At 62.6% G+C, this 137,403-nt stretch overlaps 2 protein-coding genes across 9 annotated transcripts; both read left to right on the forward strand.

Moving 5' to 3' along the window:
- Positions 1–26,588: 26,588 nt before the first annotated feature.
- Positions 26,589–29,459, forward strand: TMEM250 (transmembrane protein 250). 4 transcript variants are annotated; one of them, XM_027051783.2, is made up of 2 exons: positions 26,589–26,716; positions 28,022–29,459. In XM_027051783.2, the coding sequence occupies exon 2, from the start codon at positions 28,072–28,074 to the stop codon at positions 28,558–28,560; it is 489 nt and encodes a 162-aa protein (XP_026907584.1). In that variant the 5' UTR covers positions 26,589–26,716; positions 28,022–28,071; the 3' UTR covers positions 28,561–29,459. The 4 variants fall into 4 exon arrangements, with proteins under 4 accessions (XP_026907584.1, XP_026907583.1, XP_026907582.1 ...); XM_027051782.2 differs by having other exon boundaries at positions 26,629–26,720; XM_027051781.2 differs by lacking the exon at positions 26,589–26,716 and adding an exon at positions 26,870–27,087.
- A 16,821-nt stretch (positions 29,460–46,280) lies between these two features.
- Positions 46,281–117,234, forward strand: NACC2 (NACC family member 2). 5 transcript variants are annotated; one of them, XM_053204381.1, is made up of 7 exons: positions 46,281–46,438; positions 84,672–85,099; positions 85,430–85,604; positions 108,257–108,421; positions 110,433–110,538; positions 110,884–110,981; positions 112,277–116,723. In XM_053204381.1, the coding sequence occupies exons 2-7, from the start codon at positions 84,734–84,736 to the stop codon at positions 112,780–112,782; spliced, it is 1,416 nt and encodes a 471-aa protein (XP_053060356.1). In that variant the 5' UTR covers positions 46,281–46,438; positions 84,672–84,733; the 3' UTR covers positions 112,783–116,723. The 5 variants fall into 5 exon arrangements, with proteins under 5 accessions (XP_053060356.1, XP_053060357.1, XP_053060358.1 ...); XM_053204382.1 differs by having other exon boundaries at positions 85,433–85,604; XM_053204383.1 differs by having other exon boundaries at positions 85,448–85,604.
- Positions 117,235–137,403: the final 20,169 nt, after the last annotated feature.

The following is a 137,403-nucleotide window of genomic DNA, read 5'->3' on the forward strand; positions in this document are numbered from 1 at the left end:
TGAGATTTTGTTAAAGTTTATTTATTTAGGTAGTCTCTACACCGAGTGTGGGGCTCAAACTCACAACCTGGAGATCAAGAGTTGCACACTTCTCTGCCTGAGCCAGCCAGGAGCCCCCAAAATAGTTTCTAAAAGGACCCCCTTCCCCCACACCCCTCCTGGTGGCCACGCCCCCTGCAGACGAGTCAGGGTGGCTCCCTTCAGGGCGGAATGATGTCCCCTCCTCAGGACAGGAGTGTCTTCTTTGTCCGTCATCTGTGGACGGGCCCGTGGGCTGTTCCCCCTTTGGTGGCCATGAGCGGAGCCACCATGGACGGTGCACACTGTCATCTCCTACATCCCCCCCCCCCCCGCCCCCGCCGTGGAAGCGAACGTGCCCGCTGTCCAGACCCGCGGCACACAGAGGTGCGTGGAAAAGCAAACCGCTGCCTCCCGCGGACCCCGGGCGCCAGCACACCTCCCCTTCTGTCCTGGGCCTTGTTCCCTCCGCGCCAGGACCCGTCTGCCCCCTAGCTGCGTATCCACCTGTCTTAGCCGTGACTCCGTATTTAGCGTCATGCTTTCCCTGCGCTCCTGAAACCCTCCCGCGCGTCATTTTAAACCGACGTCTGCGCGTCTGGGCAGTGGAGGCCCCGCTGTTTGCTTGACGTCTTTCCAAGCGCTCTGGGCACCAAGAATGATGCCTCCCAGAGGTGCCATCCAGCCCCCTGCTAGGGGCCCAAGTCCTGGCGTGGCCATCGGCCAGGTCAAGGGCCAATGATGGAGACCAGAGCAGACCCTCGGGGCCCAGCGTGCACCTCAGGCTTGCCTCTCTCCATGACCCGCAGAGCGCCCATTCTTCCCTCTGGGTCCCCAACTGGCCTCCACCTGCCCTTTCGGCACCCACCCCAGGCCCACAGAGGGTTTCTGATACCCTGGGCTAGGGGTGGGATGGGCGGGCCTGGCCACCTGCTCCTGTCCTGTCCCCGGGCTGCGTCCCCTGGACATTGCAATCCAGGTTCCTAACCTTGTCTCCTGTGTGTCCGGGAGGAACGTGCTCCCTGTCCCAACAGTCACAGGGGGCAGAAAACTGCCCGCAGTCGGGATCAGAGTTACCAGCACAGAGCCCATACGTGAGCCGCTCTGTTCCGGGCACGTCCCTGGTGACAGATCACGGAACCCCTTCTCTCACGGGGAGGCACCCCTTTCACAGATGAGCAAACCGCAGGATGAGAGGGGCCTGCTCCAGGTCTCAGGCTGGCGGGTGACCGAGCTGGTACCGCCCCGGATGGCCCCTTTCACTCTGCCCTTTGAGGAGAGGGCGTCAGGGGCAGGGGGGCCCGACCCTGGAGGAGGGAGGCCTTGTGCAGGCTGCCGTCTCGAGCAGAGGGCTGGACAGGGTCCCCTCCTTGTTAAAGGACAGCAGATCTGTCTCCTGAAAGCTCTGAGGGTGACCCAGGTGGCCAGAGTAAGGGCCCAGTGTGTCCCCTGGAGTGAACCCCCACCCTGCCCTTTCTTCCGGACCTTGTGGGGACATGACCCCCTCTGGAGGCATCTGAGGGGCAATGGCACCAGCACACAGCCCATGACGGGGGTCTGGTCGGAGGGCAGCTCCCCGCCCCTCAGCCAGAGCTGGGAGCCCCCAAGGAGGACGGGGCCGGGAGACCGAGGGCAGCCCAGAGGGCAAGGTCCACGCCTTCCTGCCCTCTCAGGGACCAGACCCGCCGCGGGCCCCGTGGGAGGTGGTGCACTGTGGGGCTCCAGCCGGAAAGTGGGATGGGGGCCTTGCGCCCCAGATTCTCGGGGAAATGGGGAAGTCATGGGGCAGCCCGTCTGTCACCTTCACGGGGGCCAAACCCCCTTTCCTCCAGCAGAGCGGGAAGCCTCGAGCATTTGAAGATCAGAGTAATGATCGCAGCGACACCAGGGGCCCGGCGGGGACACTGAGAGGAGGTGACTTGGAACCGATCCACTTCGCCCCTTTAAAGACACCTTTTCTGAGCCCCTCCCTCGGCCGGGACTTGGGCACAATCTATTCCGAGCTCGCACTTGGAAATTAAATTCCTTTTAGCCAAAAAGGAGCCTGGCTTCAATCAGCCTGGGGCACGTCCTCCCTCGCCCGCCCCAGCCCGCCCTCCCCACCGCGGCCTCCGGAAGTATGCAAATGGGGGCACCTTGCCTTGCGGCCAGACATCGATCCTGAGGCTCTCATCAGGAAAATGAAATTAAAACGGAGCCTCGGCTGCAGGGCTGCTTGGGTACTCTCGGACACGTCTCTCCCGGGCCCCGCCTGGCCCCTGACCCTGCTGCTGTGGGAGGGCCCGTCCTGTCAGCCGACGGCCCTGACCTTGAGAACTTCCAGCCGGCCTACAGCAGGACCCCCAGCCGGGTCGGGTCCCATGAGCACCTCGTGCCCTGGCGTGGGAAAGCAGGTCCCTAAAGCGAGTGTCCCTCCAAGCATGGCCTGTGGCCCGCCGGGTCAGACTGGCCGGCGAGTGTGATGGGAATCCAGGCCCCGGTCCCCATGGAAGATCCCAGAGTGGGGAGGGGGGCTGGCTGGGCCTGCAGTCCCCTCCCCCGGGGTGACGATGCACACCCCTGAACCCTCACCTTTGTCCACGCACCCACTCATCCCACAAATGGCCAGGGCTTCGGGGAGCCGGGCCTGGTGCCGGGTCCCGGAGATGCGGAAAAGACAGACGTCGCCCCCAGAGCCTGTCAGACCGTGATTGCTGGTGAAGGGCTTCCGGGAGGGGAAGGATGGCTCTGTGATGGTGGTGGTGGGGGGGTGTTCAGGCTGGGGGTGGGGGTGGTGAGGGGGGACCCCCGTGGCAGAGGTAGATCGGCAGGGACCCACTGCCACTCGTCCCAGGCCAGAGCAGGCCCCGGAAGGCACTTCTGGGGTCGTGGCCCCTTCCCTGCCCATGGGAACCCCCAAGCCAGGAGGCAGGGGCTTCCGGAGGCAGGAACAACATGAGGGAGTTGGAACGTACTTGGGGTGAGGGCGCCCAACCTTTCCCGAGCTGCTCTTGGGCCCTGTCCCCACTCAGGCTGCCCTGGGGGCTGGCAAGTCAGGGCCGGACCCACCCCAGGGGCCCACAGGAACGGGGCCTCGTGGACGCAAGGGGCAGAGCGAGGGGACACCGTGAGCTGATGCTGTTGGGGAGGAGGCAGGATGACCGGTGGCTAGGCTCTCCTCACCCCAGCCTACCCGCCTCCTGGGGCCTCCCGTCCCTACCACAGGACCTTTGCCCCTGCTGCTTCCTGCCCCCAGGGCTCCTGTAGCCGATTCCTTCTCGTCATGCAGGTGACCTCCTCCCTGCTGGCCTGGATCAGCTCCCTGGCCTGCAGGTCCTCTGGCATGACCCCCTCGACTTTCACCCACCCTTGACAGTTACATATTCTGTCTGTCTGTCTACCCACTGGCCCCCTGAGGCCAGGAACTTGGTGGAAAGCCGCGCTTGGCTTCCTGAGCTCAGACCTTGTGCGCAGACCATCCTGGCACTCTGTCTGTGCATCTCACTAACCCTCCCACCAGACCCCTCATTTTGTTTCCGTTGTTACCCCCGTTTTAACAGGGTGGGACCCCTCTAATAAGGGGCAGGACGGGACCCGGAGTCCCGCACTTGCCCCCGGGGGTCAGAACCAAGGCATCAGGCGGCCTGTGGCCTGTCTCTCCCAAAGGGGGCCTGAGGGCGGACCAGAAGGGGTGCGTGGGGTCGGCCCGGCCCCCTGGGGGTCTGGGGGCCGCCCGTGCCAGGGCAGGGAGCCGAGCGGCCCCATCTTGGATTTAGAGCTCTAACGTTAATTACGATGTGTGACGCTCACTGTAGGAAACTGATTCATTCCCAACAATCAAGGCTACACTGCATAATATATTTAATTAGCCAGATTTCCTGTGCACCTCGGCGGGACGGAACTGGCAAGTCCTCGGTGTAATACATTTAATTCTGAGATAAATCATTGTTTGTAGAGGCCCACGCTCAGCCCGCCCCACCCAGGGGACCAGGGGCACTCGGGGGTGGGCGCTGGCCTCGCCCGCCACCCCGTGGGCACGTATCCGCGTGGAAGCCCCTCCCGGGGCGGGGCGAGTGAGGGAGGAGGGCCGGCTGCCTGGGCCGGGGCAGGGGAGGCCGAGGGAGCTCCGGCCGCCTGTGTTCCGCACAGAAAGCTGTGACGTCCTCCCGAGCCCTTGGGCGAAGTGTGCAGAACCGCCCCCCCCCCCCGGGACTGCCATCTCAACTAGGTGAGGACCAGAAAAACCATCTTGCGGGTGTCAGCACTGGGGGCAGGCTGCTGGGAAAGGGGGTGCCCCCGTCATCTGGGCCCCGTGTCCCCCACTGCAGCCCAGCCCTGGCCGCCCAGCCAGTGCCGCTCAGCTCTTAGGAGACCCCGGGTCTTTGGGGCACCCTGGTCCCCACCTGAGCTCTATGAGGACCAGGGTCCCCTGACAGAATCCACACAGCTTCCATCACTGACTTACAGGGACGTCCCCGGGACCAAAGTGTAGACTTTGTCCCTCGTAGCAGACAGGAGGGGACAGGAGAGGGGCCCTCGTGTGTGTCCTCCACCCGCTGGGGGTGGGGTGGCAGGGCCCTGACGTGTGTCCCTCTTGCACAGCCCGCCTGCCCCGGGCTCCAGTTACCGCGTGTGCTGTCATCTGCCACCCGTGTGGCCGGCCTCGTGCATAATTCAGGCACCTTGGAGAGGCCCCGGCCAATGCAACTGACAAGGGCTGACTAGCCTGATCGGATGTCGAGACATCGGACCCACCACGAACAGGACCTGTGTCTTTCTGCCCTGTCTGTGCTCCGGTGACAGGCCAGGCAAGGAGCAGCGTGGGCGGTGTCCTCCCTGCTTGGGTGCGTCAAGACACAGCCATGTGCTCGGGCGGCTCGGGGGGCGGGTGGCAGGGGGCTGGGATCCGGCCCCGTCCCTTACCTGCCTTGCGCGCTTCGTCGGCTCGCCACAAGCCCAGCCCTCGAGCCTCAGTTTCCTATCTGTGAAATGGACGCAGGGCAGCTCAGCGTTGGAGCCCGGGATGAGGGCTGCCCCAAGGTGCCCGGGAGCCCCTGGCGGCCCAGCAGACTGGAGAGCTGGCCTTGAACCTAAGCCTGTGCTCGGCCCCAGGGCTCTGCCCTCCACCCTGCACAGCCACGCCCTCTCGCTCTGTGAAACTGGAGACGTAACCCTGGCCTCTGGTGCCTGATCCTAAACTGAGATCTCAGACCGCGGTCTGCAGCGCCCAGCGCCTGCGACCACCCCCACCGGGGCCCCTGTGTCCTGTTGTGCCCGTGGACTTCTGGGCGTCGTGGCTCTTCATCCCGGCCCGGCCGGGGGCCACCGGGAGACGGGGTAGCGCCCTGTCCCTTCTGCCATGAGGGTGTGGGGCAGGGCTGACCCCTGACGGCCCTTCCTGGCCCGAATCTCAGGTGTAACCACAAGGAGCTCCGACCTAAGCAGAGAAGCGAATATGTACATGCCTGCCACCTGCTGCTGGCCGGTCCCTGCCTGTGGTCCAAGCCTGGCTCCATGTGCCCGGGATGCCTGGCCTCAGAGGACCCAGCCTCCAGGACCACAGAGCCGCCCTAACCGAGGACCCCCAGATATGTCTGTCCCAGGGGGCACTGCAAGTGGAGAGAAGGGTGGGTGGGCCGCCTCCTCCCTCTCTGTCCAAGGGTCCCCTTCGAAGTCTTTGAGAGTATAGGGACAGAGAGCCGAGGGCAGAGAGGGGCTCACCAAGAACCCCAAGGGCCCTCCCGGGCCCGCCCGGGTCTTGGCACCTGCTCCCGTGGCGCCGACCGTGTCCTTTCTGAAGTGGGCCTGGCCCTTCCCAGTCCTGCCCTTCTCGCGTGGGCGCCTGCGGCCCAGGTAACCTGAGCCGGTGTCTCTGGGGCTGCCGCTGCTTTGTTAAGAAAAGAGGGCTCCCTGCCCTTAAATAATTGATGACAGGCATTAACAATTGACCCTGGAGAACATCTGGCAGGTAGAGGGCTTTCACCCATGGTGGTGTCGGATCAGACTGCCGTTCAGGGGCTGCTGTGGCTGGTAGGGGCGGCGCCCGAGTGTCCCCCCCCCCCCATAACCCCTTGTGGAAGTGTGGGGTTGGCCTGGGGCGGGGGCCTGCTGGGGAGCTCTCTCTGTTCCCAGTGGTGCACGTGGGCTCCGACGGGCGCTCGTGAGTACACACACATCGCAGGTACGCGTGCATGCTCCCCCCACACGCACACATCGCAGGAATCCCCGTGCACCGTGCACGGCCCACGCATGTGTCCCTGCGTGATGGGTGCGCACACGGCATGCTGTACGTGTGCTTGCTTGCACGTACACCGATGCACACACCACACACGTGTGCACGTGTCCTTCTGTGAGGGCTGCCTGTCGTCCCAGCCTGGCTCTGGGGGCCTCAGGGACCTCGTTCAGCCCTGCCCCCCTCCGGATGTGGGATAGAGGAAGGGCCTGCACCCCGCAGACAGGAGCGGCGTCAGCAGATCTACTGGGCAGCGTGCTTCCCACCAGGGCCTGACAACACGGAGTTGGGGATGCCGGGCGAGGAGCGGGTGGGCCGGTTCGGTGCCGCCTGGTGAGTCTGACCCCGGGGAACCCCTTCAGCAGGAGTGGCTGCTCTGGGGACAGACAAGCTGGCACCCGACCCTTTGTCTCATGTCACTGCATTTACTCCTCACACCTGGGCATCATCACCCCATTCTACAGATGGGGAAACTGAGGTCAGAGTGGGGAAGAACTTGCCCAGAGCCGCCCAGCACCACACCGGGCTGCCAGATGCCCAAATCCTCACTCATGTGGGGGCCTGGCAGCACCCAGGGCAGGGGGCCCGCACCCTCCCGATGCTGGTGGGTGCCCATGTGGACGATGGTGCCCCCCCTACTTCTGAGCTGGTATAAAGCCCCCTGGAGCAGATTCACACCAGCTCTGCCTGTGGCCCCTGAGGGCAGGCAGCCGGAGCCAAGGGCGTCCCACCAGGTGAGAGGAAGTCAGCAGTCCACTGTGGGCTGAGGCAGGGAGGGGCCTCCCTGGCTCTGGAAGCTTCCAGGGCTCAGGTGCTGAAACTAGGTGGGGCAGCGATGTCTGTGGAGGGAAATGGGAGGGCTCCCCGGGCCAGGCAGCACCCCTTGGTTTGGGGGGGAGGAGGGGAGGAGGAAGGGGCTTGCACCCCACCCAGGACCCCACATGGCTGACTAAGGAGAAGACAGCCAAACGCCAGGTGGGGGCTTCTGCAGGCTGGGCCTCGAGACACCGGTGATCTGCCCGGAGCAGGCATGGCCTGGGAGCCTGCGACACCTCTGCCTTCCTTGCCTTGCCCCCCCAAGCCCCGCCCCACCCAGGGGGCATCTCACACTCTGGGCACCAAGTCAAGGATCGCCTGTGACAGGAAGCCCGGCACGGTGTCCCTTAATTGTGGCTGTGACTGGACTCTCAGGGTCGTATCCCGGTTGATGTCCCTAATGACCCTGACGTTGGCCGAGTGTCCAGGCAGGAGGTCGACATGCCCAGGCATCCAGGACCTGCTGGGTCTCGAAGGTCCCCCGGGCTTGTGTTGGGAGCCGGACTGCAGCCTGTCCCCTACTTCCCAGCTGGGGACCAGGGGGAGGGGCGGACATTGTGACCGTGCAGGTGTCTGTGGAGCAGACATTCTAGTTGCCGGGGCTGGCGGGCAGGAGCAAAACTCAGAGCGGGCCGCTTGTGGGCCACTCGTGGAGCTGCCCTAGTCGGGGAGGGTCCCGGGCCGATCCCAGCAGCGCCCCCCAACCCCGCCCGGGCCGGCCTCACGGGCTCAGAGAGTCATTTCCCGTAACTGGTCCAGGCTGGGCCGAAACCTTCCCACGCATGAGTGGTGGAGGGAGGTATGAGCCCGCCCTGTGGAGGAGCGAGAAGGCCACTCTCTGGGCATCAGACTCTGGAGGACATGCCAGCCCCTCCCCTCCCGCAGGGATGCGGGCAGATCTGGAAGGGGCCACTCCCCGTCCTCGGCCCTGCTCCTCTCCTGCCCACCTCTGTGCCCACAGCTTGGAGGACACAGACCTACAGAGGCGAGCGTCTCAGGGGTCCCTGGAGGGCCTATCAGCCTGCAGACCCCCGAGGGCCTTCTCCAAGTCTCGTGGGAAGGGACAGAGTCGGGGCTCCCTGTCCAGAGCCTGCCTTGGCTCCCCTTCCCAAAATGGCCTGGAGCTTCTGCTGGCCCCGGACCCCGGGGGACCCTGCAGTCAGAGAGGCAGCTGGGACACAGGGTGTCTCCGGGTGAGAGGAGCAGGGGGAGGGGCTGTCCCTCACTGCAGGCCACCACCCACCTCACCCCCAGCCCATCAGAGAGGGAAGGGGGCCCCTGTGGCCCCCGGGCTGGGGCCTTGCTGCTTGAGCTATTTCAGTTGGCCTCCGGCATCCACAGCCACACCAGGGCCGGGATGCTGGGCGCAGGGGTCTCCTTAGTGTGGCCCCGGCTCACGGCCCCCCTGCTTTCCCAGAGGGAACCCACGCTTCTTCCTGGGCCAGGGTGGCCCTCTCTCCCAGACCCCACCCAGCGGCCACCAGGTGAACCGAGCCCAGAAGGGGCCCTCTCCTCCCTGGGGGTCTGCAACCCGGCCTTCCTGGACCTCTCTGGTCATCCCCTGAGGTCACGGAGCATAGAGGCCGCTGGGAGGCTTGCAAACATGAATAATGTTTAGATTTTCCGTTTTATGACCTGGAGACAGGCTTTCAAATGGCCTCACCAGGAGGATGCAAGGGTCTCACTTTGCGAGGCGCACAGGCCGGCCCCCACTGCAGGATGCCCTCGCGATTCTCGAGGGACCTCTGGCCGTGAGCGATGACTCCGAATGGCCCAGGGGACGGTCCCTTCAGCTCGTAGAATAGTGATTCTGGTCCCCCTCATTGATCTCCCTGAGTTTTTAAAGGAAATTTTATTTGTTTGGGGTTTCTGGTCATTAACTTAAAACCAGTAAAATAGAACAAAATCAATACCCACAGGGCACAGCACAGCCTGTCCTATCAAGATGTGAAAACAGGCAGAATAAATTGTGGCTGGGATTCGGGCTGGGGGAGGGGCCACAGCACAGAGAGAGGCCGGCCAGGCACCCTGGAGACGCTCCCTGACTGCAGAGGGAGCCACCGAGGGGAGGGCAGGGTGGTGCGGGGGCTGCAGGGGCAGTGCGGGGAGAGTGGGGTGGTGCGGGGCTGTGGGGAGGGGGTGTGCAGGGCTATGGGGCTAGCGCCCCCCCCCCCGGCTCCCCCCTTCCCCTCCAGCCCTCTGCACAGATGCAGATTCTTTCATTCAAACTCTGGATGCCCATTTGAGAAAGCGAGTGGTTTGCGACCCTCAGCTCCGATGGCACCAGCCCACATCTGCCCCTGGCGTGCGTGGGGACAGCCCGGCACAGACGCGCCAGGAGGAGGCCGGCCAGCCTCCCACTAGGCGCCGGCCAAGCACCAGGCAGGTCTCGTTAGGCTGTGAGGGCCATGAGGGGGCAGTTGCCTGGGACCGGGGGCCAGCGGGACCGACCGGCCATGGTGACGCGGTCTCTGCCCGGAAGAGCTGCCCACGCTGCTGGGGAGGCCAGAGTCACCTGGGCTGAGGGTTCTCGGCCTCCAGGTGGGGTGGGGGCAGAGACAGCTGAGGGGTTGTTTCGGGGCAGAGTGGGCTCCGTGTCCAGAGTTCCAGAAGCTTCTCATCACGGGAAAGCCACGCGTGTGTCTCTGCTGATGGGAGCTGGTTGGAAAACCCATAACCTCTAGTTTCTAAAGCTCAGCCCCTCACAGGACAGGACGGAAGGCGGGCAGCCTGGGCCCACCCTCTGCAATTCACATGCCATACGGTCCCCTCGCTTAGGGGTGTTCAGTTCAGTGGGTTTTGTGCCACCATCACCAAGGTCAGCTTTAGAACATTTTTTTACCCCAGAGAGAAACCTGGGAGGCCCCAACATGGGCCATAATGCACACGGACCTAGAGGACACCGTGCTCTGTGGGGGGAGCCTGTCACCGAAGGACAAGTCCTGAAGGTCCACTCACAGGAGGCTCTACAGTCATGAGACCCACAGACACAGGGAGCAGGGGGCGTGGGGGGCAGGGCTGGGGGAGGGGAAGGTCTGTGTGTAACGGGACAGAGTCCAGTCCAGGGAGATGAACACGTTCTGGGGACAGACGGGGGGACGGCTGCACGACAGCGTGGATGCACCTGGCGCCCCCCAACTGTGCCTCAAAAACGGTTAAGACGGCAAACGTCGTTACGTATCATTTACCACGATTGAGAGAAGGGGGCGCCTGGGGGGCTCCGTCGGTGGAGCGTCCGACTTCTGCTCGGGTCATGATCTCACGGTTCGCGGGTTCGAGCCCCGTGTCGGGCTCTGTGCTGACGGCTCGGAGCCTGGAACCTGCTTCGGACTCTGCGTCTCCCTCGCTCTCTGCCCCTCCCTTTCTCTCTCTCTCTCAAAAATAAATAAAAATTAAAAAAAAACTTTAACGGCAATCCCAAAATGTATCCCAATTAGGGAGGAGAAACGCCCTCTACAGAGTTGCTGTCCGGCCTGGGAGGACCCGGGGTCCGAGGTCGCCATCGTATATTGAACAGAGGGATGCCCAGTCCTTCTGTGGCTTCAGACAATGAAAGGCCGCCGCCCACGACACCCCGTAGGTGTTCCAGGCGTTTTCACCTTGCAGGCGTCCTCCAGGTGCGGTGTTCTGGGGGGGGGGGGGGGGGCGGGGACAAGGAGCGAGCGCTTTCTGCGCGCCAACCCCCGCCTCTCTCCCGCGTCCCCGCTGGGTGTCAGGCCCCAGTGCGGCCACCACCAGGGCGCTCTGCCCCCGGGGCATCTGTGGTGAGGCAGGCAGGGGGCAGCCGACACGTGCCGGCTGTCCGACCCCCCAGCCCCACTCCTGTCCCATGAGCTGGCGTGGGGCGCGAAGGGCGGCCGGGCAGTGATGGGGGCTCCCCATCCAGAGGCCCACCGAGCCAGAACACTGTCGCTGACTGTGGGGGTTTCCGGAAACCCAGTCTGCAGCGGGGGTTGGCCTGCCGGGCCCTGCCCATCTTTCCCATCAGGGAAAATGCTTGGTTTCGAGGAACCCCCAGCTGGGGAGGGATCTTCAGCGAAGGAAGCCCAAAGCAGGTGTGGGGTGTGGGGTGTGGGAAAGGGGGTGGGGAGAGGGAGGCAGGGGAGGGTGGCTGGGGGCCTGCCTGCGGGGCTCTGGGAGCACAGCTCTCCATTCCGGGAGCTTTGGCCCTCAGCCGCTGTCCCTTTGTGTCCGCCCCCCGGAATCTGGGACTTCACGTGGCTGAGCTGTTTGACACTTGAATTCCACAGGAAATTAAATCAATTACAGAGTCTAATAAAGGATCCCAGGTTTTTAATTAAACGAACCTTAATTAAATGGTGAGCACCACTCTGTCGATGCCCCGATCAGGCCCTGGGGGCTGGGAGCGTCTGGGGAGCCCACGGGGCGCTGGTGGGAAGGGGTTGCTGACGGCACATCCGCCCGCGGGGTCTGGCTGCCGGAGGCCAGCCCTGGCAGTTGTCTCCGGACAGCCGGGCACTGAGCGGGGGCAGGGGGGCTGAGATCCTGCCCTTCAGAAGGTCAACCACTTCTGGCCCAGCTGGACGGGACGGCTCACCATCGGACAGAGGGGGCGAGGCCCCCAGGAACCGGCGACACGCTTGAGGTCACAGAGCGGGCGCTTCGTCTCAGGGCACCCCGCACCGGAGCTCCCGCTGCCTCTTCTTGCGGCGGCTGTGGCTCCAGGGGTCTTGCTGGCACCCTGGCTCCACGGGTTGGGCACCTACGTGGTCCTCTCTGCCCGCAGCTCCCTGCCCAGAGCCGGGCTGGGCCTCGCTCACCGGCTCACCGCGCCCTGCCCTGCCCGGCCCACCTGGGCTCCTCACACTCTCCTGGCCCTGAACCGCGGGGGGGGACCATTTGTGCTGGGCCTGGAACGGTGGGCGCCGCCCCTCACTTGTCCCCAGCCGCCCGCAGCCCGGCCCTACACACAAGTGCCATGGGGTGACCCGGTGGCCAAGCGGGAGGGGGCAGCTGCCTGGGCCAGGGGAACAGGCCCGGGAGGCTTTTCGGGAGACGGAGCGCTGGGGGAGCACGGAGGACGTTTTGCCCCCGAGGCGGGGGAGGGACTGGACAGGGGCCAGTGAGGGCCATGTGTGGACGGTGGACAGACTGAGTTCGAATCCCGATCATCACGAAGCCGCAGGCTTGTGACTTCACATCTCTGTGCTTCTATTGATCGGAGACGAAAACAGTGGTGTTGGCCTTGGCTGCTGGACAGATTCAGGGCAGCCGGGTTGCCCAAAGAGAGTTCCCAGCAGGACCGTCCTGCATCCTTCCTCCCTGGCCTCCTGAGCTCGCCTGAAACAGCACAAGCATCTTGTTTCTGGGGAATTCTTCCCTGCTGCTTGGACAGACAGAGCAGGAGAGGCCGGCCTCAGCCAGCCCCAGGCCCACAGAGCAGGGCCCTCACCCTGGGCACCCTTGGCTGGATAGGACCGTGCAGTCCCACCCGGCACTTTGGGGGGGTCCCAGCTCCCTGTGGCTCGGAACTCCGGCACACGGGGCACTGGCCTCCTCCCTCCTGGACGGCACTGTGCATCCGCTGTGGGAATCCCTTCAGGAGCCGCCCCGGGCGCGGGGGTCCCTCGAGCTTCTCCCCTCCCCCACAGCTCTGTCTCACTGTCTCTCCCCCGAGGAGCCTGTCTCTCCTCAGGCTCGGGGCTCGGCAGCGCCTCTCTGCACCCCGCCCCGGTGCCCAGAATCTGATGGATGCGTGTCGCTGTGACACCGAGTGCGTCCTACCCTGGGCGCCGAGAACGAAACTGCATAATAAAAAAAAAAAAAGGAACCTTCGCGCGATTGTCTGATCTATATTTATTTGATAACACGCAGAATTAATAAGATACCGACTTTAAGGCAACCATGGCAACCAAATGCAGAAAGGCTTGTCCCGGCAAATAGATGAATTCATAAATAACCCTGAAGTGCTGATATCAACAGTCTCAGGACCCTGCCGCAATGCTAATGCGGCGTCCCTGTCCCTGCGCTCAAGTCCAGACCAGGGCCTCCGAGGAGTGCCCCCCGCAAGGGGTGACGGACCCCCAGCCGTTACCCGGGACCCCCAGCCGTTACCTGGAGCCGGCCCAAGACGGGTGAGTGTTGTGTGGCCGGGGAGACGGGACCCCTGGCAGAGCGCCGTGCCTGTGGGGGCCGGGTGTGCAGATCAACGGCCCTGGGGGGGCACAGGGGAGCCAGGCTGTCTCCCTACAGCTCTGACCGCTAGACGGTGGGGCCCTGGCCCCGCCTTTCAGATCAACAAGGATGCTCAGGTAAGAAGGCATTCGCTCATTCGTTTCGGTGATCATTCATTCATTCATTTGACAGACAGATGTCTGCTGGCCCCCGAGAGTGTGGGGGCACAGCAGTGGGTGTCTGGGGGAAACGCTGGGTACATGGGCAGATAACCTTGGCCAGCGGGGTTAGAGCTGTGGGCGCAGCACTGAGACAGGCCCCTGCAGACTGTCCCTGAGCACCAGGCAGAGAGCCCCCCTTGAGGCTACTGGGTTTGCTGCCTTGACTCTTCGGTTCAGCACCTGTCAACAACAGCCCAGCGTGGCACGAATGACCTCCTCACTGGCCATCAGGTCGCCCGCGGGACATGGCCAAGCCATGCTTCCCACGGGCGTGTCCCCTGCATGCAGCTGGGCAGTGCCACGGGGGCTGCGCGCCCAGGCCACCGTCAGTCCTCGGCCTGGCTGGCCCGTCCCGGGGGCGCTGGTGCCCTCGCCCCCGAGCCCACGTCTCCTCATCTGAAGGCAGTGAACCCCGGCCCCCGTTTGACCAGGTTCCCGAGAGAGACTCCAGATGAAAAAGCACAACCTGGGTTTGGAGGAAGGGGACGAATCGGGGGTGGGGGATGGGCAGAGGGTTTTCAGGGCACGGGATGGCCGCACAAGCCGTATGGTGGGGACAGGACGTTGCACGTTTGCCCAAACCCACGGATGGCGGCTTGCCCAGAGGGAGCCCTAACGTCACCTGTGGGCTCAGCGACGATGATGTGTGGACACAGGTTCATCAGCTGTAATGAGTAAACCTCTCTGGTGGGGGTGTTGGTGGAGGGGGAGGCTGTGCTTGTTGGGGGGCATAGGGGCAAAGGGGAAACCTCCGTTCCTTTCCCTGCATTTTGCTGTGAACCTCAAATGTTCCGAGTGTGTGTGAGTGTGCGTGTGCGTGTTTAAAGCGAACCCCTCAGGGAGGTAACCCTTCTGTGTCATCGCAGACACTTTTATCAGAACATCCCCTTAGAAGAGGTCTTTCCCAGCTCGTGTGTGGCCCCCACCCTCAGACCTAATGGAACTCTTCCCGGGCAACCCCTGTTCTGCAAGTGTCCTTTGTGCCTGCCAGACTCATTTGCCCAACAGATGGCTGTGTCAGACCCGAGGAGCTGGGTGGGACGGGCAGGGGGGGGTGAGGGCCGAGGCAGGGGCGGAGCCATCTGGGGCGGGGGATGACCCAGGCTGTGCCCCAAAGCCACCAGGGAGAGGACAGCATGAGCCACTCGGCAGGGCTTCAAGACTCCCGTCTGCACCTGTTGCAGCCGCCCTGGCCACCCACGGGGAGACACTCGGGCCAGCAGGGATCAGCGGCCAGGAAGGTGCAAAGACAGGCGCAGGGAACACGCCCGGAGAGCTGGCAGCCTGTCCCGAGGCCCATGGACCTTATCAGCAGCACCACCGGCGGCTGGGCCCCCGCAGCCTGTGGGGATGAGCCACACTCACCCCCTTTAACAGGAGGGCGTCCGGTGCCCCTTCCTCTGTGTGCCCCACTGGGGCAGGAAGAGACTGGTGAGTGTCCAGCTGGACCCATGACCCCTGGCCCTGCCCTGTCCCCTTGGTGGCTGTCTGGTGCCTCCACACCCATCCGAGCCCCTGCCCACAGTCACATTTCTTATCAACCTCGGCACCCCTCGTTTTCTTACCTGTGAATTGGGGTCTCCAAGCCCCGCCTGTGGTGGGGCGTCACCACCCGCCCCCCCCCCCCCGCCTTCCTGCAAGAAAATCTTGCAGGATTTTCCACACCCCACCTGATGACAGTGCCCTGGTTTCAGAAGCAAGGCAGCGGGCGCCCCCTGCAGGCCCCTGGAGGGCAGGTCTCGGCGCTGGGAAGGTAGGGGTGCTGCAGAGGGAGTCCTGCCGCCCCCACCCCCACCGGGGCTGCAGGCCAGGGGTCCCAGGAGCCCGGCGCCCCCCCCCCCCAGCGCAGGAGGAAAGCGCGGGAACAGGGCCCGGGTCAGGTGGGGGGTGCGGACTCCAGGAGGGGGGGCCGGTCCTGATGCACAGCCCTCCCTTGGTGCCCCCCACCTGCTCTGCTCGGGGCTCCTCAAGTACAGGGGGTGCAAGTCTCTCCTGGGCTCTGCTCTCTGCACACCCCTAGAAGTGGGGCACCCAGGGTGCGCCAAGGAAGCTGGGCTCCCCAAGCAGCTGCACCCCCACCCGGCTGCAGCTCAGCGCAGCGCGCTGCGTGGCAGCAGGTACGGTGGCCCCATCTCAGTCAGCTGACCCCAAGAGGAAACAGGCACACAGAGAGGGAGCGACCTGCCTGGGTCCCTTGGAGAGACTGGAGAGCCCGAGTGCCCCGGGAGCAAGGGATGAGCGGGGGTGTGCTGCGTGCGCAGGGGTGCCCCAGGATGAGCCGAGGTGCCTGGGGGCAGAGCAGGGATGGGTAGCGGTGCCCCTGGGAGCAGGGGTGAGCTGGGGTGCTCCGGGGTGCGTGGAGGTGCACGGTCCCGGGGACGCCGCGGCCCCACGCCGCCGGGTATCCCGGCGGCCAGGGTTGCTGGCTGCGTGGACCGTGCAGATCCCGGCCCGGGGGCGCCCTCTGCCGGCCGTCGCGGCCACCAGCCGGGCCGAGAGCAGGGGAAGGGGGGTGGAGGGGGCGGAGGGGGCGGAGGGGGGAGGGCTCTCCGCCGTCCCAACGCCCACCTCTGCCCTCAGCGGGTCTTCCGTTGCTGTGGCTCCGTCACGCACAGCGGTGCTGGCGGGCGCCAAGCCACCTGCTCCTTAGAGACGTACACCTGTCGGTGCTGACGCCTCCGAAGCGGGCCCCTCCCTACAGTGCACCCCGCGGGGACAGTGTTTGGCGATATTTTTTCTTTCTCCCCGGTGTGTGAAACTATGGTGAACCTGCAGCCAACGTGATCTCGGGTCTGTGAAGGGCAGCAGGCAGGCCCCATGGTGAGCACCGAATGCTGTCATTATTCCCGTTTGATGAGGAGGAACCTGCCCCAGGACGCCCCAGCCCTTCAGGGGCATGTGCGCGATCACTGCCGGGAGTGGGCAGGGAGGGCCTCAGGGAGGCGGTTCCTCCAGATCCACACCACAGGGCCAGGGCCTGCAGCCGGAAAGGGGAGCCCAGCTGATGGTGGGCATCAATGAGCCAGTCCTGGGCCACCTTCAGGGCAGGCTGGATCCAGCACCTGAGTCCCATGCCTGCAAACGTGCGTTGCTCCCAGGAGCCCAGAGCAGGCTCTCCGGACCAAGGACATATGTGGGAGGTGAGGGAAAGGAGGGGCCACTTGGTCCGCTCTGATGTCGACCCAGCAGGGAGGAGAGCTAACCCTCACACCTGACCCTTGCCCAGTGCCGAGAGCACATGGTCTCCACACTGCGTTGAGGGGTGACGTCGAGGGCTGCCCCGTGTGCCTCTGTGCCCTCTGGTTCCCACCTGTCCGTGTCAGCGGCACCGCCCATCTCACTGCACAGAGGAGGGAGCTGGGCCCCAGGGGTGGTGAGACCCTGGAGGTCCAGCCAGGGTGTGGAGGCCCCTGAGGGCGGTGTGGCCCCTGTGCCACGGCCTGGGGAGCCGGTGCTTGGCGACCGGGGTCGGGAATGTGACTTCTCTGGGACGCTGTGCTCATATGGACGCAGGACAGGGGCAGTTTCTGTGCCTGGGGTACATAGTTTCTGCTGCTTTCCTCGGAGGGCCAACAAACCAAAGCCGTGCCCCTTTGCTGCTCATGACACTGAGTCCTGGGAGCTTGTTCTCCATGGAGTTGGGGACCCCGCGAGGACAAAGTGGCCGTCACCTGAGCCTGGGCTGGTGCCTTGGCCAGCCAGGAACCTGGACAGGGTCGGGGGTCCCTCAGCACCAGCCTGCCTCCATAGGTTCTGTCCCTCCCAAGGTTCACCCCGGTTGATTTCCTCACAAAACCCCAAAACCCTAGGGGCGGGAAGGCCCGGGACCCCCGGGGACACTGCCCCCTCTGCTGGGTCAGCGGGTGATGCCGAGGCACAGCAGCTCGAGTAGGGCCGCACAGGTGTGGTGGCCACATGTCACCCCCAGCAGCCCCCACCGAGGCTGCACACTCTTCCCTGCACGCCAAGACCAAAACCTCCTAACCCCACCGCCTAGAAGACACCGCCCCCCCCCCCACCCCGGTTGTGGGCCTGGCTGAGCCCTCACTCACCCTCCAGCCTGCCCAGAGCTGGTTCCTGCCTGGCCCTCTGCTCCCCAGTCCCCTGGGCAGTGGGGGGAGGGGGAGCTTGGCTACTGCATCAGCCTCTACCCCCACCTCCCCACCTGAGCACCTCAGAGGCAAGACCAACCTCATTGTGGCCTCAAGGAGCCCAGCTGGGAAGGAAGGCTGAGGGTTCTGCTGAGCAGTCGTGCCCCTGGGACCCTGGGACAAACACCGCTGTCAGGCAGGCCACTTTTAGGGGTTCCGAGAAGCTGACTTTGGCTCACCCTGGCCAGGCAGGCCCTGTGCTGGGCTTAGGGTCATACAGCTCAACCAGACCCAGGCCCTAGTCTCGAGAGGAGCTGGTGCCCAGAAGGCAGTCCTGCAGGGATAGGTTCTGAGATGGGTAGTCAAGGCATCCACTTGGCCCAGCCCTGGGGGTCAGGAAGGCTTCCTGGAAGAGGAGGGGCCTTGAGCTGACTCTTAACGGATCAAAGGGACAATTTTGCAAGGGGACGTACCCCGGGAGAGGAGGACCCTGGCAGCTAGGTGTCCTGGGGCTGAGGTCTCCCAGGGGGCGGTGGCTGAGCCACAGAGCCTCTAGAGGCTGTGGGTCGGGTTTGGCTTTGAGAAGATTCCCTGTGCCGTGGGGGTAACTGCAGGAGGACCCACGGGAAGGAAGCTTCTGGAAGGGTGGCAGGGCGTGATGGAGGACAGATCATGATTTGAAAGGCATTAACACTGCAGGTGCCCGTACGAGGCCGCGCGCTGGGGCGTTCGTCAGTCTGCGGCTTGGACACAACTCCGCGTCCATCCACGGGGTGGGCAGCCCCTCCGTCCCCACCACCAGGAGGCCCTCCTGCCAGGCTCCGCCTACCCTCAGTCTTCCAGGGCTCTTCATTCAAGTTCAAGCAGTCAGGAGCGCGTTTTTATCTACCTCTCCCTTTCTTTGTATTGTGGTGAAGTGTTTGCCCTGTAACAATTACCACCTTAACCGTTTTGACGTGTACATTTCAGGGGCACCAAGCACATTCATGCCGTCGTGCAGCTGTCCCCTCTGTCGGTCCCCAGAACGTGATCAGGACTCTGTCCTGTTACACATGGACCCCCTCCCCGCCCCGTCCTCCCGCCACCTGTATCTGTGGGCCTGAGTCCTTCAGGGCCTCCTGTGAGTGGATCCCACGGGATTTGTTTTTTGAGTCTGGGTGACGCTTTCCTGGTTCGCTGTCTGTGATTTGATTAACTGGGTGCCTCTGTGAGCTGACCTCCAGGGGACAGGCTGGACTCGGGCCGCATCCCCTGGCCGGGGCCAGCTGCACCTGCATGCAGCATCGCGAGCAAGTGGGCCCGTCGTCGGGCGAGTCACAGACCATCACCCTCTCCGCTTCTGCTGGGGCGCCCTCGGGCCTTTCCTTCCAGAGACGCCCCTGAGCCCCCAGGATGAGCGTGACATCCCCTGAGGCCTCCTCACAGACGTCCGTGGAGCCTGCCCCTCGCCGGTGGTGACAGGAGCCTGTCTCTCGACGGTGACGGTGACGAGGAGGCAGCCTCCTGTCTCTGTGCTACGGACACTCTTCGCTGCTTGTTTTGGAAACAACAGGAGGTGTCATTCCCTTGGTGGGTTCGCAGGACACTGAGTCTCTACCTGGGACAGCGGGGGGGGGGGGGGTGGCAGAGCTCAGCAGGGAACCCCCAGCAGGGGCTCGGCCCTGGGTCATCTGTGCAGCAGGGGGGCTGGAGGGTCTCTGTCCGGAGCCTCGAAGCATCAGCCCACACCAGCAATCCATCTGGAAGAAACACGAAGCGTGTGCCCACAGATTTACGTCCCAGGATGTTCATCACGGCATTATTTACAACCGACACGCGTCCGGTCGGAGGGGGACGGTGAGGTAGATGATGGGACGCCGGCCGCCGGAATAAACGCCACGCGGCCCTTACATGCCAGACTTACGCAGGGTGTTCACGGGCGTGGAAAAATGTTCATTCCATACTAAGGTCAAGCGGGGGGGAAAAGCAGAATGCAAAGCCAGGTTTGCAACATAAACTCTATTTTGACAATTAAATAAAATAAACACTTTCCCTGGCAGAGCAGAGCCAGCTCAGCGAGTTCAGCTGTGTGCCACCTCGGGGGCCAGGCCTGGAGACACCGGCCTCTCCCTGCAGGCCCGGGCACGGGCATGGGCTCCTCCTTGCCCTGTCTGCCTGTCACTGTGCAACCCCCCCACCCCCGAAAAAGGACAAAGTGCAGTTAAGTCAAAACCCTCATTTAATCAAGAATGAGGGTGGCTCAGTCGGTTAAGCATCTGACTCTTGGTTTTAGCTCAGGTCGCGATCCCATAGTTCGTGGGTTCGAGCTCCATGTCGGGCTCTGCACTGACAGTGTGGAGCCTGCTCAGGATTCTCTCTCTCTCTCCCTGTCTCTGTGCCCCTCCCCTGCTCGCACTCTCTCTCTCTCAGAATAAATAAATAAACCTTAAAAAAAAAAAAAAGAATCAGTTTGGAATGGGCAGGCTCCGAGGGGAAGAGGCAGTGGGATAGAACGTTCCAAGCACATTCTGGAAGGGGCTGGCATCCGCGGCTGACGAGAGTGCGGGGTTCCTGGAGTCCAGCAAACCCAGAAAGGAATTCGTTCCAGATGGTGATGCCCAGGTCTGGCTCGTCCAGAACCGCACGCTCGAGGGGAGTTGAGCCGGGTGCCCGGCTGATAGGCTCTTCCTCTGTGAGCCGGGAAGAGGGGATCGCTGGCCTCACGGAAAAGAGCGCCTTTCTCGGTGGCCCTCCTGCCCGCTGCTCCGAGCCCCTCCTCTCCCTCGGCGTGCACACCCTCACTCACTCATCAGTTCCCGGCCTCCCGATTATTCTGGGGCTGATTAAATTAGCAAATGCAATCACAATCTGAAGCAAGTTAATTGGGAGAATTTATTGGACCTGCCAGTTTTATGCATGTTTGATTAAGTATTATAAGGTTTGTTTTTGATCTTGCATAATTTAACTTTAAATCCTGCACTGGGGGGCCCATCAACCATTAACGGCCAAAATAAACCTCTTTTAAAATGCATCTATTTGTGATTTATTTCTGAATGCAGTATCTTCCAGATTTTTTTTTTTTTTTTTTTTGGTGCTGTTGCCTAAGTGACAAATATGTTAAAAGTAACATTTTGAGCCATTCCGCTCACCCTATAAATCTCTCGGAACATATACAATTCATTAAAAGTTTTGGAAGGAGTACAAGTTAGCATTTGTATCGCAACAAGTGACACATAAATGCGTCTGTCTGTCTTCCTGGTGCGCCATAAAATATATCCGCCTCCCTCCCGAGCTCCTGAGAGCCAGACAGACCGCCCATGCTCTGGGGTTATGATAAACTCTGCAGCAAATCTTCTCCACTGTCAGCACAGAACTGTTCAATCAACTGTTCAATCAGGAGTAGGAGCATGTCTTTGTGAAATTAGCACAGGAGAAAATACGGCCTGGGCCCGGGGACGCGGCGGCCGGAAGGGGCCGGGCCCCGTGTGAGCGCCAGCCTCGAAAGCGAGCCTCCGGTGCCCCCTTCGTGGCCTGGGCCTGGGTTTTAGGAGGGCCCATCCAGTAAGTAAGCAGGCATAAGGCCTGCTGCCCGGGGAGGGGGGCGGGCCACCGAGAAGCTGGGCCGCGTGGCCTCCGCCTTACTGCGCTGAGAGGCCGGGCCCCTGTCTGCGCGCTAAGACCGCGCTGGTTCACAACCATTTGCCTGCTTCCCAGTGGCGGCGTGGCATTTATTGGGCACGGATTCTGCCCCAGCCTAGGCTAAGGGCTTTGCCGCCGGGGCCACACTACCTCCCCAGCTCGCAGACGAAGGCTGAGCTCTTAGGAAGGTGAAGAGATTCATCCGAATGTGGAGCAGCCGCCTCTCGTAGCTTGGGGCCAGGGCACTTGTGACATCCGGACAACCGTGTCATTGATAAACCATAACCCAGCAGCCCTGGGCAGGCCCCCGTGTCACCCACAAGGTCCTCAGAGGTGGCCTGCGTGCTTCCCCCGCCTCCCTCCAGCAGCCCCCTGCCACCCTGCTCGAGGGCGGTGTGCACGGGGCCCAGGCTGGAGCCGGGAGGGCTAAATGCCCTACGTGCCCATGGCTGTCACCGGACGACGCCAGGCCTCCAGGCCTCTGGTTTGGAATGCTCAGCGCGAACCGGGCACTTTCATCCGCCAGCCGACCAGTCCACACGGGGCCCTGCTGGGTGCCAGGCACCTGGGACACAGGAGGGACCAGTTTTCCGCCCTCAGGAGCTTCAGCCCGAGGGTGGGATGGGGGCCTGCGGGCAGAGGGCCTCCCTGCCCTGGCCACACTGAGACTGACGCCCAGCTCAAGCCTGCCCTGGACTTGGGAAGACAGGAGAGAGCCGGCCAGCCCGGGGACAGTGAGGAGGGGAGGACAGGTGAGTGAGACCCCATCCCTTCTCCCTAACCGCCGCAGGAAGCAAGCCCACCGAGAACAGGGGACCCGTCTGCCCTGCTCCGGCCCGCCGGAGAGCCGACACCCAAAGAGGAACACTTCTGTGTGCCTTCAGGCCAGCTCGGCACAGGGACTGTGTCCGAGGCCGGCCCCTCCTAAGGCCGACGAGGACTTGAGTCCGGGGCTGGCCCCCTGAGCCCCTGCGATGCGGGGACAGTAGCAGCAGCCTTCGCAGGCTCCTGTGACTAACGCTGTCGGGAAGCGCTCGGGGTGGCCTGGCCACTGCCACCGCTCACAGCTGTGCCCGCCACCCTGGCTGCCCAAGTCACCCCAGGACGCGATGGCTTAACATGATGATAAGCACATGTGCTCGATCACCAGGGGGCCGGTCAAAGCCCCACGGACCTCGGCTCCCAAACAACAGCCGCGAATCCCCCCCATCCTGGAGGCCGGACGTCCCAGACGCCGGCACGGGGCAGGGCTCGTTCCTCCCGAGGCCTCCCTCTGGGGCTCGCACACGGCCGCGTCGAAATCACTTAGCGTCCCCGTGAGGGACCCAGGACAGAACAAGATGGGGGTGTCACTGTCACCTCGGCCCTGCCCTCCTGGCCACGCAGGTCAGCCCTATCCGCTGCGGGCTGGCGATCAGCCACCCTGGAGGCTGACTCCACAAGAGGTGGCACCAGCTACCGGCTTTACGCCCAGGGCAAGGTCGAGGCCTGTGTCCGATCGCCACCGCCTGACGGACGAGACAGAGGGGGGGCGCGGCTGACGCCTTGCCCACAGCTAGAAAGCCGTGGAACTGGAGCCCCCCTGGGCGGGCTGGGTCCCGATCACCCTGCCGCACTGCCTCTGTGAATGCCACCTAGCGTTTCTAGGGTGACCAACCTCTGGGCGTCCAACCGGCCCTTGGGACAGACCGGCAGGTGGTCCCCGGGACTCCAGCCCAGGGCCCACCCTGATGAGGAGAGTATCGGGTGCAGGATCACGGACGTAGAGCGGGAGGCACAGGAGGGACGGGACAGGCTGGGGTCCGTCAGCGGGGCACCCTGCCGCCCCCACGTGGGCTGGGATTCTACAACCAAGACCAGCAGGGAAACTGCCAGGGGCCAGACAGCCAGAGGCTCTGCTGGAGGGCCGCCTCAAACAGCGACGTCCGCAGGAGTCGGGAAGACGTGGCTCGGCGTGCGTGGCACACGAAAGCCACCTGTGGGCGGTGAATCCACCCCGGCCGTCAGACCTGATGAGCAAAATCTCTTCTGTAAACAGGAGGCAAAGCCACTTCCTCTCAAGTCGGTTGTAAGGACTTGAAACGACACGTTGCCCCACTCGAGCCACTCGGGCGTGTAAGAGACGGCCGGAGTCTAGTACTGATAAACAACACCTATCTCCTTCCACTGGCAGGGTCTCTGCGGCCGGGACCGGACAGCGCCCGCGCAGGGCTTCTCTGCCCTGTGCCGTTGGGGTTTCAGCTGCGAAAGCCTAGGTCGGCCAAAGGGCGAGGCCCTGAACGACCTTCACTCACAGGCCTGATGCCCCCGCCAGACGCTCACACGGCAGGGCACCGGGGCCCCCAACAATGCGTCTCCACGCGACCTCCCCAAATGCCCTCCGCGTGCCCCCCACATGCCCAACATGTGGCACACAGGTGTGAGTCCTCCTCGAGCCCCTACGTGACCGCCACGTGCCCCCCACATGAACCCCACAACTCCCACAAGCGCTCGGCAGTGACCATCACGTGCCCCACACGCAGTCCCCACATACCTCCCACGTACCCCATGTGCCTGCCACACAGCCCCATGTCACCCCACATTAGACCCATGTGCCCCCCACGGACCCTCCAAATTGCCTCCCTTACGCGCTTCCTGTACGGCCCGCACGTGACCACCACGCGATCGCATGAGTCTCCTCCACTCACAGGCCTGGTACCTTCCCCGGACACATGAAGGCTGGGCTCAGATGGGCCGGGCACTGAAGCCCCCCACAGGGCCTCCCCACGAACCCCTCAGATGCCCCCACGTGCCTGTCACAGGGCCCCTGCGGGTCCCCCACGTGACCCACTGTCCACCAGCACAGCAGGTGGGTGCGGAGAGGGGGCGTCAGGACATCGAGGTGGAAGCCGCACAGCCTCTGACCCATCCCCGGAAGTGGGGTCCCTGGGGCTCAGATCTGGTCATAAGGCAGCTGGAGCCAAGGGGCGGAGTCCTAGCCCACGTCTATGTGCGAGGGACCGGGGCCGTCGAGCCCCTCTGTGAGCTGGGGGGCTTGCTCAGGCCTCTGACCGGACCACGGGAGGCGCGATCTTCCTGGAATCCCCGAGACGAAGCCTTCCCCCTGAAGGACACACGGCAAATGACATCGCTGTTACTGTGAGCCTGAAGTCACGCTTGACCCCTGCCGAGGCCTGGGAAGTCAAAACACGACCCGAGAACGGCAGCCGTCCTCCCCATGTTTAAACTGCGGAGCAGGGCTCAACAAACCTCACAGAGGCCGACGAGTAGGGGTCCTCAGGTTTGTGGGCCGTTGGCTCTCTTCTCGGGGGGCCGCTCGGTTCTGCCGCGGCAGCTGGAAAGCAGCCACAGACGACACAGAAATGGTTAGGCTCGGTCTGGGGCGCCCTGGTTTGTGGCCCTGCCCTGAAGCCTCCAACGGACTCAGACCCTTTCTGCCAGCTCTCCCCACCCCAATCTGGGCAGCCAGCTCTGTGGCAACCCCAGCAGCATCCCAGCAGGTGGCGCCAGGCCACCGGCTGCAGCTCTGACCCCCGGGCGGGGGTGGGGGGGTGGGGGGGGTGGGGAAGGCCCAGGGCTGACCCCGGGAGGGGGGATGCTCAGGATGGAGAGCAAGATTGGGATCCCCACCGGACCCCCAAACAAGGGCCTGCAAACAAACACAGCAGGTGTTCAGGGGCTTCCCCTGGCCCTGCCACCGAGGTGGCCCTGAGGACACAGCCCCGTCCTCACTCTCCTCAGGGCTCTGTACCTGTAGTGGCAAGGTGGCAGCGTCTTTTTTCTTAAAATTTTTAAGTGTTTATTTATTTTTGAGAGAGAGAGAGAGAGAGAGAGAGCGGGGGGGGGGGGGGCGGGGGGCAGAAAGAGAGAGGGAAACACAGAATCCGAAGCAGGCTCCAGGCTCTGAGCTGTCAGCACAGAGCCCGATGCGGGGCTCAAACTCACGGACCGCGAGATCATGACCTGAGCCAGATGCTCAACTGGCTGAGAGGGTAGCAGCATCCTGACGTAGTGAAACAACAGAACACATCAGACTGTGTGGTCCGGAGTACTATTCTGTGAAGCTTCTAGAGTTGTTGAATTTTTAAAAAATGTTTATTTTTGAGAGAGAGATAGTGTGAACAGGCGAGGGACAGAGAGAGGGGGAGACACAGGATCCGAAGCAGGTTCCAGGCTCCGAGCTGTCAGCACAGGGCCCGACACGGGACTCGAACCCACGAACCGTGAGATCATGACCTGAGCTGAAGTCAGACGCTTAACAGACTCCAGGCGCCCCTGGAGCTGTTTAAACACGTGTGTGGGCCACTGGATCACAAAATAGAAATGTCTCACCGTGGGCCATAATAAGAAAACTGAGCCAGTGGGGGACATAGGTCTATAAACCAAACTGGAACTTTGGGGATGGAAGAAAGGAATGGCCGAGCGTAAACAGAATCCCCTCCACTCACACTCAGGAGGGGTAATGGGTGCCAGGGAAGGGGGGGTACGTGGTTGGAGGCACCTTCCAGAGGAGGGGATACTTGACCGGGGTCTTGAAGGGTGAGTAGGAGCTCGGCAGGTGGAGAAGCAGCAGAGGAGCAGAACAAGCAAGTGTGAAGGGAAGGGTCATGTACGAGAGCAATGGGGCCTCCTCACAGAGCCCAGGAGGGGGCCTGTGGGGGGGGGGGGTCCCAAGGGGAGAGGGCTGGACCCGGGGCTGGAGAGGAAAACCACCACCTCAGGGTGGAGGGTGGAGCAGGGGCCACTGCAAAATCCCAGGCCACAGAAAGACCGCGTTTCAATAAATATTTAACATCTCCCCCTTCTCTCCCATCTTCTCCCGCTGCCCCTTCACAGGCGCTGTGGGCACTTTTCAAACCTCTCCCGGCCTCAGGCCTACCTGCCTCCCCCTACCAGTTCCGCATCCTGACCCTGCCAGACCCTCCCCACCAGCTGGGCGCGAGCGGAGAGCCAGGACCGCATGCCCAGTGAGTCAGAGCTAGGATGTGAGTGCGCTGGGGTTAGGCTAACTTCAGGGGTGCCAGCGGATGGGGAGAGCCCGGTGGCCAGCCTGGAGGAAGGCAGCCCACCGGCAGCTACCGTGAAGGTATCCATCAGCGTCCACAGACAACTGCGACCAAGCCCAGCCCCCGGTGGCACAGACAGCCGCGTCCACGAGTGTGTGGCCCGCAGACCCCCAAGCTTGAGAGGACTCGGACACTCTAGGGGCACCCAGCGTCCCCGCGACGATGACACCCAGTCGGGTCGAAACGCTTAAGTCTGCACTGCATCCTCATTGTCCCAGGAAGGGGCAAGCCCAGGGCTGCGGCTGGAGTCGCCCCCCCACCCCGTCCCCCCGCCCGGCCGCAGCCCTGCGGGTCGCACACGCGAACGGCCGCGGCCGGTGCGGGACCAGCGTGGTCCTCAGCAGCAACTCGAGGTGCGCGCCGCTCGCAGCCCAGCCCTCGCGGGCGCGCGCCTGCGCCCTGCCAGCCGCCTCGGGCACCGCGGCGCGTGCGCGGAGGAGCTGCCCAAGATCTGCGCCTGCGCAAGACAGAGCGAGCCGCCGGCGGCGTACGCGGTGCGAGGGTTCGGTCGGCAACGTTAAGGGCCGCGCGCGCACGCAGGCACGTAAGCACGCACGCCCTGGGGAAGGGCCGCGTTCCGGCCGCTCGCAGTCGGCCCGAGCAGGGGGAAGGGAGGCGCCTTCGGTGTCGGCACGGGCGGAGGGGTGGGAGGGAAGCCCTACGGTGGCCGCGGAGGGACGGCGCTACGGCTCCCACGCTGGGCCAAACGCTGCCGGCCGCCGGGCGCGCGAGCCCCGGGCCCTCCGGGGCGCCCTCGGGCGGGGACGCGTGAGCGGCCGGGACCCGCAGTCGCCGCGCCATCGGCACCATGCGGCCGCCCTGCTCCTGCAGCCCCTCGTGCCGGGGGGCCCCGCCGGCCCGGCCGCCCGCACCGCCGGCCTCCCCCGACGCCGGCGCGGAGAGGGCACCTGGTGAGCGGCGGGCGGGCCTGCCCCGGGGTGGCGGGCGGCCGCCGCGTGCCGGGTCCCCGCCGGTCCTCGCCCGCCTCGGAAGCCCGCGGCGCCGGCGCCGGAGGACCGTGCGTGGGGGCGGCGGCGGGCGCGTCCCCGCGACGAGCAGGGAGCGGGCGGGGACCCTGCGGACGAGGCCGGGCCGAGGCGAGCCGCGCGGAGCCGCCCGGAGGCGCGGGACCAGGTTCTGGCCAAGCCTGCGGGAAGGGCTGGACGCGCCGGGCCGCCGCCTCCGCGGCCCTCAGCGCGGACCCCGGGTCCCCGCGGCAGGGCCCCTGTGTGATGTGTCTCCCGAGCCCGCAACCAACCTGGCCGCCCTGGTCTCACACGTCCTGTACTTGCATGTTTTTCCACCCACAAGTTATTTAGGCGACCTGTGAGTGGCAGTTACTAGAGAGCCACTTGGTATTTATTTCTCCTTTGCGCCCAATCTGTGGGCCTGTGATGGCACCACTGGCAGTCAGCTGTCCTCCGCCTGCCGGGCACGGCCACCAGCTAACCCCCAGCACCCTGGGGAGCACAGCGCAGCGAGCATCCCTGCTTTGCAGAGCAGGGGTGGGAGGGTGACGTAAACCGCTCCAGCTTGCTCGTAGTGGGTGACCGCGCCAGGGTTCAGGCCCAGCAGGTGACCTCGGAGCCCCGCAACCCGCTGTCTGCAGCACTTGGCCTGTCAAGTTGCTGAGGCGAACTCATCCGTCTGTGTCCCCGTGAAGTGTCCCCAGTAGTGCTTGTGGAAAGAGCAACACCCCCCGCCCCCGCCCCCCAGCCCCCGCAGATCCCCCTGACCTAGACTCAGTTCCCCTGCGGCCCCAGGGCTGGCTGCTTTCCCAGAACGGATGCACCTGCTCACATCGGCCCGGGGCTGACCCGGCTCCTCTTTGTCGCTTTCCTGCAGGCCACCGCCTCCCCCAGGGCTCAGCTGCTGGCTTCCAGGCCTAGGTGCCCATGACGCCTATGCTGACCACTGCCCGGACACCACCGCTGCCACAAGCTAGCACCACCGCCCAGGCCCCAATGCCGGTCATGCCCATCCCGCGGCGGGTGCGCTCCTTCCACGGCCCGCACACCACCTGCCTGCACGCAGCCTGCGGGCCGGCGCGCACCTCCCGCCTGGCGCGCACTAAGTACAACAACTTCGACGTCTACATCCGGGCGCGCTGGCTCTACGGCTTCATCCGCTTCCTGCTCTACTTTAGCTGCAGCCTGTTCACGGCCACGCTGTGGGGCGCGCTGGCCGCCCTCTTCTGCCTGCAGTACCTGGGCGTGCGCGTCCTGCTGCGCTTCCAGCTCAAGCTGTCGGTGCTGCTGCTGCTGCTTGGCCGCCGGCGCGTCGACTTCCGCCTCCTGAACGAGCTGCTCATCTACGGGATCCGAGTAACCGTGCTGCTGGTTGGGGGCCTGGGCTGGTGCTTCATGGTCTTCGTGGACATGTGAGGGGCAGCGGCGGGCCTGGCTCTGGGGTTTCTCTGGCCCGACCGGTGGCAGTGGGTGCGCCTGTGGCCGTGTTCTCCTCGACGGGGTAGGTCAGGTCCTTGTTCTTCCCGAGCCGGCTCACGGATGGGGGTCGGCCGAGGCGTCCGCCCCGCTGCCAGCACGTGGGGGAGGGGGGCTGAGGCTGCGCGGCGAAGGGGACACCGGTGCCCCCTCTGCTGCCGGATTTCCGCCCCGATCTTCCTGGTGTGCCCGTGTCGGTACAGCGCCGGTGGCCGCCAGCCTGTACTTCCAGCCCCCGCGCTGCCAGGGTGGGCCCCGTTGGCCTCATCTGCCCCGGGGGAGCCTGTGTGTCCCTGCTGCCTGTCCGGCACACAGGCGTGGGCCGGGGTGTGCGAGTTCTTCCTGGCCAGCCGCCGGCCCCCTTCCCGCGAACCCCCAGTCCCTGCCCCAGCCTCAGGGGAGCGTCGGGCTCAGCGTGCTGAGGTCCCACACTGCCACGAGGCTGTTCCCTCTGCCCTGGGCCACCGAATCCGGGCACGGCTCGCACACTCTGCGTCTGCGACCCTGAGAGGCGTAGGGGGTCCTGCGTCCCAGGCCAGGCTTCAGGGTCTTGTTGGTTTGCTTAGATGCAGTCTGGTGGGGGTGCGGGCGGCCTTGGCAGCTTCCCTAGATCAGGGGCCGGCCCAGGGCAGTGCTGGGTGCAGGGCAGGCCCGTCTTCTTCGGCCGGTTTGTTGACGTCAGGTTGGATGCCACAGCCTCTTCAAGTGTGGATTTCTGAGGAGGCAGCTTCACTCCCTCCTTGCTGGGGGAGGGGCTCTGGCTTCTCTTCCTCGGAGGGGTGGCTGGAAGGGAACCACACGTGCACGGAGCTGACGTCAGAGGTCTCGAGGAGGTGCAGCACGGCCTGAGCGGGCACCGCAGGAGCACAAGCAAAGCTTCTGTGCAAAAAGCACCTCTTAGAGTTATGCGTGTGCCCCAGGGCCGGGCCTCTAAGCCAGGGACGTTCAGCCCCGTGCTCCTGCCCTGGTGGCCGCCAGAGCAGCTGTGGAGTGAAAGGCAGAAATGCACGGGGGGCGGGAGAGAACAAAGGGCTGGTAGTCCAGCGGGGGCCAATGTGTTGCCCGGACCCCTGGCCTTGGCCTTGTCTGTCAGAGGAGGACAGAGTGGCCTGGGGGCTCAGTAGTCACTGTGGGTCTCCTGGCAAGTGAGAAGGCGCTTTGAATAATCGTGCTGGGGCAACAGGCAGAGACCAGGGACAGGACACAGCCCCATACTAGGGAGTGACAGACCCACGCTTCACCCTAGCTTGTCCCCACCCCCACCCCCGGGTGTGGGCAGTGCCCCTTTGGCCCTGCCTGGCCGGGCAGTCCGGTGGCGGCGGTAGGGAGCTGTCGGACGGCTGGGTTGCAGCTTCCAGATCGCCGACCCGAGGGCCGCCCGAAGGCTCCTGGTTGGCCGTTCTTTCAGTTCCCCGGACGGCAGGCAGGGAGCTGACCTGCGTGCACGCCACTGCTCAGCGCCGCAGAATCTTTTGCACTAAGTCATGCTGTTTCCTCAAAGTTTTGTTTCGTGTTAATTGACTCGGATTCCCCCAGAGCTCCCGTCGGTGGGGTGGGCACGTGTCCGCGAAGTCAGGACGGCAGGAGGGGTCCAGCCGTGCGAGGGGGTGGCGCACTGAACACAAAGATACTCCGCGTCTCGAGTGCCTGTCAAATTCTTTACTGAAATGAGCCACCTGCATTAAACTTATTTTTTTAACATGTTGACAGAGTGATTGTTTGAAGCTCAAAATCTTGTTTTAGTTTTTAAGGATGTAACCAACCGAAAACGTCGCAGATGGTGTCTGTCACGAGTAACACTGGGAGCGTGTTAAAGCAGTCTTCTATGATGCCGGGGAGGAACAGACGTGGTGGGCTTTGGCGGGCCCACCTCGACCTCGGAGTCCTGGGGACGCGGTCAGGATGGCAGGCACAGTGGCAGCGCTGGTGGGGGGCCGTGGCCGGGTCCACGAGGGCCGACTCCCACCAGCAGACGGGCGTGAAGGGTCCTTACAGGGCGAGGGGACGCCCGTGCGGCGAGTGGAAACAGGTCACAGAAGGGAGCACAGCGTGAGTTCCACTTGAGGGGAAGATACGTGTGTGCGGAGAAAACCCTGGCTGAAAACTAAAGTCGTGGTTCTTGTTTAACCAAGAGCACACGGGGCGCCCGACCGGCCCAGCCCGCAGAGTGTGCGAGTCTCAAATCTCAGGGTGGTGAGTTCAGACCCCACGTTGGGTGTGGAGCCTACTGAAAAAAAAGCGTAAGTGACCAAACACTCGGAAAGATGACAGACGCCTGATCACTTAGCACCCTCAGCTTGTCAGGGTTTCCTGCCTTCTGTGCAGGGATGCCCGTGTCTGACTTCTCCCAGCTCACCGACGAGGGCAGCATCCCTCCAAGCTGCCGTGGCAGCCAGAAAGTGCCACGGAGAGGCCGTTCTCTGCGGCTTCCAGAATCTTGTGGAACGGAGGGTTTTCTCAGAAGAAAACAATCCAAGTCATGCGGGGGGTAGCTTTCGATGGCAGAGCTGGTAACATCCCCGAGAGTGACCGAGGCTGCTCAGGAGGTGGCGTTTGTCCCGCCTCGGGCGGCCCGTGGGGCTGGGCCGGGTGTGCACCTGTAGGCGTGGTCCCCGGCACACGGAGCCTCAGGACGCCGGCCTTCCCGGGGCCTTGCCTGGTTTGAGGCCAGCGGGGGTGCTGTCTTCCCAGGCGCCCGAGGCATGCATGGCAGGGGCGCTGCTGCGCCACCGGCCTCGCGGGACACTGAGGCCTGACCCGGGTGCCGTGGCTCCCAGGTAGCGGACCAAGCAGGCTGTGATGGTGCTCGGTGAGCGCGAGCCCTCGGGGTTTGAGGTGCCGTCCAGTGAGGGGTTTCCCGCCAACTCCCACCCACCTCGGGGCTGAAGTCACCCCTGCCCTCAGCCCCTCTCTTCGAGGACAACATGCAGGGTCCCGGGTGGGTGGACGGCAGGAGTGGGATGTGAGGTTTCAGTTAAGGAGCTGCCACTCAGAGTGGTCCGGGCCCCGGGGCACCACGTGAGGCGGTGGCTGGCTTAGCTGGGGAGGGTGACCCGTGAGGGCAGCTTCTGGGGAGAGCAGGCTTCCTGCTGAGATGTCTTCAGAGCAGAGCATCTGCTCATAGTGGGCTCGGCATCTTCGAGAAGAAAGGAACGACCTACAGGCCTGGAGGCTGGCCACGAGGAGGCAGGTGCCGGGGCCAAGTGGAGACAAGCCTGGCCTGAGCACAGGTCCCAGGGCCATGCTGGTAAATGCCAGGAGCCGGAGCTGGTCTGACCAGACCCCAGAGCCAGTGAGCTGGGAGGGCAGGGGGGGCCCCTGGTGCTCATGCGGGACTCCAGGTGGAAGAAGATGGGCTCAGAGAGCATCTGGAAGGTTCTGCAGGTGGCAGTGCTGCCCCCAGTGATGGGACAGGTCGGAGGTGGGGGCGAGTAGGCCCTTGATTTGGGAACCTGGCCTGCCCGAGAGCTGGGGGGGGGGGGGGGGGCTGGGGCTTGGCCCGGAGGCAGTGGGTGTGGGGGAGAGGGAAGCCAGGCAGGAGGATGGTCCAGTTGGCAAGGTCGCAGGGAGGCCAGGGTGAGGACAGAAGCAAAGGGAGGCACAGGGCGGGGGCGGGGCGAGGAGGAACCGGAGAAACACTTTCCTTGAACAAAGGCGCAGGTGCTGGGTCCCTGCGGGCCAGAGCCAGGTGCCGGGACGCAGGAGGAGAAGCCTCTGGACACTCCTGTGCGCTCAGGCTCGCTGTCCAGTCTGTCCCTTTGCTGAGGGACTCCCAGGGCCTGACTCCTCCGTGGCTGGTGCGAGGGGCTGTCAGAGGGGATGGCGGCCAGGAGGGGCAGTGACTTGGGAGCTTCTGGAAACCAGATGCTTATTTGAGAAAGTCTGGGTGCCGTGCAGACCCCGGGGCAGCCGACCGGGCACCTCTGCTCTCTCTGCACACTTCTGGCAGCCCCTGAGGAGGTCGCACCTCGAGGGGCAGTTGGTCCCCCGTGTCGTTCCCCATCCCTGCACCCCCCTCCCGGGGCAGAGCAGGGGCAGCCAGCCGCATGGTGGGAGGAGGACACAGCCCCACCCGGGAGGACGGCTGGGGTGGGCACGGCCCCTCTCTGGAGCGGAGCGTGACCCCCTCCCCCGGGGGCTGCTGCGGAGGACAGGGCGATCTGCTGGGGCTCCCTGCACAGATACGGCTGGTCCCTGACCTTGAGAGGTCCCTGTCGCTTCCAGCGTGCGATTGGGCGAGGGAGCTGGCGCATGGCAGGGCGTTCGGTGCTGATTCAGCCCTTTCTGGGAAGGGAGCGAGCTTTCTTCTCCTTTCTCCCTCGTTGGTGCTGTTAGGAAAGGGCCTCTCTGGGCCAGCTCCTCCAGGATGGCCTTTCCTCCCATCCCCTCGAGGCTGGCCCGCTGCTCTGCACCCGGGAGCCACTTTCCAGAAATCCCAGCCCGGGGCTGCCGCCTCCCTGACAGCTCCCAGAGGCGGGAGCGCCCTGCCTCAGCAGCATCCCTGCCCGGAGGGGACAGGGAGGGCGGGAGGGAGCCGCTGATTCAGCGGCTCCTGGGCTGCGCCCCTCCCCCTCGCCCCCCCCCCCCCCCCCCGCGGGCAGCGTGCCCAGGCCTGCTGGCGGCTGTGTCACACGGGGCCTCTGGCAGGGTTGCTGTGGCGCTCGTTGTGTGGCCGGCTCTGCGCCTGGTGCTGGGGGAGGGCCTGCCGCAGAGGAGGGTGCGCGGTGAGCAGGGCTACCTGGGCCCGGGAAGCGAGCGCGCCCTTGTCCAAGAGAGGGCAGAGCCCCACTCCTGGGCCGGTGCGGCCTCACAGGAGCCCAGGCCAGGCCAGACTTCCTCCAGCCCTGGCCAGTTCGACCAGCTCACCTACCACCCTGACCTGGGGCTGGACGCTTCCCCAGCCCTGGGCGGGGACATGATGCAGTGCTGGCCTGTCCTTGGCTCCAGCCTGGCCAGCTGAGGGGGGCAGCTGGGGCCAGAGCCCGGTGGGGGGCACGAGCCGGAACCTCCTAGGGTCCAGCATGGGCCTGGTTTGCTCCTAACTGTGCTGGGAAGCCCAGAGTGTCAGGTGGCTGGGGGGGCGGGGCACCGAGGGCAGGCCCCAGGCCAGGAAGGTGCTGGCGCCCTGTGAACGGGGTTGAGTGGAGACGGGCCTTTCCTCAGCATGCCTGTCACCTGTCACGGAGGGGGCCGTGGGCTGGGGGCAGACACCTGGGGCAGGGTGGGGACCGGTGTGGGCCTGGAGGCCCAGGAGGAGTCTGGAAAGGCAGCAGGGAGGCCACAGGAAGATGGGGTGGGGCGGCTAGGCTAGGTCGCTGGGTGGGGAGGTCTGCGTGTTTGGGCAGGGCAGGGCCTGAGGCACCCCACCGACCTCCGAGTGGCAGTCCTGTCCGTGGGCGAGTGTTCAGACAAAAGCCCACAGGCCCGCCGGCCGATGTGCTGATGTGCAAGCCTCACCGGCGCGTGGGCATCAGCATGCTGACCGCCATCCAGTCCCCTTCCTGAGAATATTCATGCGTAGTCCTGGCTGAAATGCCGCATGAATATTCATGCGGAGATCAATCAGTCCAGGCCGCCGGTGAGGTCACGGGGAGAAGAGCAGTGAGCAGTCAGGTGGAGGTGCGTCCCCTGTGCGGTGCCGGCGAGGTGCCCCCACCGTGGGGCCGGGTCCAGGTCACCGGGGCACAGGAGGCCGGGCCGGGGCTGCGGGCCCCTTCCTTCCAGGTGGACCCAGAAGAGGCCTCGGAGCCTTTGCACCGGGTGCCGCGGTCTCAGAAGGGCAGGGAACGGCGACCTGCCTGCCCTCACTGGGGTCAGGAGTCCTCCCCGGGAGTCCCCCGACGCCAGGCACCCGGGGCCCCCCCTGACGCCCTGCCAACTCAGGTGAGCAGAGGTGGTGCGTTTCCAGGTCTTTGCAGCGGCCCAGCCGCACCCCTGCTCCATTCTCCCACCGCCTGGACCCCCAGAACTCTCCTCCCGCACAGGGCAGGGGCAGGGGCAGCCCTTGGGTGATAGAATGTTATTTACAACACGGCCTGACGGCCTGACGTAAGGGTAACAGGAATTACTTGTGCTCGACTAGCCCCGCCCCCTGTTCTCGGCTCCAGGCTCCCGGATGCGGCGCGAGGGTCCCACCAATGACACAGCCTGGAGTGGGTTCAGCCCGTGCTCAGCACCACGCGTGTGGTGAGCGTGCATTTCAGAGCAGTGCAGCCCCTTCAGCCCGCCGCGTGGCTGGGGTGTGCGCTCACACGTGCGCGTGCCCCTGCGTGCAGGCGTGTTTTCTGTTCACCCAGAGACCGAGCAGGATGGGGTGGACGGGTCCTGGCCCGGCCCACCGGCACCGGTGTTTCCCCCAGGTGCTCTCCGAGGGGACAGGGGAGCCTCCCATGGCCACTGTCCCCGTGTCCCGGCCTTGAAAACAGATTGCTGTAGAAAGCTGAAACCCTTCCCGCGTTTGGGTCAGATGGTCCTGAGCTGACCCGCATAAGGGCCTTGTTTCTTGGACGCTGTGCTGTGCCGTGTTCCCTCCCCTCCGGGACCAGCTTTCCCTGCAAGACGGGGGAGAGGAAAGCCAGAGCGGCCGGACTCACAGTCCGGAGGGGACAGGGCTGCTGCTGCACGAGGCTCTTCCCAGAGCGGGAGGGCAGCCGGGGCAGGTGTTTCCCACTGGCAGGAGCTGCAGAGGGGAAGGTGGGGGACTCCTGATGTCTGTCCCCAGACCGCCCCGGTGGGCCAGAGCTCTGGGTGGCCCTCTTCTGGGGAAGGTGTGGAAGCCAGGGGCCGAGGCTGTGTCAGGGAGATGAGATGGCCCTGGGACAGGGCAGGAAGGCCCTTCGTGGCCCAGACCTGTTCCAGGTCCTGACCTCAGGGGTAGGTGGCCAGACCTCCGGGGGTGCGGCATGCTGGCACAGCTGTGGGATGGACGAACAGGGGTGAAGGGCTGTCCTATCTCAGGGCATCCCCGCGGCCGTAACCCAACACCACCGACGGCCCCACGACCACGGCTCTGGAGGCTGCGAGGCCAGGGTCCTGCACTGGCAGACTTCTCGCTGTGTCCTCCCACGGCGGGAGCCGCGAGGGAGCTCTGGAGTCCCTCCCCTGAGGCTCCACCCCATGACCCCCTCTGCTCCCCAAGGCCCCGTGTCCTAACACCTTCACCTCGGGGTGGACCCTGAGGACGGCGTGTTCTCGTGCCCGTAGGCCCTTGACGCTTTCTGCACGACCATGTCCAGGGTCACTCCGTGCTCTGCGAGTTCGGTGTCCGTGGTGGAGCGTCTCCCTCCAGAAGCGTCCGTGGGGATGGGCGGCTGCCTTTTGCCGAGCTCTCCTGGGCAGGTAGCCGCCGCCTCGGACCCGGCCCCCGGCGCCCTCGCACGGGTCTTCCCTGGGCGTCCCCGGCTGCGCCTCCGAGGTCCGCTTCCGGGCAGTGTGTGCCCGGCCCTCACCTGTGTCCTGCAGGCGGCACAGAGTGTCCCCCAGCTGCTGCGCCCGCCCTGGCGTGACCGGGCCAGGCTCCGCCGTCCCTCCTGGGAGGAGGGGAGTCCGCGAAGCCACCCCGCGCCTCAGCCTTCTCGAGAGCAGGAAGCCACAGCTGCTGTGCAGCTGCACAAAGCGGTGGAAATTTAGGACAAAAGAGGAAGGAGATGGGAGCATCCGATTTAAACTGAGGGGAGGCGCGCAGAAGCCGAAACGGTGCTGCCCTAATTCACGTGCGCGGAGAGCCACCAAGTCCGCCGCCGCTGACGCGGAACCAAAATACTCACCCAGTTTCCTTCTGTGTAAGGGATCCAAACTCGCCTCCGAGGACTCACAGATGTCCCCGGGCCCCGTGGGGCGTGGCCTCAGATGGCCCCGGTGCACAGCAGTCCCCCTCCGGCCGCAGGGTCCCGGGGCGCTGGTCCGGCTGCAGAAGGGGGTCCGGCGGAAGCAGAGGCTGGGGGAGCTGGGGGGGGACAGGCGAGCTCAGCAGTCTCCAGCTGCCGCCTGAGGACCCACTCTCAGCGGAGCCGCGGGGCCCAGGGTTGGCGAGCAAGCCGGCAAGCGGAGGGGGCGAGCCCCAGCCCCAGCGCCGAGCTGCCGGGCCGCCCCCCCCCCCCCCCCCTCCAGCCTGGAGCGGGGTCTGTGTGCCGACACCAACTAAGCCAGTGCCGGCAGAGGAAAAGCCTGTCTCTGCCACGGTGGCCGCGGTGCAGGCTGACAAGCCGTGACCCCTCAGGGAAGTTTAGGAACGTCTGGTTCTTACTGTGCCTCAGTCACACGCTCCAACCGACCAGAACGAGCCTGCTCTGCCTGGGTTTGGGAGAGGTGGCTTCTACGATCCAGAGGATTCAACCCAGCTGTCTGTCCGGGCCTTTGGCGGAATGCCCAGGGGAAACCCCCTCCCCTGCGCAGCTTTGGAGGGGAGTCAAGGAGAGGGTCTGCCCCTGCTCACACACCTGTCTGGAGCCAGGCGCGCCCAGCCCAGGATGCCCTGGCTGGGGCCGGGTGTGGAGCGTGGGGGGCGGGGAGGGGGCAGGTTCCACCACCAGCAGGGGCCGGGACCCCACACCCTCAAGCACCTTCGCCCTTTCTGTTCACTGGGGAGACACTCTCGACCTGGCTCCTGCCTCCCCTGATGTGTCGTTCTCTCTCTCTCTCTCTCTCTCAAATAAATAAACTTAAAAAACAAGGAGGTACCTGGACCCAGTGGACACAGGGCTGTGGCAGTTCCCCGGTGGGGCAGGGGTTCCAGCAGCCATGGGGACGTGTCACCAGCACGTAGGCCAGGCCTGAGCTAAGGCCACACCTGGTGACCGGAAGGCCCACTCTGGCCCTTCCCCCAGGCTGACCGCCTCATGTGGGCAGCCTGAATCTGAACCACCAGGGCCTCGCCCAGAATTCTCCAGGATGGGGCGCCTGGGTGGCTCAGTTGGTTAAGCATCTGACTTTTGATTCACTCACTCTCTCTCTGCTCCTCACTCCCTCTCTCAAAATTAATAAACATTGAAAAAAAAAGAAGAAGAATTTTCCAGGACAAAAGACAGATGACGAGGATGATGGCCACGGCCAGCAGGGACCAGGGCCCTGGTGTCCACCGGGCAGGGCTGGATTCAGTCTCCCCTGCAGCCCCAATCACCACCCAGAGCAGACAGTCGGGTCCTCGAGGGGCAGGGCTGCCCCCCCCCCCCCCCGTCTGTCACTTTTGGCTTTTTTCCCTGGGGAAGCCCAGACCGTGGCCATCTGAGGGGACCCCACAGACCACAGGGCAATTCTGGGACACGTGACTGCTTGGCCACACACAGGCAGGGACGAGGGACAGCACACATCCCTTTCTCCTCCGGGGGGGGGGGGGTGGGCGAGGTTGTGAGCAGGAGGACCCTGCCTGGGACAGCCACATGGAGTGACTGCAGGGGCTCACTCCATGGGCCCTCCTACCAGCTCCTCCCGGTCGATGACTAGCTGTGGGTCATGGGCTCCCCCTGCCCTCCAGAGCCCTGGAGAGTCTACGTGAGGCGTGTCACCTGGGTCAGGGCTTGGAGCACAGAGGCCCGGGGCCTCCTCTGTGCTGCCCGTCTGAGCAGAGAGCAGGCCCAGGACCCCTTGCCGGGGAACTCGGACGTCTTGCGAGCCAGAATGGCAGTGGAGGGAAAGGAGGAGTGGGAGCCACAGCTGGGGTGGTCCATCACCCCGCCATGCTCCACACCACCCCCAGGGGCCCGTCCGGGGGTAGGCCATGCCTGCGGTGGGCCCAGGAGCAGGGCTGCTGGGGGCTTGGAGGAGGCGTGCCCCTCGAGGCCACTCTGCTCCCAGCCTTGGGGCTCAGTGGGAAGCCCCAAGGTGGGGGATGGCCCGCAGCCCACGCTGAGGATTTAGGTGAAGGCACGGAGAGGAGTCACCGCATCAGAGGAGTTAAACCTCACGATCCATACAGACAAGGTGAAGCGGCCCTTGGAGAGGCAGCGGGGCATGGAGAGGAGGGTCCAGCGGGTCGGAGGGCAAGAGAGCAGAGCGGATGTGTCCCCTCCTAACCCCAAGGGGAGGGCTCTGCTGGTGGGCACACCCGGGCCCACTGTGCTGGCCCCACCACCTCTGGCTGAATGGCTTTAGTCTTTCTGTGCCTCCAGACCAGCAAGTGCCCGGCTTTCCTCACAGGGCCAGACCCAGATTTGAATCTGAGGGGCCCAGCTGCCCTCTAGCTGCCTGACAGTGGGAGAAAGCTCCTGGCGAAAGAGCCTGCACGTGCAGACCCCAGGTCCAGCGGTCCTGCCTGGGGACTGTGCTCCCTGGAGTCTGGGGTCTGAGCCATCACGTCCCCCCGTCCATCCCCGAGGGCTCTGGGTCCACAGCTGGCAGCCAGCAGGGCCTGTAGGTCTCGGGCAGGGGCCCACGGGGGTGGAGGGCAGGCCAGGCAGGGCCCGACGGCGCTCCCCACGGATCCCAGTGTGGACCAGTGCACCTCAGATCCTAATGTGCACACTGGTCATGTGGGGGGGGGGGGGTCCCAGCGCAACGCAGATTGTGGTTCAGCAGGACGGGGGCCCAGGAGGAGGTGTAGCAAGTGGGGGAGGACCAAGCTGGCAGCGTGGCTCGGGGAGCCACTAGGTCTTTGGTGGAGGGCAGTTCGACCGCGTGGCCAGACGCTCACAGACCACTGGCTTTGGGGCAGCGGTGAGCACAGGTGACGGCAGGGACCCTGCATCCCCGCGCACTGGTCCCTGGCCACATCTGGTCTGACTCCCGGGGCCTCTGACTCCAGCGGGAACTATCCAGGGGCTCACGCAGCCCACACGGGAGGCCACGTTCCCCCAAACTGCCCCCCAGCAGGCCTCCCGCCCTGCTCCCTCCCCCTGGTTCCATCTCCTGGGGTCCTCACCAGCTCAGCCCTCCCTGGACTCCGGGGGAGTCCCCAGTGGGTCTCGTAGAACCCAGCGGTCAGGGCCCCCCCCCCTCCCCCACTGCGCCCTGTCTCCAGCAGCGTGACCCTTTAGGTATTTCCCGTAAGCGGAATCTGAACACCGTTCTGCTGTAAGAAAGACGACATCTGGCGGTCCCATTGAAGGACACGGGTTGTTTCCACCCCTTGGCCGCTGCGAAGGGTGCCGCGAACGTGGGGGTGCAGACAGCGCTCTGAGCCCCTGCCTGCAATGTTGGTGCGTACCCACAAGGGGACCCGCTGGACCGTGCGCAATTCTACCTTTGATCCTGGAGACCCGCGCACCTTTCCCGGCCGAACGCGTTCAGTCCGTGCGGGCAGAGCTGGAGGTGAGTCTGTGGCCGCCCCGGCTGGTTTCTGGCTCCCGCTCTGCTGTCCTACCGCGTGAAGGACCTCACTGTGCGCACAGCACTTTCTAGCTTCGTTTTTAACTGACCGTCCCCCTGGCTCGGACAGAAGCCCCAGGACTGCAGCCCTGGCCCACCTTGCTCCCCAGCACATCCGTGGCCGAGCACCAGGCCTGGCACACAGCTGTGCTCAAGGATGACCTGGTCTTCCTGCTCTGGGGGCAGGCGAGCCAGCCTGTTCGCCCCCTGCCCCCCCACCTTGGCGAGGGGCCTGGCCCGCAACCCTCCCGGGCTGCCGGAGCTCAGCAACTGTGTCTCTTCACCCTGGGTAGGGGCCCGATTAGCCCACGTGCTATAGCCATACCTATGGCTGCCTTGAGGGGGCCCAACCCTGCGAGAGCCACCTGGGGGTCGGGATGGCTTCCCTGAGCACCCGAGGAGACCACCTAAGGGACGAACCGATCAGAGTTCACTTGCCAACACAGAGTGGAGGTATCCCAGGCAGGGGAATTGCAGGTGCAAAGGCCCTGTGACAGTGGGCACAGGGGCAATCAGCCAGCACAGGCGGTGGCCCGTGTGCTACAAGGAGGGTGTGGGTGGGTGGGAGGAGGACCAGGGCCGGGGAGCGGGTAGAGGCCAGCTGCTCAGGCCTGCTGGGAACTCACTGAGGACAGAATGAGGCCCTGGCCAGGGCTTCTCTGCGGGGCTGGGACCCTGGGACTCTGCTGCCAGATCCGCTGCAGAGTAAGCCTGGTCCCTGTTCGGCGTGGGCCAGTGCTCCTGACGTGGACCTGGCGGTGGGTGAGGGGTGCCAGGCAGCTCGAGCCAGGAGCCACCGCGGCCTGCACGCCACGCTGGGCTTCTGAGCACAGCAATGACACCCCAAAAGAGGTGCTAGTGACCACATGTGCCCTTGCGTGCAAGGCCCACGTGTAAGTGCCTTGCAGCCCAGTTCATCCCCAAGGGGGAGTGGAGGGACCCCCGGGGTGGAGGGTCTGTTGTCTCCTGGGGGTTCCCGCCGATCCTCCAGGGTAACCGTGGTAAGGACAGAAACGGCAGAGGGACCAGGAAGGTTTGTGACAGGCCAAGCTGGCAGACCTCCAGGTAAGTTTGGCTGCCGGCCTTCCTAGGAGGGTCTGGGGGAGGGGCAAGGCCCCTGAGACTCCCAACCTGCTGGCACCTTCCATTGTCCCCTCCTCCAGCAGGAATGCACAGAATGCTGCCCTGGGGGCAGGCCCTCAGCTCCCCATCCGCCCCCAATCTCCAGGAGCTGGGCCAGGAACCAAAGCGAGGTGGTTTCCGGGGGAGGGGCGTGGGCTGTGTTTAAGGGTGGCCACTGCCCTCCAGATGTCCTGTGCTGGGCTTTGGCAGGAAGGGTGGCCTGGGTCCGTGGGGTCCCTGCCTGGTGTCCTATGCCCTATCGCCCAGGATGGCCACGAGCTGTGGGCAGCTCTTGCCCCCCACCCCCACCCCTTCCCGTGGATCCCGGCTCCCCTCAAAGGCTCCGCAGCGCCACCCTGGGGTCCTGGGCAGGCTTCCTGGAGGGTGTGGGCTACAGGATCAGGTTGGAGTGTTTAATGTTAAAAGGGGTGGTGGCCTCCATCTGAATCCCAAACTGGGGACGGGGGAGGGGCGGGCAAACACCCACCTGCTAAAACTGGAGGCCTGGCTGCAGACGTGGGGGTAGGGGTCTGCGGCGTGGCCGGCCTCTGCCCCCGCTGAGATCCCGGACTCCGGGGTGAGACTGGGGGCCCCACTCAAACCCTGGCCGCGAGGGGACAGCCGGGGCTGTCGGGGGGGGGGGGGGGCGGGGCCCCCCTGCACCGCCCAGTCGGCAGGGAGCAGGATCCCGACAAAGGGATGCTTTGTGGGCTGCTGGCGTGTGGCCGCAGACCAGGTGGCCGGGGCCTCTCCCGGATCTTCCCTCGGGCGGGGTGGAATCGGAGCCTCGCCACTTTGCTGGCAGCTACCCGGGGTCAGGCCTGGGGTCTTCCCTGACTCTGCCATGCTGGGACCGCCGGGCGCTCACGGGAAAGCCCTCCCCGTGGCGGCGGTGGCTGGGGAAGAGCCCACCTGGGGCAGCTTCTGAGGCAGGGTTAGGGACCTGCGGTCAGTCGGTTCCTTTGGGCCCCAGTAAACTCCTCTTTGGACGCTAAAAGAGGCTTCCTCGCGAGAGGATGCAAATGCCACGGCAGCAAAGGGCTTTTCGACGTCGTTGCTTCTGTACCAACAGGCAGGAGTGGGGGGCGGACACCCTCCCCCCGCGGTCCCTGCACGGCCCGGCCCGGAGCTCCCCCCCCCCGCTGTCGCCGAGAGGACAGGCCCCTGCACACATCAGGGGGAAAATGCCGCTCTCCATCGCTTATGGGGCTGTTCGCTGGCCGGCAGTCCTGGCCTGGGCTCTGACCCTGAGGTCCCCTGCCTGGTGCTTCCCTTCCTGCTGACTGGGTACTCCTGACACTCCAGGGGCAGGAAGGAGGCACCCAAACTCAGGCAGGTGGGCAGGGGCTCCGGCCCCTCATCAACGGGGGCACAGCACCCCTTAGGCTCCCACATTCTGCAGATAGGTACTGTCACCTGACCTGTGCCGGGCATCCCACTGGGCCAGGGCCAGGGTGGTGGGCAAGACGGGGAGCCTGTACCCGTGCGGGCAGGGGAGAAGGGGGTGTGCATGTCAGGAGTGGATTAGCATTAGCACCAGGGTTGGGTCGGGGGGAGCTGGCTGGCAGTGGCCCATCTGGCTCTTTTATATGGGAGGGTCGGGAAGGCCCAGGCTCCAGGTATGACTGGCAGAGACCCAAAGGAAGTAAGTAATCTCAGAGACAAGGGGGTGGTGGGGGGCCGTGCTGGAGAAGGCGCACAGGTACTGGGAACAGCAGGTGCAAAGTCCCTGGGGCAGAAGGAGGCCAGCAGTTGGAGGGCCCATGCAGAAACCAGTGTGGCTGATGCTGGAGCTGCACGGGGACCAGGTAGGGGTGAGTGTGGGGTGGGGACCCAGGTCGTGGCCATCGCAAAGACTTGGGCTCAAGTTCTGTGTGGGAAGGAGATTGGGGGACCTGAGCAGAGGGGTGATGTGATCTAACACGTTCCGAGCCATCTCTGTGCTGCTGTGCCGTGACAGACCCGGGCAGGGGCACTGGGAGGTAGGGAGACAGGGAGCCCAGCTTCAAGGCCGCTGCAGTAACTTGGGGAGAAGGGGGTCGGACCAGGAGGGCAGCGGGGAGCGCGTGGGTTCGAGAGAGGTGACGAGGAAGGGTCCGAGGTGGTTGGGCCTGAGCCGCCCAAAGGCTGAGCTGACGTTCCCCGAAGCAGGGGAGGCAGGGGCGGGTCTGGGGCACGGGGAGCCGCTCTGTATGGCCATGTCTCCGTGACACGGCCCTCAGCCACCCAGGTGGGCAGGAGTCGAGGAGGCGGCTGGCGGAGCAAGGCGTGAGTTCGGGTGTGCTTGCTGGGCCTCAATCCTTGTTGGAGACGAGCCTCGGATGGAGGAGGTCGGCGTCCTCCAGACCTGGTGTCGCAGTGCGCACAGACCTGACGGCTGCATTCGGTCCTGAAACCCCTCGGTTCAGAGGCCCAAGAAGAAAACCGTGCAGGATGCAGAGTTTGGGGGTGTGTGTGGCCAGGGGAGCCCAGGGAGGAGAAAGGTGCTCCCGCAGCCCTCCTCGATGGAGCACCAGCTCCGGGGAGTCATTTCCCCGGCAGGTGTTCGCAGGGCACACAGCCACCTGCAGGACGTCCCCCTTTGGTGGGGCGCCAAAGCCTACTGCGTGGGGGAGGGGGAGGCAGACAGGTGGCCGGCACTGGTTCCCCGCCCTGCTCCTCATACTCCACCTGGGTGGTTCGTCAGTGTGCAGACCTCTCTCTGGTGACTTCCCTCTTCCCCCACAGCCCGATGCTCTCCGCCCCGGCGGCAGGACCACACGCCAGGCCGGGCCTTCCTGAGCGGAGAAAACCCTTGCTGGCATCTCAGAGGGGCTGCGGTGCTAATCAGGTCCTGCAAGAGGGGCCTGCGGCCACCGGGCCGGCGTATCAGCCAGCAGCAAGCTGGCGGCTCACAACGTCTGACTCACAATGGTCAAACGGAGGCAGGAGGTGCTCAGGCCCCCGCCCTGGCTGGGCTCAAGTGCTCCCCGCCTGCTGGGAGCCCTGGCTGAGCGAGCCCCAAGCTGGCTGCACTTTCTTGCTGAGCGGCGCTATTCTCATTAGCAGAACAGGGGTAGAAACAGCTAACCTCACCGGACCGTCGAAGCGTAGTTAGCCCGCACGGACACGCACAGAGCACAAACAGACCACAAAAAGGACACGCACAGTGCACGCACAGAGCACGCACGGACACGCACAGAGCACTGCGGAACACGCACGGACACGTGCGGAACACGCACGGAGCACGCGCGGAACACGCACGGTGCACGCACGGAGCACGCGCGGACACGCACGGAGCACGCACAGGCCACGCACAGAGCACGCGCGGAACACGCGGTGCAGGCCTGGAGGCCAGCGGGCCGTCAGCATCTGCATTTAAATGTGCTTGTGCAGTGTACTCACACCCAGTTGCACAGAGACTGCAGCAAATCCTGTTACCTTTGGGGAACAGGTTTTTGGTCATCTGTTGTCTTTTAAAAACTTTACAATGTTTTCTGAATGTCCTCCATTAAAGAAGAAAGACTTTGAGATTTAGAAAACAGAGTGATGGAAGCACTCAGATCGTGCAAATGTGGGAACCAGCTCCCCACGGGCAGGAGACTGCAGACAGACGCCTCCCATGCCCTGTCTAGGGAGGCCATCACACCTCTAGACCCTCTGTGGGTCCTTATCCACACAGGGACCCTGGTGCTGGCCATGAGGATCTCAGGAACTCATGGATGGCTTCTCGTGCCCTCGCCCTGGGCTGGAAGTGCTCAGACGCTAGTCTGTCCCTGCTCACGCGTGTCCTCTGTAGAAGCCCAGATTTCCCAGGCCCGGAGGGTGTCTGCACAGCCAAGATCCTCAGTAGCACATAGGAGCCGGTGGATCCTGAGGCCCAGAGCCTCTGCCCCACACCACCCTGCGGGCACCTGTGCTGGCAGGGCACCTCCCGGACCACGTGAGCACAGGCCAAACCGCAAGTCTGTGCCTCTGGTGGGTAGAGGCCCCTTGGACACGCCAGACTGCCCCTTGGGCTTGGAAACTGCAGTAGGCTGGACTGGTCTGGGGGTGAGGGGATTGGGGCCCTGTTTAGGTCTCAGTGGGATTCTGGGGGCGTCCCAGAGAGTCCTTGAGAGTTCATACCCATCCTCCCAGAGGGCAAGGCAGGAGAGAGCTGGCGGGAGGCTGTTTTCTGTGCAGTCTCAAGTTGGAGTTGGGGGGGCGGGAGGGGTCAGTGTACGATCAAGGTGAAGGACCCGGCTTGTGCTTGGGGACCGAAGTTCTTGGACGGGCTTCTGACCATTGTCCTAGGAATGACCTTGGCTAACTGTCTTGCAGGGCTTTAGCCCTAGCCTCTTACCCCCAAGGGGTCCAGAACATTCTCTGGGAGGGTGGGTGGGCATCTTGTTCTTCACATTAACCCCCTCCTCCTGGTGACCCCACGCTCCAGATCACTGTTTTGGTACCACCCCCATTTTCCCATGAGGACCCTTGTGGGAGGGAGGGAGCCAGGCTGTCTCTGGCCTGTCCTGACTGAAGACTCCAGATTGAAAAGGGGGCCTTTGTGGGGTGCTGCGGGTGCGGGTGCATGGCCTGTTTGACTTAAAGGCGCACCTGTGTCTACAGGAGTGTGGCCTCGGGCAAACCCGGAGCCCGGGCTGGCGAGGGGAGGGGAGGAGAGGGGAGGGGAGGGGAGGGGAGGGGAGGGGAGGGGAGGGCGAGGTGGGGGGAGAGGAGGGGGGGAGGGGCGGCCGGTGGGAATGAATGACAATAATGCGCCAGCGCGCCCGGATCCAGCCAGGCCTGAAAGCAGCCCCGGCCACTCCCGGGGCCTAACGAGAGGCCCCGGGGCCCGACGCCAGGTTCGCCCAAAGGCGCTCCCGCATCCCCGCTTTGCGCGCACGCCCTCCCGCCGGCGGCCCCGCTTGGCGCCGCCTTGCGGAGGCTGCTCGGTGCTAGCTCGGGCGCCGCGGGGAGGGGGCGCTCCAGGGCCCGGGGCTCCCGGTCTCCGCGGGTCCGTGCGAGGCCTGGAGGGCGGGGGGGGGGCGGGGGGGGTGTGGGTCGGGCCCGGCCCAGCGTCCCGCGCAGGGCCGGACGCGCGAAGCCGGGGAAGGCGGCGCGGAGGGGCCGAGGAGTGCGGCCCCCGCCCCGGGACAACTCCCACCCCGCGCCCGGCGCCCCCTCCCCCCGCCGGCACCTCCCCCCGCCCACCCGGGCTCCCACCTGGCGGCGGGGCGGCGCGCCCCGGGGCGGCGAGTGCGCGCGCGCGGCCGGCGCGCTGTCCCTTTAAACGGCCCGCGGCGCCTCCCCGCGCCCCGCCCGCCGCGGTGCGGCCGGTGCTGGGCGAGGCCGGAGAAAGTCCATGTGAGCCGGAGCGCGGGGACGCGAGACTTCCTGCCGCCGCAGGCCGGACCGGGCCGGGCGCCCGCAGGTACGCCCAACTTGGCGCCGCCGGCCGGCTCGCCGCCGCCGCACTTCCCGCAAACTCCGCGGCGCGCCCGGCCGCCTCCCTGCCGCAGTGCCCGCCGGCCGCCCGCAGCCCAAGTTCGCGCGGCGCGCCCGGCCGGCCCGGGGGAGGCGGCGCGGCCCGGCCGGCCCGGGGGAGGCGGCCGGCCCGCGCCCGCGCCCAGCTGGGGCCCCGGGCGCTTCCCCCGCGCCGGGACGCCCGGGACGCCCGGCCTCCGGCCCCGGCGTGGAGGCCGGGGTCGGGGTCCGAGGCCGGCCGTGCGGCTGCGCATCCGCCGGGCCGCCGCCTCTCCCTCCCGGTCCCCGCGGGCCCCCTTTGCCCGGGCGCCCCAGCCCGCCCACCCCCGTTCCTGCCCCGTGCGGACCCCAGCCTGGGGAGAACCTGGGCGCCGGCTGCCCTGGGGGGGGGGGGCTCGCACCTGTCACCCGCTGCGCCCACCCTGCGGAGCCGAGGTCTTGTCGCCCAAGCCCCTTATCCAGGAAGCTCAGAGGTGACCTCTGAGCCCGCTGCCCACGCCCATGGCCCGGGCAGGCGACCCAGGCTCTTCCGAAGTCTGCCGCGTTGATGGGGTGGGGGGGGGTGGCATGAGGTCAGAGGTCACCTCCGGGTCCCCTCTTCCGGGCTTCTCAGAAGTTTGGTCTTGGGGCTGGTGATTACCAACTCTGTCCTGATGCCCTTTAATTAAACCTGTGGATTTGCCGGTGGTAGGTCCCCCGGAGCTGGCCTTATAGACCTTTCCCACTGCCCCCCCCCCCCCCCCGGGGGGCCTGTAGATCTGGGATGTTTTGGACCCATAGGCAGTCGGCGCCTTCTTTCCAGTGGTAATTCTTCGGACTTACCGGGCACCTGGCTGTCCTAGTCCAGCCCATCCTGGGGGGGGGGGGGTTGCTGGAGGCAGCCATCCTTCCTGCCCTCCGTGTGCCCACCATCCCGTAAGGCTGCTTTTTCAGCCACCCTCCTCTTCCTGCGCCCGGCTGGGCTGGGCTGGGCTGGGCTGGGCTGGTGTGGGTCTCTCCCCTGGTCTTCCCTCTCGCCGCCCCTGACTCCCCACCCCCCTCCTCTCCTCTTGAGCCCCTGACCCCACTCCCCTCCCTCTCTCCAGTTTGCCCAGGTGATGGCGGTAGGTGGCTCTCCACACTTATTGTCATTTAAGCCTGGCAAGGGCACCAGGAGAGGTAGCCTGTGTTATTGGCTCCGTTTCGCAGGTGAGGAAACAGCCCGGCAGGAAGGAGTTAGGTAAAGGGTCAGGCAGCGGGCACTGCCTTCCCCTTCCAACGAATCACCTTGTCCCTGCTCCTGTGGCCCCCTGTGGTGCCCGTCCCTCCCAGGAGGCCCGTTGGCATTTCAATAGGGTCATTCCAGGGTTGGGTGGTACCTTGGCTGGAGCCTGAGTGAAGGAAATAGAAGGAGGTGACAGCGGGGTGTGGGGCCCCCGCGTTCTTCGGTGAAGGCTGCTGGAAGGAGCCTGCAGGTGGAAGATATCACTTGTCACCTCTCAGTGGCCAGAGACCTGCTGTCGGTGGTCACGGCCCGGGCAGAGGCCGGGCTGGACGGGGTGTCTGACACCACGCTGACCCTGGGGCGACTTTGCCCCTTCTCTCCTGCAGCCATTTAGAGCCTCCTCCTGAGCAGGGGGGCAGCACGTACTCCTGGCGCGCCCCTGACCTGGGAGCACCGGGCCGCACGGGGGTGTCTCGGGATCGTCACCGTAGAGCCGCTGGAGGGTGTGCCAGGGCGCCCAGAGAGGCCGGCTCTGGGAGGCTGGACTCCTGGGTCACTTTTGGCAAAATCCTTCAAAGCTTTCTCTGGTTTCCAGCTAAAGCGAGCACGAGGTACTCACGGAAGGGGTGACGGCAAGCCCTGAGCCGGGCCCTTTGTGCGTCCTTGCCTTCGGGTCCTGCCCGCCTTGCGTCATGGCTTGAGGGGGGCCCCGTACCCCTGGTGGGACAGGGGATAAGAACCGTGGCAAGGAGTCTTCCAAGGGTGTTCCCAGGGCTCCACCCCACATCCCTGCCTCTGAGGTCTGAGCTCCCCCGAGTGCAGAGTTGGGGATGGGCCGCCCAGGCCGGGCCCCGGGCTTCCCCTGACGGGCGGCAGCACCTGCCATCCACAAGGGCGAAAGCGTCAGTGCCCTGAGGCCCCCCCCCCCCCCCCCGCCATGGCCCAGCCCCCATGGGCCCTCTTCCAGCTCACCTTGGCCTCCCCTGCCTGGGCTCTGCCTGAGTTCTGTTGTCCCGAGAAACCATAGGGTTGCAAAAGTCACCCTGGCCAGGGGCAGTGTGGTGAGTGTCTGCCCAACTGTCCGCGTGTGGACTGCAGCCCAGATCATGCCCCTCGCCCCGGCACACTCGCGTGTTTTCCTGGGAAGCAGGGCCTTTGACAGGCCCCGGTGTGACGGGCATACTTGGGAAGTTCGACTAGATTCATGGGACGCGACGAGCTGACGTTTGGTTCAGAGTCGTGTTTGCTACCTGGCTCGTTCTCGAGGCTGCTGTCCCTCAGGGGTGCCCTGGGCTCAGGACCCCGGGGCCGGTCTTCCAGCCCTGGTCTTTTGAAGGGGAGCAAAGCCTGTGGTGTGGTGCCACTGCGCGTGGGGGGGGGTGGTTCCAAGGCAGGAACAGGTGCCCCTGGTGTCCCTGGCTGGATCCTGAGCTTCTCCAGCTCTGTGGGCGGCCCCACTTTTGGGGGCTTGTAAAGTCTGGTTGGGTGAGGGGTCTGCCTGGGGCCGGGGAGTGGGCACAGGGCCTGTGCAGGGCTGGCTCCTGTGGGCCTGTCCTCTGCCCAGGCCAGGCCGGGCCCTGGGCCCCCCGGAGCCCCTGTCCAGCACTGCGCGTCGGCCCTGCCTGGCCTGCTCCCCTCCCTCGGGCCCTCTTGATGAGCAGGGGGCTCCAGTCAGTTGTCTGTGTGTCCGCCTCAGTTCAGAGATGTGCGGACCCCACACCGTGACCTGCTGCCACCTCGGGTGTGCCTGAAGGGTCACGTCCTCCCCCGACTTGGATCTGGGCTCCAGGGGACCTGGCTGCGGGCTGGGGAGAGCATTCGGCTTGGTGAGGCCAGAGGCTCGCCTGCAGGGCAGGGCAGGGATCCCGGCCATCTCTGCTTCTCTTTTAGCAAGTGCTTGCTCTCACCAGGCCTGGCCTCGGGCTCTGTGGAGACTGGTTCCGGGCTGCCCACGGCTCCCTCCTGTGCCACGTGCAGCTGCTGCTTGCTGGGAGCTGGGCCTCCTCCTCCACGGTGGCCTCCGGCCTTTCACGTGCTGGGTTCTGGAAGTGGGCCCCGTGGGCGAGGGCCTGGCGGCCCGTGGGGGAGAGGGGGCGGACACAGAGGTGGCTGGAAGTGGCAGCCGTTGATGTTTGGGACGTGAACTTTGGAGTGGGGCTCCCTGGTGGCCGCCTCTGTGGTTAGCATCTTCAGAGTGGGGCAGTGCCCTTGAGGACAAGGGCGGCGGGAGCACATCTGCGCGGGGGAATGGATGGAGGGGCTCTGACCGTGACCCTGGGCTCTCCGGGCCCCTCCCTGGCCTGGGTTCAGGAAGGGGGGGGCTGTTGTGAGCACGAACTCCGGGGTCTCTCCCAGGTCTCATCCCGCCTGGAGCTGTGTGACCTTGGATGCGTAACTCGCCCTCTCTGAGCCCCCACCCTGGCCTGTGAGTTCCAATGCTGAGTGGTAGCTTCCTTGTTTGCTTGGAGGCTGAAGGTGAGCGAGCCGGCCTGGGGCCTCTGTGCAGGTTGGGCCCAGCCTGGAGGCCCTCCTGGGATGCCCCCTCCCTGTGAGTGGGCCGCAGCCAGTGAGAAGCACATGGCCCTTTAAGGGGAGGCTGCTTCTCAGTCTCCAGGGAGGGCACAGACATACTTTCCTCCGAGGCGTTGTTCTCTGGTCCCGGGGGGGAGGAGAGGCTGGCTCTGGGTCTCTGAAGGAATCTCCCCCTCCCCCTCGGCCCTGGGCCCTGGCATCCAGGAGGGCACATGGCCATGGATGGGCCCCGCCTAGCGCCTGCCTGTGTGCCTGGGAAGCGGGCAGGTCGGGGGCGGAGACCGCAGAGGCCTGAAAGTGCCCATATATAGTCACTGGGTTTGAGCAATCAGCACGACTGCAGCACTGTGTCCCGGGCCCCGGACTGGCCGGCCCCCAGGCCCAGCCAGCAGGTTCCCGAGGGAGGCACGGTGTGGGGGCTGTTGCAGAGAAAAGGCACGTCGGGGAAGGGGGCGCAAACCGTCAGATAGAGCAACAGGCAACAGGCTTGGGACTCTGAGTGTTTGTTGATTGAAAATAAAAATCTGCAGAGCCCTCGGTAGTCAGAACCAGGTGTATTTGTGGAAACGCTCGCTCTCTTTGAGAGCTGGAGCTGGCTGGCCAGGACTGCCCGGGTCCCTCGCTGTGGGTGTTGGAGGCCGGATGCCCGCTTATCCGCCACCCCAGCCTTTGCCCCGCAAAATGTCCGCCGCGTTACGGTGGTGTCCCTAGATGCCCCCTCCCCTTCCGCACATCACCGGGGGCCTTCCGCTCTGATGGCTGGTGTCGTCTGGACGGCGCGTCCCTCCTCCGTCCCTCCGGCTCCTGGACGCGCGGCTGGCAGTCTGGACTGTGGGTGCTGCCCCGGCCTGCGGGTCAGGAGCAGAAGGGTCCGGGTCTCAGCGGTACCTGCGCCCGCGGCTGCTGCCCCGCTGTCTCCCGTTTTTGCCCCATCGCTGTCTCTGTGCCAAGAAGGGAGAAGTAACCGCCTTTGCCGCATTCCTGACTTTTGTGCCGTTAGAAAAATCACAATGTGAACATAGTTTTGCTCATTTAATTTAGTTTCCATTGCGCTGCTAAGCGCCTTTGTTAAATTTTGTATATTGATACTTTTTGTTGTTGTCAGCAGTTTTTTCTTCCCTGTTTTTGGATATAAAGCCATTAGAGAGGGAAGATTAAAAAGATACATTACAATTAAAATGTTAATGAAATCTGCATCATACAACTTACGAAGCCCTTTAGGCATTAATCTTGCCTGTGTCACGTCCATTAACTCTGGCCATTCTTATTTCACACTGACCCCTGCTGAGAGATTTGTGCTATAATTGGATTTTTTTTAATAAAAAAGAAAAAAAAAAGCTTTTAAGAAAATAAAGGTTGAGTGGTGGCCCTCGCTCCCAGATGAAAGGAGAGGAGAGCAGGGGGCACGTGGCCTCTTCTGTGGGGCTCCCCTTCTGAGCAGGGCGGAGGCCCCTGCGGCTCCCAGCGCCCCCCCCCACGGCTGCCCCAGGGGCCGCGTCTGTTCGGGCCCTCGCCTTCCCCACCCCCAGGCACCGGGTCGCCCATGACGTTCGCACCCCGGGCTGTCGGAGGCACCACGGGCTGCATCTGGGGTATGGAGGTGCGACAGTCTAGGACAAGCCCACCTGCCCGCACGCTGGGTGAGGGGTGACGGGTGACCCCGGCCAGGCCGCAACCTTAGAAGGGCCTGTGGCACCAAAGCCTAGACGTTTGAGTTCTTAGGCTTGTGTATTGCCTGGGATCCCACGAAGTCTGCCCCCCGCCGGGGCACTGGGGTCTCCAGCGTGAGGCCGGGGCCGGGGAGGGTGGGAAGGGAGAGACTGCCAGGGCAGTTGGGACCCCCCGCAAGAGTGGGCGGTAGGTGCCCCGTGAACATCCCCGTGTAGACGCGCCCCTGCCGGGAAGGGCCCCCTGGCCCCGGTGACGATGGGGCTGGGGCCCTGGGGGTGACGTGTGGCCCCTGGTGTCTGGGCTTCCCGGGCCCCGGTGCTGCAGTCACAGCCGCCACTGGGAAGCTGGTCAGGTGCTTGGCAGTGGGGCTGCTACAGACAGATTTCATGTCTGTGTGTTTTTGCAACACCTTGCTATAAAGGGAAACATAATTTAAAATATGATTACTTAGTGTTGTAACAGCCGCCTCAGCGCTCCACGCTATGCCGAGATCATTATCAGAGGCTGATATTAACTTGCAAAGAATATTATGCAAATTGCCCGCTGGCTCCTCCGGGAACCTTCTCCCAGGATGGGCGTGGGGCACATGGGGGTGGCGGGGGTGGGGACGCTGAGGGACCCGGGGAGCCGGGGGCAGAGTGGACGCGGTGGAGGCTTTGGCGTGGCTCTCGTCCAAGCTGCTGCCGGGCTCCGTGAGGTTTGCTGAGCTCGCGTTGCCTCCATGCCGGGGCCAGGCCCTCCCTGAGGTCCCCGTCCACTACAGGTAGCCGGTGGTGTTTGCTGCGGTGGCCTCTGGGGTTCGGGTGAGTCCCCGAGGAAGGGACTGAGGTCACAGACCTGGCCCCGCCTCCGGCTGCTCTAGGCCGTCACCCTGACCAGCTTTGCAGCTCGCAGGAGGGGCTTGGGGCGGCCTTGAGGGACATGTGGCCAGCCTGTGGATATGCGAGGTGGCCAGAGTCTGAGGACGGCTCCCTCCGCCACCAGCCCCCAGCTGGTCCTGACGGGGGGCGGGGGGGCTCTAGTTTCATGGCTTTGTGATCCCTTCCCAATGTCCTCTCTCTCCCACCGTCTAGAAGAAGTCGGGCGGGGCCAGTGTGGCGTACAGATCCCTGACCCCCCATGGCAGAAGAGCCCATTTACGGGTCCCCAGAAGTAGGGTCCGCCTGGCAACCGTGGAAGCTGGTGGTGCCCCGGGGACCTCGGGTCTCCTGCATTTCCCGTGGACGTGGTCACATATGGGCAGGGCCAAGGAGCCTGGGACCGAGCGCACGTCCCCCCGTGTGGATGGGAGGCTCTCTCCCCCTCAGGGCCACACAGGCAGGAAGAGGACAGGGTTTTGGGGGCCGCTGGGACTGGACGGGACCGTGACCATCCCCACGATCCTGTCGGGGCCACTCGGGGCCGTTCTCAGCCGAGCGGCCACTTTCTGCAGAATCCAGGTTCGGAGCGAGTCTCATCTCGGGATTTTTGAGCGCTGTTCCTTACTGGGTGCTGTGCTACCGTGGCCTTCCTGGGCCTCAGTTTCCCCACAAGTGAGAAGAGCTTTGAAGGAGAAACGGAAGTGGGGCACCACCCCCTCTCTGGTCACCGAGATGGCCCCGGAAAGGTGCCTCGTAGGCTCCACGCACAGACGCGCTCGCTGGAGGGTGGGGGCCGTCCCCGGTGTGCTGGTGCGTGCCGTGACCCGGCCGTGATGAGGCAGTGCTGCTCTCTTCCCTGCCAAGCTCCTTCCCCTCTGTGGTGCCCCCCTCTGTTCTGTGACTGCTGCTCTGGGGCGCCCCATGGGGTCTGTCCGCCCCGGGAGGGCAGTGATATTTGCCAACAGGCAGGGAGGGCGCGGGCGGTGGGAGCCCAGGCAACAAGTGACCGTAAAGCTGGTGGCTTCAAAGGACAGAAATGTATCCCCTCCGCCATTCTGAGGCCACAGGTCCAAAGTCAAGGAGGCGGCAGGCCTGGCCCCTTCTGGAGGCTCCGGGGGAGAACCTGGCCTCTCCCGGCGTCTGGTGGTGCCGGAGGTCCTTGGCGTCCCTTGGCTTGTAGACCCGTCCCTGCCACCTCTGCCTCGGCTGTCACATGGCCGCCCTCCCTCTCTGCGTCTGTGTTCAAATTTCCCTCTTCTTACGAGGACACCCGTCATGGGATGCAGGGCCCGCCCTCAACCCACGGCGGTCTCGTCTCGGTCCTTAACCGATCACATCTGCAAAGACCCAGACTCCAAGTAAGGTCCCGTTCTGAGGTCCTGGGTGGACGTGAATCTGGGGGGACGCTGTCCGGTGTGTGGAGGTCACAGAAACCCCTTGGTGCCGGAGGGGAGGGGGTGCTGTTTGGGAAGTGGGGGGCTGGCCCTGTGCTGGCCTGGGAGGGTGGGCAGCCAGACACACAGACAGAGGCTGCTGCCCCGACGAGTACTGGCTGGCAGGGCCGGAGGGCCAGTACCAGCTGGGGAATCTAGAAGCAGCTTTGTTTCCAGGACCAAAGCCCAGGGTCGAGGGCAGGAAATGGGGCCATGGGCGGAGGAAGTTTCCTGAGGCACAGTGTCTGCGGTTATGTAAGTTTTGGGACAGGCGGCAGAATTTGTGTTAATTGTTGTAACCCAGTTTAGTTGGCCAGCCCCTGTCATGTGAAGGGCCAGGGAAGGAAAGGCGTGTCGTCCAGAGGAGCCCTCGGGGCTGGGCCTAGCCGTGTGCTGGATCCCAAACCTTAGTGCAGACTCGGGCTCCTGAGGCCCCTGGAGCCTCCTCCTTCCTCCCCCTAGAAGGAAAGTAAGCTGATGAGGGGAAATGATGCAGCCGAGGAGGCGGGAGGGCCACAGTGTCCCGGCTGCGGGCCACGGGAGCCGAGAGGCTGTGCTGTCCTTCGGGACCACACGAGCCCGGATCTTGAGGGGCCCCGCTGGCCTCGGGACCCCGAGAAGCAGGCGGCTGGCTCTGGAGACCTGTGATGGGGGCCTCAGGTGCTTCTTGGCGGAGGAGCAGGGTCCCTGGTCTCTCCGCACACCGCTCCAAGCCACGCAGACCGACCTGGGCCAGGCTGGACCACAGCAGTGAGGGCCCCAAGGTTGTGGGAGGCTGGCCCTTGGTTTTGCTCTGGGTCCCTTGTCAGGTTCTCCATAACCCAGGAAAATGGGAAGTCCCCTCCACCGAGCATCCTTGGGAATAGGCCCGAGTTCTGCTTGGGAGGCCCCTGGGGTGTTTGGGGGCACTCCTCTGCCTCCCCCTCCCCCAGCTGCTGGGCGTGCTGCAGCTCAGAAGGTCCTAGAGGGTCCTGGCCACATTCAGAGACTCATTTCTGAAGGCTTTTACTGGCTGGGCTTGGGGCCGACCCGCAGAGCCCGACGTGGGGCTCGAACCCACGAACCTCAAGATCATGACCTGAGCTGAAACCAAGAGTTGGATACTCGACCGACTGAACCTCCCAGGCATCCCTAAAGTTTTAATTTAAAAAACCCTAGGGGCGCCTGGGGGGCTCAGTCAGTTGAGCGTCCGGCTTTGGCTCAGGCCATGATCTCGCCGTTTGTGGGTTCGAGCCCCGCGTCGGGCTCTGTGCTGACAGCTCGGAGCCTGGAGCCTTCTTCGGATTCTGTGTCTCCCTCTCTCTCTGCCCCCTTGCCTGCTCACACTCTGTCTCTTTCTCAAAAATAAATAAAAACATTAAAAAAATTTTTTTTAAATCCTAGTTACCGTATGTATAAAGCTTACCATCTTAACCAGTTTAAGGGCACAGTTCGGGGGCGTCAGGTGCATTCACGCTGTCGGGCAGCCGCCCCCTCCCCCTCCGTCCGTCCCCAGAACGCGTCCGTCTTCCCAGACTGGACTCTGCCCCGTTACACACAGACCACCCCCCCCCCAGGCCCCCCCCCCCAGTCCCACCGGTCCCCTCCCCTCCCCCCACCTCCTCCCCGCATCTGGAATTTTCTTCCCCCTCCCTCCTTTACTGTGGTGAACGACACAGAGCATCACGTCCACCATCCGAGCGTTTGACGCGTGCGGTTCAGGGGCGCCCCGCGAGTGGCCGCCCTCCGTCCCGGGACCGCTCGTCGGGCAGATAGGAGCCCCCGGCCCCCAGCTCCCCTCTCTGTGTCCGTGGGTCCGGCCGCCCCAGGGTCGCAGGTGAGCGGATCCTACGGCGTTCGTCCCTGGCGTCTGGCCGTTCTCACTGAGCGCGTGTCCTCCGGGTGCATCCGCGTCGCAGCTACGGCTGAGGGGGGTCCACGCCGGGTCTACACTGGGTTGACCACGCTTGCTTCTCCGTTTGCCTGTCGATGGAGACTTGGATTGTTTCCACTTTTTGGCTTTGTGAATAATGCTGCTGTGAGCGTAGGTATGCTCTTATGTGGTTGAGGTTTTTTTTTTTAAATTTGTTTTAATGTTTGTTTATTCCTGAGAGAGTCAGGGCCAGGGGCAGAGCGAGAGGGAGACACAGAATCTGAAACAGGCTCCAGGCTCTGAGCTGCCAGCACAGAGCCCGATGCAGGGCTCGAACCCACGGACCGCGAGATCGTGACCTGAGCCGAAGTTGGACGCGTAACCCACTGAGCCACCGGGGCGCCCCGTGTGTTTCAGTCTTACTGTGTCTTTTAGGCTCCCTTAGTCTGGAAGCTTCTGTGGTCTTTCCCTGGCTCCTGTGCCCTTGACTCTGGAACGCAAGCCAGGTTCACGCAACGCCTCCCAGCCCGGGTCTGTCCGTGTGTCTCCGGGGGGAGTGATGGGCCACACGGGACCCTGTGTGCAGTGGAGGGTTTGGGTCTCAGGCCCAGGGGGGCCGGAGTGGGTGACACTGTGGTCCTGTCGGGACCAGCTGCTCCCGGAGGCGGGTGAGCGGCCAGGCCCCTCGGGGCCCCGAGTCTGGCAGCTCTGAGCTGGCGGGCTGTGGCGGGCAGTGAGGAGGCGTCCCGGACTCAGAGCACGCCTGGCCGCCCTTGTTCTTGGCAGACATTGTCCAAGTCGGAAAACCAGTGGCTTCCCATTGCTTCCGAGCCGGGGTCAAGGTCGATGTCGGTGGGGCGGGTGTGTGCGGGTCCTGATGCTGCTGAACAGAGGCCCACGAGCTTGGGGTGGGGGGGCGTCCAAACAGCAGGACTCTGTGTCCACCTGGGTCCGGAGGTCAGACTGTCACCAGGCCGTGCTCCCTCCCAGCCTCTGGCCGCTGCGGGCATCCTCAGCTCACGACCACATCCCTCCTGTCTCTCTGTGCGTCCCATGTGTCCACGCCTGCTTTTCAGAAGGACACCAGCTGTTGGGTATAGAGCTCACCCTCAACCCAGTAAGGCCTCTTCTTAACCTGGCATCTGCTGCTGGTTTCAGCTGAGATCCCATTGTGAGGTGGGATTTGGGGGGATGTGGTTTGGGGGGACCCTCAGCCAGTACAGGAGTGAAGGCCCCGCTCCCCGTTCTGCACGACTGCTGCCCCCTCCTTCTGCCAGCCCTGGCCTTGGAAGGAACAGCAGAGCCGGCCCCCCGAGCAGGGACATGTCCCTTTGTCCCCCGGGCTGGGGTAGGGCCCCTGGTCCTCTGACCTCCCGCCCGGGGTGGCTCCATCTCGGAGCAGAGGAGTGTCGCGGGGGGGGGGGGTTCCAGCCCGGGGCCAGGCCCGCACACTCGTGGGGACAGAGGACATGGGCATGATCGCTGTCGTGTCTGCATGGGTCAGATGGGGCCCGAGTCACTGCAGCTGGAAAACACAGGATCATTCCTCTTGCTCCAAAACTTGATGGGATTGAGGCAGTCAGCACAAAACCCTAGTGGTAAAGTGGGCCATCCGTGAGGGTGAGGGTACAGTTAGCCAGAGAAAACCAGCCGCTCTTGGAAAATGCGTGGTTTTCTTTGTGGGGAGAAGGAAGCAAACACCCCTGCGAGCCAGCCCCACCCAAGGGGGAGAAGGGTGGGGGCCCGGGCTCTGCAGTGGCCCGCCGGCCGCTGAGGGGCAGTGAGCGCTGTCGGCCTGTGTCTGGGGGTCCAGGAGGCCCAGGCCTTCCCACCCGCGGCCCCAGGAGGGGGTCACCCTGCAGGGAGGGAGGCACCGCCTGGGGCGGATGGGGGGCCTCTCCTTGGCTCCTGTTTTGTTTGGGGTGACTCAGGGCGCCCCCAGGCAGAAGGCTCGCGGGTCAGCCTTCCCCAGGGGTCAGGCCGCTGTACTTTCCGCGGGCACCAGGAGGAAGCCGGTGAACTGTGCCTGAGAGGTTCAGCCACCAGCTCCAGGCCGCGAGGCCGAGGCTTGGGACAGCACTCCCGGCTGCCCCCCTTGTGTCGGACCCCTGTGGCCCCTTTAGGAGAAGCCCCTCCTCTCCCCTCCCCCTGCCTGCAGGGGGTGCTGGGCAGTCATGGTTTTGCTTTGAGCTGCTGGCGGGTCACGCCGGGACCCACGGTCTCTGGAGAGTATCTGATTCTCCCCTCCATTTGTGGAAGGGAAATGAGGCCCAGAGGGGTTGGGTCCAAGAGCTGAGCGGGGTGTAGGGATAACTGCCCCCCCCCCCCCCCCGCTGATGGTTTTCTGTGGGTGCCAGGGGGCCGCTCCAGGTGGGCTGGGGTGAAGACAGCAGGGCCCCTGGGCAAGGGGGTCGCCAGCTGCCCTCGCAGCCCTGCCCCGCCCTGGCGCTCCCGGTTGCCTGGACGGGGTATATCCAGGTGGCTATAGCTGGGTCAGGGTGGGGTGGGATGGCTCCACGAGGGGCCAGCAGGAAGGGGCCGGGTGTCCTCGTCCTGGGCGGGGTGGTGGGGTGGCCGGTGAGGGCATGGCCACAAGGTGGGGCCGCCCCTCCACCGGCTGTTGGGTATTCCTGAAGGTTTCCGTTTCTCCTCACTGTTTCTTAACTGTGCTTTCGTAATAATTATAACCGAACGGAGCCACTGAGCGGGCTTGTTCAGAGCCCCAGCAGCTGTGATTACATTACAGTCACTGATTTCCAAGAACCCTCACGAGGGAATTGGTTAGAGCCCGAGGTGGATACAGACGCCCTGCACGCCTGAGCCTCGACGCCTCGGGACCACCCCTGCGGGGACGGGGCACTCGCCAGTTCCTGGGGCAGGCGAGGTGGCCCCGGGGGCAACGTTTGCAGGTTGTTGGCTAATGTGGGCGGGCCAGGTTCGCCCGCTGACCCCCGTCCTGCCTCCGCCAGAGCCCCTGAGGAGCTGGCTGGCCTCTTTCCCCTCTGGGTTTCCAGCGGCTTGGGATCCTGCAGGGTCCCAAGGTGGGCGTCTTGGTCCTGAGCTTGGTTTGGTGTCTGTCCTTGGGAAGCCTTTCCCACGTCCCTTGTCGGCCCTGGGATATATGAACACGTGTGAACATGTTTCTTTTCCCCGAGACTGCTTGATCCTTGACCTTGGGCTGTGGTGTTCTAGGTCAGCCTCTTCCATTCATGGGAGCAGGCACCCACGGGGTTAGCCATCCCCGGGCCTCCTGGAGGGCACAGGGAGGGGCTGGCCTCCCTAGGCCGTCCCCAGGCCTGTCCTGCTGTTCAGGTGGCTGGGACGAGCCGCACACACCGGGTCCGGCCTGGGCCTTCCTGGGGCTGGGCTCGTGGCTGCGTGCGAGGGAGGGCGGCCCCGGGGCCCAGAGACGCTGTCCTTGCGGTGATGAACAACACAGCAGTGTGGCTGGTTACTTGTTCTTGAACCACTGCTGGAAAGGCTGTCTGTTTGCCTGTCACTGACTTCCCGCCCTGTCACCCCAAAATGCCCCGTCTGGGGGCCACGGTGCCCACCTGCTGCTTGGGGGGCTTTGCTGGGTGGGGGCTGCAGGCCACCAGCTCGGGTATCTGGCTGCTCTCCTCTCCCCGGGCCCCTTCTGCCTGGGGTGTCAGAGTGCCCCCCGTGTGTCTGGAGAGGAGCCCCCTGACCTGATGTACCTCCGGCCCCCCAGAATGGGACAAGCAGGAGCGCACCACAAAGTGTCCTTTGTTGGCTAAGTTCTGTGCCGTCTGGGTGGGGGTGGGGTGGTCCAGGTACCTACTGGAGAGTTGATGGCTGTTGTTGAGACCCCGGGGCAGTGGGCTGACACTCGGGGAGGGCCAGCCAAGCAGCTTCCCTGGATAGAGCCCCGCGGGCGACGGAGGCAGGAGGGGCCCAAGCGGACTCTGCTCTAGAGTGGGCCTGGCCTGCCACCTCCGGCCCAGTGGCTGCTGGAAGCTCACTCCTAAGCTTGCTCCAGTGCCAGCCGAGGCGGGAGGGGCGGCCGGTGTCCCTCCTCCAGGCTGTACCTGGGCAGGCCTCGGGCCGTCCTGGGTTGTCCCAAGCGCGTCCCGGGCAGCCCGTGATCTGTGGGCCCTGCTCCCCCTGCATGGGCCCGAGTCGAGCCTTGTGCTGGTGGGAAGTGTCCCCTGTGAGCAGCCAGGCAGCGGCACAGGGGGCTGATCTCACGGGGGAGCTGGCGGGCCGGCCTCCCCTGGTGCCCCCTCGGCCATCCCCTTGGCCCCTCGTGGTCAGTGTCCTTGCCCAGGATGGAATGCCCAGACGTTCGAGTGAGTAGTTTTCAGGTTCCGTGCCCTAAACCGATAGAGCGTGCACTTTGTTTTAAAAAGCCGTGATTGAAGTCAAATTAACATATTTACCTTCAGTGCTCCCCGGGGAACCGTTAGGGAATCAGAGAGGTGCGGCAGCGGCTGGAGCGGGTGGTGACAGTGACGGTGGCTGTGGCTGTGGCTGGCGGCAGTGGCCCCGGCTCTCCCAGCTTTGGGACGGATGGTGGTCCTGCGCGTCAGCCCCCAGGCTCCCCTGCGGCTCCCTCGCTGCTCCCAGGGTCTCCCGGGCACCTGTCCCTGGAGGGGCCCAGGCTGGTGGGGGGTTGTGCCCCGGGGTTGGGGCTCTGGCCCCACCTGCCTCCGCCCCCACGCGGCCGACGCCCAGGACCCTGAGCCTGGACCCTTGTCCCCCTTGCTCTCCGGCACTGGGGTGGGTCCCTCTGGTGCACGTGCCCTCAGCGGCTTGTGGCCCAGGAACATTTGGTCCCCGAGTTCTGTCTGCACCAGGAGGCCTGATGTCCAGTCTCGAGATTCAGGTCAAATTCCTGGGCCGGCGAGCCAGTTGGCTCCCCACGCAGACCCTCGGTTTCCCTACCTGTAAAAGGGGGGTGTGGCATTCCTCGCAAGCTCGGATAAAAATGCTGCTCAGCACCCGGACATTTCGACCATTGTGACAAGACCTGGGATTTTCTAGCCTCCCGCCTGTGTGTCCGCTCTCCAGTGGAGATGGGGTTCTGAGGCCTTGGGAGCTCAAGGCCGAGGGGGTGGCCGTCCTGGGCGGGGGGGCCGCTGCTACAGCACAGGGTGTGGGGGTGCACCCGCAGCCTCGGTGCCGCCCGCCGACACTGTTTTTAAAAACCCGCGCGTGGATTGTTGAGCTACGTGGCGGAAATTTTCATCGTCGGAAAGCTGTTAGTAGAGCGACATCACTTACCTGGTTTTTCCCCCGTAAAAAGCACACCTCTGGGTAGCGAAGTGCACAGAGGCGTTTAAGTTCACCGGTCAGGTCTCGGACTCGTCGCTCACGTGGCCGTGCAGCTCACAGGAATGTGCACGATCCTAAGCGCAGAGTTCGATCTGTTTTCATGCAGCTGACACGCCAGTGTGTGACCGGGGTGCAGGTGGACAGGGCCAAAGTGTCACCCCCCAGACCTCTCCCCCCCACCCCCGGCCCGCCTGCCAGCCGAGCTCCTGGCACCTGGACGGTGTGCCGTTGGATCCCAGGTAAGGGAGTGGGCCGAGGCTCCCTTCATCTGCCCCGGGTCCCCGCGGCACCTGCTGTCTAGAGGTTCTTAGTGGGCAGGTGTTCCTTGGCGGGGGGGGGGTGGGCTCCCCATGTTTCCAGCATGTAATCTGTCACGGGCTCTGGGGTCGGTTCTGCTGCGGGGCGCGGACGGACGGCCTCGGCTAAACGACCTGGTGTGTGGGGGGTGAGCCCGGGGCAGGGTGGGTACAGGTAGCTGGCCCCCCCACCCCGGCCCCTCCCTCCCCTTGGAGGCTCTGCTTCATCTCCCTGGTGACTAATCCTCCCTCCTTCTCTGGTGCCTTTGGATGCTGTCCCCTGAGTGCCTGTTCTCAGCTTTTCCCTCCCTCCCAGCTGAGTTGTCCTTTTCTTGATTGGCTTGTAGAATTCTTTCAAGGTCCTGACCACACAAATTTGCCTTACAGGTATTGTAAATATCTCTTCGTCTTCCTTGTCTTTTTTTTTTCTTGGCGCTGATCTTTTGAATTCTCGATTTCAGTGAGAAAATTGGTTGGTACAGTTTGCCAACAATGCCCTTTATGGCTGCTGCTGTTTGTGTCCTCCTTGGAATCCTTCCGCCAAAGGTCACGTTTCTCTTCTGTTCTGACATTTGACTCTCGCACCTTTCACATGGAGGTCTGATAAATTATTACTTAAAAAATTCTAATGGAAAAATACACATGACATAAAATTTATCGTAGCCGCTTTTAAGGGCACAGTTCAAGGGCGTCAAGCACAGTCACAGTGTTGTGCAGCCGTCCCTTCCGTCCCCAGAACGTGTGCGTCTTCCCAGGCTGGACTCTGTCCTGGGACCCTCCCCTGCCCCAACCTCTGGCCCCCTCTCCCCCACCCTCCGTGTCTGTGGCTCCAACTCCTCTCCACGGCCTCCGGTGAGTGTCCACTCCTACAGGACGTGTCCCCTGTGACGGGCTGACGTCACTCTGCACGGTGTCCTCCAGGTTCGTCCGGTTGTAGCTGGTGTCGGGATTTGCCTCCTTTTGAAGGCTAAGTAATATTCCGTGGTGTGGACAGGAAAGCCGGTTGCAAGAGCATTTGAGGAACTGCGTGTTTCTAGTCGCCGAAGAAAGAGTATTGGAGTCTGGTTGTTCGGTTGGTTACAGAATTGCTCGGTGTCCCACAGGACAGGAAGACCGGAGCCTTCGGGGCTCCCTTTGCTGCTCCGCAGAAATCCCCATTTGCCCCCCTTTTGGGCACCAATCTAAGGGCTGACACGACTCGGTCCGGAGGTAACGAACGTCAGATAGTAAGTCAGACAGAAGGATCTGAAGGAGCTAATCCTCGGTGGGCCCGCCGGACCCTTCCTCCTGTCACCCGGAGACGGCACACGGTTACCCTTTGCCACGTTTCCAAGTTTTGGGTAAGCGTTCCTAGCAGCATCCTCTCGTGGTCACAACTGAGCTCCAAATACGGTTTTCGAGAGCGAGTTTCGCTGCGTTCTGTGTGACTCACGGTGCCACGCGGCGGGGGAGCGCGAGGGTGTGGCCGGTGGCCCCAGTGGCCTCGACGGCCGCGGGGGACACCGGCTCCCCCCCTTCCCCCCCCAGAGCACAGGAGCCATGCACGTTCCGGAGGTCCTTCTCGGCTGCGCAGTCGGCCCGGGCGGCTCCGTCGGGGGGCGGGGGCGGGGGGGGCAGGTTCTCAGGGAGTACTGCAGATTGCTCCGCTGCCATGAAAGGGAAGAGACTCCAGAAAGGTCTTTGCTTCTGGACCGAGAGGCTAGGGAGACGGCGCTCGCGATGTACAGAATGTTCCCTTTGGAATGTTTCCACGCTGTGTACAGAAAGAGGGCCGGCGGTGGGTCTCGGGGGGAGGAAGGGTTTTCCGCCCCAGAGCCCCACGGCCACCACCCACCGTGGTCCGTGGGGGCCTTGGTCCGCAGCCTGCGCCTCCGCGCAAGGAAAGGCGCCTGGACACGGGGTCCCCTTGCTGGGGGTGAGCCGTGCGGCACGCCTCCTCGGGAGACATCAGCGTCCCTGTCTGGCCGGCAGCTTCCGGGCAGCAGGAGGCACCTGCTGATGGCCAGACAGGGCCCGGCGGTCTCCCGGGGAGCCCTACGGCGCCGGCCTGGAGGAGGCTAACCCCTGCACGCAACCTAAGCGTCGCGTGAGGCCGTGATCGCTCTTTCCCCCCAGAGGAAGACCATAAATGGACGGTGTGGAGAGACCCGTCTCCTGGAAGGGAACGTGTGAGAATTCTCTTCCTACGAACGGCCCTTGACAGTTCAAGCTAAACCCTGGAGGGCTCTGGCTGGGCAGCCGAGGCCTCCTCCGGGGCGGTTCTGGAGGTGCGTGGGGACGTCCCGGCGCCGCGGTAAACCCCGCGTGCCCCGACTCACACGCCCGAGGCCGTGGGCCCCCGGGAAACTACCGGGCTGGAGAGTCAGGAGAAGACGAAATCAGAGCCATCGGAAGAGGTGAACATTCCACTGTGGGACGACGCCTGGCTTTCGCCTGGGTGCTTGTTAATCGAATAATTATAGTCTTGGAAATCAGGAACGCCTTTGCGAGGAAACGTCACTGCTTTGGGAGTGAAGAACTTTAATTTTTTTTTTTTTTTAACATTTATTTATTATTGAGAGACGGAGAGACACAGAAGGTGAGCAAGGGAGGGGCACAGAGAGGGGGAGACAGAATCCGAAGCGGGCTCCAGGCTCCGAGCCGTCAGCACAGAGCCCGACGCGGGGCTCGAACCCACAAGCCGTGAGATCATGACCTGAGCCAGAGTCGGACGTTCAACCGACTGAGCCACCCAGGAGCCCCTATTTACAGGTATTACAAAGCAAGAGAAATAAAGATCACTTTGTGCAAACCTCCTACAGTTTCCCATATGTCCATTTGAAGTTTTAGGTGCTTTTTTTTAAGTTTATATATTTTTGAGAGAGAGAGAGTGCGTGAGCAGGGGAGGGGCAGAGAGAGAGGGGACAGAGGATGTGAAGCAGGCTCCAGGCTCTGAGAGCAGAGAGCCCGATGGGGGGCTCGAACTTGGGAACCGTGAGGTCGTGACCTGAGCTGGCGTCAGATGCTTGATCGACAGAGCCGTCCCCTTCCGCATGCTGGGACAAACAGCCATTTCCCTCTAAGACAAGATACCTCTTTTCCCCTTGGTAACAGAAGACGCCCTTTGATATTCTTGGACCTGTAGTCACACTTCTTTGTCCCGTGTTGTTATGTCTTTGGAAGGGGGTGACTAACTTCTCTCTGACACAGAGGGCTGCGAGTGGAAGGTGATGGGGGCCTGCCTGTCCTACACACGCGTGTGCCTGCCACACCTTGTCAGAGTGGCCGGGAGCGTGTTCCTCTGATCTGTGATGAGGACAGATGAGCAAAGTACCTGCTGTCCGAACACTGTTTCCATCATGTGCTGACTGATCACGCGGAGCTACCTGAATGCTGTTCGTTCCGTTTAATGTTCGCAGGGCGTGTTACAGTGAGCGAGGATTTGGGATATCTTACGTTGACACGCTGATGCTTTTTGGTTTTCGTTTTAGCTTTGTATTTTGAGATAATCCTAGGTTCACGAGCAGTTGTGAATCGTACAGAATGAACGGAAAAACAAAGTGGTGAGTCCCTGTAGGGAAGTTATTTGCTCATAAAAGGGAATGGGTGGATTTTGTGGTATCTCAGTACAGCTGTGACTGGACCAGGTAGCACTACCGACAGACCGAGTGCACCCTCCACAGGCCCCCCGGGGCCCCTCCCACCCCCACCCCGTAGCCTCTGACAGCCACCACCCTGGTCTCTTCTGTAAGTGATCCATTGTCCCCCTCCGTCACCAGCATTTGGTGTTGCTGCTGTTGGGGCTGTAGCCATTCTAGTAAGTTTGTGGCGCATCTCGTAGTGGCGTTAATTTGCGTTTCCTGATGGCTGATGGCGGGGAACATCTTTCGTGTGCTTGTTTGCCATCTATATGTCCTCTTGTGAAATGTCTGCGTGTCTTTTGCTGATTTGTTTTAAATCGTATTAATTTTGAGAGAGAACGAGAGCGAGCAGTGGAGGGGAGAGGGAGAATCCCAAGCAGGCTCTGCACTGTGAACACCAAGCTCGTCACGGGGCTCGAACTCCCAAACCGGGAGATCACGACCTGAGCCGAAACCGAGAGTTGGATCCTTAACCGACTGAGCACCCCCAAGCGCTCCCTTTGCTGATTTTCTAATTGGACTGTGTTTTACTGTTGACATGTGGGGCTTCTTTGTATAGCCTGTATACTAACCCTTGGTCGTCCATGTGCTTTGCAAGTATTTTCTCCCAGCCTGTCTTTCCATCTTGCTAACAGGGTCTTTTGACGAGCAAAAGTTTAAAATTTTGATAAAGTCAAGTTTACGAGTTTTTGCTTGGGGAAGAATGCTGTGTCTAGCCCTAGATTCTGAAGTTAATTCTCCTGTCCTTTTTTCTAGTTTTAAATCACACATGTAGGTTCTCAATCTCTTTTGGATTAAGTTTGTACACAGTGTGAGGTCGAGGTTCATTTTGTTTGCCTCTGGATATGCACTTGCTCAAGCACTGTTTGCTGAAAAGGCTGACTGTCCTTTACTGAATTGCTTTTGCTTCTTTGTAAAAAGTTACTTGGACATAATTGTGGGTCTTTTTCAGGGTTCTCTATTCTGTTATTGATCTGTCAGTCATGCTGTCTTAGTCTCTATAGCTGTCTGGAAAGTCTTTATATCAGGCGGGTTGATTTCTTCCACTGAATTCCTCTTAAAAATTCTCTCGCCTACTTTAGTTCCTTGCCTTTTCATATACATTTTTGGTCAATCTTGTCTATATCTACAAAAAAATACGCTGGAATTTTGGTAGGATTGTGTTAATAATTGTGTATAAATTTGGGGAGAATTCTTTGGGGAGAATCTTCCTGTGTCATCTTTCCATCCATGAACATGGTATGTCTCTCCATTTATTTAGATGTAGATTTCTTTCATCAGCATGTTGTAGTTTTCGGCATACAAGTCCTGTGCATCTTTTGTTTTTGTTTATGTTTTTGTGTAGCTTTTTTAAAGTTTATTTATTTTTGAGAGAGAGGGAGAGGGAGAGAATGAGCAGGGGAGTGGCAGAGAGGGGGAGACAGAGAGAATCCCAAGCAGGCTTCATGCTATCAGTGCATAGAGCCCAATGCAGGGCTCGATTTCATGAACCATGAGATCATGACCTGAGCGGAAACCAAGAGTTGGATGCTTAACAGACTGAGCCGTACTGGAGCCCCTACCTGTGTGGGTTTTTTTTTAATGTTTATTTTTGAGAGAGAGAAAGAGACAGAGTGCAAGCAGGGGAGGGGCAGAGGGAGAGGAAGACACAGAATCCAAAGTAGGCACCAGGCTGTGAGCTGTCAGCACAGAGCCTGACGCGGGGCTTGAACCAACAAGTCATGAGATCATGACCTGAGCCGAAGTCAGACACTTAACCGACTGACCCACCCAGACGCCACTGTTGTTTGTTTGTTTGGTTGGTTGGTTTGTTTTGTTTAGTAAACTCTACCCCCAGTGTGGATCTGGAACTCACAACTTTGAGATCCATTTCATGCTCTACCAACTGAGCCAGCCAGGCACCCCTTACATATAGATTTTTCTGAATGATCATAGTATCATCTTGGTAATTGATTGTATATAGAAACACAGTTGTTTATCTTGTATCCTGTGACCTTGATAGACTCACTTATTCTAGAAGGTTTTTTTGGTGGATTCCTTGGGCTTGGGATTTTCTATGTAGGCAGTCCTGTCATCGGCAAATGGGGACAGCTTTTTTTATTTCTTCCTCTCTAATCTGTATGCATTTTCTTGCCTTATTGCACTGTGTTGAGTAACAATGGGGAGGAGGATGTCCTTGCCATATTCCCCGTCTTAAGGAGAAAGCATCAGCTGTAAGATTTTTGTAGATGCTTTTTTATCAAGTTGAGGAAGGTCTCTGAGAGTTTTTATTGTGGGTGGATGTTGACTATCGTCAAATACTTCTGCATCGAATGGTACGTTCATGTGATTTTTCTTCATTAGTCTGGTGATAGTGGGTTACGTTGATTGATTTTAAAATGTTGAATCTGACTTGCCTCCCTGGAATAAATCCCACTCGGTCGTAGCGTATGATTTTATTTTATTATTATTTTTTAAATGTTTTTACTTATTTTTGAGACAGAGGGAGACAGAGCATGAGCAGGGGAGGGGCGGAGAGAGAGGGAGACACAGAATGGGAAGCAGGCTCCGGGCTCCGAGCTGTCCGCGCGGAGCCCGACGCGGGGCTCGAACTCACGGACCGCGAGATCATGGCCTGAGCCGAAGTCGGACGCTTCACTGCCCGGGCCACCCAGGCGCCCCTGATTTTATTTAGATGTTGTTGAATTCTATTCATATTTTGTTCAGGGTCTTGCATCTGTATCACAAGGAACGTTGGTGTGTAGTTTTCTTTTTTGTGTCATCTTTGGTTTTGACATCAGGGTGACGCTAGCTTCGTAAGTGAACTGGGAAGTGTTCCTTCCTCTTCCGTTTCCTGGAAAAGATTGTGTACAAGTGGTGTTAATCCACCTTTCGATGTTTGGTAGAATTCTCCGGGGAAACCATCTGGGCTTGGAGATTTCTTTTTTGAGAATTTTTAAAGTTAGAAATTCAATTTCCTGAATAGTTAGAAGGCTATTCAAATGCCCTGTTTCATATTAGGTGAATTGTGGTAGGTTTTTTCCCTTAGGAATTGGTTATTTAATTTATGTTGTCAGGCTTACGTGCAGAAAGTTGTCCGTATTATTCTTTTTCATCTGCAGGGTCTGTAGTGATATCCCTTGCTTCATTTCTGATACTGGTGATTAATTTGTCTTCTCTCTCTTTTTCTTGTCAGTCATGATAGAAGTTTGTCACTTTCATTGATCTTTTAAAAGAACCAATTCTTGGGGCGCCTGGGTGGCTCAGTTGGTTAAGCTTACGACCGGCTCAGGTCATGATCTCGCGGTTCGTTTATATAAATAAACGTAAGTGTATGTAATACAAATAAATGTAAAAAAAATTTTTTTAAAAGAACCAATTCTGTTTCATTGATTTTTTTCTCTATTTTCTTTTATATTTTCAATATGATTGATATCTGCCCTCATCGTTATTTTTTTTTCAGTTTATTTTGCTTCTTTTTCTACGTTCTTGAGATGAGAGCTTAAGGTTATTGATTTGAAATTTTTCCTACTACAAGTACTTAGTATAAGCTATAAATTTTCCTCTCCGCTCTTAAGTAGTGTCCCACAGGTTTGGATATGTTGTATTTTCTTTTTCATTCACTTGATTTCCTGAAGACTTCTTCTGACACGTGGGTGACTTAGAGGGGTGTTGCTAATATTTCCAAGTGTTTGGAGATTTCCTTGTTACTTTAGATTATTGATGTCTAACTTGATTTCATAGTGGTGGAAAAACACACCCTGAATGATCTCAGTTCTTTTAAATTTCTTGACGTTTATTTCCAGGATATTGCTTGTCTTGCTGTAGGTTCCACGGACACTTGAAAAGAGTGTGTATTCTGCTGCTGTCGGATGGACAGCTCTGCGAGTGCTGATCAGATCCTGTTAGTTGACTTTGGCTCTCTCTGTACTTTTGCTCTGTCGACAGAGGGTTGTCCAAGTCCCCGGATGCGATGGTGGATTTGTCTCTGTCTTTTAAGTTCTGTCCATTTGTGCTTCATATATTTAGCTGTTCTGTTTCTGGTACAGATACGTTGAGTACATCTGTGCCTTCTGTGTGGGTTGACTCTTTGGTCCTTGTGAAATGTCTTTTTCTTCGTCTCTGATAATTTTCTTTGCTCCGAAATCTACCTTACTTGATATTAATATAGCAACTCCTGTTTTCTTTTGATTATGTTTGCATGATTTACCTTTTCCTGTTTTTTTGAAATTACCTGTATCATTATGTTTGAAAGTGGATTTCTTATAGACCACTTATAATTGGGTCCTGTGTTTTCATCTACTCTGCCAATCTCTGTCTTTTAATTGGTATATTTAGGCCATTTACATTTGGTATGCCAGGGCTTCAGTCTGCCATTTTATTTTTTGATTCTGTTTGTCTTTTTGTTTCTTTCTCTGTACTCCCCCCAACACCTTCCTGTGGGTCTCTTGTCATTTAAAATTTCATTTTGGCGGATCTGTAATTTTTTTCTCTTTGAAAGAAAGGTTTATTGAGATATAATTCACACACCATACGGGTCACTTGTAGGCACACAATCCGGTGGTCTTTAGTCTACTTGGAGTTGTGCACCCATCATCACAGTCAATTTTAGGACATTTTCAGAAAGAAAATTCTGAAAGAATTTCGCAGAAAGAAATTCTATGCCCTTTGGCTATCACTCTGATTCCCTCTTTTCCTCCCTGATCCCCCCACCACCTCCAGCCCAAGGTAACCACTCATCTGTTTTACGTCTTTGTAAATTGCTTGTTTTGGGGGCACGTGGGTGGCTCAGTCAGTTGAGCGTCCAACTTCGGCTCTGGTCACGATCTCGTGGTTCATGAGTTCGAGCCCCGCATCGGGCTCTGTGCTGACAGCTCGGAGCCTGGAGCCTGCTTCCCATTCTGTGTCTCCCTCTCTCTCTGCCCCTCCCCCGCTTGTGTTCTCTCTTTCTCTCTCAAAAATAAACATTTAAAAAAATAATAAAAATAAATAAATTGCCTGTTCTGGATGTTTCATATAAATGGAATCGTGTAATATGGTTTTTTGTGACTTTTTTTTTCTTAGCATGATTTTTTCAAGGTTCATCCATGTGATAGCATCTGTCAGTACTTCATTCCTTTTTATGGATGGATAATATTCCATTGTATGGTTTTGCCACATTTCATTTATCCATTCATCCGTTGATGGATGTTTTGGGTTGTTTCCACTTTTTGGCTATTGCGAATAATGCTGCCGTTCATATACTGGTTTTTACATGGATATTTGTTTTCATTTCTGTTGGCTGTACCTAGGAGTGAAGTTGCTGGGTTATGGCAACTCCATATTGAACCTTTTGAAGAACTTCCAGACCGTCGTCCACACTGGCTGCATCCACTTATATTCCCGTCACATCTACACCAGCACGTTTACTTATTTACTTACTTAATTTTTTTAAAGATTATTTATTTATTTTGAGGGAGTGAGCAGGGAAGGGGCAGAGAGAGAGAGGTAGAGAGAGAATCCCAAGCAGGCTCTGCACCATCAGCGTGGAGCCCCACGCGGGGCTCGAACCCACGAACCGTGAGATCATGACCTGAGCCGAAGTCGGACGCTCAACCGACTGAGCCACCCAGGCGCCCCTTCCTCTGTGTTTTAAGAGTCGTATCGTTTTATCTCCTACATTCAAATCTTTGGTGTGTTTTAAGTTAATTCTTGTATGTGGTGTGAGGTGAGGGTCCAACTTCATTCCTTTACATGTGGACGTCCGGGTGTCCCAGCACCATAGTTTGAAAAGGTTGTTATTTTCCTGTTGAATGGTCTTGGCCCCCTTGTTGTTTGTTTCTAGACTCCCACTTTGATTCCATTGATCTATATATATCCTCATGTTAGCACCACACCATTTTGATTACTGGAGCTTTGTAGTAAGTCTTCAAAATGGGAAGTATGAGTGCTCCAACTTTGTTCTTTGTCAGCATTGTTTTGGTTATTCTGGATTCCTTGGGTTTCCATAAGAATTTTAAGATTGGCTTGACAATTTCTGTGGTGATGTCACCTGGGGTTTTGATTAGGATCCCACTGAATCTGTGGGTCAGTTTGGGGAGTATCTGCTGCCTTGGCGATGTTAGACCTTCTAATCCATGAACATAGGTATCTTCCCATTTATTTACATCCGTAGTTTCTTTCAACACAGTTTTACAGCTTTCAAAGTGTAAGTTTTTACACTACTTCTGTTGAATTTATTTATTTAAGTATTTTGTGCTTTTTGATGTCATTGGAAACGAAATTAGTTACTAATTTCATTTTCAGATTATTTGTAGCGTACAGAACTGTGTTTGAGTTTTGTCTACTGATCATATAGCCTGCAAACTTGCTGAACTTGTTTATTGGTTTTAATAGTTTTTTGGCCGACTCCTCAGAGTTTTCTGTGTACAAGATCATGTCACCTACAATAGAGATAGTTTCATTTTTTTCCTTTCTAACTACTTTTGCTTTATTTCATTTTCTTGCCCACTGGGCTCCGTGAGGGCCCCTTGTACAGTGTTGACTTCCTTGCCTTTTTCCTGACCTTAGGAGGAAAGCAGCCGGTTTTCTGCTGCTGAGTATGATGTTACTTGTGGGTTTTTCACGTGCGCACTTTTTCAGGTTGAGGAAATTTCCCCCTTTCCTGGTTCACTGAGTGCCTTTATGTGTTGTTTATGTGTTACGTGTTTTTGGATGACAGATGCTGGAATTATCTTGACAGAGATTCTATTTTCTATCTTTATTTTTTAATGTGTATTTATTTATTTTGAGAGAGAGCGTGCGCGTGCATGAGCAGGGGAGGGGCAGAGAGAGGGAGAGAGAATCCCAAGCAGACGCCCCATCATCAGCGCAGAGCCCAACTCGGGGCTCGATCTCACGAACCATGAGATCATGACCCGAGCTGAAATCAAGAGTTGGACGCTTAACCGGCTGAGCCACCCAGGCGCCCCAACAAGGAGAGGTTTTAAAGAATCACTCCTGTGTTCCATATTCCTGGAAGTAGAAATTCAACACAATTTTGATACAAGTTTTGGCATCAGTTTGAGTTATTCAGTAGAGTCGACCATAGATTTTCTATTTTTTCCTAGTCGGGAACACACATGCATGTATCAGTAGCTTCTCTGATTGGTCGAACGGTGTAAAGAGTTTGGGAAATTCCGATTAACTACTTTCCTCATGAGAAAACACATCCAGATCGTGATAATAAAATCCATGCTGGATTTATAAATTAAAGAAAAGACATCAGGTTGTTTTTAATTTTTTTTTTTAACCCAAGTTACCGGAGCACTCTCATTTGTTCAAGATTGTGGACATTTGGAGTTTTGCTTGGAAATACTTTTTGAGCTGGTTGTTTTCTCTGCAAAGGGCTCCCTCCTTAAAATGCTAGCTCATTTACAATATTAGAATTTCCTTCTCTTTATATTGTGGGAATTCCGAAAGTATTAGGTTTGTGAAGTTACTTATTACGTATGAGTGCACGAGGACGCCGCTCTCTGAGAGACTCTGAGTCACAAACCCCTTCAGAAATCCCAACGTGAGAAAGGTCTGGACACAGCCTGCGGCACCGGCCACGGGTCAGAAGGGAACATGGAGAGCGGCTCACCTTGCCTCGTCTGATGAGAGAGAGGATTTCCTTTGCAGCGGATGTGAGCTCTTCCCTTGACTGATGAACGAACACGACTGACGGCACAGGCGAGACCCCTCACCTGCCCCTCAGAGTCTCCCCGTGGTCACACTGGAAAGCCGGCCGTCGGCCCGCTCGCTGGCTCCCGGCTCCGGCGGTGCCCCAGACAGGGTGGTGGAGACCAGCCGAGGCCCCGGCGATTGCTCCTTCCCGGTCCTTGCCACGGAGAAGGGACGTGGCCCGGACCACACGTTACCCGGGATATGGGTGGGCTGACAGATTAGGCCACCTGCCGGGGACGGAATAGTCTTGGGGCGGGGGGAATAAACCGCCAAACAGAAGAAGACCGTCAGCGGAGGCCGGGGTCTGCTGCCCCCTGGGCTCACTCGACGGGAGGCTTGCGGGCCAGCCCGCGGGATGTCCGTTGGCGCATAGTGTTTTCAGTTAGGCCCCAGACCCGCGTACACGTGCAAGGTGAGCACGGTTGCAGATGTGCTGACCTCACGGAGGAGGAGATGGCGGGTTGCAAGGTGACTGTGAGGGCGCCCGAGGAGCCGCGGACACCGAGGCCCGAAGGGGAACGAACAGGTCGTCTCCCGGACCTGCCAGGCCAGACCCGCGGCTGGCTCGTGTCCTGCAGAGCAAAACCCCGCGCCTTTGGGGCTGTCTTTTCCAGCGGAGAGAAAGTTTGCATCTTTCCTGGACGAAAATGAGCATGTTTACATGTAACTTGGCAGAGCCTGGGTAGAAAGGGAGTTGGAGGGCGTCCTCCCAGACGGTGGTCGTCCTGGGACGACCTTGCGGCGGCCCGGCGGCCCCGCCTCCCTGTGATGGTCATTTCCAGGTGTTCGATAATTCTCTGGACGGCGTCCCGTCCACCTGGGGTTCACGATTGTGTATCTCCCGAGCTTGCTTCCCTCCCAGCCTGCCCGCCTGCCATCAGCCTCTCGGCCCTTCTCTGAGCTGGTGCTTTTGGGGCATCTGGCTGGGGGCGGCCAGCGTGGCCTGTCCGCCCACCGCTCCCTGACCTGCCTCTCTTGGCTCCTTCCTCTGCTGTCTTCCCTCTACCTCCAGCTTCTCCCGCAGGCTCGATTGATTCCCAGCTGACCCCCAGTGGCCAGGTCCCCCCATTGAGAAGGGCAGACCCTGCGGCGGGACTTGGGGAGCCTGGTGTTCTGCGGGGCCGGGGGAAGCATCTTCGTGGGACAGGTGCCAGGTGGGGGGCCTGCTGTCTGTCCGAGTGGCTGCTGGCAGCCTGGGGTTCAGTCCCGTGAGCCTAGGGCAGCGGGAGCCCTGACCTCACCGCACTGTGCCCCGGCCAGGCCGTAGGAGGCCACCTGGCGTCTGGCAGGACATGAGCTGGTGGCCGCGGGCTCCCTGACCTCCGTGGGATTCCAGGGCAACTGGGGACCAGGCCTGGGGAGGGCCTGCCACTGCTCCCCTCCCCCAGCCCCTGGGGGAAGGGTCTCCTTCAGCCTAGAAGGTAGTGGTACCACTGGGCCTTGTCCCTACTCTGAGACAGTCCAAGATGAATAGTGTGGTCCCGGGCCAGGAGATCTGGGGACACACACACACACACACCTCTCTCTCTCCACCTCCTCTGCCCCCTGCCACCTGTGCAGACCCCTCACCCACAGGCTCCCAGGAGGCTTGTGGGTCTGGGAGGGCTTGGGGCGAGCAGGCAGCGCGGGGGGGTTCTGGTGAAGGCACCGCCAGCTGGATGCCCGCATAGCCGCTACCTGGCAGGTGGGAATGAGCCGGGGAGGGCTGGGGCCCTGGGCTCCCAAGGGTGGTGAGCATGTGCCCCAGGGTGCTGAGGGTCTTCAGAGAACGTTGTGCCCACCAGCTGCGTCTCTGACGGGTATGTGGCTTTGTCCTCTGTCTCAACCCCCACCCCTGAGGTGTGGGGGCCAGCCCGTCGGGGGGGGGGGGGTCCCACCCTCCCGGTGTGAGCACTGCACCCCGCCGTTCCCGGCCGCTCTGGCTGGTCCTGTCCGTGCCCCACAGATTCCGCAAGGTCTGGGGCTCTGCGGCCCCTACCCCCCAGCTTGCCACGGGAGCCACATGAGAAAGTGGGGTGGGGGCCAGCCCGGTGCCCCCACCTGTGGCACAGGGGAGCCGCCTCTGGAACCCACCGCCCTGGCAGTAATCCTCATTCCCAGGCTATAAAGTCGGGCGTTCGTATTTATGATCTTTATTTTTCATATCAGTAATTACCTTTTACGGCCCCGGCTGTATGCCGCGGCCTGTGCCTCTGATCGCGGGCCAAGCACGGACCTGCCCCCTCCTGCTCCCCCCACCTTCGCGCGGCAGGATGCCTCCGCCTTGCACAAGGGCTTGGGGAGATCTGGGTTTGTGGTTAAGATTCTCACATTGGAGCACGAGGACAATTATGTGTAGCTTTTATTCGGCCCCCAGGATTCTTACTGCATTATCCGTATTTCCTTTAATTTGTGGGATTTCTAGTAAATGGGCTTAAAAATAGGTCTGGGCGTGATGCCAGGCAGATGCGGGCAGCAGGCATCTCTGTGTCTCCTTGTCTAAAGGCAGAGTGGGGCAACCCCCGTGTCACTTGGGCCCAGCCTCCTGCATGTCCCCTGAGGCAGTCCCACTGCCACTGCCCCCTGGAAAGGGCGGGGCCGGGCCAGCCCAGGTGCCCTGACTCCTGGACAGGAAGTGGGGCTTGTGTTTGGGGCTGTCCGGGAAGGCAGGGCCAGGGGCATTTGGGGACTCTCTGAGGGGAAGGAGGCGGGCAGATGCTGTGGGGCTCTGGTGCAGGGCAGCGGGCGGGGTCCCGGCTGTCGGCATGTGCACCCCCGGGTTCACCAGGTGGCAGCCCCCAGGCGCCCCGAGACCTGGGTCCATGCCACCTGCTGGAGCCCCGGAGGCCCCCGTGGTGCCCGTCTGTGAGGGCTGGTACTGTATTGGGCTCTAAGCGGCTGGTGTGGCCTCCGTCCCCCAGACCCTTCTGTTCTGCAGGTCCCGATGCCCCGTGTCCCTGCAGACAGGGGGACTGGCCCCAGAGCGTGGTGCCAGAGCCCCCTCTGTCCTGCTTGTGCGGGGCTGGAGCATCCTCAGGACTCAGAGGACCCGCTGACCTGTCCTCTTGGCCCCTCGGTGGCTTGGCGCCCTGTCCCCAACTCCATTCCAGAGTGGGGGTGGGGGACATCTGTCTGTTTCCGCCCTACTGTGTGAACCGAGCCCGCGGGAGGGCCAGAGTGTCCAGGGGGTTGAACGTGGAGACAGGGAAGTAGAGATGCTCCGCCCATGGGGTCAACCCTCACGGCCAGGGGGAGCGGCACCTGCTGAGGTGGGCAGTGGGAAGGAGGCCGGGAGTTGGGAGCCCTTAGGGAGAAGGTGAGGCCGGCTGGCTGGCCCTGGGGGCGGGGGGGTGGGGTGGGAGGTGTTGCTGAGGCTCCTCAGGCATCCACCCCGCCCCACACTGGCTCTGGCTTCAGGGCCAGCAAGTGCGAGGTTGGCCAGGGTCTCCGGGCCAGGGGGGCCACCGCCACCAGCCGCCGCCTTGCCCGGAGCTCCGAGGTGGGGGCTGCTACGTCGTGGCCCCGTCTCCGTGTAATTGGACCCCCCCTCCGGCAGCTGATTGAGTATTTCTGTGTCTGTCTGATTTACATTAGGTTTTTAAGCATAATTAGAAATGCAGGGGAGCTTTGTGTCTTACCTCGACTATTTATGGCACGATATGCAGATGAGAAAGGCTATGAATATTAAGGACGGGGGTGTGTGGCACAGCCGCGATGGATGAGGAGCCGGTGACCGGCCCAGGGCAGCGCCCCCCGGCGCCGGGACCCCCGCCCGTCCCCCAGGTGCTCCGGGACCCCCACAGGCCTGTGGGAAGGGGAGGGTGCCCAGCGGGCTGAGGAGGGGGTCCGGCTCCACGGGGCCCGGCCCGCTCGGTCTGGGCAGCCCCGGTGCCCCCGAGCCCCGCCCTCCAGCCGAGGGGGGTGCAAGGGGGGACCTCCCGCCAGCCGATAAGGGGGAGGAGGCCCGTCTGCCAGCAAGTGGAGCTGGCTTTTTAAGTTATTAAACTATGCCCGAGGGAGACACTCTTCAAGCTTACGTTATTTAAATTACAAATACGGGTGAGGGAGATTGTCGGCTCTGTTCAGAACACTGCTTCATTCTTTGGGAGCCTTCTGGAACCGTTTTGTGGCTCGAGAGCGGACCTGCTGGGTCGACGGCTCCTGGCGGGGCGGCGGCCAGTCCCTGCTCCTTCATGCCGTGTGGCCGTGTGGCCGTTCGTGCCGTGTCTGTTTGCCCCCCCCCCCCCTCCCAGCCCCATACCCACAGTAAAGTCAGAGTATTTGAGAGTGAAGGGTGGGGGGGCTGGGGTGTCGAGGAGCCCCTCGAACGTGGGCCCGGCTCGGCCACACGGACCACCAGACCGGACCCTTGTCGGAGCCCGTGCCGTGGGACACGTGCTGAGATGCGGGACCCGCTGCCCCATCTGGCGGGGTGTCCTCCCAGCCCGTGCCCAGCTCCGTGGCCCTGCAGCAGCAGTGGCTCTGATGGCCGTTGGTGGCCTGCCTGGTGCGGTGGGTCCCCGTGTGCGTTGAGCCTCTCTGAGGACCAGCCCCGGGTGTGTGGCACCCTCCTTGGGGCGGTGAGGGGGAAGGACTGATAAGCACATGTTTGAATTTGCAGATTCTGGCACCCTGCCTTTTTCTGTTTGGGGGAAGGAAAAAAAAAGCTTCCAGGCAAACGCTTGTTGTGAAGTTGAAGCCAGTTGAAGCCAGCTGTGGCGCCCGATGCCGGCCCAGGCTGCGGTCGGGGGTGGAGGCTGCCGGGTGCCGGGGGCACGGTGAGCCAGGGTGGGAAGTGCGTGCCCTTTCCCCTGGCACAGGGGCTCCGGGGCCAGCACGTGCAGAGGCTGAGGGGGGAGTCTCCTCTGCAGCGGATCCTGGGGGCGCCGGGCGGGTCCGGGCCCGAGCCGCCCCACGGTGCCTCCCTCTCTTGCCACCCGAAGCTTGTCCTGGGTGGCTGCAGACGGGGGACGCAGGTCCCGGGCCCTGGCCTTGGCAGGAAGCTCAGGCTCCTTGTCCGCACCCACCTGGAGAGGAGGGGCTGGGAGGCGGGCACACGGTAGGTGCGGTGGGTGCATGTTGGGGGCTGCGGGGAGGGGCTCCCGGCAGCCGAGACCCCACCCTGGAGCCCCGGTCCTCGAGGGGTGACTGGCCCTTCCATTAGCAGCGAGGCCCCGAGGCCCCAACTGGCGGGTGCCTCACCCAGCCCCTGGGGACCTGGCACGCCCAGCTGGCGGCCGTGCTGTGCTGGCAACCGACACCTCGACCCTTGAAGGGTCGCCCTCCCCGGCGAGGCCAGAGGTGCTCGGCACAGCCAGAGCACTGCCGGGCGTGGGGTGTAAGTGAGCCTTCGCTCCCGCAGGCCGGTAACCGGAGCCTGCGCTGTAATTGGAAAGCTCCCTCCCCGCCCTCCCTTAACAGCCCAGACGCACACAGCAGGCGCGGCCCTGGTGCCCCCCGCGCTCACGTGTGCGCGCTGACTCACGGGCTAACTTGCCTGCCTCCCGGTGAGGCACTGTCCTGGGTCTGCGGCCTGCCCCGCCCCTACCAAACTCGGAGCACCTTGACTTTCAGGAGGTGTCCCCGTTGCTGAGCCGGGAGAACCCCGGATGGCAGGGCTTGGCGGCCTGGCCGAGGGGCTGCCCCGGGGACGGGCCTGGTGCTCGCTCGGGGCAGGGGAAGCAGGGAGGCAGAAGGGGCTCCTTTGTTTCCTGGGGCACCTGCCTCCCCGCCTCCCTGCCACGGGCGTATTTGATAGCTGTGCGTTTGCCGAGGCCCAGACCTCTTATTAGATTGGAAGAATTAAATCCTGCCCAATGATCTTATTTAATTTCATTTATCATTTATCTCGCCTCTCCTTCCTGGGCTGGTGGTGACCCTACAGAAGGTAGCCGCTGCATTGTCCCACCTCAGGAAGCTCCTCGGGATCTGGGGGGCTGGTGGGGGGGGGCTTCTGACAAGGACCCCCAGACCTTGCAGCCATACCTGCGTAGGGTCCTGGGGAGGAGGCACCCCTGCTTGGAATGCCCATCCTTCTCTGGTCCTCTGGGCTCCCAAGAGAAGTCCTCGGCGTGTTCCCAGTACCTGTTGGAGCCCCTGCTTCCCCAGGTGCACCTGGAGCCCTGCGTGGCCGGCCTTGGCCTGGCTGCAGCCGAGAACCTGTGCCCCGTCTGCATCCTGCCCAGGCCCTGGGGCGCACACCCTGCGGCCAGTCCCTCGGTACCTGTGTGGGCACCTGTCTGCGGCTCCTGGGGCCAGTACCCTCACCCCCTTCTTGTTGGGCTCCTTCCCTGTGCACCTGCTGGCCGCGCTGCCCGTGGGGGGCCGGGAGGAGCCCTGGGTGACCACCTGTGACCGTGGGTCCTAGATCCTGGCTCTCCCCGAAGGAGGGTCTGCGGTGAAGAGACCCACCTCCTCGCTACCCACATTTTCTCATTCTGGGGGGAGGTCGTGGAGTCTGAATGGGGTGGGGGCCCCCGAGGCTGGCACAGCTGGACTCTGGCTTCGGGATTTCCCAAAGTGGGTTCTGTCCTGAAGGTCGTTAGGAGGGGGCGGGGTTCCATGGTGCAGTGGCTTTGAGGATGGCCAGAGTGAGCACAGTTAGAAATTTCTGCCGTTCCTTCTGGCTCTTCAGAACCTTCAGTAATAGGCCAGTGGGCATGGCGAGTCTCGCTGTGGCGGGGGAAACCGAGGCGTGGAAGGGGAAAGGCGGTCTTGGTGGGGCTGGTGCCCGCTGCCCTCGGCCCACTCGGGTCCCGGCCCCTCCTCTCTGGCCACCGCACAGGGTCGGCCCTTGACCTGCCCTGCTTTGACGGGTCTAGGCACGTAAACCAAGCCTTTATTTGATTCTTGTCTCCTAAAGTTCAGCTTTGTTCTTGTCCCGGCCAAGGCTTCTAAGAAAGCAATCTAAAACCAGCTCTTGTAGGGCTGTCCTGGGCTGGGCCGTGGGATGGCAGCCTGGCCTGTGCAGGTGGCCTGAGGACACACGTCCCCCGGGACCCGCTGGCCTCATCACCTTCCAGAGGAGGAATGGTCCCCTCTCCGGGCCAGCGGTCTGGCCCCCAGCCCTGGGGCACAGGTGTGGGTGGGGATGGGCTGGGGGCTGACGGAGGCACCCATCTGGACCACCGCCTCCTGTCCCAGTCACCGCAGGTAACGGCATTGTGATGCAGGTTACTGGGGCATAGAGCATGCCACGTTCGCCGTCCGCCTCGACCCTGTAGTGACCGTCAAAGCGTAAACCTGACCCCCAGGGGACAGATGAGCGTCCCAGATGTGGTGCCATTTGCTTGAGGCCACAGGACACGGATAGGAGAGCAGCAGGGCCGGGCTTGTGGGAGGCGGGGGGGGGGGTGGGGGGAGGGCATTGCCTGGTGGGACCCAGGATTGCAGCCCTGCTGACCAGCCAGGACCTGATGCTTGGAGGGACAGGCTCCGAGGGCCTCTTGGTGTCCCTGCCCTCAGTTTGGGACCTGGCCACTGGCTGGCCCAGCCCCAGGCCACTGGGGCCCTCTGGGCACCGATGCACAGTGTACCTTTGCTGGCCAGGCTGACTCACCCCTCTCACGGCCCTAGAGCCCTCATCTGGCTCAGGGGACCCCATCTTGCTCTCCAGGAGACTCCTGGCAGTGGGTGCTGTGGGTCTGTGAAGGGGCCATTTGGAGGGCCCCTCTCCTCTGTGGTGTATTGCTGGCCAGCACAGCCCCACTCTTGTGGCCCTCCCTGGCGTGCCCAGCATTGGGCTAAATGTCCACCAGGCAGTGGGCAGACCCCCCCCCCCGCTGCCCCCCCCCCCCCCCCCGCCCCGACCTTGCTCAGGTCAAGAGACACCCTTGGCAGGCTTCTCTGAGGAGGTGACAACAGGTCTGTTCCAGGCAGGGCCGGGACGCAGCACAGCCAGCGATGGGGACGGGGGGATTGCTCCTGCAGAACCGGTGGAGGCTGCGTATGCTGGGCCCTGGGGCCCAAGGCCAGCACCCAGGCCAGGAGTGGCCCTGCCCCGCCCCCCATCACGGGTCCCGCCATCCTTTGGCCTCTGGGTGGCCCTCTGTTTCCCTATGTCGGCTCTGCCGGTGCCCCGGTCTGCTTTCTTTTGTGGCCGGGGGGCACGTGGGGGGTTGTGCCCCCAGCCCCCTCATCTTGGGGCCAGTGGGCTCCTCCTAGGCCCCAAGACAAGGAGGCTGCCAGGACAGCACAGTCCGGTCGGGAGGCCTGACGTGGCTCCTGGCGGGGGCGACCCTGGGTCTGTCCTTCTGGGTCTGGATGCCGGCGAGGCTGTCCCACCGCCCCCCGGGGTTGTGCGGACCCAGGCGTCCGCGTGGACCCCCAGGCAGCTTCCCCAGGGCAGCGGGGCCAGGCTGTGCGGAGCGCGAGGCCCTTGCCCTGAGGCCTGTCTGCTGTTGACCGGGCCACCCGCGCCGCCCCCTCCCCCGGACTTGCTGCTTCGACACCCTCCAGGTAGAGGAGAGCGAGGGCCCAGGGTCCGGACTGGCTCCATCGCCAGGGGGACGAGGGCCAAGTCCCCCGTCGGAGCAGCGAGTGGGGACCATTTCTGCCGACGCTCCAAGCTCAGCGCTCACGTGGCCGCCACGCCGAGTCGCCATCCGTCCCACGGAGGAGCCCGGCAGCCCCTGCTGCTGGGAGGCCTCCCCACACCTGTATTTCTTCCTGTGCCGTTCCTCCCGCAGCGTTTTATCTGCTGTGGGAAGCTGAGCCCGCCGCATGTGAGCGCGGACGCGCCAGATGGCCCTTTCTCTCCCTCCGGACATGCCGCTGCCGTGGAGGGGGCGGTGGGAGGGCCGCCGCCTGTGCCCCGGCCCCTCCCGCTCCGGCCGCCAGGGTTAGGTTCTCGGTGGTGGCAGCCGTGCCGTCACCCGTCTCGACCGTCTTCCTTTTTGCAGGCTGTGTGTGTTCTTCCCAGGGCCACGGTTGGGGGCGAGAGGGGAGACCGAGGCAGGGCGGGCCAGTGGTTTGCCACAGGCGGGGGTGTGGGCCTGGAACAGGACGGGCCGTGTGCACAGCACAGCCTCCCCTCCCAAGGGAGGCCCAGGGGAGGAGCCCAGCCTCCTTCACACGGGCACCCTTGCAGGTGGTGGCTTTGCTGCCCGGCTGCTGGGAGGGGCCCCCTCGGCCTGGCCCAGCTGCACTCACAGAGTTGTTCTTCTTGAAAAGACCCGCATGGGGGCTTGGGGTACAGGGTGACTTTCCTGGGTGAGTGGGATGGGGTGTAGGGCTGCACAAGCAGGCCCTTATGCTTCCGGACCCCAGGGAGAAGTAGGGAGGCGAGCAGGGGCCACTGCGGAGCCCTGTGGGGGCACTGGGGGAGGCTGGGCCTCGTCCTCGTCCCTCCTTCCCTGTCTCTGGGCCTCTTCTCCCTCCTTTGCTTTCCTTCCTGCCTCCTGTTCCCATCACCTGCCCCTCTTTCCTCCCGGGCTCCCCACCTTCACCCTCTGCCCTGCCTGTGCCACCCCGTCGCCCCCCTTCCTCCTTGCCTCCCCGCCCTCTACGCCCCCCTGTGCCCCCACACCCTCATCCTCCTGTCCCCGGCTCCCTGCCCCCTCGTCCCCCACCCCCTCTCCCCTGTCCCTTTATCCCCCCTGCTCCCTCATCCCCCACCGCCTGACCCCCCAGCCCCCACGACCCCAGCCCTCCGCCCCCCCTCATCCCCCACCCCCCTGTCCCCTTATCTCTCTACCCCTTTGTCCCCCACCCCCTTGGCCCCCCGCCCTCCCTCCCTGGCAGAGTTGGTGGCTGTGCCAGCCCTGCAGACTGTTTGGAATACTTTAAATGCTTTGACACTCGGGCTGTGCTGGATGGCAGGACGGCAGTTTACTGGGTGATTCACATGCAGAGCCGCACCATGAATCTCGGCGCTCAGTTGCCGTGGCACCACGGAGCGTTTCTCCGCGTACAGTACAGTATTTCTGCCATCTTTGTTTGCATTGTGGTGAGTCATCAAAGTCTGTCTTGTACCAACACCCGGAGCCGTGCATTCCTCTGGCACCAACACTCCACTGTTTTTAAAGCCGGGGCTGGAGCTGGCATTTACTTGGGCTCCCAAGTCAAAGGCCGCTATTCATTCCCGAGAGCTGCCTGAATGTCCGTCTGCATCCGGCCTCTTCATTTAGATGCTGTGCGCTGCCCCGGAGAGCCGGGCTGGGTACAGCTGAGCTGCGGCCGCCGAGCCCAGCGCCGAGACTCTCTGCCCTGCTCCTCCTCCTCCTCCTCCTCCTCCTCCTCCTCCTCCTCCTCCTCCTCCTCTCCCGGCTCCTCGCGCCCTCCCCACCCCAAGGGCTCCCGCTCTGTTTGCTGCATTCCCGGAGCAGCTGGCGAGCCTGCCCCTGCCAGGCGGAGCGGGCACTGCCGGGCCACCGGCGGCAGCCGCCAAAGGTAGGTCTCCCCCGCCGGCCGGTGCCACGGCCGACCGACCGGCAACTTCTCCGCAGCGGGGGCACTGCGGGCCCTCCCCCCGCGGCCACCCATCTGCCCAACTCCTGTCGCCGGGGTCCGGGCGCTCCGCCCTCCCTCCGCCCTCCCTCCTCCGGCCGCCCGGCGCCTCTGCGGCCGCCTGCACTTTCCTCCCTCGGGACAGAGCGGCCCTTTGTGCGGGCGCCGCTGTGCAGAGTTGGGCCGGCGCCTTCTCCACCCGTCCGTGCCCGGCTTCTCCGAATCTTCTCTGAATCGGGCGTCAGATCAACCTCGCTGGAGCCCCGGCCCCCGGCCCCTGGGGCGCCCGAGGAGGCAGTGGCATCCCAAGCCCTTGCCGGTCCCTCCCCTCCACTCCTCCCCGACTCCCCCCCTGACCCCTTTAGTCACCTGGGCTGGGGCCGAGCCAGCAGGGATTGGCCGGCACGGGGAGCTGGGGGACCAGGAGGGCAGGCAGGTGGGGTTGCGACAGACTCCCGACCGACCGCTGGTCCAGCCGGGTCCCTGACAGGCGCTGGCGGCCTGGGGAGCCGGCCCCGGGGGAGGGGCGGGGGTGGCCAGCCACTGACTTCTGGCTTCAGCTCACTCCCCTGGGCGCCCCCACCCCCACCCCTTGCCCGCCTCTGCAGGGGGACGAGGGGCCAGCATCTCAGCCAGTGGGGTGGGACTCCCCCCTTGTGGGCCCTCCGTGTGGCTGCTCTGAGGGAAAAGAGGAAAAACAAACCAGAAACCAAGAGCCTCCGAGAGACCCCCTGCGAGACCCCCCTCGCTCTGGGCTCCAGCCCCTCCGAGGGGCAGGGCTGTGAGGGGTCCTTTGCTGCTAACTTTTTCTTGGGGAGAAGAGTTTGCAGACGCAGCCCGCCGCCCTCACCCCTCCCAGCCGCCGCGGGTGGCAGTGCCCTGCTCTGTGTTCTGTCCTCTATCCACCCCGTCCTCCCCTGAGTGCAGGCCTCTGTTTGCATTCCTGGCTTCTGCTGAGACGGGGCGTCCCGGGCCCCGAGGGCTCAGGCGCTCTCCTGGGGGTGGGCTCTGGGAGCCACGCAAGGAGCGGGGGGTGTGGGGGGGGGGCGTCCCCCTCCCCCTTGCCCCCCCCCCCCCCCCCCGGCTGGAACACGGCTGTGCGGCTCTGAGTCCCGTGCCGCGCTGGCTGCAGGCCCAGCCAGGGTCCTGCCGTGAGGAGCTCGGGCCCCAGGACCTCCCCTGGGTGGCTCTGCTGGAGCGGGGCCGGGGCTGGGACCGCGGCGGAGGAGGGCGCAGCGGCCGAGTGCCTTTCCGTACCCTTGGCTGGCGGGCCCTGGCCGTCCGGGGAGCCTGACCCGCGTGTCCCCGCGCCCTCTCTCCCCCACAGATGTGCCCCGCTCGGGCGCTCCCGTGCTGAGTGTGAGGCGAGCCCTCTAGCGCCTGCCCGCCATGTCTCAGCTGCTGCACATCGAGATCCCCAACTTCGGGAGCACGGTGCTCGGCTGCCTCAACGAGCAGCGCCTGCTGGGCCTCTACTGCGATGTGTCCATCGTGGTCAAGGGCCAGGCTTTCAAGGCCCACCGGGCCGTCCTGGCCGCCAGCAGCCTGTACTTCCGCGACCTGTTCAGCGGCAACAGTAAGAGCGCCTTCGAGCTGCCGGGCACTGTGCCTCCCGCCTGCTTCCAGCAGATTCTGTCCTTCTGCTACACGGGCAGGCTGACCATGGCGGCCAGCGAGCAGCTCGTGGTCATGTACACGGCCGGCTTCCTGCAGATCCAGCACATCGTGGAGCGCGGCACGGACCTCATGTTCAAGGTGAGCTCGCCCCACTGCGACTCGCAGACCGCCATGATCGAGGACGCCAGCTCCGAGCCCCAGAGCCCCTGCAACCAGCTGCAGCCGGCCGCCCCCGCAGCCCCCCCCTACGTCGTGTCCCCCTCCGTGCCCATCCCGCTGCTGACCCGCGTGAAGCACGAAGCCACGGAGCTGCCGCCGGCTGCCGGCCCGGGCCTGGCCCCCAAGCGCCCGCTGGAGACGGGGCCCCGGGATGGCGCCGCGGTGGCGGCGGGCGCGGCCCCCCTCAAGCTGCCCCGGGTCTCCTACTACGGGGTGCCCAGCCTGGCCACCCTCATCCCCAGCATCCAGCAGGTGCCCTACTCCCAGGGGGAGCGGACCAGTCCGGGGGCCAGCAGTCTGCCCACCACCGACAGCCCCACCTCGTACCACAACGAGGAGGACGAGGAAGACGACGAGGCCTATGACACCATGGCGGAGGAGCAGTACGGCCAGATGTACATCAAGGCCACCGGCAGCTACGCAGGTAACGCGCCGCGGGGGACCGCCGGGGCCCGTGCGGGTGCAGAGGGAAGCCCGCCCCCTGCCCCGTGGGCCCTCACAGCCTGGCTGTGACCCCTCGGGGAGACCGCCGCGCCGGGCCGGGCCGGATGGGCTGGAGGGCACGACCTAGGTCAGCCTCTCATGGCCTTAGCTGAGGCCTTGACAGCCGATGCCACGTGAGATGGGAGCCGCGGGAAAGCCGAGAGACCACCCACTGGAAGCTGCCGTCCAGCACGTGGGATGGGGCTTGGTCTCCCGCTCGTCAGACGAGGAGACCGAGGGCCTCAGCGGACCAGGGACCTGGCTGAGGGCTCACAGAATACTGTGCGCGCCGCCTGCTCGAGGCCCGAGCGGCCCCGTCAGCAAAGTGCCAGACGCTGTTGGAGGCCCCAGCAGGCCCGTCTGCATTACCTTTGACCTCAGCCGGCCCCCCCACCCGTGTGGTGTCACCTGCCCCGTGACTCTCAGTGAGGCCAGAGACTCCCTTGTAACGCATCTCATTTGTCACCACCTCCCTGGGTCCGCCACCAAGGGCCAGGCCAGAAAGTGCTTGTTGAGCTGAGTGAGATACGTCCCCCCAAGTTACTCGTGGGGTGCTCCCCCACTGGGGACCCGTGCGTCTGAGGTGCCCTAACTCAGCATGGCGTGACAGACCGTATCACATCCCTGGAGACTCTTTGGGGTTTGTTGGGCGGAGGGTCTGGTATTTGGGGCCCCGGATCGGGTGTCTACCTGCCTTCCGTGTTCCCCGAAAACTGGCCGTGTGCCTGGGCTCGCTGCCTGCTAATTTGCATGCAGGGCCCGTGGTACCAGCGGGAAGTGGCGATGTAGAACCGGGGCCCCGAGGGACCGCGTGGTGGCTCTTTCCTCCCCTCTGTTCCCCCACGTCCTGGTCCCTGATGGGGCAAACGCTGCTCCCCCCACCAGCCTCCCCCTCCACTTCCAGGCAGGCACTTGTTGATCAGTGCTGGGTGGGGGGGGGGGGGGCAGTCCCGCCCAGCTAGGGCCCTTGGGACGGCCGTTCCCCCAGGGCAGCCGAGGACTGGACAGTCTGGCCAAGCCGGGTTCCTCTTAGCACCGTGGAAAGCAGGGAAGCACCGCCCTCGGCACCCCCCTGCCCCCTACCTGCCCCCTACAGGGGCTGTGGGTGGATGGTTGTTCCCTAGAAGTCATTACTTTTTTTAAGTGCACGTTGTTACGTTTGCATGAATCCCACAGGACGCTAGTGCAAAGACCACCTTGACCTGGAAACCTGCAAGCTCGGCTCGGCCCTTCAGAGGGCCGCTGGGCCCAGGCCTTAGGGGGATCTCCGGGAACCTGCCCGGTGTGCGGTGCCCTCTGCCCACGGCCAACAGCCACCCAGGGGGCCGTGTGAGGGCCGTGTGGAGCCCCAGAGCCAGCCACAGGGAGCTGGAATCTGCCAAGGGTCCCGGGGCGGGGGCTGTGTGCTGGTGGCCCACAGTGGTACCCCACGGAGGAGATGGCCCAGCCTCCAAATGTGGCCATTGGCCTTGGCAGGTTTGGGGTAGGAAGAAATAAGACGAGGCCTTGGCATCTCTGGGTGCAGGTACTCTGAGACGGCCCGTCTGAGTACACCTGACCTTCCGGCCTGATGAGCCTGGAGCCCTGTCTCCACCTGGACGGCAGTGGCCTACCTGTGTCCTTGGCTTTTCCAAGGAGCCAATGGGACAGTGGCCCTGGAACGGCCAGGGTAGGGATTGGGGGGCCGGGCCGCCCCACTGCCTCGACTCTGACCCGGCCGTCTCACCAGTCCCCCCACCCCCACCCCTAGCTCTCAGACAAGATGCCAGGGGCACAGGCCTGGCCCAGGGCAGTGTGCCTACAGGGGTCTCCCGTGCCTTGGGTGACAGGAGGGAGTCCGGCGGCCATCAGAGCCCTTTGCCCCCGTCTCCCTGGGGGCTGTTGGCAGGAGAATGGGGTGCTGGGAAGCTGGGAAACAGAAAGGGACGGTGGGCAGAGGTGGGCCGGGCACGGGACCAGCCCTGCCTCCAGTCGGCCCGGGGCGCTGCAGTCTGGGTTTTCTCCTCAGTGAGACCATAAGTGGGGCAGGGGGGGGTGGGGGGGTGTGATTTCTTGGTTAAAATCTAGGTTATTGGCAGTGACGTCGCTGGCATCACCGGCCGCTGGGAAGACGGTTGCGGGGGAGGGGGCGATGGGGGCAAGCAGGCAGAGATGGGGGCCTGTCCCCCAAGGCTGGCTGCCCCTTGCGTGCTGGCTGCCTGTACCCCGGGCTCCCTCTTCGCCCTGGCTTGGCCTGGTTGGGGGACATCCTCACAGCCCCTCGGGCGGCCGGACAGCCTGCTGCCCCCAGTCCGGGGTCCGGACGGGGGCGGGGCGGGGCCATCGAGAGCTGGTGGGATCGGGGATGTCCCAGAGTGCATGCCTGCCACATACGGACACTTGGGAGTCCGTTCTTCCCGGCCTCACTTTCCCCACCTGCCAAGGGAGAGGTGGCCTTCCTGCCTTCCGAGTCCCGCGTTCTCGTCCGCGGGGCGGGCACACCACAGCTGACTTCCTAGTCCCCGAAGACACTGGGTTGGTCTTCTGATCTGTTGCTCTTAGGACTGACTGATGCGCCACGAGGGTCCTGAGGGGGGTGGGACCCTCCTGGCCGTGGGGCCCTCTCCCCACGTCAGGGCCCGCTGGGTCCCTCCTGCTGGCTGGGGGAGGGTCTCCTCCGGGGCTCAGGAAACCCCTGCTCCAGCTCTAGGTGCTCGAAGGCCCCTGGGGTCTGCACGCCTGCTTGCCATGCTGGGAGCGAGGGGCTGCCCCCGTCAGGGCGGCGGGGTCGGGGGGATAGGTGCTGGTTCCAGGGTGAGCAGGGCACCGAGGGCACCCCAGTGCAGTAAGGGGTCTGCTCTCGCGGCCTCTACTTGGCCACACTCCTTGGGCACGTCTGTACCCACGGGCAGACGGGGAGACAGGCAGGCAGCAAACAGGACCTCGAACAACTAATCTTGGCTGGGGTCCCCGTGAGGCAGGACGGGCTGCCCCCTGGCCCCAGGGAGCGAGGCTCGGTGGTGGGGAGAGTGAGCTGCCCAGGGGGGTGGGGAGGGCTCCCTCTCCCATCGCTGCCACTTCTGCGGGAGGAGCGTGGGTGGCCGGGAGGAGCCACCTTCGGGGCCGCCGCCCCGGGACCGGGCTTCCCGTGGCGCCTTCCGCCGCGGGCCCAGCCCCTCCTCTGCGCGGGCAGATGTTTGATCGTTGTTGGCAGACGCCGTTCCCTGTGGATGAGACAAAGGCACTCCTCGGCACTTACACTCTAGCCAGGCATGTCCACGTTAGGGGCCCCGCGGGGCGCTGTGCCGGGATGGGACAGGTGGCCGCGGGCTGGTGGCCCTGCCTGGGCTCGCCCTCTCTTCCCCTCTGCGGGCTGGCTGGCTCCTCCGGGTCTGCCCGCTGTCCCGGCCCCCGGACACGGGACAGACACTGGCGGTGCTTGGGATCGGGTCCTGTCTCCCCCGCCTCGAGCAGAAGCTGCAGACGACTCCTGTGAGCCCTAGAAGGACGCAGAGCGTGTGCGCCCTGCCCCGGACCAGGCCCTGGTCAGTGCCACCATGGCCTGTGGTACCCTTGTGTCCTGCTCACCCCAGAACCAGCACCGCCCCGCCGCCCCCGACCCTACCTCCCTGACTAGGGCAGCCCCTCGCTCCCAGCATGGCAGCAGACAGGCAGACCCCTAGCCTGTTGGGGGGCTGCTCCCCCCTGCAGCCCAGCTGCCCCTTGAGGGTCCCGCGGGGAACGGGGAAGGCTAGGTCTGTCGTGCGAATCCCAATCCTAAGCACCCCTCACCGCCTCCTGACCTGGGCCCAGGGTGTCTACGCTGATGGATCCCCGCCCAACTGCTGGGAGGGCCCCGGGAGCAGTGGGTGCGTTTTGTCCCTGGCCTGGTCGGGGTGGGGGGTGGGGGGGGTCCCTCCCTTTGGAGGCAGCAGTCAGGGCACGCGAGGGAGGCGCGGGCCCCAGCGTGCCTGTCCCACACGTGCCCAGGGAGCTGGCCCCGGGCTGTTCTGAGGTTCCGGGGGTGGCCTCCCCGGCTCCCTGGCCCTCAGCTTCTCCTGTCTCAGGCACAGGGACAGGGCATTTCTGTGCAGTGTCACGTGTGGCCCCCAAACCCCGGGAGACCCTGAGGTGCCCTCTTACGTCTGAGTGACTGAGGTCTGACGTCCGTGCCTCCCCAGAAGGGGCGTGAGATGCACCCGCTTGAGTCTTGGGCTGTGGCACCAGAGCACGGTCAGACGGAGGACGCTGCTGTCACCCGCCCGCCCCAGGCAGCCCTGGATCTGCTGTCACTCGGGATGTGTTTACCGGTCCTAGAACATCAGGTGGGCATGGTCGTGCGCTGCGTCCTTGCATCTGCCTCTCTCCGCAGAATTCGGGTGAGACTCCGTCTGTGCTCCCGGGTCAGGCCCACCTTTCCCTCCCCTTGTTGGGTGGTTATTCCAAGTGTTTGCACACAGTGAAATGTACCGATTCCAAGTGTACAGGCGATGACTCTGGGGGCTGTAATCAGTCGAGTACCAGAGTCACGGTCAAGATCAGATCAGTCTGCCTCCCCTCAAATGTCTCCGGGTCCTCCCGCCCCAGCCCTGGCCCCCTGCGGCCTCCCCACCGGCTTCCTGTCCTTGTCGATTTGCCTTTTGCACAATCTTTTAAGTGGCATCGTTCAGAACGCAGTCCTTTCTTCTCACTCACCGTATTTCGTGGCCTGTCCACGTGGTGCCAGGTGTCGGTCCTCCTAGTCCTAGGCCGTGGACGCGGCCACCAGTGGCCAGTGCGTGGGTGGCTTCGGGGGACAGGAGCTGTTGTCATCTTGCTGCTGTGAACGTCCGCGTGCAGGTGGCGCTGCTGGGTCACGGGAGAGGCACGTGTCCACGCTGCCACACGCTCACTGGTCTCCTGAGAGTTGATTTGTGTCCTGAGCGGCGACGCGGGTTTTTGCCTGGATTGGACATGTGTCGTGCTGCATCGGTTAACTTTCTAACGCGGAGCCACCCTCGCAGCCCCGGGATGGAACCCACGTGGCGTGGCGTTTATGCCGCGCTCGGTTCAGTTTGCTGACGTTTTCTCGGGGGTTTCTGCGCCCGTGTGCGTGGCGGGCAATCACCTGTAGTGCTCTTAGGATGGTCTCGGGGATCAGGAGAACGCGAACCTTCTCTTCCCTTCTGTAGTTTTTGAGAGTTTGTGTAAGTTTGATGTGATTTCTTTCTTGCGCGTTTGATAGAACATATCCACCCGTGAAGCCTCTTGGCTCTGCGGGTTTTTATTGTTGTTAATTGTGGGAGTTTTTAGTGGTAAATTCTGTTCCTTTAGGTACAGAACGAATCGATTTCCCTTTCCTCGTGCTCCAGCCGTGGCGGTTTGTGTGTTTCCTGGAGCTCATGCGCTTGTGAAGGCTGCTCTGACACGATCCCTGCGGCCACGCCGGCTCCCGTGTCTGGTGCGCGCGGGGCAGGGGAGGGGGGGTGCATGCTTACACACAGCACGGGGTCGACGTTGCGGGTTCATCCGGTCCAACTTGAGGCTCTTCACACTGGGAATGAGACTTGACGGAGGTGGGTTCGCACCTGCCGTCTTTCCATCCGTTTCCATTGGCCCCGTTTCCCGGTTGCCTCTCTGCCGGCACTTTTTGGGTCGAGTTTCTCCTGGTATTGCTTTTTTAGCCCCGCTGTTGACCTCTGTCTTGGGCCGCCCAGCCCCCTGCGTCTTCACCCCGTCCCTGGGGCCTTTGTCCCTGACGCCGCCCCCCGTGGCCCCCTGTGCGGTCGTGGTCACGGGTTTCCCTTCTTGACGTGCGACCAGCCTTCCCACACGTCGTCCTCTTTACCTGAAACAGCCAGCCGGCTTTTCTCCACTTTCGGTCCGTTTTATTCATTTAATTAATTTGATAAATTAATTACTTCTTATTTAAAAAATTCTGTAAGTTTTTTAACATTTATGACATTTTTTAGCGTTATCTTTGAGAGCGTGAGTGGGGGAGGGAGAGAGAGAATCCCACGCAGGCTCTGAGCTGTCAGCACAGAGCCCGACGCGGGACTCGAACCCACGCACTGTGAGGTCGTGACCTGAGCCGAGGTCCGACGCTTCACCGACTGAGCCCCCCGGGCGCCCCGGTTTTCAGTTCTTTAAAGTCCCGTGAGACGTACCGGCTTCGGCCTGTGGCTCTCCAGTTCACAGCAGTGCCGTCAGCCCTGTCCTCGTCTCTGCCCGCGGGCGCCAGGCCTGCCCCCTCTCCGTGGCTGCCCCGGCTCTTGCCCCGCTGCTCCGCCTTCTCCTGTGGGTGGGCCGCCAGCTGCTCCGCGTTCCCGCCAATGCTTGGTCTTGTCTGATGTTGAAAGCTGTGCCCGGTGGCCGTAGCGGTGTCTCTGTGACGTCCGATGATGTCGGACAGCTTTCACGTGGGTCCGCCGGGTCCGCCATCCCTTTGAATCCGTGCCCTTCTTACTGGGCTGTCTGATCAGCGAGGGTGTGAGGCACCGTTGAGAATCGGGCGTTCTTTGCATGCTGCAGGCAGAGGCCTCTGTCGGGCCTGTGATTCGAGAACGTCTCCCCCCCGCCGCAGTCTGTCCGTTCCCTTGACAGAGCCTTTCATAGACGGACACTTTGGGATACTGATGAAGCTAAGTGATTAATTACACTGACTCCGAACAATCCGCTTAAATGTGGATTTTCTGCATTGCGGTGCTGTAAGCGTGTTTTCCTGTCCTTTTCGGTATTATTTTCTTTCCCCCAGCTCACCTTGTGCTAGGAACACGGTATATGGTGCATAGAACGTACCGACTGTGTGTTAATCGACTGCGTGTGACCCGTAAGGCTTCCGGTCAACAGTGTGCTAGTTACGTGTGGGGGAGTCCAAGTCACGTGCGGATTTTCGACGGCTAGGGCGGCGGTCAGTGCCTCTGATAATCGCCTTGTACAAGGTCAGCGATATTTCTCTACAGACCGCACTCTCGTGGTGGTTAAGTCTTTACCTGACCAGCACGCAGACATTTCCCCTACATTTTCTTCCAGATGTTTTACGGCGTTGGGTCTCACATTCGGCGTGTGGCCCGTTCTGGGTCAAGTTCTGCGTGAGGCGTGAGTCAGGCTCCTTTGTCTCTCATGTGATGTCCAGTTCTCTTTCAAAGAAATGTCACTTATGAAAAAACCCGGTGATAGTTACCGCACATACTCATTTTGTGAGACTTGAGCTTCTGACGGTCCTAGTGAGGGACCCGCAGTGGATTCTGAAAACTCGCAAACACGTCTTTATAGCGTTTGACAGTTTGCGGTAGTGATGTGTGATTTACGTGCCGTGAAGTCAGTCCCTTGTCGTTGTGCGGGGGTGTCCGTGGCCGCGAGCGTGCGTGCCCTGGAATTCTGGCCGGACGCTTGTGTTCCGCCTTCTCTTGTTTTCTTCATGGGGACTGTCGTCCTCCTGTGTCCCTTGTGCATGCTGTGTCTCTGCAGGCCGCCTTTGTCCCTGACCGTCCTCCACCTGGTTTCGACGTGCCCCTGTGTGGTGTCCTCTGTGTTCATTCTGCTGACGTCCATGGAGCCTTTCAGGCACGTGCATTTATACCATGGTTTCTTCAGGTGTCTTTGTGCCCCTCTGTCCGGAACCCCGGTCACGTGGCCTTTTGCTCCTGCGATCTCCGAGGCTCCGTTTGTTGACCGAATAGTTCCTATTGCTGTTTCTAATGCTTGCTGATCTTCTCTGCAGTTGCATTTGGTTCTTATCTTTGGCTCCCTGTTTCTCTCCTCACTGGGTTCCTCTTTTTTTGTTTTTTTAAAGTTGATGTATTTATTTTGAGAGGGAGAGAGAGAACGAGCCGGGCTGGGGCAGAGGGAGAAGGAGAGAGAATCCCCAGCAGGCTCTGCACTGTGAGCACAGAGCCTGATGCGGGGCTCGATCCCACAACCCTGGGATCATGACCTGGGGTGAAATCAAGACTCACTCAACCCACTGAGCCACCCAGGCGCCGCTGGCCTCCTCTTTTGCATAGCTTTAAAAGTTGCGGTCGGGGTGCCTGGGGGGGTTGGTCGGTGGAGCGTCCGACTTCGTCCCAGGTCATGATCCCGCGCTTCATGGGTTCGAGCCCCACGTCGGGCTCTGTGCTGACGGCTCGGAGCCTGGAGCTGCTTCGGATTGTGTGTCTCCCTCTCTCTCTCTGCCCCTCCCCTGCTCTGTCTCCCCAAAATAAGTAAACATTAAAAAAAATTTTTTTTTATACTTGTGGTCACGTTATGTGGCTAGTTTAAAGCCTCTGCCACTGGTGCCGTCCTGTGTCGTTTCCTGGGGTGTCTCTGCTGACCGGCTTTCTCCTCCTTAGGGGTCGTCTTCTTGTGGTCTGTCGGTTGTTTGTGGATACGGGACAGCGTCAGTGTTACCTCGTGGAACACTTGCAGTTTGTCACTCCGGGTCTCTCGCGGTAGCTGGTTACGTGGCACCCCGTAACAGCGGGCGTGGCAGCCTGCGCCCCGGAGCCTCCCTGCTCTTGTGGGCTCCCTGCTGCCCTTTGTGTCCTCTGTTGGGCTTGATGTCATGAGGTCCGCTCACGATTTAGCAATGGCAGTTTTCGGATTTTGTTTAAAGACCTCTTTCTCCACGTCTGGATGGCTGTGACGTTCTTCTAGGTGTTACTTAAACAATTCTGATTTGGAATCATTTATTTTACTTATTTTTTTTAACATTTATTTTATTTTTGAGAAGGAGGCAGCGCGCGAGCAGGGGAGGGGCAGGGAGAGAGGGAGACACAGACTCCGAAGCAGGCTCCGGGCTCCAGGCCGTCAGCGCCGAGCCCGACGTGGGGCTCGAACTCACAGACCGTGAGATCGTGACCTGAGCCGAAGTCGGGCGCTCAACCGACTGAGCCCCCCAGGCGCCCCATGATTTGAACTCATTTTAAATTTACAAAAACGTTTCAAGATCAATGCCCTTTGCTCAGACTCGCTCACGGGTAAAGAATGTGCCACGTCTGTTTCTCTTCCTGCAGAGAGGCTCTGGGGTCTTTGGACCGTTGGGGGGCGAGCTGCAGACGTTGTGTCCTTTGCCCCCAAGTACTGAGGATTTCCTGCAAGTGGGGACAGCCTCTTCCATAGACACAGCCCCGTGCTCCACGCACAGGAGGCCGGGCGGTGACGCCGTGCTGCTCGCCGGCCTGTGCCTGAGTCCCTCCACGTGTCCCCATGCCATCCTCCAGAGCAGCGTGGTTTTCCCCCAACCTGTGCCCGGTTCGGATGCGCACAGTGCGTATCGTGGTGGTTCTGTGCCCTCCCCCTCCTCGGCCTTTGCCCTTCAGGACACTTCTCTTTCTGAAGAGCACAGTTCAGCCGTTTGGCTGAATGTCCCTGTGTTTGGGCTCAGGTTGTGCGTTTCCGCCGCATCTCGGAGGAAACGGTGCCTGGTCCCGCCTGGCGCGTCCTCTCGGGAGGCACCTGAAACCCGTGCGGCTTCACGGTGGTGATCGGTGACCCCGGCCGGGTGGAGCGTGGGTTCGCCCTCGGCGTCTGTTGATGATCCTGCCTGGGCTGGTTACTAACTCCTTACGCCCTACCCTTGCTAGTTGGCCCTCTGCGTTCGGAAGGGGCTTCTCGACATACCCCACTCCGCTCCTGTGGTGCTCCCTCCCTTACTGTGTCTCCCGTGTGAGTGGGGAGGGGTTTTTGGAGCATTTGTCATCTCGTGGGGCAAAAATCCAGCTGTCTCTCCCTTCAGCGGGGAGTGGCGTGGAGAATTCACCGTCGAGGTGCGAGGTCTGCGTGTGGCCACAGGGACGTCCTTGTTTTCAAGCCCCCCTGTCCGTCAGAGCTGGGACTCATGGATTGTAAAAACCGCAGGTTCGGGCTGGTGTCTCCGAATCCAGTCCGACCCCAGGGTTGTCCTAGCCTCCCCTCTTCCTGATGTCCGTTCTCCGAACAGACAAGATCCGACGCTCCTGTTTCCGCGTGAAAGGCGTTTACGTCTGTAGTGTGAGTGGAATCGATGTTTCAACGTGCTGTGATCTGGGGTCCACGGTTTACTTTTTTCCCACCCAACTTCCGAGTGGGTCTGCCACTTTTCATTGAGAAGACCACCTCTGTGGGCACCGCCCTGCTGACCCCGTGTGCATGTGGCATGTGGGCCCCATCCCTAGCCCTGCCCTGTCCCCTCTGTCACTGCTGGTCCCTGTGCCAGGGCACACCGCCCGCATTCCTGCGTAAGGTCGGCCTCTGGTTTTGTTCCTTACAGCCGTCCTGCCATTTTTCTGCATTTTTACGTGTTTTGTCAAATGCCACACAAAAGTACCTGCGGGGTTTGGTTGGGATTTCGTTGACTCTGCAGATCAGGCTTGTGCTGAGATCCCTCCAATGTTGGGTGTTTCCTCCATTTACTTACATCTTTTTCGGGTTTTCTTGGGACTGTTTTGTAATTCTCTGCATGTCTGTTGTTAGATTAATTCCTAGAAATTCATTTTTTGATTGAATCTACATGGTATTTTTTTTTATTGTTTGTTGCTTGTATGTAGAAACACATTGGATTTATTATTTAAAAGCAAATCTGGGGGCCCCTGGGTGGCTCAGTTGGTCAGAGGTCTGACTTCGGCTCGGGTCACGATCTCACGGTCCGAGGGTTCGAGCCCCGCGTCGGGCTCTGCGCCGACAGCTCGGAGCCTGGAGCCTGCTTCGGATCCTGTGTCTCCCTCCCTCTCTGTTCCTCCCCCGCTCACACTCTGTCCCTCTCTCAAAAATAAGTAAACATTGAGGGGCGCCTGGGTGGCTCAGTCGGTTAAGCGTCCGACTTCAGCTCAGGTCATGATCTCAAGGTCCGTGAGTTCGAGCCCCGCGTCGGGCTCTTGTGCTGACAGCTCGGAGCCTGGAGCCTGCTTTGGATTCTGTGTCTCCCTCTTTCTCTCCACCCCTCCCCTGCTCATGCTCTGTGTCTCTCTGTCTCAAAAATAAATAAAAATATTAAAAAAAAAATTAAGAAAAGTAAACATTGAAAAGTAAATAAAAACTAATAAAAACAAAAAAAAATTTTTTTAAGTATTAAAAAAAAAAACCTGGCCACCGCCCACTCATTTATTCCAGTAGTTTCCCTGCAGACTCTCAGATTTTCTCTGTGTCCCATCCTGTCACCTGCTGGCAATGGTGGCTTTATTTCTGTTCCTGGCCCTTTTGCTTCCTTTTTGCCCGACCGTACTGGCCAGACCTTCTGGTTCACTCGTCTCATCTCTGAGCTCAGGAAACGCGTTCAATATTCATCTTGAGGTGGGATATTTGCTCTAGGCTTTTGTGATGCGTGTTATGAGGTTAAGGACGTTCTTTTCTTACGTTAAGAGGTTGGTGTGTTTCTTTTTCATAAATCAGGGTTGAATTTTAACAAAAGCCTCGTCTCTAAGTACTGAACCAGGCATCCCGCTTTCCTCTTCTGCCCGTTACTTTTCTGAGTTATGCTGATTGCTTTTTTGAACGTTAAAAAAACAAAACACTTGTGTTTCTGGAATAAGTTCGGCCTAGTTACGATTGAATTTCTGCATTCGGCCTCCTCCTCCTTTTTTTTTTTTTTTTGCCCGGTTTTGGTGACCGTCCTGAGGTGTGAGGCCCTCTGCAGTGTCCGTGCCCCGGAAGGGGCCTCAGGCAGTGTGGAAGGGGGCCACCTGCTTCAGTGGGAGCCTGGGTACGTGGCCTGCACGGTCCTGGGCTCCGGCCTCAACGCCAGGAAATCTGCTGGCACAGGCCCCACACGCGGTGTGGGCGCCCCGGTGTAGACACATCCCCGCCCCCACGCCCGCCTCGGAGGAGGCGGGGGGGGGGCTCCGAACCAGGGCCTGGGGGCCACGGAGAGCGCCTCGAGGGTCAGATCCGTTTCACGGGCGGCCACCCGCCGCGGGAGCGAGCCTGGACGTTCCTCACTTGCGAGCACCGGGCCGCGTGTCTCATTTCCCTTCAGACGGTGCCTCACGCTTCCCTGCGGGGTTATCCACCTTCTGAAATGAACCGAGAATTCCTTCCCGCCTGTTTTGTACTTGTAGGTCTTCTCAGTCGAGGACTCGGTCCGCCTGGAAGCGTGCTCCTGCCTCTCCGGACAGTTGTCAGCCGCATCTGGTTTTCTGACTCATTGGCGTGAACTTGTCCCCTAACATCCTCTTAAGGTCCCTCCTGACGTCTGGAGCAGGGCCGTCCCCTCGTGTGTTCCGTGCAGCCCACGACCTAAGGATGCCGTTTATGTCGTTAAAGAAAGATCTCCCGGGCGCCTGGGGGGCTCAGACGGTTAAGCGCCCGACTCTTGGTTTCGGCTCAGGTCACGATCTCACGGTTCTTGGGTTCGAGCCCCGTATCAGGCTCTGTGCTGACAGTGCGGAGCCTGCCTGGGATTCTCTTCCCACACTCTCTCTGCCCTCCCCTGCTCTCTCTGTCTCTCAAGATAATTCATTAATTAACAGAAACACGTGCAGCTAAAGTCGTGTGTGCCCCAGACAGCCTCAAATACTTCCCGTCGGTCTGTTCACCCTGGAGGTCTACAGGCCCTCGTCCTGCAGGGGCCTGTGCTGTGTTCCGAACACTGTTAGTTTGTGCCTTTTTTCCTTTCCCTTTTTCTTCGGAGAACCAACTTTTGGATTTTTTTTCTCTATTTTCTGTCTTCGTATATGTTTTCATCTCACCGTACTACAACTTTCTCTGAGTTTATTCGCTGTTCTTGCCCTGGATTTTTAAGACAGATCCTTCGGGGCGCCTGGGTGGCTCTGTCGGCTGAGCGTCTGACTCCATTTTGGCTCAGGTCATGATCTCAAGGTTTGTGAGTTCGAGCCCCTTGTCGGGCTTTCAGCTCTCAGCACTGAGCCTGCTTCGGACCCTCTGTCCACCTCATTCTCTGCCCTTCCCCCACTCTAAATAAACTTGAAAAAAAAAAAGGACAGATCTTCAGATGACTGACTTCTCAGCCTTTTACGGTAAGTACGCGTGGGGCCACGCACTTCCTGGGCCGCGCGGCTGGCTTCACCCTGTCTCGCGCGTTTTCATCGTCACCCACGAAACAGATTTTCTGGTTGTGTCACTGAGTCGCGGTGTTTTCCTCGACCCTTGGCTTGTGCGACGGCGTGTCCCTCAACTTCCAACCACACTTTGGGTTTTCTGGTCATGTTTTTGTTGAAGTTTCCAAATCAAATGCCCCGTGAATTTCATACCGCCTCACTGCTCTGGAATTCGTCAGGAATTGCTTTATGCCCCAGAATATGTTCCGTATGCACTGAAGGAAGCAGCCAGGCCGTCAGCTTAATGAACTGCACCGATGATTACGTCGCATCCCACACGCGCCCGCACGTTTGTTCTCGTGTTCCTGCTGGGGTGGCCGCGTACGGTGGTTCTTATGTCGTCCCCTGCCGTGCTGGAGTGTCGCGTGCTCTCAGGTTGGCCCGCCGGCCGCCCCGGTCCGTGGCCGCGGCCGCGCTATGCCGTCTCCACGCGGCTTCATGATGTGTCGTGGGTTTTGGTGTTTTTGTCCGGGCTTAACAAACCTTCATTGTCTTCTCGCGCACAGTCTGGTTCCATCTCGTGTAATCACTGGTGTCTTTGGGTTTCATGTCCCGTCTTTCTAGCAATTTCCCATCCGTCACCTCTGATCTGTGTTTCTCTATCTTCCCCCTTTCTGGCTGATCAGCCATTTGGTTCTGTTTCCCTTTCTTTTATTATGAGTGTGGGGGCTGCTGTCTTCAGGGTTAGAGAGTCCAACATCCATCTGAGCATGGCCTCCATCCAGGAGCGTGTTCAGGGCCCGGCCCTCTCCCTCTTAGCTGGGACCTCTTGGTCACCCTGGCTCCCGTGCGCCGCCGGGCTCCTGGGCTCCCGGGACACGGGGTCATGCTTGCCCCACGTTCCGTGTCTCTTTCGCTCTTTGTGACTCTTGTGTTTCCCTTCTCCGCTTCAGTCTGGATATTGGCATTCTTTTCCAGGTTGGCATTCCCGTCACCTGCTCTGTTCCGTCTCCTCCAGCGACACCGATCTTCCGTCCAGGGTCTGATCCTTCCCACAGATTCTGGTTTTCTGGTGCAGCTTCCCATTGTGTTGCTACGTTTCCTGCCCTGTCGAGAGCAGGCGCTCCACGGGTGGTGGCCATTGTCTGGGACGGACCACCTTGGGTCTGATCTAATGTCTTTTTGTAAATTGGTTTCTTATTACTCATTTCCCCCTGTTCCTGCTGAGTTTCGTTGAAGCTCGACACGGTAGGAAGCATCTGGGAGCTCCCGCCAGCGCTCCTCCACAGACGGTCCGTCGTTAGAGGCCTCAGGTGGGAGCCGGCGAGGTGCTCGCCGCGGCTCCAAGGCCACGGCTGGTCCTGGGGTTCCCAGACCGCCTCCTCCCGGCAGGCCCCCGAGTCTGCCATCTTGCACGTGGGCACCACATCCCCGATTTCACCTTTCTTTGGTTTCTGAATCTGGTCCTGCACACGTGCTGCTTAGTGGTGGCAGGAAGTTGAGGGGAAGCCGGGCCATCTCCCAGGCCGAGGCCCCTCGAATCTGCACGCTCCAGGCCCGGCTGTCCCTCCCACCCAGCCCTACGGCAGCTGTCCCCTCAGCTCAGGGGCCTGGCCTTGAGACTAATTTTTTTTAAGTTTTTTTTTTTTTTTTTTTTTTAAATTTTGAGAGAGAGTCTGTGCAAGCAGGAGGGGCAGAGAGGGAGTGAGAGGGTCCCAAGCAGGTTCCACACTGACAGTGTGGGCTCAGGGCTCAAACCCAAGATCGGTGAGACCTTGACCTGAGCCGAAATCAAGAGTCCGACACTTAACTGACTGAGCTGCCCTGGGGCCTCTCCAGCACCTTATTTTTAATGCAGCTTTTGGAGTTCTTGATGGGGGGGTCACTCCCCCATTGCCGTACAGGGGTCTCTGGGGCACCTCACAGGTTAAATGCGTTTGTGTTTGTGTAGCTGATGTGCGCTAATCCTTGTAAAGAGTGTAGAAGGTCACACTGGGGTAGAGTGTAGAAGGTCTCCACCCGTTGCTCCGCCTCCCGCTGTCTTCCAGCGGCCTTGCGTCCCGTGTTTTGTCTTCAAGCATAGCCCATGCGTGCATCTTACATAAACACGGTCCCAGGGCACGCAGAGCCCCACTGTGTTTTCAGGGTGACCAGTGTCACCTGGTGTCACGGACCAGGATCTGTCCAGGCCGTCCACGGTGGACGTCTCGAGTCCGCGGAGCTGACGGAGGAGAATGCGGTCAGGCTGGCAGTGCGGGCAGCCGCTGGGTTTGCCGGGACACCAGCTGGGGCCTCGGTGGGGTCTCCCAGGGCCAGACGTGGGTGCTGGACACAAAACCGGCAGACCTGTGGGGTCTGGGGACAGGCAGCATCCATGGCAGGTTTGAGTGGGACTGGCTGAGCTGGACGGGGAGCCTCCCAGAGGAGGTTTGGAATGTTATGAGCCGGGGCCCAGAGGAGCTGCGGCTCAGGGTCGCCCTGGGTGCCGTCCAGGGCTGCAGGGTCAGAGCCTCACATCCTGTCCGGCCGCTGTGCCTGCGCCTGCCTGCGCACGGGGACCCGGGGACCCTACCTGTGCACGGAGACTGTTCCTGCATGGGGGGCCCCCGGCAGGGTGTTTGCACACAGTCTCTCCTCAGCGTTTCTGTGTCCGCTCGTAGGTTTCTTTCTTCGGGGCTTTCGCTGCCAGACATTTTATTTTGTGCTGGGATCTCGTTGGTTCTGAGATGCCTTCTGTCCTTCCTTGCCTTTTAGCCCCCGCAAAATAGGGTTTGTCTCACAGTCGCTGGGGGACGTGGCTACATTGGTGGCATTTCTGTCTTCACGTGAAAGAGCAGTCATCTGTGATAACCCCCAGCTGCTGATGCTCTGCCCCACCCCTCGGGGCCCAAGTGCGCCTTTTGGAAGGACCCCCTGCCCTGCATTCAGGATGCCAACACGGTTGTGTTCAGACACATGGGCGCCTTTGTGGGTGTGGCCCTTTCAGAACTGCCTGCCTGGTGGGTGTTGGGGGGGCCTCCTGGGGCCCAGCAGCAAGGGGCAGGGCAGGGCAACGCTGGGCGGGCCGCCTGGGCGCTCACGATATACAGCAGCTCCGTCAACCCTCCGTGCCGCCCGACATCACCCACCCCCACCCCATCCCCTGGCGGTCACCGATCTGTTCTCTGTCCCCACACGAGACACTGGACCGTCTACAGTCAGGGCATTTGTGAGCAGAGCCGCTGTCCACGTCCTTGCTCAGGGCCCGAGCGGACTGTCTTCATCCCGTTTCCCTGGCTGAACACCCAGGTGAGGGGGTGTGGCTCCCACACTCAGCCTGCGTTCAGCTTTGGAAGAGCTGTCCAGCCATCCTCTGGAGTGCCCGTGTCCCCTGCCCAGCCATCCCCCGGGGTGCCCGTGTCCCCTGCCCAGCCGCCTATGGAGTGCCTGTGTCCCCCTGCCCAGCCATCCCCCGGGGTGCCCGTGTCCCCCTGCCCAGCCATCCCCCAGGGTGCCCGTGTCCCCTGCCCAGCCGCCTATGGAGTGCCCGTGTCCCCTGCCCAGCCATCTCCAGGGTGCCCGTGTCCCCTGCCCAGCCGCCTATGGAGTGCCCGTGTCCCCTGCCCAGCCGCCTATGGAGTGCCCGTGTCCCCTGCCCAGCCATCCTCTGGAGTGCCTGTGTCCCCCAGCCTAGCCGTCCCCCGGGATGCCCGTGTCCCCTACCCAGCCGTTCCCGAGGGTGCCCGTGTCCCCCTGCCCAGCCATCCTCTGGAGTGCCCGTGTCCCCTGCCCAGCTGCCTATGGAGTGCCCGTGTCCCCTGCCCAGCCATCCTCTGGAATGCCTGTGTCGCCCTGCCTAGCCGCCCCCCGGGATACCCGTGTCCCGTACCCAGCCGTTCCCTGGGGTGCCCGTGTCCCCCTGCCCAGCCATCCTCTGGAGTGCCCGTGTCCCCTGCCCAACCGCCTATGGAGTGCCCGTGTCCCCTGCCCAGCCATCCTCTGGAATGCCTGTGTCCCTCTGCCTAGCCGCCCCCCGGTATGCCCGAGTCCCCTACCCAGCCATCCCTGGGATGCCCGTGTCCCCTACCGAGCCGTTCCCCGGGGTACCCGTGTCCCGCTGCCCAGCCGTCCCCCGGGGTGCCCGTGCCCCCTGCCCAGCCATCCTCTGGAGTGCCGTGTCCCCTGCCCAGCGGCCTATGGAGTGCCTGTGTCCCCTGCCCAGCCATCCTCTGGAGTGTCCTTGTCCCCTGCCCAGCTGCCTATGGAGTGCCTGTGTTCCCCTGCCTAGCCATCTCCCAGGGTGCCCGTGTCCCCCTGCCCAGCCATCCTCTGGAGTGCCTGTGTCCCCCTGCCTAGCCATCCCCTGGGATGCCCGAGTCCCCTACCCAGCCATCCCCCGGGATGCCCATGTCCCCTACCCAGCCGTTCCCCGGGGTGCCCGTGTCCCCCTGCCCAGCCGTCCCCCGGGGTGCCCGTGCCCCCCTGCCCAGCCATCCTCTGGAGTGCCGTGTCCCCTGCCCAGCCGCCTATGGAGTGCCCGTGTCCCCTGCCCAGCCATCCTCTGGAGTGTCCTTGTCACCCGCCCAGCCGCCTATGGAGTGCCCGTGTCCCCTGCCCAGCCATCCTCTGGAGTGCCCGTGTCCCCCTGCCTAGCCATCCCCTGGGGTGTCTGTGTCCCCGTGTGCACTGTGGCTGGGGACCAGCGCCCAGTGGCCACCCCTCGCCCCACTCAGGCCGCAAGTTCAGCCGCACCGTGCGTGTGGAGTGGTGTCTCCATGTGGTTTTATTTGGAGTTTCCGGTGGCTAACGTGGCTGCCTCTTTGGTGCCGGTCTGCCGTCTGTGTGTTCTCTCACCAAGCATCTGTTTGGATCTTTTGCCCATTTTAAAGATCGAGCTGTCCGTTTTCTGGCTGTCGGGCATTGAGAGCCGCTGCGGGTTTTCAGCACAAATCGCCTGTCGGGTGCAGGCCTGCAGGCTGGGGCCGCTGTCTTTGCGGGAGGCTTTCCCTTCCGTGGGGTCCCGCTAATCAGGCCATTCCTTCAGGGGCTGTGCTTTCGGGGTCGTGTGTAAGCTTTTCGCCAAACCCGAGTTCACGAAGAGTCTCTTCTGGAAGTTTTGTAGTTTTGTGTTTTACGCAAGGTCCCGGGTCATCTTTGTCAATTTCCGCGTCAGGCGTGAGGCTCAGATCAAGGGCGGCTTCACTTTTGTGATCTGTCCGTGCCTGGCTGCTTCCTCTGCACCACGTGCCGAAGCAGCTGTCACCTCCCCCGTGGAGTGGCGAGCAAACCTTTGTCACAACTCAGCCGAGTGTGTCTGTGCCGGCCTGTTTCCGTGCTGTGGACCGCGTGTCCCTTCGCTTGCCCGCACATACCGTTACGATCGGTTTATAGTTAGTTGAAAGTGGGTAGTGTGACTGGCCTTTTTCTTTCCGTTTGGCTTTACGTTGTGTTTTCCGATATAATCAAGAACTAGGGGTTCGATTTCTTATTGTGCCATTTTAACAAATGACACGTACTCTGAGTGTTGCCTCCCTTGTCCCCACACCTCCGCGCCCAACCTCCCAGGGGCTCGGTCACCTGCTGGCGGCCACACACATTGGTGGGGGCTCCCTGCCAAGGATGGGGGCTGCCTAGGCCATCTCCGAGGGGCCGCCAGAGACACTCTGTGCATCTGGGGACAGTAACAGAGGCCACACCGTTGGGGCGTGGTGATGCACCAGCATCCCGTGGGCTGGGGACTCTGCGTGTCTTGTTTGGGGAAAGAGTCCATCACTTCCTCCAGGTTCCCAGTCAGTGACCCACAGGAGAGCGCGAAGGTGCAGGGACGGAGGTCGGTGACCCTCCCGGGGCCCCTGCAGGCCTGCGTCACCAGCGCTGCCTTCTATCCGTGCTTAACAGACTGCGAAGTGAGGACCACAGCCCTCGTCTCCCACAGAGGCCTTTCATTCTTTCAAGAGAATCGTGTTGTTGGGCTGGAATATCGTGACGCAGGATTTGCCGTGACAGCTGTTGCTGAGGGCACAGTTCGGGGGCGTCGGGCACACTCACGCTGCCGTGCAGCCGTCCCCTCCGTCCGTCCCCAGGGGTGTCCATCTTCCCAGACCGAACTCGGTCCCGTTACACGCCGACCACCCTGCCCCCCCGTGCTGTCTGTCCCTGTGGGTCCGACTCCTCTCGGCCCCACAGCCAGTGGAATCTGACGGGACTTGTCCTTCTGTGCTGGTTTCCTCTCACCCAGCACGATGTCCTCGCTGGCCGGATTCACGCAGCGTCACTGAGCCAGGGAGCAGCTGGGTCCCTTCTTGGTGCCCAGAGTCCCTGGCGGGTCCACCCATGAGTCCTGTGTCCACAGTTACAGTTTTCTCTGTCCGGTGATCCGAGGGAAACTCTGCCTGTCCTTGGTTGCAACTGCCCCTTTGGCCCAGATCAGCTACTGTTCTGGATCATTCCGTAGAGGCCTTTTGACCAGGACTCACCTTTCCTACAGGGAGAGCAATTACTCACCTCTCGGGACAAACACCTAATTGCTCTTCACTTTCATGTGCTTCTCTCCAAATTCCATGGGCCCAAAATATTCGGAGCCCATGGTCCTGGAGACTGGAGCTGTTGCTGGTTGAAAACGAGGCCGTTGATGGTGAGGGTGGTGGTTCCGCCGCGGTGGCCAGTCCCCGAGTGACCTCAGTGTGATCCGTGGGTCCGTCTGCGGGCTGCCGTGTCCCTGCCCACAGCCCACCGAGGGGCCTCCCGCCAGCCCCCCAGTCAGGGACGCCTGCCGAAGGCCACGGGGACATGCGAGGGGCCCCGTGCACGCTCTCCCAGGCTCCCAGAACCTGGTCGTAAGCTGCCCCCTCCTCTCCCTGGGAGGAGGAGACTTGGGGCCCGGGGAAGGGGCAGGGGCAGGGAAGGCTTTGGGCGCACCTTTCCAGATGAGCCACCACGCGGGTTCAGGTATTTTTAGCTGGCGCAGTATCCGCGCTAGGCAGAGCAGAAATAGAAGAGGCTGTTCTGGGTGTTCTGGATCTGCTAGTCTCTGGCTCTCCGGAGCTGGGCTGGGGGCCGGGGGCCGGGGGCTGAGGCGGGGGTCCGGGGGTGGGGGCTCGGGTGGGGGGCGGGGGCGGGGGGCTGGTGGCCGGGGTTGGGGGGTAGGGGGCTTGGGGCTTGGGGCCGGGGGCCGGGCCGGGGGTGGGGGCCGGGGGTGGGGGCCGGGGGCGGGGACTGGGCGCCGGGGGTGGGGGGTTGGGGGGTAGGGGGCGGGGGGCTGGTGGCCGGGGATGGGGGGTTGGGGGGTAGGGGGCCGGGGGCGGGGGGCAGGGGCGGGGGCGGGGGGGGGGGGGCCGGGGCCGGGGTGGGGGGCTGGGGCTGGCGCTGGGGCGGGTCGGGGGGCAGGCGAGAGGAGCGGAAACAACTTCTGCTGTTTGGAGAAACACGGCAGGCTGCGTTGTGGACGCCGTTATTTCTGTTGGTGAGCGATCTTTATGTAAATGCCGCGGCGCTGGCTTTGGCTCTGCGTCTGCGTGTGTAATCACAGCAGGCCGTGGGGGGGGCGGGGGCGGGTAATTATGTTTTAAAATACCACCCGGGTTGTTTTTCCTGTGCTCCCTGAGCCCCCGGGTATGCCAGGTTTGGAAGGTTCTCTGTTGCTCTCGGCTCATCTGCCCCCACCCGCGTTCCCCACACACACCTGGTGGGAGGTGCCTCCCGTTCCCCAGAGCGACTGCCCCCCCCCCACTTGAGCCCTGATCTGGGGGGTGAGGGGGTGCTGGGTTAGGGTTAGGGTTAGGGGGGCTCTCATGTGGCTCCAGGAGGCTGGTCCCCACCACCCCCCCGACGGGAGCTTGAGGCTGCCGGGTTCTGGCCGCTTGGGGGTGAGGGTCTGCCCAAGACGCCTCCTTGCCACCCTGTCTCCTGAAGCCCCTTGGCAGCAGCCCCCGTGTGGCTTTCCCAGGTCTGTGGCCCGGCCCAACCTGGCACCTGCCACAGTGAGGCCAGGTGCTGAATTTTCCTGGGACCCCCTAAGCGGGGATGGGTCACAATGCGGAGGGGACAGGACCACTGCTGCAGCCTGAGTGGCCAGCTGTCCCTGCCTGGAGCCTGATGGAGAGCAGGTTCCAGCCTGGGCTGGGCACTATAAGGTTCTACAGCCACCTCCTCTGGCCCAGGAGCCACTAAGGCTTCTACAGAGAACTGGTGTCCTTGACCACGAGGGCCCAACCCTGAGTGACCCTCTGAGCAGCCTGAGGCCCTTGCCGGCATGCAGACCTTGCCCCTGTGTCTGGGTGGCTGAGGGCGGGCTGGGCCGTGCTCTCTGCCAGCTGTGTGGGGGAGTCCCCTGCCCCGGACCAGCTGTGATTTCTCAGTGACGGCAGCTGACCGGGAGCAGGTGGCCCTCCTGGGAGGTGACCCAGAGTGGCCCATGTGCTGGGGACACAGGGTGAGGGAGGCGGGGTGAAGCGTGCCGGGCTGGTGGCAGCATGTGTGTGGCAGGGGGCTTTGCCCTGGAGCCCTGCCCCGTGCAGAGGCCCTTCACTGACCTTGTGATGAGCGTGCGGCTTGTGTGGCTGCTGGGGTTGGGGGGCAAGGAGACCAGGGGGCTGCAGGGAGATGGGGGAGGATGTGGGGCTGGACTTGGGGGCACCTACTTAAGGGGTCTTGGGACACAAAGCCTGGTGGGGCTCAGTCCTCTCCACCACGGGAGCCTCCGTGCGGCGTCTGTCCCCACCCAGCCTGGCTACCTGATGAGCCCCCGACGGGGCATCCTCTGAGGGCCTCTCCTTGCCCCCCCAGCACCTGGACGGCACTCGGTGTGGCTGGTGCCCAGTAGACTCAGGGCCTTCATGAGCACTAGCGGGGGAGCCCCACCCCGGCCTTGAGAGACTGGCCAGAGGGCCTGTATCCAAGCCAGGGAGGGGGGGGGGGGGGGCCTCGGGAGGGGAGGGGAGGGGGGAGGACAGTGGCCTTCACGTCCAGCTGCTCTTATGCTCCCGTGTGGCTTGGGGACATCAGAGGGGGCTCAGCCCCTGCCCCATCGTAGCTGCAGGTTCGGTGAGCTCAGGGACCCTGACTGTCAGCTGGCAGTGGTTTGTCAGGAGCATTCCCAGACCACCTGGAGGGCTGGAGGTGCCCTGGGTGCCCTGCCCGACAGTGCCACTGCCCAGCTTTACTGCTGGCAGGTACTTACGGAACTGTCTCTCGTCCCGGCAGCATGGCACAGCCTCCGCGAAGCGCCCACTGGCAGGCAGAGGCCCTGTGTGCCCCCACCTGTGGAATGGGACCGCCCCAGCAACCAGGCCAGGGGCACAGTGCAGGCCCTATGCGCTCCAGGCCTGCACTCCACCCGGCAGAGTGCCCGATGAGACCTCGGGGCCAGCCCGGCTGCCCTCCGACCAGCCCCTTGCACGTGCCATCCTGAGCCCTCAGTCCTGCCTGATCTGCAGGCCTGTGTCTGGTGGGCACCTCCCGGGCCCTCAGAGCTTGTTCACAGGTCTGGGTGGGCATCCCTCCCTGCCTTCTTCCCTTCACTTTTCCACTCTGGTCCTCCCTGCAGAGGTCAGGGTGAGGTGGGCAGGGAGAGAGTGGGGAGGGCACGGAGGCCGGGAGGGAGCAATCGAGCCCACCCTGGAGGGTCTGACCCGAGCCTGGCTGGGCAGGATCTCCATCTCCGTGCCTGAGAGCACCCCTAACCAGATCGGGTCTGTGTCCGCAGTGCAAGAGAAACCAGAACCCATGCCGCTGGAGAGCCGCTCCTGTGTCCTCATCCGCCGCGACCTGGTGGCGCTGCCCGCCAGCCTCATCAGCCAGATCGGGTACCGCTGTCACCCCAAGCTCTACTCAGAAGGGGACCCTGGCGAGAAGCTAGAGCTGGTGGCAGGTGAAGTGCCCCTCCCCGCCCTGTCTATTGTGTGCAGATGCCCTCGTTTACTTTCTTTCCTTCAGAGCTCTGAACAATGTACTCATCACTAATCAGTCAAAAAAAAAAAAAAAAAAAAAAAAAAGAACATCTTAAATTTTCTCTAATTTCCTTTTAGGAGAATGTGTCATTAAGAGGAGTTATTCAATTGAATTAATTTAGCATTTTAATTGAATCCCCTGGGCTGGTCGCGCATCTGATTGGCAGGGGCTGCAATCACGATTGTGTTTTAATTTAGGTGGCAGATAAAACCAAATCGAATACAGCGCACAGGCCCCCCTCCCCCAAGTCCCAGAGCGCCCCATCGCTGCGCTGACGGGTAGCGACCGAGGCTCCAGACGCAGGTCCGAGTCAGAAACGGAATTCTGCAAAAGCGAACGACACAGTAGAGTCCGAAAGCCCATTAGGGCCGGGTGCCTTTGTCAGAAATACTTATCTTTTCGACATGAGGATGCATCTGGCCTCGCAGGCCCCTCGTAGATTTCTAAGGCTCTTCACAGGGAAGACAGAAGATGCTGCCGTCACCCTCGGCGGGGAGGTGGAGCCATTTGTCACCCTCGCTAGGGAGGTGGAACCATTTCCCAGGAGTCTTCCTGGTTGGCCGGGGGAGCCCCTAACAGGCTGGCCAGGACCCATGGGCTCCTTCCCTCCCTCCAGTGCTGGCGTGGACCTTCTGTGAGCTTCTGCCCACCCACCCCCCCCCCCCTGCCAGTCCTGTTGGGCACTCCTGACCACCACGCCCTGGGCAGCATCATAGGGTTCTGCCTGAGCTGTCCCCTCTGCTGGGAGCCACTGTCCAAACAGGCAACCTTAGAACAGGGCGGAGAGGGGTGGCTTTGCCTTTCAGCTAACAGCCTGTCGGGTTTGGGGTTGGGGGCGGGGGCCAGGGCTGGCCACCATCCCTGGCCCAACGCAAGCTGGATATCAGGTTCCCAGGCCCCACTGTGTCCCAGCCCCCCCTTTACAGGTTTCCCCACAATGAGGGGGTGTCCCCCGTGTGGCTCAGAGTGACCTGCTCTGCTGTTGGGTTGGAGCCTCTGCAGACAGGAGCGGGGTGGCCCTCAGGGACACCTGGAATGCTGTGGCTGAGGACCGTCAGGCCACACTGACCCGACGCCCCCGGCGGTGGTCTCCATCCAGAATCACGTGTCTGTTTAAACAGTGGGCCTAGGCTCCCCCGGAGACCTGGCCCGTGGAGGGAAGCCAGCCCCAGGCCGCCCAGCTGGGGACCCACACGCAAGAACACCTCCTCGTGTCTTCCTTCCACCCTGCCCCCCGAGAAAGGAGCCCCCCCCCTTGTCTTTTTCACAAGATTCAGCACGTGATCTGTGACAGCTGGGGTCACAGAGGCCTGAAGGAGACTTCAGGAGGCCCCAGAGCCCGTTGGGATTTACTGCACTGTTGTCTCAGGGGGTCAGGGGCACCGTCCGGTGCGGGCTCCTTTCTCTGCAAGCAGCGTCCGTTAAATGGAGGCCACCCCACGCTCTGAGCAGTGTGTCCTCTGTGGCTTGGCCCGCGCCCTGCTGGGCCCCTGGGCCTTGCCAGGTTTCTTTGGGGTAAACAGTACCGTGTGGGCTCACTGCCCCCACCCCTGCCCTGAGCTGGCAGCGCCCCTCCCCCCACAGGCACAGGGCCGGGTGACCTCCAGAACTCCAGGCCCCAGCACTGCCCGAGGTGCTTCGGTTTGGGGGAAGGGATAGAGAGGCGAGGAGCGTTGCCCAAACCCTGGGCTGAGCAGAGAAAACCCCTGAGGCTGCCAGGGTGATCTGGGGACACGTGGCCAAGGCTGCCTCCTCCAGGTGACAGGGCACGCCCTGGGGTGCTGCACCCAGAAGTCGGGTGGCCTTGCGCCGCTCCCCACACCCCCCTGTGCACCTGCTCTGGCCCCAGGAGCCTCCCGGGGAGGTCCTGGCCTTGGGCTGTGTGGGTGGGGAGGCCGAGCGCCTCACTCTTCTGTGTCTGGTGCTCACAGGCTCTGGCGTCTACATCACACGAGGTCAGCTGATGAACTGCCACCTCTGCGCAGGGGTGAAGCACAAGGTCTTGCTGAGACGGCTCCTCGCCACCTTCTTTGACAGGTGGGTCCCTGGGCAGGTGCAGAAGCCTCGAGGGTCTCCTGTGGCTGACGCCTCTCGCGTGTGAGGCCCCCACCTTACTGACTTCACACTTGGGTGTCGGCCTGGGGACTGTGGAGGTGAGGGAGGGGGGCCCTGGGTCTGGGGAGGGCTGTGGACCACCCCCCCCTCTAAAACAAAGACCTACGTGCTTCACTTCACGGGTGGGTCAGAAGGTGGCGGGCCTGTTCCCCACCCCTGCACCCTTGGAAGTCAGGAGCGGCACAAGGCGGGGGGCAGGTAGACTTCTGGGTGGGAAAGTCCCATTCCCATGGCACCTCTGACTACCCCCCGCCCCCCCACCGCCAGGAACACACTGGCCAACAGCTGTGGCACCGGCATCCGATCGTCCACTAGTGACCCAAGCCGCAAGCCTCTGGACAGCCGGGTCCTGAATGCTGTGAAGCGTAAGTGGACGGGGTCTCCCGGGTCGGGGGCGCAGGAGCGGCGGGGTCCCCCGGGAACCCCGGCCAGGGCGGGCGGCCTCTCGCCGGCACCAGGCTGGCCCTGCAGGGCTGGGGGGAAAGAGAAAAGAACAGCTCTCAGGAGCCAGGTCTCGAGGTGCTAACGTTCTTGGTAGGTTTCCAAGCATGATGGATTCAGCTGCGTGCGAAACTATTTTAATATGTGAAATAGATCTAATTTTCCTTTTTGAACAAAACCCCTTATTTACATTTCGAGGTTATTTTGAGCCTTTGCCATCTGCTTGCTGGCTCCTGCCTCCCGCTCCTGGGCGCGTGGGGGCGGAGCCGGTCCATCTCCGCAGCCGACTGCTGCCCCCCGGCCCCAGCCCCGGCCCCGGGAGGAGCCCACCCGCTCCGATCGGGCCAGACGGGCCGAGAGCCGGCCCTCCTGCGGCCGGCGGCTCACGAGACACTGTCTTACTTCCTTGCTTGGAAAACATCTCTTGTGAGGCTAATTCTGTTTTAGAGCAAAGAGGGGCCTTTGTGGTGGATAATGGGAGTCCCAAAGCGTGCAGTGCCAGCGGGGCTCCGGGAAGAGGCCGGGAGGTGTGCGGCCGATGCTGGTGTGAGGGGCTCGCCCTGGGGACCGGGCTCCGGCTCCCAGGTGGCTTGCAGAGCGGGGTCCTGTGGCTCCCCAGTGGAGGACCAAGGAGAGGCTCGGCACTGTTTTCAGTGATGACGGATGCGGCCACCGGGGCTCACTTCCTCCCGGCGCGGGCTGGGCCGAGGGCAGGTGCTGACCGGCTCCGCCTGGCTCCTTGTCCAGACCGTGAGGAAGTGCCTCTGACGAGCAGGTGCCGAGGGCTGCCTGCCCTCCCTGCCCTGACTCCCCTTCTGGCCAGGGCAGGGTTACCCATCAGGCTTGTCTGAGCAGGTCTGGGACCCAGGGTGGGTGGGGCAGCGGTAAACGAGGCCCAGAGATGCCAGGGACCTGCCCAAGGCCACACAGCCAGTGGGTGCTCAGGGAGGTACCACGGCCTTGTGTCCCGATGCCAGTTGTCCCGAGGGAGCAGGGCAGGGTCTCCAGGACTGGAGTGGAGAGAAGGGTGACCCCCTGTCCTCAGGCTGAGGCCAGAAGAGGCCTGGGGGGCCATGAGGTCTCTGGAGGCCCCCAGCCATGCGCCCACTGGCTCAGGAGTGGCCACTCCAGCAAATAAGTGCCCTGACCCCGGGGCTGGTGGGGCCCCTCGGGAGGCGGGGGTCACTCAGCCCGTGCCCCCGCACCCCTGTGCTCGCAGTGTACTGCCAGAACTTCGCCCCCAGCTTCAAGGAGAGTGAGATGAACGTGATCGCCGCCGACATGTGTACCAACGCCCGCCGCGTGCGCAAGCGCTGGCTGCCCAAGATCAAGTCCATGCTGCCCGAGGGCGTGGAGATGTACCGCACGGTCATGGGCTCCTCGGCCGCCGGCCCACCCCTCGACCCCGACTTCCCGCCCGCCGCGGCGCAGGTGTTCGAGCAGCGCATCTACGCGGAGCGGCGGGCCGACGCCGCCACCATCGTGGCTCTGAGGACTGACGCCGTGAACGTCGACCTGAGCGCCGCCAACAACCCCGCGTTCGAGGCCGGCGAGGAGGCGGACGGGGCGGGCTCCGTCATCCAGGAGGTGGCCGCGCCCGAGCCGCCGCCCGCGGCCGCCCAGAGCCCCCCGCAGCCCTTCGAGCAGGGCGGCACCAGCTCCAGCCGGCCGCAGACGCCCGCGGCGGCCCGGAGACAGGAGGCGTCCTACGCAGGGACCTTGTAGAGGAGCCGCCGGCCCGCGGGACGGTTTTCCAGCTGCTTGCATGCGTTACTAATACAACAAATGTGATCAAGCCACTTACCTACGGAACTGCTACTGTTGCCTGAAAAAAATGTGATTTTTATCCTGCTTGTATTTAAAGTTGATGAAGGAAACACACGCATTCGATATACTGTAAGGACGAGTCCGCCGGTGACCTCGCGAGGAAGGTCCCAGGGCCCCTTTTGATACCTGCGAGGTTAGCCTCCAGGCTGTGGCCCCGCCCCCCGCCCCACCCCCACCCCTCGCGGGGGCGGGGACGGGGACGGGAGCCTGGGGGAGGGGAGAGGGGGGGTCCGCCTGCCCTGCCTCCCCGCCCTGCCCGCCCCTTCTGCCCAGGGGGCCTGGGTGTGGGGCACGCGCCCCCTGACACTCACTGCTCACCGCCCTGGGGCCAGGGGCCAGGGGCCAGGGCTGGGCCTCCGGGGGCCAAACTCCTCTGGTTTTCCTTCTTCCTGAGACTCGGGGGTCAGGCCTTCCGGGTCCACTGTGTGCGTGGGGTGTGGGAGCGCGTGAGAGCGTGTGTGCGTGTGAGTGTGTGTTTGAGCGTGTGCGGGGGCAGCGGGATGGGCCGCCCACAGGAGGAGGCAGGGTTCCGGCATCTCTGTCCTCCCACCCTGTGCCCGTGGGCTCCCCTGGTCCCCCAGCTCCTTGGTCCTTGGTGCACCGGGGCCCCACAGGCTGGGCCAGCTGCCATGAGCGCCCGCGGGCTCCCGCCCGCCACCTGCCATCCTGTGGGGCGTGGCTACGGCCCTGGTGCCGCCCCACAGCCCTCAGCCACGTTGGGATTACGTTTGTCTGTTTATTTGTTTTTGTCTTAATTCAGATCTATTTCATGTATGGTTTGAAAATTTTCAGACCCAAAAGAGCAAAAAATTAGGGAGGATTTGGTGTCCCTGCCTCCAACCCACTGTGGCGGGGGGCTGGGTCATCTGTATCCGGGTCCCGCCCGGCCCTGGGTCGCACCTCCCTCCTGTGCAGAGCAGGGCCGTCGCAGGGAGACGCAGCCGGGGCAAGTGACACAGGAGGGTGCTGCGAGCCCTGCTCGGGAGGAGGCAGAGGCCAGGCCGGGCTGGAGTGGGTCCCCGTTTTGTGCTGCAAACCCTGGGGTGTGCGCCTCTGCGGCTGTGGGTGTGCGCGGGTGGGGGGAGCAGTAGGGGTGCAGTCTGGAATGCACGGCAGGGTGCACGGAGGAAGGGCCCCTAGAAGTTGCTGGAAGGCTCACTTTGAAGTTGAGTTGCTGTGTTTTGGTGAGGGAGGGCCCGGGCTGCATGGAGCACTCAGGTGGCCACTTTGTCCAGGGGCTTCCTTCCTTCCGAGCCCCAGGCAGCCGGTAGGCCAGACCGGAGACACCCCTGGGTTTCCGGACCTGAAGGGGTCTGTTGGACCCCTCCCCTTCCCTCGCACTCTCCCCACCCCCGACTGGGTGCAGATTAGGCCCACCTGCCTGCGTGTGCCTGTAGGTGTCCCTGCCCGGGACCCACAGAGCTGAGCCTCCCCCAGCTGCGGGCGGCCTGCAGGGGCTTAGGCCCCTTTCCACTGAGGGTCCTACTGACTGCTGCCCTGTGTGGAGAGGCCCTGGGGGAGGCTTGGGGAGGGGGCTCCCTGCACGGAGCCTCCAGCCTCCTCCAGCCGGCCCAAACATGTGCCCACCCTCCAGAAAGATCTGATGGCTCCCGGAAGAGGGGTGGGGGGACCTTGGGCAGGCACGGGGGAGCTGATCGCAGCCCCTGTGCCCCAGACCAGGGTGGTCCGGGCCTGGAGGTTGGGGCCCCGAACCCACCGCCTGGCCCCGAGATACGCCTCTCTCTCTGCCACCTCCTCCCCCCCCCCGACTTGGGCCCAGGTAGGGTTGGCTCTGTGTGAGCCCCTCAGGACCTGGCCCTCCTGGGACTGCGAGAAGGCCTCCCCCCAGCATCCTCAGGCGGCGCCTGGGGGGTGGGGGTGGGGATGGGTAAGGCTGACCCCCATCCCCCCATCCCCCCTGCAGCTCCCCTTCCTCACCCCAATGTGCACTTTAATTTGACCATCCCTGAGGACCCTGGGGAGATGGCCAGCCCGCCCCGGCCGTCAGCAGAAGGGCTCGCTCGCTCTCCCTCTCTCCCCTCTGGTCCAGAGTGGGAGCGGCCCCCGACCCGAGGCCAGGTCACGCAGGGGTGCACTGGCCCGGTGGGGGCAGTGGCGCCTGCACAGAGAAGGCCTGACCGCCACTCAGGCCAGCACAATGTCCCGCGACCTCTGTCCCCTAATTGTTCATAACCGCCGTCTGTTTTGTTCTGGGTAAGGAAGGCAAGAGCTATGGGTGAAACTTTAATACTTCAATGTGAATGGGTTCTGAGCTCCCCCTGTGCCCCGGGCGGGCCAGGCCGAGCGTTTTGCACTAAAGTGTCCCGCGGTGGACGTGGGTCCGGAGCGTTTGCAGACGGGCATGGCTGATGATTGTATCTGCCGGGGCGCTCCCTCCGCGTCCTGAATGTTCCGCGGGGCGGGCGGCGGTGGGCCTGGGCTCGGAGGGGCCTTCCAGAGTGCCTTAGCATCTTCCAATCATTTTTCCCAAGGAAAACCAATTAAGAAAACCGGACCCTCCCCCTCCTCTGTTTACAAGACGGCTAATTCCTGTCCCGTGAGCGTGACCCTGACTCACCCAGACCCTGTAGACCGAGAGACAAGCCACTCAGTATTTATGACATTTCTGCACCTTTACTCCCAAGCTTGACTATTAGCAATATGCATACACTATGTAGAGTCTATTATAGAGCTAAGTTAGACCCGCGCCTTTTTGAGGAGGAGAGAAGGGACTGGACCCCGTCAGAGCGGACGTGGCGGGCAGCCGGCTGGGCGCCCATCCTCCCCCGGCGGACGGGCTGTGCCACAGGAGGCAGCTGGGACGGAGTGCAAAAGGTCCAGGAGAAGGGACGGGTAGATGTGACAGATACTGTGAGCTGGCGGGGCCCCCCCCGGCCTGGCCGGGGCGCCTCAGTACTTGAATTCTGTCTTGTTTTCTGCACTGTGTCTGGTCTCACCCAGAGTTCTCTGTGGTTGCTTAACTTTGCGTTTGGTTCGATTGTCTTACCTTGCCCCTGAATGTGGCCGTGGCCGGGGATTAGAGGCCAGGGGAGATAGCTTCCCAGGTGCGGCCTGCAGCCCCTCTCCGGCTGCCGTGGTGCTGGCTGACCGTGGGCCTGGGGTTCACATCTCCTCCGCGCAAGCGAGGGAGCTTGCGTTTGTGTGGGCGTTTGTGTTTGGAGCTGGAAGGAAGGCAGAAGGGGTGGGGCGCGGCGGGGGGGGGGGGGGGGGGGGGCGGAGCCGGAGCATCTGCGGGGACTCTTGGTGTGCCCGGCCCTGACCTATTCCCTCCGAACGGCAGAACTTTCTAGCACCAGCCCAGTGCCACCCCCAGCCATTTACCGCCTAGACTCCCCTCAGATGGGTTATTTTTATGGAGGTGTCTTGATGCCCGCGGAAAGAGGCCGATGGCCCATTAACCGACCGAAAACTGCGAGAAAACCTCTGTTTGCCTCTCCCAGCAGTAAATCCTAAACACAGAATTGAGAGTTCATAGCTGTCTTGAGCTTTAACTACTGCGATGCATAGATGTGTCATCATGTCAGCCAGCCAGCTCCGAATACCCGCCACCCGCCACCGGGAGGTCGTTAGGGCTTGGTACAAGATGTTTCTAACATGGCAAAGGTTCTGGGTTCCGTTTGTTTGTTTGTTTTGTTTCTTCAAGAAAAAAAAATGAAAAGGAAAATTATGCAGAATCTGGAGCGTTCAGATTGGACAACCTGCTTGAATTCAGATCAACCCCTTCATTGTTAGCGTTTTGCACATGATTGTAATTTTTATGTCAAAAGAAGCCAAAACTTGCAATACTATTTTTAGCAGACAAAAAAAAAAAAAAAGAACTTAAGTATAAAATGTATAAATATTTTTGACTTGAACATGTGGATGGCACTGGGTGCAAACAGACCATTCATGCTTTGGACGGAATGTTTGGGAAAAAGAGCCTTTTGATAAAGGAGACTGTCGCCGCCACACGGTCTGGTGGGGGTTGTTAGGTAGTGCTGTAACTCACGACTGTTAATAAACGAATGAGATCACTGTCCCTGTGCCGTGGAGGAGGTCTGTTTCCTGAGCCCCGAGCTCCGTTCCAGCCCCGCAGGTGCGTCCTCTCTCCTTTCTGCTGCTACTCAGCAGAGTCAAGACTGTTGCTTTTTCGCCGTGGCTGACGCTGCACCGGTAACTCGACCCTACAGACACGTCCGCCGGCGACCGGGAAACCCAGGGCTTCTGTCGCGCTCAGAGCCGATTCGTGAGGTGGAAATCCGTTACAAACAAACAGAAGGATGTGATCGTTAATTGTATAGCGCTTTGTAAAATTCACATTTACGGAATAATAAAGTCAGTTCAAACCCAGCTGCCCGTACCTTGCTTGGTCAGTGCGACTGGGGAGACGCTGAGGAGCCAGGGAGAAGGCCGGCTGCTGGGCAGGTGACCCAGTGACTCGGGGCGCCCTCAGGACCCAGGATCCCCAGGTGGGGGAAGGGCCATCCCCAGGCTCCGTGCCCACGGGCCCCCCCGCCCCGGGGGGGTTATGTGCTTGTGGGAGGGCTCCGGGCTGAGCTGGGAGGGGCTCCTTTCCTTTTTGTGGTCTGGCAGCTGGGAAAGCCGCCTCACCTGGCTCACCTGCCTGCCACCCGCCAGGAGACGGCTACGGCCGGCTGTACCCCGGCCACCTCCTCCTGGGCCGGGCCTGCCCCCAGGTGGACAGAGGGGGGATTGCAAATGGACAGCAGGTCCCCCCGGCCGGACTGGGAGCCCCCCGGTGTCAGGGGGGACACTCCCATCTCCCAGCCGTCTCTGGAACTGTCCCCCTCGGGCCAGCTCTGGACTGGGGTTCTCAGATTCACGCCTGGCAGCTCTCTGCCCCCTTTGTTTCTCTGCTGAGAGCTCGCCCTGAAACCAGGGCGCTGGGCAAGGGAGGCCGTGCCTCAGGGTGTCCCTGAGACCTGGACTGGGCCCTCGCACGTGCTTCCTGCACCCGGGCACCTGTGCGGCAGTCCCCCATCTTCTCATCGGCATCCCCGGTTCTTGCCCGGGCTGAGCCACGGGTGTATTTGCTGACTTGTTTATCGAGCTTCCCCGGGGGGTTGGGGGGGGGCCTGTAGGTCTGCTTCACGGTGGTGTCCCCAGAACGGGGTCCCCTGGAGCCACGGCCAGCACGGAACAGGCACAGAGTGTAAAATGGGCATACGTGGTTTTCAAATGGGTGCTCTACCCTGGGGACCCCTGCATCAGCAGGTACGCTGGCTTGGGTCAGCACATCATGCCGTCTCCCCCGGAATGCCCAAGGAGCCTGGCCCAGGCAGGGCTGGGGACCTGGGTGTGCCTGTGCCCACCCCACTGCCAAGCCCAGCTCTGGCCACCAGGACAGTGTGTCACTTCAGATCTTGTTTTCAGAGCTGTTCCCTGCCACCCCCAGTCCAGCTGACCAGCGTCCTCTCTGGCCCCTTCCTGCCGCGGCCTCACAGCTGCTGGACGTGCTGGAGATACCCCTCCTCTGGGCCGTGGGACACACACCTGGGAGGCCCCAAAGCCCCCTCACAGGCCTCCAGATGCCCCATCCGGGTGGTCTGGGGCCGACTGAGGCCCGTGTGCGGTGGGAGTGCGAGGAGGGTCCCGGCTTGGAACCCAGTTCGGAGGGGGGGACCCTGTGGCACGGGGACCCGCCTGGCCCAGCGTGTCCCAGTGTTTCAGGAGGAGGGGGAGCCCGGCACCTGCCGGCCTGTGCTCTGTCCCCTCCGGCCCCTGTCCTTCAGCGGCCTCCCTGCCCTTGCAGCCTCCACAGAAACTGGCTGAGGCATCAGAACCTCAGCCCCTCCTCTCAACCCTTTGTCCTGATCTGGGAGGGCGTGCAGTGTCAGCAGGCCCGAGGCTCTGCCCTGGAGCCCTTTGTCCTCCGCACAAAGGGTCCCAGCCCCGGGGACCGGGTGGTCCCGAGCCTGTGGAGGAAGGGCCCCGGGGTCCCCGCTATGCGCAGGCCAGGGTGAGGGCCCGGCCAGGGGGTGGGGTGGGGGGGCTGAGCAGGGAGGAGGGACGGCCCCGGGCGGGAGCCACACTGGTCACCTTTGTGCCAGCTCCCACTCGTTGATAAGCCCGGGTGGCGTATTCGTCACAACCCGCTCTGGATGGGCACCACCCCTCCCCGGAGGGGGCACGGAGGCCCTATGCCGTCACCCCACGCCATGCTGGCAGTGACCCAGCCCATCTGCTGCTGCTGAGGAGGCCTGGGGCGGCTCGGTCACAGCTCTGCGTTACGTCCGCTCGGTCAGGTGGCCCCAGAAGGGCCAGGTGGGAGGGTCCACTCAGCAGTGGACACAGACGCTTGTCCAAGGACCACGGAGGGATCTTCGTCGGGAAGGAAGGAGAACGGTGGGCAGGCGGGCCGCGGTTAGGGCCCTGGGCTGGGAGGGAGGGAACGGCTGGGGAGGAGGGACAGGGTGTTCAGATGCACCCAGCTCTCCGGTATGTCGGCCACCGAGGCACCCACGTGTCTGGGCACTCGGGGGACGGGCAGGGGGTGAATTGGGTGACGATGTCAACAGAGCTCCTGCTGTGAGAGTAGGGGTCACGGAGGCCGGGCTGCCTGGGCGGCCGAGGGCGGGGCGCGAGGCCATCCCCCGTGGGCGCTGCCTCTTGGGCCCCCCTGGGGTGACCAGTGCAGAGAGCTGGGCGGGGCCCCGGGAGCCTGCTAAGGACCGGGTGGGGACACATCAGGTGGCCTCAGTAGGGAATGCCGCAGAAGAGCAGGGGCTGGACGGGATCTCTGGCCCAGATCTGCCCTTCCCTTGTGGCCCACCTCCGGGGTCCCCGTCGTCTGAGGGAGGCTGTTCTGGGTGGGCCCGGGGTGTGGCAGGTTTGTGACTGGGAGCCTACGGAGAGAGGGGGCGGGGCGGGGCGGGCGCAGGGACCAACGGGGCAGTGTGGCCCAGACAGTGGCGGCCGTGGGGGTCTCGTCTGGGCCCCCCTCCCACACACACCGGGGAGGCAGGTCTCGCTGAGCAGAAGCTGGTCCCAGCCCCCTGGGACCCGTAACTGCCTAACTGCTCCGGACAGACAGGGAGCTGGGAGGTGGATGCCCTTGCCGCAGGGGGAGGGGCGCGGAGGCCCTGATTTCCAGGAAAGGCAGCCTGTTTCTCTCGGGCTGGCCATCAGGGGCCGGAGAGAGCAAGGCCTTGCCCAGCGCCAGCCAGGCTGGCACAGAGCCCACGTGCACGGCCTGGGGCTGCCCGGCTCCTGCCTCAGGTCCCTTTTCGCGTGAGGGACGGGCTGGTGCGGGGGTGTGGCTGTTTCCTGGCAAGGAGCCAGCCACGCTTGTCCCTCTGGCCTCCCCACAGTGGAGCAGGTTCTGGAAAAGGGCTTCCCCAGCAGCACTGGCACCTTGTTCGGGAGGCAGCTCTGCCTGGTCATGGAGGTTCCAGGGCGCCCCACGCTGGCACCCCAGACAAGCCACCCCTCGGGCCATACAGCTCTGTGGCCTTTGCCCTGCCCAGACCCTGGCCGGCCCTGGTCCTGGAGGGGGCAGAGGACAGAAGTTCACCCTCCAGGAAGAAGTCCTGGCCCCCAGCTGGGGGGCTGCACCGGGGCGGGAGGGGAGGAAGGTCACCCCTGGCGGCCGGCCGGGTGTTCACATCCAGCCCCCGCAGGAACAGTCGGTGAGGCCGGGGGTGGGGAACTTGACCTCCACAGACCCCGATGGTCTGGGTCTCCATCCTGAGCTGTTTTTGGAGCACCCCCACCCTCCCTCTAGGCGCTGGAGGCCTGAAACAGCTTGGGGCTGGGAGGGCATTTCCTGCCCTGAGGGAATTAGCGCCTCGTGGACCCCGAAACGCCTCCCTGCGACCGGGCCCTGCTTGCTCAGCTGTGCGATCCTTCATCCACCAGCCGCCCCCCACCGCCTCCGGGCCCCTGGTCCTCCACCCCCCCAGGGTGGCCTGCACGAGAGCCGATGATTTGAGACCTGGCTCGGAGCCCCGAACTGTGATATGGACGCACATGTTCCCACCTCCGGACCTCGGCTTCGGCCTCTGGGCTGCAGGGTCTCTGGGGCCCTCGCTCCAGGAGACCCCGAGTCCTCCCCACCTGCCTGAAAGCCAGAGCCGCTGGGCTCAGGTCTCTGGTGGGGAACTGCTTTGGCTACTTTTGTCACTACGAATGACACCCCCAAAAATCACAGCACACGCAGATGGCCAGGATCCCTGTGGGGACCTGAGGGGGCTGGGCTGGGGGAGGAACGCACCTGCTACCCCTGCGGGAGACCACACCGTACCTCGGGCCTCCCGGGGGTGGGGGTGGGGTTGAGCCTGACCCTGCTGACCTCTACAGGTCTGGTGCTCATGCAGGACTTCACTGAAGCCCCAACACAACCCTGTGAGGCGATCTCATTGTAGCCCCGTTTTTCAGACAGGGAAACTGAGGCTCAGAGGTGTTGAAGGGGTCTCCTCACCCCCACCACGAGGGGGGCCCTCAGCCCTTCCTCTGAGGAGGGAAGGAATGGGGCACCTGGCCTGGCCTGCCGGGTGACCCGGGGCTCTTTGAGGAAGGCGAGGGTTGAGGGGCCCAGAGCGGAAGTCACCTGCCTGGGTGGCCCCTGGGGTTGGGAGAGCAGGGGAGGGGCAGGCAGCCTGGCTCAGCGTCACCCCGAGGGGCTCCAACCTCCCAGGGGTGACAAGGAGCTTCGGAGACTCTTTCAGACAAAGAGGCTCCAGTCAGGCCGGTGGGCACTTTCCCCAATCAGGGTCCCCAGAGAAAAGGCAGGGGTGGTCCTAAGGTGCCAGCCTCGTGCCATAAGGTGGGAGCAACCCGAGTGTCGGTCGGAGGTGAGCGGGTCGAGCGGACCCCTCGGGGTCTGCGTGGACACAGAGGCAACCTCACGCTTTCCGGCCTGACCGCAGCCCCACCACCCAAAGAAACAGGGAGGGGAACTCACGACCCTGCACACGGCTGGCCAAGTCGGCTGGCCTCGAACGCCATTTCAGAAGCCAGACGGAGATTCCTGCTAAGGGTGTGCTGGATACCGGCCGGGCCCGGGCCAGCTCTGTCTCAGCTGTGACCCACACGGGTGCCCACCCCTATTCTGGCTGCGGCTCCTGGCTTCAGAGTTCTTGAAGCTTCAGCCGAGGGCCAGCAGGGAGTAATTGTGGTCTGGGGTGACGCTTTGAGGGGGACACTGTGACCGGCCACAGGAACTCTGAGAGCTCCCTCTTGGGGGGGGCCTCTGCATTCAGCCCCAGGGCCCCCATCACTTCCCGGAGCCCCCGCCCACAAGGCTCCCCGGTCTCTCGTGGGGAGGCCATCACCCGTGACCACACTCCCCACGCTCTGTAGCCTGCAGAGCCCGGGGCCAGCACAGGGGCGTGGCCGCGGCACACAGCCCCGCCCCCACGGAGGCCCACAGAGCCCCTGCCCACCTTCTCCCACACCAGGTCCTGAGAGCTGATGGGCTGTGGAGAGGGGCAGGTGCTCCCAGCTTTTTGCTTCCTGTGGTCACCCACACCACACAGGTGGGGAACTGAGGTCATATGGTGGGGGGTGGAGCTTGGGGCAGGGAGGGGTGGCCTCTGGCCCAGGACAGACTCTGACACTTGGGAAGCGGCTCCGGGCTTGGACTGGCTGCTTCTCTCCCGTGGCCAATACAGTGGGTTGAGAAGACAGGCCCAGCTCTTTGTCTGGGGACATTGGGCAAGGCAGTGGGGCGGGGAGGTGGGGATGGAGGGCAGAGGAGGAGGGGGGGCCTGGACTCCCCTCCTGGGGGCCCTGCAGGGGCTGAAAAGGGTCCCTCTGGGCTCAGAGACTGGCTGCAGGGGCTCTCGAGGTCTGTGTCTCCACACAGACCCTGGGCGGCCGCTGGGCCTCAGGACCCGACGCGCCCCTTCGAGAGCCCCCCCGAGGCCAGAGCTCCACACAGACCGGGGACAGCCTGGGCTGGAGGGCCGGTGCCCTGGGGCCTCCAGGGACTCTCGGCCACCCCAGTCCCAGGGGGCATGCCAGAAGGAGGGGTGCACCGCCCGGCGCCGGGCCCGGGAACGTCTCCAGGACAGAGCAGCAGAGCGCCTCCCGAAGGGGAAGCTGGACTTCGGTTGGAAGGGAACCATCAGGCCACCCGGGAAGATCAGGGGAGACCGGCAAGGCTGGGGGGGATATTTGGACCTGAAGCCAAAATGCTCGGGTGAGCCCAGCCTCGATCAGATGGGCTTTGCTGGAGACCCAGCCCTGGTGGGAATACAGAAGTGATTAGGCCTAAAAGCTCGGGCCATTTAGCTTTTATTCGATTGGCAGAGAGGCCCTCTGTGCCCTCTGCTTTTTGCCATTTGATTATATGTCTGTGCTCAAAATACGGTTCCTGGAACGTAGGCAGCAGGCAGGACTCACTGGAATGGAAATCAATTTGATTAGCGAGCAGTCGATTACCGTGAGGACCGAGGCTGTGATCCAGGCGGAAGCCGGCTCCACAAACATGGAACTTTCTGAACGCGCCTGTGTGGAGGGGCTCACTCCGGAGGGGCCGAGGCTGAGGTAGGCCAGGCCCGCCCGGGTGCTCGCGGGGCGGGAGGTGTAGCGGAGCTCTCCCTCCTCGGCCTCGGCATGTGCTTGACTCCCCTGGGCCTTGGCTTTCCCCTCCATGAAATGGGATCAGGCCGCTGCTGCCGGGAGGAGCTTGGGGCCTCAGAGGGGCCGTGCATGACGGAGAGTGAGTGCTGGCCGGGTGGGTTCTGTTCAGGCAGGAATCCGGTTCCCCGGCCGCACATACTCGGACCCCTGGAGGATGCCAGTGGGTGATTCTGTACCGAGAATCCAGGGAAAGCTGGTCCAGCAGCCAGAGCCAATTTCCTGAGAGACAGGGGAGGCCGAGAGCAGCCTGGGCCTGGCCACTCTGAACCTCAGTCTCGTCCTCTGTAAGTGGCACCTCTGTTCTGACCGTGTTCATCAGGCCTGCAGCACACTGCAGGAACACGGTCACTGCGGCCCCCCCTCTGGTCCTCCTCTGCTGAAAGCAGGAGTGTGAAGGGTCTGACCCTCAGCCTTCACACCTGCACGGAGTCGGGTGCCTCTCTGCACAGCCTTCTCCTGGGGATCCCTACAGCAGAGGCTGGGCCCGGCGCCACTGTGGCAGGGCCCAGGCACGTGCAGGCCCAGATCGGAGAGGCAGGCCTGTCTCTGGCCTTCTCCCCGTTCCTGCATCAGAGGCACACTGTGTCCCTGCTTCCCACACACAGCAGAGGGCAGCCCCAGGCTCCCTGGATAGGCCTGGCACAGTGTGGGCCCTTGGCAGGACACGGCCAGGCCTTCAGCAGATGCCCAGCACCTCTGCGCTGGTCACGACAAGGCACCCTGGGCGAAGGCAGCTCCCGGGCACATGATGGGGGTGGACAGAATGGGACCCGGGCAGCCCCTTTCATCCCCTCAGCCGGGCATCCTTGTGCAGTGAGCAGCCTGCACCCATGTGCACGGCAGCCCTGCTCTCAGGAGCCACATGGGCTGTGACAGGGTCCCGGCCCCATCCTCTGGCTGGGGGACTCTGGAATCACTTAACCTGTGTCAGATTTTGTGAACTAGAGAAAACAGTTTCTACCTCACCCAGGTGGCATGGAAATTGGAAATCGGAAATCCCCTATTTGCTAGGTATAGAGCACCGACTGGATGCGCCAAACGAAGTGGCTGGTGTGCAGCAGGGGCTCCGTAACTGTGGCTGCCACGGCCGGACCCACGTGCCGAGGGCCACCCTGGCCGCTCTTCCTCACGCGCCACAGGAAGCAGTGATGGTCTCCATCCGACGGGCGGATTCGCCGCCGCCGAGGACGCTTGCTCACACGTCTGTGCCCCCAGCGGGGCTGTGGTTCTCAAGACGCCGAACGCGGACCTTCCACGGGACCCAGCCGTGCCACCCCCCGGGCACGCGCCCCAAACAACTGAAGACCGATGTTAGGCCCAAAACCCGTCCTCACACGCGCTATTCACCGCGGCCAGAGGGAGGGACCATCAGACGAGTGAACGGGGTCCCCCGGACGGTGGGATGTTCCTCCACCAGGAAAAAGGGAGGAAATGCCGATTCCCGCGGCGACGCGGAAGAACCTTGAAAACGCGGCCCTGCGTGAGGGAGGCCAGGCACACGAGGACACGCAGCGTGGGATGCCACGTGAAACGTCCAGGACAGGCAGCTCCACAGACAGAAAGCAGGTCGTTGGCGCCAGGGGCCGGCTGCTGACTATGGGCACACGGTGTCCTTGTGGGGGGAACGTTCTGAAACTGGAGGGTGGTGAAGGCTGCAGCATCAGAAATGTGCTTAATGCCATCGAACTGTGCAGTTTATAACGCTTAACTGTAAATCTTGTCTCTGCCGTATTTGGCCACGATTTTTAAAATGTATTATTTTTTTAATTTTCGAAACGTATTTTTGAGACAGAGAGAGAGCGAGCAAGGGAGACACAGCATCCGAAGCAGGCTCCGGGCCCCGAGGCGTCAGCACAGAGCCCGACGTGGGGCTCGAACTCACGAACCGCGAGATCCTGACCTGAGCCGAAGTCGGATGCCCAACCGACTGAGCCACCCGGGCGCCCCGCCACAATGTTTTTAAAGTTTGTTTATCTCGAGAGAGAGAAAGAGCGAGCGGAGGGGGAGCAGAGAGAGGGAGAGAGAGACTCCCACGTGGGCCCTGTGCTGTCAACGCAGAGCTCCACACGAGGCTCGAACCGTCGAACTGTGAGATCGTGACCTGAGCTGAAATCAAGAGCCGGACGCTTAAGCGATGGGGCCACCCCGGTGCACCCCTATTTTGCCACAATTTCAAAAATAACTCCTCACGGCCAGTGGGTGGTGGGGCTGAGTCGGGCCGGGCGTTACCCTCCACCCGACACCGTCCCAAATAGGGGCTTGGTGCCAGAGGTCCCGCCAACCCGCCGGGGGCTCGGAGCGCTGAGCAGACAGGTGCAGGAGGGAGGTGTTCCGGCAGAGGTGGGGGGGGGGTGGTTCTGCACCGGGTGAGCCCTTGTCTGCGATATGAGGTCTGGGGTAGAAAATCCGCACCTGCCAGAGGTGACTGACTTTGCTCAAGCGGACAGCATGGAGGCAAAAGCCCGGCCCATGCGGGGGCAGGTGACAGGGGCGAGGGGACGCCGTTAGCCACACGGTGGAGCAGGAGGGAGGCCCGGTGCAGCACAGAGCCAGCCCCGGGCGCTCTGGCCCCAGACCGAGCTACGCGACCCCTTCCAGACCAGGGGTGACCTGGGTCAGGAGGAGCTTCCAAGGGCAGCTGCTTCCAGAAACCTGGGGAAGGGAGGGCTGGGGACAAGGCTGGAGAGGTGCAGGGCAAGGCAGCCATCCAGCAGGCCAAGGGGAAGGGACCAAAGAGCCAGGACACTCCCTGTCCCGATGCCCCCCAGGCGTCACCAGAAGCTTCTCCATCCCCACCAAGGTCTGCCAACCCCTTGGCAGGCCCTGTGAGTGGCCCCCAGCCACCCGGCACGTGGAGGAGAAGCCAGCCGATTCTCTGAGTCCAGTGTCCAGGATCGGGGGTCATGAGGGTCACCCGTTGGGGCAGTGGCCCCACAGGCACCCACTATGCGTTTGCGGAGACCCTGGCCCGTGTCCAGGGAGGGTCTGTGGGCACTCTGGGCAGCCGTCAGGGGCCAGGAGAGGCTTCCTGCTGGAGGTGCCCCGGGGTGAGCGCTGAGGGACATCAGGGCAGAGCCCTGCCGGGGAGAGAGGGGAGCTCCTGTGGCCTCGAATGCCAGGCCCAGGACTCCCCTGTCTGCAGGCAGACTCCCGGGCTGGCTCTGGGGCCGCGCTCCCAGGAGAGAACCTGGGCCAGGAGAGAAGGTCCGGCCCTGGAGAGAAGCCGGGCCAGCCTGGCGAGAGGAGGTCCGGCCCAGGAGCCTCAGCTGCGCGAGTGAGGCCGGCACCTGTCTCCGTGCTGCTTGGAGTCACGTGCTCCCTGCATTTGTATTTACTGGAGCAGATGGTGGGTGCAGTAACACTTTAAATTAAGGATTCCAGAAGCACATTAAATTTAGATTTAATAAGACAGTTATTGTATGGAAATTAAAGACCCATCGATGATTATTCTTTGATTATTGAGGGTGCAATCATTTACCGCGTTCATCGTGCGGATTGTGCCTGAGTGCACGCGGGGAACGAGGCTGGCTTCTGCAGCCCGGCTGGCCCTGGACACCCGCCCTGCCCGGACCCTTGGTCTGCAGAGCCCTGTCCCTCCAGGGGCCAGCAGTGCTCAGTGGCCAAGCCCAACCGGCCAGGTGCCGTCCTCAGGCTGGCCTGGAGGGTGTCCTGGAATCCTCCAGAAGCTGCTCTTTGTTTTGCAGGAAAGGAAACTGAGGCTGTGAGAGAGATTGGATGTGGCCGGGCGCGGGCGGCTGGGGAGGAGGGTGGAGAGCCCAGGGAGCCGCAGGGGCAGGGAGGGGAGCCCCTGAGCATCGCTGAGCGGGGGCGGTGGCGTGGGGGGCACTTCCCGGCCTTGGCCCGTCCCTCCCAGCACTGGCCTCCCCAGGCTCTCCCCTCCTCCCACCCGGTGGGGGATTCCGGGAGCAGCCCCCCACCCCCCCCCCCCCGCCCCGCTGCTCAGTCCCCAGGGGGCCCCCACTTCCCCTCGAGCCAGGGGCTGGAAGCTGCTGAGTGCATGATGATCTCTTGTGGCTGCAATAAATCTGGTCACTTTGTCCTCCCCGAGACAGGAGGCGAGGTTCCTCGTCTCCAGACTGGAGCAAACTGGCTTCCGAACCTCGAGCAGATTAACACCTCCTCCTGCCGTTCCTGTAACTGTCAGCCACACGATTGGTAATCAATCGCTTTGGCCCTAAAAAATGGGCGTTTATCACTTGCTTCAGGGGGAGCTGGTGGCCTGTGCAGGTGGCCTGGCCGGGTGGGGGTCTCAGCACAGCCTTCGGTCGGTCCCGCGGATGCCCGGTGAGGCTGGGCCGGGGGGCCGGGGACGCTGGGTCTGCCTCGGGCCCTGCGGCGCCCAGGCCTCCGGGGGCGAAGGTCAGCCACGCACTTCCTCCGTGAAGGGGGCCGATTGGCCCAACGCTTGCCCCTGGCCCCTCTTGGTCACCTCCGAGAAAGGGCCTCGCGGCGAAGGAGTAGGAAGGTCAAGAGGGAGGTGGTAGCCTACCAGCAGGACGTCTCAGTGCAGGGGCAAGGCTTGGGCCCAGGGTCCACCCTCCAGCCGGGTGGGTGCACCCAAGTGTGGGTCATCCCTGGCTAAGGTGGCCAGATTTAGCGAGTAAGAATACATAACACCTAGTTAAATCTGAATTTCACGCACAAATAATTTTTTAGTATGAGTATGTCCCATGCAATTTTCAGACATGCTTATATTTTTAAAAATCATTACTTATTTGAAATGTAAAATTTACGGGGCTTCCCGTACTTTACCTGGCAACCCTCCCTGCCCCACGCTGGCTCTGTGTTGCTCTGGCCCCTCCCTCCAAGTGCCATCGGCCTTCTTCCATCTCTGCCACAGGACCTTTGCCCACGCCACTCCCTCTGCCAGAGCCACCCTTCCCTTTTGCCCTGGATGCCTCACTCGGCCCACAGCCCAGGCTCAGTATCCCTTGCGGGGTTGGGAGGCGATGGACAGTGGCCTCATCCCAGGTAGCAGCAGACTGTCACTTGTTAATGGCTCTCTGCATGGCTTTACCCGGACTTGTATTTTGGATTGAGATCAAGACCTTGTCTGCCCCCGTCCAGCCCTGGGTTGGGCACAGCACTGCCCTGGGGGCGCCCTGCCGACCGCAACACAGAACTGGCCTTTTGAGCCTCCGTTTCCTCGTTTGTAAAGGGGGGTGGTGCCCACGTGAGAACCCTGGTTTCTGGTGATGGTGGCACCCTGACTGCTTTCCTTAGGTGGGGGGACCCAGAGAGTCCAAGGGGGGACGGCAGGAGGGGCCCGGGAGAGCCCAGCAGGAACGGGGGACCTGCCCCCACCCCAGGGAGACCGGGGCACCCAGGCCCCCCCTCCTTGGGAGCCAGGTAGGCGGCATTGTGCCTGGGCTTCCGGAGATGGTGGTGCCGGGTCAGAAACCCAGAGGCCAGAGACCCTGTCCTAAACTCCTTCCCAGATGAGGTTGGTCAGCTCACCCCACACGGTAGCCCGCCTGGGAGGACAGAGAAGGGACCCCCGTCGGAGGGGTCGAGGCCCCTCCCCCAGATCCCACCACCCTGCAGCCCGGAGGGCGGCCACACTGGCCGTGCACAGAGGCGGGAAGCGGAGACCCTCAGGGGTCTGGACGCCAGGCTGGCACCGGGCCAGGCTGCCAGGTTGGGGGGGGGACGGCTGGCACCAGGCAGGTGGGGGGGGGGGACAGCTGGCACCGGGCCAGGGTGCCAGGTTGGGGTGGGAATGGCTGGCACCAGGCAGGTGGGGGGGGAACGGCTGGCACCGGGCCAGGGTGCCAGATCAGGGGGGGACGGGTGGGAGGGGAGGACCCCGAGCAGCCCAGCCCTCGGGAGACGGGCCTCCACATCTCCACCTTCTGCCTTGCTCGTCTCCTCCCGGCCGGGATCTGCCCGTGGGCACTGCTCACTTCTCGTGTTTAACCAGCGCGGCTTCGTCTGGGAAACTGTCAGCGGCAGTCTGCAAACACCCCTTCCCGCTCTGCCGCACCGCCTGCCAAGCGCCACCAGCCGACAGCTTGGCTGGCAGTCGGCTCGCACAGGCTGCCCGGCCTGGAACCCGGCTTCTCGCTGGTGGCCGGGGAGGGCTGTCCGCCGCTGTGCGCTGGGTCTTGCGACCTCACGCCTGGGCTGCGGCACCGCCCCCCCCCCCCCCCCGCGTCCCCCGGCCTCCATCCAGAGCAGCGTCTGCGGCCCCGAGGCCCCACAGGCCCAGGAGGATCGGCACCCCAAGGCTTGGAGATGCCATGGGAGGAATTACCAAACTCTGGGGAGACAGGAGGTGTGGGAAAAGAGGAGAAGCCCTAGGAGGGAGCACGTGTCACCGAGGCTTGGGGGACAGGCCATCTCTTGAGGTCAGCCTGTGCCAACCCCCGAGTCCCCCTCTTTCCTGCGACACGGCTGCCAACACCCGCCCTGCTGAGGCCCAGGACCCTCTCAGCAGAGCTGGGCCCTCCAGGAAGGAAGTAACACCTCAGGACGGACCCCTGCGTGCCCGAGGGGCCGGCCGGTCTCACCCCAGTCAGACCCTGGGGCGTGCTGGCTGGGCAGCCTCTGGGGGGCCCGGAGCCCAAGCAACACCGCTCCCCTGCAGCGCAGGCTCCCCAGGCTGGAGGGAGAGGTTTGGGGCTCCCTGGGAGCGGCCCTCGCCCTGGTGCCTGGAACCCCCCTGCCTCTGACTGCCCCCAGGCCCCCAGGAGCGCCCGCGGTAAGTGTCCAGGCTCAGCCTTTAGGACTGGGTTGCACACTCTGAAATTAATAATCATGCTGTCTCATGGCCTCATAATTAAGTGTCTGTTCATTCCGATTATTGTCAGAGAGTGATTTGTTGTCCTCTAGGCAATAAAAATCAACCTGCTTCAGGAGGGGGCCTGGGAGCCGCTTCCACCCCCTCCGCCTGCAGCCGGGGGGCCGTCCTCGCAGGCTGGTGGACCCTCGGCCTTTGGCTTTCTTTGCGGACACCCCGGGGGCGCGGAGGTGCCCTGGGACGCAGGCAGAGCAGGCCCTGCGCTGGCCTCAGGCTCAGGGGCTCCGGGGAGAAGGTGTTCGGCCCCCGAGTGCTGTGCCCCCAACACTTGTGCCCACACACACGTGTGAACATGGCATACTAAGGGTGGCTCCCCAGGGCCGGGGGTCTCTGGTTAGGAGCCCCACCTGTGCCTCGAAAGGGGCTGATATCCGTCACGACCTGTCTCCTGGGGCCGAGGGACAGAGAGGGGTCCTGCCGAATGTGGCGGAAGGAAAATGTGCTGGACCGTCTCCAGGCCCTCGCCGTCCCTCCCCGCCTGCGTCTGGGCCCCCTCGTCTATGAGCCAGGTCACTGGGGAGCAGCCTCTGAGGGTCCAGGGGCCTGTGAGGCCCTGAGGCCCCCGCCTCGGGCGTCCAGCAAGGGGCAACTGCCAGGCCCCTCACCCCCAGCCCAGGAGCCGGTGCGCCCACTGGTTTCCAGTCGTGGGCAGAGCAAGCCAGGCCCAGAGGTCACAGGGGCACCTGAGGGTCATGCCCTACCAGCCCCGAGGGCTCCAAGGGCACCCAAATGGAGGAGGAGGGTCCCCTCGGACTGACAGTGAGTCCCCAGTGGAGAGAAGAGCAGAAACGCCCTCCTCACCCCCCACGCTTCCCCTGGGAGGAAGAGAGGTGCTCCCAGGCCTGCAGGGGTCTGAGCCCCCGGGGTCTCCCTGCCCCCGGCCAGGCAGGGGGGAGCTGTGTCCACATGGCCCGTCCCGTATTTTCTTAGGGACAAAGTATACATAAAAGATTTTTTTGAGGGAGGAGAAAATGTGAAATAATGAGCTCACAGAAGACATTTGGTCAAACATAATCTTCTAACAAGAATTGACTTTAAAATTATGGTTATTAGCCACATCTCCTTTCTGGAGCGGTTAAAGACGCTTCAGAAGGTGAAGCAATTAATTTTTAAGTTTATGTCGCACATTTTAGCACAGCGAGCCGCTGATGAGGTGGCAGGCAGCCGCGGACACTCTCTGGATGCTTGCTGGACCGCCCCGCAGAGGGGCTCGCCCGCGTCCAGCCCACGGGGACAGGTGCCCGAGTCCCCCGAACTGGAGAGCCACGTCCCCTGTGCCCCGGGAGGAACAGTTCCCTGGGCCTGCATGTCCAGTAGTTCTGGGGACTCTGGCGGTGGGGGATGTCCCGTGGAAGGGAGGGGGTTCAGTCTGGGATGGGGCCCGGGGTGAGAGGTCAGAGTTGGGGCTGGGGCCTCTGGGCCTGGGGGAGGCACCTCTGTCCCGGCTCCAGGCCCTGACCCTGCTCAACTAACGTGCTTCCTCCCAGAGGCCCCACTTTCCAGGGAAGGGGGCGGCGGGTGTGGGTGGGGGAGACTCGGAAGTCAGGGTGCTGAGCTGGACTCAAGGTCATAGCAGGCAGGGCCAGCTTTGCTCCAGGCCGTGACCCTGAAGCACTCCTGCCTCTGCCCGGGCCTCAGTCTCCCTACTAGAAGCAACTGCCAGGTGTCCCCTGCCCTTACCTGCTGCGGGCGTTGGCTGGGGCAGGGGCGCTGCTCTAACCCCAGCCCTGCAGCCCTGCGGCCCTGGCCACCCCTGGTCATCCCCCAGCATTCCCCTCCCCGGGCGGGAGCGGGGGCTGGAGGCCGGGGAGAAGGGGCCGGAGTGAGAAGCAGCCGTGCACACACCGGTGACGGCATCTCGGACGCTGACACCTGAGTGGGAGGCAGCTTTGAGCTGAGCGCAGGTGCAAGGCCCAGATGGACGGACAGGGGGTGGACAGAACAGCCCGGGGCTCCTGGCCTGGGGCAGGGGACAGGCCTGCTTGACGGGACTGTGGACACGCTCTCTGGGCCTGGGAGAAAGGGACGCCCACGTGGTTCTTAACTGGACTGTCTGGCTCGACACCGCCAGGGTGATGGGTTAGTGCATTTCCCAAGGCATGGGTTCCCAGTGCACGGGTTAGCGCATTGACCCCTTTCAGGACTGAAGCCTGGCAAACATTTGTGCTGGGAACGCTTGTAAAAGTCACCTCCGGGGCCCTACCTTCGGAAGGGCGTCTGAGCCCCGTGGGCCGGCCATCCCGGGGCCGGCCTGGGATCCCGGCTCCTGGTTCCTCTGCCCACTCTGCTTCTCAGCCATCGCTGGGCGCCCCGGCCCGCAGACGCCCTCTCGGGTGAGAAAGTCACGCCGGGTGGGGTCAGCTCTGTCTCCTCCTCCGGGCCCTGCTGCCCCCCGAGGGGCTTAGGGTCAGGGCGTGCACCCTCAGTTCTGCTTCGGCCCCCCCCGCCACGCAAGGGCAGGAGGTGGGGGTGGGAGGGGACCCGGGGCGGCGGCCCCACGTTGTGCGCGGGCCTCCGCCAACGAGATTCAGATAGATCTGAGACGGGTCTGCGAAGTCTCATACCTGTAACTTTAAATTAAAAAAGCCATGTGCTGTTTATGGTCCTTCCGGCGGCTCGGTGCTGGAGCCCATAAAGATCATATTATAGTACAAGCCATTATGCGCCGAATTTACTGTATATACGTTTCTAAATGGTTCGGCAAACAGCGGCCTGCTTCTGGGCAGGGAAGGAGAGCTGGTTCATTTTGGGTAACAAATGATCCTTGATTTGATTTTAAATGCAGTGACAGCCAAATTTATTTCTTATTTAATCACTTCCCTGTGCCGTGGCGAACAGGGTGATATTAAACTCCACAACGCAGAGCGGGCTCTGGAATCCGCCGAAAGAGCCGCGCGAATAGATTATGTTTATGGGGTAGAGGGAGATTGTAGAGCCGTGCACATAACCACAATGGGTATTTTTGTCATTTATACAGTGGTTTCCATCATTATTTCTCCCCGCTTCCTATTTTTCAGTAATAAAAATATAGGCAATGTGATTCTCTTTGCATTACAGATAAACCACCCTGATTCTTTATTAAATATTTGTATTAATCTCAAGTACTACAAAGCGTTTGTGTGGATAAATCAGGCTCCGGGCTGCCATTGCCCCTCTGCGGGCTCTCCGCGAAGCAGCCCCTTTACGAGCGCACGGTCCCCGAAAAGAGGGTTTCCATATTCACTGCCAGGCTCCCTTCTGTCGCCGCTTTATGGCCATGTGTCCGCGGTGCGATCGGCACCGACGGCATATTCGTTCCTCGAGATCCAACGATCTGGGTAATCGCTCCTCAGTCCCCGGTTTTCTCTTCTATTTAATTAGGAATTACCGTTCTGGCGTCACTCACGGGCACCAGCTGGGACGCAAGACCCTCTCTGCCGCACAGGGGGCTCCCGGAGAGGCACGGGCTGGGCAGCACCGAGGTGTTTGTGGGCGGCCTCGGTGTGCGTGTGGGGGGGGGGGGGCAGTGGGCACCAGCGGGGCTCCTGGCCTCGGGGGCAGGGAAGCCAGAGTGCCAGCTCTGGTCAGACCCCTTCCTGGGTGGCCTGGGGTGACTTGGCCGGCCCTCTCGCCATGGTGGGGGACACATGGGTGATGGGGGGCAGTGGACCCACTTCCCTGGGAGGCCGTAGGAGGTGGGGTTCTCCCATAGCACGAGAGAAAGGAGGTTCCCTCGGCCCCTGGCTGTGTCCCCACGTCCTCCCTCCACCCCTGGCTGATGTGAGTGCTCCCGGGGGGTTAGACAATGCTGCCTCAGGCTGATGACAGCACAATAGTGGGGACCCCTCTTGGTGGTCCCGGAGGGTGTCTGCTCTTGGATGGGGTGTAGATCTCAGCCTGTGCCAGCTCAGAGGTGTGTCTGCCGGGGGCCTGGTGAGTGAGAGCGGGTGAGCCTTGGTTAGGGAGCCCTGTCCCTCAGTTCTTGGAGGGACACCCCAGGTCCACCTCGACCAGATGATGCTGGAGGAGCAGACTGGGAAGGCTTCTTGGAGGAGGAGCTCTGGAGAGGCCATGTGTCCGGCAGGAGCCGGACGGGGGAGGGAACAAGCCCCAGGGGCAGTGCAGAGGAGGCAGGAGCAGAAGGAAGAGTCCCCGAGTGCGGGGCTGCACGACTGCCCAGGGAGGACGCCCTGCTCCGGCTCCCCGTGGGGCCCCGTGTCAGGAGGAAGCACAGAACGCTGTGGGCACCCTCCGAGGGCGGCCGCACACCGGTACTCAAAGCTGCAGGTGTCTCCAAGACAAGCTTGGATGGAGGTGGAGAAGGGGCAGACAAGCACTGAGCCTGGGGTGGACGGACACAGAGGAGGAGGGGCCACCCGGCACCAGGCAGTTCGGCCCAGAGCGGGCGGGGGTGGGGTCTGGGGGTGTCAGCAGTGGCCAGGTATAAGCACTGTGGGGGTCCTGACACCCCGCCCACAGCGGGCGGGGCCCACCTGCTTTGCTTCTAGGCCAGGCCGGCCGTGCACAGCGTGTGTCTGGGGATGGGTGGCCTCCGGGAACTTCGCTGCCTCTGCGAAAGTGCCTGGTTGGAGGAGGGAGGGCGCCTGGCCCGCCTGGCCAGGCACCAAGGGAACGCCGTGTTCCCACCACCTCCTCGGCAGGCACCCGGTCTGAATGCCACGCATGTGCACTGCAGAGCCACCAAGACCAGGCGAGCTAGGCTGGGGGATGGGTGGGGAAGGGTGTGGGAGGGGCTGGGGGGTGGGGGAGGTTGGGGGCTGGGTGGGGGAGGGGTGGGGGCTGAGTGGGGGCTGGATGGGTGAGGGGTGGGGGCTGAGTGGGGGTGGGGGAGGTTGGGGGCTGGGTGCTGGGTGGGGGCTGAGTGGGGGCTGGGTGCGGAGGCATGGGGGCTCAGTGGGGGTGGGGGAGGTTGGGGGCTGGGTGGAGGAGGGGTGGGGGCTGGGTGGGTGAGGGGTGGGTGATGGGCTGGGGAAGCTAGGGGACAGGTGGTGGAGGGGTGGGGCAGTGTGGCTGTGGGCCTCCCCTACCTGAGCCCCCGTGACCGTCCGGGGCGGCCCCTCGGTGGCCCAGAATTTCCTGTCTTATTGGAGGAATAGGGCTGGGGTAGGGGTGGAATGGAGTCGCTGAGTGAAGCAGTCACACCCCTGTGTCTCCCCCGTTTCTCCATCTCTTAGTGGGACTCGTTCACCCGTGGGAGGGGTGATCACATGAGTGACAGGGGCAGAGGACAGGCAAGTGGGAGCCCAGTGCAGCAAACGTGGGACCGAGTTCGCCTGGGCCCTGGCCCCCTGCGCCCTCCTGAGTCTCCACCCCACCCCTCACCCTTCCCCAGCCTGGCTTGCTCACCCTATGCCCTGGTGGCCGGAGAGCAGAGGGGCCGAGAGGCCTGGGTGCGTGTCCTGCCCGCACTGCCCGGTGGCCTCGGCCAGGGTGGGACCCCCCGACCTTCCCCATGAAAGCAGAGTGCAACTCGGGTGCTCTGGGGCTGAGAGGGGCTCAGCACAGGGAGAAGAGGAAGGTGGGCCAACACTGTGTCCCCAGGGGGTTCCACGCGGCCCTCCCTTGGGACAGACCGTGGCCACCTGACGGGAGGCCCATGTGCGGAGCCTGCTGGTTCTGACTCATTTACACTGGGTGCGTCCCTGGCGTTAATGCTCCTGGCAGTTGCATACGATGTGGTGAGAGGAGGAGGAGGAGGAGGGATCTGTGAGTCCCTGGGAGCACCGTCAAGCCCACAAGAGTGGCCCCTGAAGGCGGCCAGCCTCCCCCTCCCTGCCCCAGGGTCAGGTGCCTGGGCTGAGCTGAGACCCAGGACCGTGAGGGCGGGGACCCCGCGGGTCAGCCCACAGAGTCCTAGGGTCTGCGGGGAGGTTCTGGGCTGAACCCAGAGTGACCTCAGCCACGAGCCCCGGTTTCCCAGAGGCCCTGCTAGGAATGCACGGTGGGGCAGCCGTGTCACCCCGTGACCGCCCTCCCCAGCGCTGTTGGGGGCCAGCCGCCTCCCCGCACATGGCCTCCATGGAGGCCGCTTCCAGCCCGGACCCGCCTGGGACTGCAGAGCGAGGGCTCCTCCCGGCCACCCTCACGGCGTGTCCTCAGACTGGACGGAGGCTGTGGGGCCTCTGTTTCTCCCAGTCTGGAGGTGATGCCTATGGAGCCGGGCCGGGGGGTCTGAGGGTGGGGGCGACCGAGGAAAGAGCCAGCCAGCCCCGGTGGTGAGGCCACGCTCTCCTTGGAAAAAGTTAATTGTGTTTTGCTCGGATCACGCTGACTATGGATTTGCCTGCACCTCTGAGGAGCTCTGGATGGTTCTGGTTTCTGGGATATTACACTAGGAATTTTGAAATACTCCAGGCACCGTGGGTCCTGTGGGCTGAGCCCGCGGAGCATGGAGGCCCGAGGTCATGGCGGAACCCCCCAGAACCGCTGAGCCGGGGCCTGGCCGCCCAGCTCTGCCCTGCCGGTGCCCTCCACCCCCACCCTGTCCCGGGGCAAGGGTGCAGGACTCTCCCTGCTGCCTGCTGCCAGCACCCCAGGTCAGCCACGGCCTGGGAGGGGGGCCACGGTCACAGTGATGGTGTGCCCCCGACCCGGCGTGATGACGAGGGCACCTCGGCTCCGGGGTCTCCCACACCCCCGCCCTGGTCCCGGCACGAGGAACACATCAGACAGATCCCAGCTGAGGGCCGTTCTGCGAAGCCCCTGGCCTGGTTTCCCCGGAACCGACCAAATGGTCAACACCAGGGAAAGTCTGAGACTCCGTCCCCGCCCAGAGCGGCTGCCTGCAGTGCGGGTCCGGGGGGACCCCGGGCAGGAAAGGGACTTAAATGAAATCTAAGGAAATCGGATAAACTGTGTACTTTAATTAATTAAAAAAAATGTATTCCTGGGGGTGCCAAGTGGTCTCGGGGAGCATGTGTTGGGGGCCTGTGCAGGTCCCTCTAGCCCCAGACCCCAGGCCACTTTGTGGGGTGCCTGGACCGCCTTCCCAGAGGCCGGGAGCCTCATTTAGGACACGTGGGCTCCGGGGGACCCCGCAGGCTCTCGGGGAGAAGACTCAGGCAGACAGAGGGACAGTGGCCGGCGCTCCGAGA

The sequence above is a fragment of the Acinonyx jubatus genome, chromosome D4 (genome assembly GCF_027475565.1).
Source record: "Acinonyx jubatus isolate Ajub_Pintada_27869175 chromosome D4, VMU_Ajub_asm_v1.0, whole genome shotgun sequence".
Taxonomy (NCBI): domain Eukaryota; kingdom Metazoa; phylum Chordata; class Mammalia; order Carnivora; family Felidae; genus Acinonyx; species Acinonyx jubatus.

Coding starts and splice junctions, on each gene's coding strand:
- TMEM250 (XM_027051783.2), top strand. CDS start 28,072: ATGACGCCTATGCTGACCACTGCCCGGACACCACCGCTGCCACAAGCT.
- NACC2 (XM_053204380.1), top strand. CDS start 84,734: ATGTCTCAGCTGCTGCACATCGAGATCCCCAACTTCGGGAGCACGGTG. Junction 108,422..110,432: donor GAAGCTAGAGCTGGTGGCAG/GTGAAGTGCCCC, acceptor TGGTGCTCACAG/GCTCTGGCGTCTACATCACA. Junction 110,982..112,276: donor GGTCCTGAATGCTGTGAAGC/GTAAGTGGACGG, acceptor CTGTGCTCGCAG/TGTACTGCCAGAACTTCGCC.